Genomic DNA, 144,179 nt, shown 5'->3' with positions numbered 1-144,179 from the left:
TGAAAGACTAGTATCTCACATATGTTATAACAAACAAAGCATTTTCTGGATTTACGACAATGACATGAATATGATCTCATGAATGGAAAGCTACTACTTAGAACGAGAACCAGTGATTCCATATGCTCATAGCAAATTCAAACTCCACATATTGAATACATAACATCAAGATAGAAGTTGAGGGTTGTAACGGGGCTAAGGGTAATGGTTTAACAAAGAAAGGTAAAGTAAAACAAAGGTTCTTAAAGTAATAGGAAGCGAAGTAATGAAATTGACACTTAAACTCACTTTTAATGGCAGAAATCAACTTTTAAACACAAGGGAAGATTCATGCAACAACTAGGGTCAAATTCACTCTTTTGGACCCTTCCTTCAATAACCAATGCTTGTGAGATCATTCTCACTTATTTTTCAACTCTTTTTTCTTTATTTCATTCTTTGGCCGTGCCCTATTATCTTCCCCCACACTTATTTTCTGCAGTATATTGATCAAAAGGAGTTCATTCTAAGTCATGCTTCACTATCCTTTAAGAACAAGGGGTTAACAAAGAAAATAAGCTTGAAAAGGCTCAAAAGGGTTAAAACTTACAACAAATAAGAAATATGAAAAGGGATAGGCTTTTTGGCTTTGGCTTGACTAACAACTTCATCTTATTGTATGTTATGCAAACAATATCATGCTTTGAATGAATTGGGCATGAGTTCTAGTATTTGGAACTATAATGAAATGCATTCCAAGTAGCAACCAAGCAAAGAATGATGAGATCATGCAACGACTTTAGAAAACAAGAAATCACAGAGAATAACTCTCCAAAGAAAGTAATGGCTCGAGTCTCACAGGGTTGTAGCGTTTGTTTTAGTTCCTTCCTTCAACATTTTACAAAAACGAATTTTTCTTTTATGATTGCATGTGAAGTCATACATTATAACCATAACCAAGCATATACCAAGAGTAAATCAAACTTTTCTCTATGTTTATAACTCTTTTTAACAGTCATGCAATTACAAACCAAATCCTTATCATTGTGTTGGAAGGTACCCTAAGACACAAACACACAAAAACGACTCAAAACACTCTTTTTAGGCTTTTCAAAACATGTTTTTCAAATTTTTATGTGATTTTCGGAGTTATAAAAACAAAACATAATAAAACACTCTAAAACAACTTAAAAACACCTTAAAACAGTAAGGAACAACATTTGAAGTAATGGGTGATAAAATCCCACGAATTTGTATTAACAACATTAGTTACCCCCCCACACTTAAATCAAACATTGTCCTCAATGTTTTAAGCATAGATTTACACAAAACATAAGTAAACACACAAAAAGCACTTAAACATATTAATATGGCAGAATGTAATTAACAAAGAGAAGAGTTTAGGGACGCAAATCTGGTTATGGAGTGTAAATTCCCTCTTCTCCTTGGTGATTGCATTGAGGCTTTGATTTTTGTGATTCCACAGGCTCATTCTTGAACTGGTTTCCTCCCATCGTTGATTTTCCTTTGTGCTACTCTTGAACTGGGCAGCAGGATTCTTTTGGTCTCCCCTGGAGGTCTGAGCTTTCCCCTTTTATCTGTTTCTTTGTTCAATCTTTGCAGGAGCGGTCCCTTCTCTGGAAGTGTATCAACCGTTGAAGATGACTACTCGAGAGCAACGCTAGGTAAGCAATCAGGAATAAATTCCAGGCAGTCTGATCCAGATCGGAAGACTGACTCCAAGTGCCGGCTGATTGCTTCTTTCACTTTGTCATGCGAGTAAGAACAAGGACAAAGAAAAAGACAGGGAAAGAGCATGATATGAGATACTTTTGCTTTTGACCTTGATGATATGAGATACCTTTGCTTTTGAAGAAGCGGTGAATGAATCAGCACACTTCAATCCGCCATTTCCTCCTGGGTCATCTGTACTCCAGGCATCTGGTATCATCTTTGGGGAAGAAGAAAGAATTGAGTATTTCGAAAGGCTTTGCTGGAAGTGCACCCTCAGAGGTGAGGGAGAGTTGGGCATTTTCTTCAGGTTTGCCTTGCCATAAAAGATGAAGGTCGACATATATAGAGATAATATCAAGTGGTGGTATTGTTCTTTTACCCTTGTCGACAAACGTTTTGATCCCGCAAATCCGGCTTTTTGAAATAATGGCGCCTCTTCGATTTCTGAACGACGCCCCTTCGATTTCTGAGCGATGCCCCTTCGATTTCTGAGCGACGCCCCTTCGCTTTCTGAACGACACGTAGTTGTGCGGATGCGGCTCCTTTTGACAAAGCTGCACGCGTTTTCTGAAAAGCAGAGAAAGCGTCGCCGGACTTTGCGCTTGTCGGCTAAAGATGTGTAGTTGCGATGATGGCCTCCACGTGTTGTCTGAAAAGAAGAAATCTTTTGACAAAGTTGAACGCGTCTTCTGAAAAGCCGAGAACGCGTCGCCTAACTTATGCCGGAAATTCCGGCTTTTTGAATCGGTGGACGCGTCGCCTTGGCTTTTTATAGAGCTATCGATCACCGCAACAAACACACTCTGAAGATTGCCCATTCTTGAAAATCGACTCCGGCCCTTTGAGAATTAACTCCATCCACCCCATCTCTTTGAACACTTTTGAAAAATGGTAAACCCATCGAACCTTAGCTTAGAATTGAGTCTCAGCAGTGATACGGGCGCGCCGCGTCAAGGTAACGTATGGCGCCCTTCTTTCTTATCTTCTAACAGTCCTCTCACAGGTGAAGACTCCGTGATGCAGGACGCCACAACAGCTACAATAGTAGCTAGGAACCTCCTCACTCCAAAAGATAGTAGGCTGCTGTCAGGACGGTCCGATGAGTTGGCCGTTCAAGAGTCCCTCGCACTTAGTGTTCAGTGTGCGAGTTCTGTGTCCAACATGGGCCAACGCCTGCTTGCCCGCTCCCGTCAGGTGGAATCATTGATGGCAGAGGTGGAAAGTCTTAAGCAGAAGATCAAACAGCTTAAGTACGAGAATAGAAGTTTGCATGTGCTTGCAAACAACTATTCGACGGGCATGAAGAGGAAGCTTGATGAGCTGCAAGAATCCAATGGTCGAATGCAAAATGACCGTCAAAGTGACCGTCAAAGGCTTGCGGCTTATTTCCAGAGGCACATTTTTCCTGGCTCATCAAGCGTTTGGCCAAGTATTGAGGCCTCGAATGCTCTATCTTCGATGCCTCCCGCTCCGATGCCTTCCGCTCCGATGCCTTCCGCTCCGATGCCTCGTAGTGGGGCTTCACGTAAACAACCTTTGTGAAGCTCCACCTTTCTCCATGTTTAGTATCTTTTTTTTTTTTTTTTTTTTTTTTTTTTTTTTTTAAAAAAAAAAAACAAATCAAACGGCATGGAATTGGTCCTTGAATGGAAGGTGATACTTGAAGTGAACCGGCATTGGTTTGAATTCTAGTGTAGGTGCCTGATTCATAAAAAACAGCAAGTTAGTATAAAATGTAATGGAATTTGGAAAAGATGACTTACTTGTTTTGTCCGACAAGAACTCAATGACAAACACCACTCCCTTGAAAGTTTCAGGGATATTGGACTTGGCCAGATTGCATGTGATGGTTATGACTTGTCCAATGTCATCAAATTCAACTTCTTTGGGTTTTGTGGTTTCAAGAACGTCCTCTTTGATGAATTCATGACATTCCCTACTTTTCACCTTTGGAAGGTCTTTTTCACCTTCTTCTTCCTTGGAAGTCATGAATCTGCAAGGAATAGGGATACTTGTTGGAACGGGGTTAAAAATAATGAAATTTGGAACAACCATACCTGAATTAGATGGCATAGGAGCAATAGGTGCCTCCGGTAAAGGTGTTTCCACCCTTGCCGTGGGTTGGGTGTATTCCTCTTCCTTGTAATTTGATTTTGATGGTTGAGGGTCCGTTCCAACCTCCTTGTCACATCTCAACATGATTTCCTTGGCAGTTTCAAATTCTTCCTTCGGATTTGCAATGGTTGAACTAGGGAGTTCGCCTTGGTCGCAAATTTGTTCTACAAACTCCGCTATCTGCCCAATTTGCTTTTCCAAGTAGTCCAACCTTTTGTCTTGATTTTCCCTCTCTTTGTTTTGAAGTTGGAGTCCCTGCGTCAAAGTAGTAAGTAATTGAACAATCTTATCATTATCACTTGAATTACCTACATTGCTTTGGGCAGGTTGTGGTGGCTGCATAGGCGTTGAATAGAATTCATCATATGGCTGCCAATATCCTTCTTCTTGAACATTTTGAGGTTCCCACCACATAGAGTTTGAATGATCACTCCAATCTGAATTGTAAGTATTGGAAAACATGTTATTCCTTGATTGAAGATCAAATGCACAAACGCTTTGCATTTGGGACCTTTCCATGAGCTGTGACAAAAGAGAAGCATTATCAAGTGCCATGTTATGTTTTTCTAGTACTTGAATTCAATAAACAAAACACAAATCACAAACTAAAACTAAAATATATATAACAGAGACGAAAACTAAAACTAATAAGAAAACGAAAATAACAATCCAATGGATTAGCAAAGTTGCTAATCCCCGGCAACGGCGCCAAAATTTGATGCGAGAATTATACGCACACAAATTAAACCCTCTTTTTGTCAATTGTAGTATAAGTATAAGTAGGGATCGTTCTAGACCGGGGATTAGGAGGGATTGTTAACCACTTGGATTTGACTCAAGAACGTAAAATAAAGTTTAAAACACTAAACTAGACTCAAAGAATGTAAAACTAAACACTTAAAACATTAAAACAAACCAAAAGACTCAAACATCACCCAAAACACTCAAAACTGCCTTAAAATCACTTTCTGGGCAGTTTTGAGCACTTTGGTGAATTTGGACGAATTTGTGTAACAAAATGAATTAAAACACTTATAAACTCAAACTAAAACACTTTCTAACTAAATTAGACAATAAAGTAAAGGGGGATTGAGTTTTGGACGAAATTAACTTAAATGGACAGATTGCAAATAAAACAGAATGTAAATATGAAATTGATGAAAATGAATGGATGGGAACCTAGCTAAGGGGTTCTTCTCCATACATGTTACACTTGCATAATAAAATGATTTCCAATTGCATTTCAATAAACCATGATGCTCAACACCCCAAGTTAACCGTGATGCACTAATTAACCTTCAAATCTTCCTAACGTTATTGAATTGGATGATGCATGCGACAATTCAAAACATTCCCCACAAGTCCTCAACATGAATGCATAGAAGAGGTACAAGCAAGAATCATTACGCTCTATGAAAATTATAAGTGTTGACGAGGCATTCGTTACTATGGATTGCATGAAACTTATGCCAAGAATTCGTTTAACGCGATTGTTAATAAGCAACCTCCACTACTTGTGAATATAAGTTCGTAACTATTAGGTGAAACGCACTTATATTCTAGCGTCATATTCATGCATGAAAATTAAGCGTGCACTCTCAATAAACATACATAAATAAGTTATCAATCAAACGGTTAAACAAATTGAATCCACAACTTATGAAACGCAATTAGAAGTAATCAAATCAAAATGCAAGCATAAACATATATTTCGAATTCCCCCCTAGCCAAGGGGGGTTTAGTTCCTCATGGTACAAAACAAAGAGAATCAAAGAAACACCTAAACATAGAAATCAAAGAAACACCTAAACATTCCAACAACTCAAACTTGAATTGTATGAACGTTTAGGCACTCTTCTCTTCCTCTTCGTTGTAGCACAAGGTCTAAGGATAGTTTGATGGTGTGAATGGTTTGGGGAGTGGTGAAAATGGAAGGATGGTGGTGTTTGGATTAGTAGGGATACTCACGGCACAAGGGGATGATTTCTGGTGGTGTTTTGAATGATTTTCTGAATATGGACGAATTCAATGAATTGAGGTGTAATGCATGCTTATTTATAGGTGAAATGGGGGGAACATGACAGCTAGGAGGGAATGTGGCTGCATGTTTGAATGATTAAAGGATGCATGTGGGTTGGAAATGCATGTGTAAGCATGTGTTGGCTGAATTAAAGAATGTGAGGGAATGATGAAAGGGGAAACATGACAGCTAGGTTGGTTGAATGATTATGAGTGCATGTGGCTGATTTATGAAGGGAATGCATGTGATTTAAAGGGTGGGAGTGCATGTGATTTGGTTGGAATGATTGGAATGCAATCTGAAATGGGAGATGGAATGGCTGAATGTGGTGCAATGATAATGTCTTGTGGCTGAATGGATTAAAGAATGGGAGTGCATGTGGGTGGAAATGCATGTGGATTAAAGAGTGAATGCAAGTGCAATGACAGCTAGGTTGAATTAATTAAAGGGATTGCATGTGCAAGGTTTTGGTGTGAATGATTGAATGTGCATGTGGCTGATTTATGAAGAGTGAATGCATGTGGCTGCAAGGTGTGAATGATTATGGGTGCATGTGGCTGCAATGGATTAGGAATCCTTCAATTTCGTCCATTCCTTTTGCTCCAAACATAAGCTATCCATTCCAAGTCCAATATTGCTCCAAAATGCTCCAAAATGCATCTTTTTGCTTCCTTAGCCATATGAACCTAAAAACACTCGAAAATGGCTTAAACTACTAAAACAACTATGAATTAACAATATAACTGCACGAAAACAAGCTAAGTAAGTCACCTAAATATGCTCCTATCACTCTTCACTCCCATTTCCAGCTTTTCCTTTGCATTCCCCCTTTAATCAACACATGCATCCATTCACCAAGAAATCATTCATTCCACATGCACCCAGAAATCACTCAATGCCGTGAGTTCCCATTGCATTTCCAGCTTTGCACATGCATTCACTCACCACAAACAAGTCACATGCATTCATCAACATATCTAGCTGTCATTCACATGCATTTCATTCATCATTTCCACCCCCACATGTCCCTTTAATCCACATGCATTTCCACCTAGCTTTCCATCCCAAACACCACCAGAAATCATCATTGCCGTGGGTTCCTATCCCATTTCAGATTGTCATTCCACTTTATTGCACATGCATCTTCATAAATCAACACATGCATTCATTATTCATTTACTTTGCATCCTTTAATTTAATCACATGCACATTCAAACAAACACAATCATTTCAGCCAACACATGCACTTTAATCATCCACCACATATTCCCTTGCACACTCCACCTAGCCGTGCACATTCATACACTTCCATTTTCCATATTTTCCCCCATCTTGGCAGATTTCACATGCACACACATGCAATTCCAGCTTTCACATGCTTTCCTAGCTGTTTTTCATCATTAACCATCCACATGCATGCTTAAACAAACAGCCATATACACCTCCATTCCTCCTATATAAACCCTTGCATTCTCATTCATAAACACATCTCATTTTTCACACACTTCCATTTCAGAAATTCATCCATTGTACATACCACAAACACTTCCCCCATTGCCGTGAGTTTCTCCCTTATAATCCAAATACCACTCCTCTTCCATTTACACCATCCTTCCATTTCCACCACTCCCCCAAACCATTCACACCATCAAACTATCCCTAGACCTTGTGCTACAACGAAGAGGAAGAGAAGAGTGCCTAAACGTTCATACAATTCAAGTTTGAGTTGTTGGAATGTTTAGGTGTTTCTTTGATTTCAAGGTTTAATTTCAATACTCTTTGTTTTGTACGAATGAGGAATGGAAGATAAGAGGGCCTAAACGTTCATACAATTCAAGTTTGAGTTGTTGGAATGTTTAGGTGTTTCTTTGATTCTCTTTGTTTTGTACCATGAGGAACTAAAACCCCCTTGGTTAGGGGGTGATTCGAATATATGTTTATGCTTGCATTTTGATTTGAATACTTCTAATTGCGTTTCATAAGTTGTGGATTCAATTCGTTTAACTGTTTGATTGATAACTTATTTATGTATGTTTATTGAGAGTGCACACTTAATTTTCATGCATGAATATGACGCTAGAATATAAGTGAGTTTCACCTAATCGTTATGAACTTATATTCACAAGTAGTGGAGGTTGCTTATAAACAATCGCGTTAAACGAATTCTTGGCATAAGTTTCATGCGTATTCCATAGTAACGAATGCCTCGTCAATACTTATAATTTTCATGATGCTTAATGATCTTTGATTGTATCTTTATTGTGCTGTTCACGTAAAGGACTTTTGGAGAATGTTGTGGATTGCGTTGCGCTAACCCATCCAATTCATTAACTTAAGGAGAACTTGACGGTTAATTTAAGCGGACCTAATTAACCCGGGGTGTTGAGTTTCATGGTTTATTGAAATGCAATTGGAAATCATTTTATTATGCAAGTGTAACATATGTGAAGATGAACCCCTTAGCTAGCATTCATTCATTTCAATTCCATTCATTCTATTTCAATTTCATATTTACATTCTGTCTAGTTTATTAACTTGTTTATGTTTTCATGTTTAATTTAACTTGTTGTTCAATTATGTTAGACATGTGAAACTAATTTCTTTTTAGTTAGAGGCGAATTTGAAGCCATGGACATATGTTGGTTATGATTTGATTTACTCCAGTTATGAATTCATGAACTTTAGATGTGGTTTACTTTTCTGTTTTGATTAAGAACTTGTTTATGTATGTGGGTTGAGGGTCGACACTTAATTTGCATGCCTAAACTTGATGCTAGGATATAAGGGAATTTCACCTAATCGTTATGAACCTATATTCATGAGTAGTAAAAATCGCTAGTCACGATTGTGTTTAGTAAACCCTAGGCTGGATTAACATGCGTATTCCATAGTTATGAATGCCTAGTCAATGTTTATGATTTCCGTTGAACTTAATGATCTTTGTTGAATGTCTCTATCATGCGTATTCCATGTTAGGGACTTTGATTAGGAATAATTTGGTTGTAATGCGTATCCCATTCAATCCAATGAATCTAGGGAAATCTGAAGGTTAATTTAAGCGTACCTAATTAACTTGGAGCATTGTCATTCATCGTTTGTTGAAGTCATAACTGGGAGTCAAATTATATGCTTATGTTCATGTGTGGATAAGGAACCCTCTAACTAGTTTTTCATCATTCTATTCCATCAATTTCGTTTGTACAATCTGTTTTGTTTCCAAGTTTCTATTTTAGTTTAATTTCATCCAAAACCAATCCCCCATTTATTTTAAAGTGTTAGATTAGTTAGAAATACACTTAGTTTATGTCTATAAGTGTTTTGATTCATTTTGTTTCCCAAATTCACCAAAGTGCTCAAAACTGCCCAGAAAGTGATTTTAAGGCAGTTTTGACTGTTTTGGGTGATGTTTGAGTCTTTTGGTTTGTTTTAATGTTTTAAAGTTTAGTTTTGCAATATTTGAGTCTAGTATAGTATTTTATTTTGTGTTTTTACGTTTTTGAGTCAAATCCAAGTGATTAACCATCCCTCCTAATCCCCGGTCCAGAACGATCCCTACTTACATACTTACTACAATTGTCAAAAAGAGGGTTAATTTATGTGCGTATAATTCTCGCATCAACTTCAAGAGTCATTCTCTTGAGAAAGAAGATTAGCGGAATTCAACAAAGTCAAGGGGAGTCTTTTCCAACATACTACGAGCGTTTTAAAACCCTTGTTGCATCATGTCCTCAACATCAAATGAAGGAGGAGCTTCTACTTCAATACTTCTATGAAGGTCTTCTTCCCATTGAAAGGCAAATGCTTGATGCTTCGGCAGGAGGAGCGTTGGTGGATAAAACCCCTATGGCAGCCAAGAACCTTATTGCAAACCGGGCTCTCAATGCACAACAATACGAAGGAATTGGGCAAAGGGACTCCCCACGGCAACAAGTGAATGAGGTAAGTTCTCAATCCGACATTCAAACTCAATTAGCTAATCTTACTTCTCTTGTGTCTCAGATGGCCGAAGGAATGAAGATCCAAAGTCCAATTGTATGTGGCGTATGTTCTATTCAAGGTCATCCTTCGGAAAAATGCCCTCAATTAATTGAGAATGGAGGATGGGAGAGTGCAAATGTCATTGGATTTCCAAGCCAAAATCAGCCAAGGAATGATCCATATTCCAATACATACAATCCGGGTTGGAGAGACCATCCAAATTTCAAGTGGAGGGAGCCTCAACAACCTTACCAACAAGGAGGCTTTAGGCAGCAACCCCCGGGGTTTTACACCAAAACCCACGGCCAAGACCAAAACCAACCCCAATCCGCCCAAAACCATCAAGGTACATCTTTAGATAATGCTACAATTCTTAAGTTACTTACTGGTTTGTCTCAGGGGCAAGAAAATCAAAACAAGGCAATGCAAAGCCAAGACAAAAGGGTGGACCACTTAGAAAAGAAAATAGGGCAGATTGCGGAGTTTGTGGGACAATTCCGAGACCAAGGCAAGCTTCCAAGTTCAACCATTGTCAATCCAAAGGGAGGGTTCGAATCTGCCAAAGCAATTACTTTGAGGAGTGGAAAAGAAGTTGGCACTACATCCACACCACCCAAAACAAGTCCTAATGAAGACGAGACGTTGCAACATGAAGAGGAGGCTGCAAACATGCCCACGGCAAGGACACAACATCCATTGCCACAAGCATCTAAGGACACTACTTCATCCAATACATCCCATTCGGCCAGCAAAGGTAAGTTAGGTTCAAATTTGATTAATTCTAACCCCGTTCCACCCAATGTTCCTTTTCCTCACAGATTTTTGCAAACAAAGAAGGAGGAGCATGAGAAGGACATTCTTGAGACATTTAGGAAAGTTCAAGTCAATATCCCACTCCTAGATGCCATAAAGCAAGTGCCCAAATACGCTAAGTTCTTGAAGGAATTGTGCACTACAAGGAAGAGGCCGTCACATAAAGAGGTAGTAAGGGTAAGTGAGAATGTTTCCGCTGTTTTACAAAGAAAATTACCACCAAAGTGCAAAGATCCAGGTAGCTTTACAATCCCTTGTATTATTGGTCAAACTAAGTTCGAACATGCTATGTTAGACTTAGGAGCTTCAATTAACGTCATGCCATACTCTATTTATGCTTCAATGAACCTTGGTGAATTGAAAAATGATGGTGTGATTATTCAATTAGCCGATAGATCTAATGCCTATCCAAAGGGAGTTTTGGAAGATGTTTTGGTGCAAGTGAACAATTTGATCTTCCCGACGGATTTCTATGTCCTTGAAATGGAGGAAACCACCCATGCTCCATCCTTGCCGATTCTTCTTGGGAGGCCATTCATGAAGACGGCACGAACTAAGATAGACGTGTTTAAAGGCACTTTAACCATGGAATTCGATGGGGAAGTGATTGATTTTAATATTTCTGAAACTATGAGATTTCCTAATGATGATCACTCATGTTTCTCTATTGATATTCTTGATTCTTTGGCGCAGGCACACCTTGATCAATTGCATGGCGATGCACTTGAAACGGTCCTTACAAATGGCATAGAATTGAAGGATCACATGGCTGCCACCATAGCAACCCACGGCACACAAGTGAACACCCATGCCGTGGCCTTAGATGAAGATATAATTGAGACCGTGGCATCCCTAGAGTCATTGCCACGGCTCCAAGGTAAGTCCCCTAGTCCAATTTCAATTCCAATTTCGACTAATAAGTTGCTTCCTTCTATAGAACAACCACCTACACTTGAGCTCAAACCATTGCCAAATCACTTGAAGTATGTGTTTTTGGGTGAGCAAGACACATTGCCCGTCATTATAGCTTCATCACTCACGGCACAAGAGGAGGAGAAATTGGTGAGGGTTCTCAAAGAGCACAAGACGGCCATTGGGTGGACTTTGGCCGATATCAAGGGTATAAGTCCTACCACGTGCATGCATCGAATTCTCATGGAAGAAGGCGCCAAACCATCAAGGGAAGCCCAACGTCGACTCAACCCACCAATGATGGAAGTAGTGAAGAAGGAAATCATCAAATTGCTTGATTGTGGCGTCATCTATCCCATCTCGGATAGTTGTTGGGTTTCACCGGTCCAAGTGGTTCCCAAGAAGTCCGGAGTCACGGTGGTGAAGAATGAAGAAGATGAACTTGTGCCTACACGCATTCAAACCGGTTGGAGGGTGTGCATTGACTATAGGAAGCTAAATGCCGCAACAAGGAAAGATCACTTCCCTTTGCCATTCATTGATCAAATGCTTGAAAGGTTAGCCGGTCATTCTTTTTATTGCTTTCTTGATGGTTATTCGGGATATAATCAAATTGTCATAGCGCCGGATGATCAAGAAAAGACCACCTTTACTTGTCCATTTGGTACTTTTGCATATCGTCGTATGCCATTTGGCTTATGCAATGCACCGGCCACTTTCCAACGATGCATGGTAAGTATATTCTCCGATTATGTTGAAAAGATAATTGAAGTATTTATGGACGATTTTAGTGTTTTTGGGGACTCATTTGATGATTGCTTGCATAATCTTACTTTAATCTTAAAAAGATGCATGGAAACTAACCTTGTTTTGAATTGGGAAAAATGTCATTTTATGGTTAAACAAGGCACAGTTTTGGGCCATATCATCTCTGAAAAAGGAATTGAAGTTGATAAGTCTAAAATAGATCTTGTACGCTACTTACCCTCTCCTACTTCGGTTAGAGAGGTTCGTTCTTTTCTTGGCCATGCAGGATTCTATAGGCGATTTATCAAGGATTTCTCCAAGATTGCACAACCCCTATGCCGTCTCCTACAAAAAGAAGTGGCGTTTGAGTTCAACGAGGAGTGTGAGAAGGCATTCAAGCTTCTCAAGGACAAGCTTACCACGGCACCTATCATCCTTCCACCTGATTGGACGTTGCCTTTTGAGCTCATGTGTGATGCATCTGATTATGCAATAGGGGCTGTTTTGGGTCAAAGGAAGAACAAGCATTCCCACGCCATCTACTATGCTTCTAGGACCTTGAACGATGCTCAATTAAACTATTCTACCACTGAAAAAGAACTTCTTGCCGTTGTATTTGCTTTAGATAAGTTTCGTTCATATTTACTTGGCACTAAAGTGATTGTATTTTCTGACCATGCAGCTCTTAGGTACTTATTCACTAAAAAGGAGGCTAAACCACGGCTCATTAGATGGATGCTTCTTCTCCAAGAGTTTGATATTGAAATTCGAGACAAGAAAGGGAGTGAGAACGTAGTTGCTGACCATTTAAGTCGTTTGGTGTGCAATGAGGACTCCTTACCCATCGAAGAGACTTTCCCCGATGAACAATTGCTGTCCATTAAGGTATGTGAACCTTGGTATGCCGATTTGGTCAATTTTTTGGTGTCAAAACATGTTCCAAGTACCCTAGCAAGGCACCAACGTGATAAGTTAAAGAAAGAGGCACGGTTTTATGTATGGGATGACCCATATTTGTGGAAGTTTTGTGCAGATCAGATTGTGCGTCGTTGTGTGCATGATTGTGAGTTTAATTCGATTCTAACATTTTGTCATACTTATGCTTGTGGTGGACACTTTGGCACACAACGCACTGCCCTTAAAGTGTTAGAATGTGGTTTTTATTGGCCAACAATCTTTAAAGATGCTAGAACATTTTGTTTAACTTGTGATCGTTGCCAACGAATGGGAAATATAGGTGCAAGGGACCAAATGCCGCAAACACCTATCTTTAACGTTGAAATTTTTGATGTTTGGGGCATTGATTTCATGGGTCCTTTCCCATCTTCGTTTGGCTTTACTTATATTTTGCTTGCGGTGGATTATGTCTCAAAATGGGTGGAAGCCAAAGCCACCCGTACTAATGATTCTAGAGTTGTTGCAGATTTTATAAAGACTAACATTTTTGCTAGATTTGGGATGCCTCGAGTGCTTATTAGTGATGGAGGCTCTCACTTTTGTAATCGTACCATTGAAGCACTACTCAAGAAGTATCAAGTCACACATAAGGTCTCAACACCTTACCATCCCCAAACCAATGGCCAAGCCGAGGTGTCCAATAGAGAAATCAAGCAAATCTTGGAGAAGACCGTTGGACCAACAAGAAAAGATTGGAGTGTGCGTTTGGAGGATGCATTATGGGCCTATAGGACGGCATACAAGACACCAATAGGCATGTCCCCTTTTCGGCTAGTTTATGGCAAGCCATGTCATCTCCCCGTGGAGTTGGAGCACAAGGCTCATTGGGCGATCAAGACATTCAATATGGACATAGATGCGGCTGGAATGCATAGGAAGTTGCAATTGAATGAACTTGAGGAACTTACGCGTGAAGCATATGAGAATGCTTGCATTTACAAGGAAAAGACCAAAGCTTTTCATGACAAGATGATCCGAAGCAAAACATTCTCCATAGGGCAAAAAGTTTTACTTTTTAATTCCCGCCTTCGTTTATTCCCTGGTAAGTTACGTTCTAAATGGATTGGACCTTTTGTTGTTACTAATGTTTTTTCACATGGCGCAGTTCAAATCCAAAGCTTGAGGAATGGCCACGAATTCAAGGTGAACGGGCATCGTTTGAAGCCCTATTATGCAAATGTTGAAGGGCAAGTTGTGGAGGATATCACACTCCATGCCGTGGGCTCCAAGTGAGAATATGAAGATGGCTCGTCCGGCTGCACGACGTTAAAAACAGCGCTTCTTGGGAGGCAACACATGCATTCAACGAGAGAGGAGGTGGGCAATTCACCAATTCGAGCTACAAAATCAGATTTGCGTTCCTCAATCTCTATCTCTTTATTATTTTTATTTTGTCATGTTCGTTTGTTTATATTGTTTGTGTGGATATGAGTCTTTGTGTGAAACATTGAGGACAATGTTTGATTTAAGTGTGGGGGGGTAAACAAAGTGTTTTTCATGCAAATTCGTGGGATTTTATCACCCATCATTTCTAAAGTTGTTTCACACTGTTTTTAAGTGTTTTTAGAGTGTTTTGAAGTGTTTTTATGTCTTTTGATAAGAAAATCCGAAAATTTACAAAAAAAACATTACAAAATAGTTTTGAAAAACCCAAAAAGAGTTGTTTTTAAGTTGTTTTTGTATGTTTGTTTGTGTCATAGGTCACCTTCCAACACAATGATGAGGATTTGGTTTTTAATTGCATGACTATTAAAGAATGTTGTAAACATGGCTGGAAGTTGATTTATGCTTTGGTTTATGCTTGGTTATGGTTATAATTTATGAATTCACATGTAATTACAAAGATAAAATCAATTTTTGTAACATGCTTGAAGGAAGAAACTCAAACTAACGCTACATCCTTGAGAGACTTGAGCCTATAAACGTTCTTTGGAGAGTATAATCTGTGATTTCTTGTTTTCTAAAGTCGTTGCATGATCTCATCATTCTTTGCTTGGTTGCTATTTAGAATGCATTTCATTATAGTTCCAACTACTAGAACTCATGCCCATTTCATTCAAAGCATGGTATTGATTGCATAACATACAATAAGATGAAGTTGTTAGTCAAGCCAGAGCCAAAAAGCCTATCCCTTTTCATATGTATTGTAGGATTAACCCTCTTGAGCCTTTTCAAAACCTATTTTCTTTGTTAGCCACATTATCCTCACCTAGCCTAGAATAGGACTTTCCATACCTTTGTTCTTAAAAGGATAGTAAAGCACAACTTAGGGTGAACGCCTTTGGTCAATTTATGGCAGAAAACGAGTGTGGGGGAAGATGATAGGGCACGAAAAAGAAAAAAAAAGAAGAAAAGAAGAAAAATTCGTGGAAAAATCAAAAGAAAATAGAAAAGTGTTCAAAAGAAAGAAAAAGAGTTGAAAAATAAGTGAGAATGAACTCACAAGTGTTGGTTGTTGAAGGAAGGGTCCAAAAGAGTGAAATTGACCCTAAATGTTGCATGAATCTTCCCTTGTGTGTACAAATTGATTTCGGCCATTTGAAGAGAGTTTAAGTGTCAAATTCATTACTTTGCTTACTATTGCTTTAAGAACTTTTGTTTATCCTTACCCTTCTTTGTTAGCCAATACCTTAGCCTCGTTACAACCCTCAACTTCTATCTTGATGTAATGTGTTCAATATGTGGAGTTTGAATTTGGTATGAGCATATGGAATCACTGGTTCTCGTTCTAAGTAGTAGCATTCCATTCATGAGATCATATTCATGTCATTGTCGTAAATCCAGAAAATGCTTTCTTTGATATAACATATGTGAGTATTAGTCTTCGTATCTACATCAATCTTCTCACATATACCTAGTGTAGGGTGTGAAGTTAGAAAATCTATGTGAAAATAGAGTGCATTCTAAGTGAGGAATTAAGGGAATTCTCTAAGGCATGTTACTACATTCAAAACATTGTTTTAATTGATTGTATGTGAACTAATAAGTAGTAACTATGATTAAATGTTTGTGAAGTGTAAAGAAAGCTAAAAACCGTGGGAATGATGTTCAATAATGTGTCATGTTCGTTGGAAATCCCTGAGGCAATTGTTGGAAGGCTTAGATTGTGTTTAGTTTGTTTTATTTATTTCGTTTTGCTCGAGGACTAGCAAAAGCTAAGTGTGGGGGAATTTGATAGGAGCATATTTAGGCGACTTACTTAGCTTGTTTTCATGCAATTATGTTAGTAATTCATAGTTGTTTTAGTCTTTTAAAGTATTTTCGTGTGTTTTTAGGTTCTAATGGCAAAGGGAGCAATAAAGTGCATTTTGAGGCTAGTTGGAGCATTTTTGGGCATGGATTGGATAGCTTAATCATGGAGCAAAGAGGATGGACGAAATTGAAGACTAGAAGAGCTAGGAAAGGCTACAAATCTGGTGGAAGAAGTTCTATTCCAATGAAGATAAGGAAGAAGCAAGAAACAAGGAACCTTATCCCACCTTATCCAAACCTTATCTTATCCTATCCTAGAAACCTTATCCTATCCTATCTCTAACATTATCCTTTTCTCTCCTATCCAAATCAGGTTAGACTCATTCCTAGCTAATAATAGGGAATTAACTACACATTTAAGCACATAATTCAGTTTCTAGAAGCCTTATCCACTAAATTGCCGCAAGAACTCCATTCCTTGTAGGTTTAGGAATTGCAATCCTTTTCCTACACAAATATCATGTATCCTTGGCCCTTTAGGTTTAGGAATCTGCCCTAAACCTTCCCTTCTAGAAACCTTATCTCAGCCCTATACATGTGCCGCACCAAAAACCTTCTAGAATCCCTAAATCCTAGCCGAATTCCCTATTCCCAATCCCCTTTGGTTTCTGCCTTAAGATACCCCTTTTTCAATAGGATTAGGCAATCCTTTTCCTACACTAAGTGTGCCAAAATAGCCTATATAAACAGCCTTGCCGTGCCATTTAATGACGACCACCCCTTCACACAACATTCATACATCCCTTCAGAAATCATCCTTTGGCGTGACCTAGCAAGGAGGAGGAGAAGGAAGACCAAGCCTTGGGCGTTTGTACATTCAAGTGGAGTGTTGGACGTGTCTAGGTGTAATCTATCTTTTATTTTCAATGTTTAAATCTATATTGCTTTGTTTTGTCATGAACATGAGAGGCTAAACTCGTTTTAGCCTAGGGATGCTTTGAAACCATGATTACATTTATAATATGAGTTGATTAAGTCCAGTTGTGATTTCATAAATTCTGAATGCAATTTACTTAACCGTTTGATGGATAACTTATTCTTGTATGTTTATTAGGGAGGCCTACTTAATTTGCATGCTTGAATTTGGGGCTAGAATATAAGGGTGTTTCACATAATCGTTACAAACTTATGTTCACAAGTAGTTAAGGTTGTTTTCACAATCATGTTAAGTAAATTCCTAGCATGCGTATCATGATGTCATAGTTACAAGTGCTTTGTCAATACTTATGATTTCCATTGAACGTAATGATCTTTGACCGTATCTCTATTATGATGTCATGTAGGGGACGTTTTGAGGAATGCTTTGGGTTGCCGTATGATGTCATCCAATCCACTAACTTAAGGGAAATCTGAGGGTTAATTAGTGATGTCACGGTTAATCTGGGGTGTTGAGGTTCATGGTTTATCGGAAAAGCAACTGGAAGTCAATTTATGTTAGAAAGTATCATGTGTGGAGAAGTATCCCTTGGCTATCCCATCATCCATTAGTTTTACTCAAATTCGTCCAAAAATCTGTTTTAAGTTTTAAGTTACTTGTTTTCTTTTAAATTCGTCCAAAAACAAATCCCCCTTTCTTATTTCTTCCAAATCTGTCCAAAAGAGTCTTTTTGAGTCTTTAGAGTCAAAACCAAGTGTATTTTCGTCCAAATTAAGTCCTAGAGTCTAAATTGAGTCTTTTTGGTTGTTTTAAGTTGTTTTGAGTCATACAAGTTAGTAAGAGTCTTGTGAGTTTATTTAAAGTGTTTTAAAGCCTATTTTCACTTCTTTGAGTCAATTTTCATTAGGTTAGCAATCCCTCCTAATCCCCGGCCTAGAACGATCCCTACTTATATCTATACTACAATTGTCAAAAAGAGGGTTTAATTTGTGTGCTTATATAATTCGCATCAAAAACCTTGTGCATTAGGATTAGGAAAGCTAATCCTTCTTCATCTTGGAATTCTTCTCCTTCTTGGACTTGGAAAACTTCTTTGGTGCTGCAACTTCAAGTAGGAAACCTTGTTTAAGTAGGAATCATCATCTTCAAGTCTTCAATTTCGTCCATCCTCTTGGCTCCAAGCATATGATATCCATTCCAAGCTCTAATTTGCATCAAAAGGTTCCAAAATGCATCCTTTTGCATACTTTGCCCTTAAATCCTGAAAATACATAAAACTAGCTTAAAAGACTACTTTACTAAGGAAAACGCTATAAATGCACAAGAACAAGCTAAACTAAGGTGCATAGATATGCCCCTATCAAATTCCCCCACACTTAGCTTTTGCTAGTCCTCGAGCAAAACAAAACGAAAACAAACAAACAAAACGATACTAAACAAGTAAAACACAACCTAAACCTTCCAACAATCGTCTCAGGGATTTCCAATGCACATGACATGTTAAAAATCATTATTCCCACAGATTTTAGCCATCTTTACACTCGAACACATGCTTAATCATAGTCACTACTTACTAGTTCACAAATAACCACTTAAAACGATGTGTTGAATGTAGTAACATGCCTTAGAGAATTTCCTCAATTCCTTACAAGATATGCACTCTATTTTCACTCAGATTTTCAAACTACACACCCTACACTTAGTTATATGTGAGAAGATTGATGAAAATATAAAAACGAATGCTCACATATATGTATAACAAAGAACGCAATTTCCGGAGTTAATAACATGTTTAGATATGATCTCATGAATGGAACGCTACTACTTAGATGCGAGAACCAGTGACACCATATGCTCAAACCAAATTCAAACTCCACAAATTGAAACACACAACACTCAAGATTAAAGTCAAGGGTTGTAACGGGGCTTGGGGAGTTGGCTAACAACGAAAGGATAGGGAAAACAAACGTTCTTTAAAGCAATAGTAAGCAACATAATGAAATTGAACTTAGAATTCCCCTTAGAATGCCGAAATCAACTTTTAAACTCAAAGGGAAGGTTCAAGCAATCAATTAGGGCCGAATTCAATGTTTTTGGACCCTTCCTTCAACAAACAACACTTGAGAACACTTTTTCACATCTTTTCAACTCCTTTTTCATTCTTTTCACAACTTTTCTTTTTTTCTTCTTATTTTCCACGAATTTTTTTTTTTTTCTTTTCTTTGCCGTGCCTCATTCAAGACTTTGGCACACCCATATATCAAGAATCCTTCCCCCACACTTGTTTTCTGCAATGCAATGATCAAAAGGAATTCATCTTGAGTTATGCTTTTACTATGCTTCAAGAACAAAGGTATGGGTGGTCCTACTCTAGGCTAGGTGAGGATAATTGTGGGTTAACAAAGAAAGTAGTCTACACAAGGCTCAACGGGGTTAAATCCTACAAAACAAATGAAATAGGGAAATATGGCAATTTGGCTATGGTGGTCACTACACAACTTCATCTTGAATATGTGTTATGCAAATCAATAACATGCTTTGAATGAATTGGGCATGAGTTCTAGTGTTTGGAACTAAATGATGAAACGCCTTCTAAGTAGCAACCAAGCAAAGAATAATGAGATCATGCAACGACTTTTTAGAAAACAACAATGCACAGATTATTAACTCTCCAAATAAACGTTTAGGCTCAAGTCTCACAAGGTTGTAGCGTTAGTTTGAGTTCCTTCCTTCAAGCATGTTACAAAAACTGATTTTTTTTCTTTTATGATTGCATGTGAATTCATAAGTTATAACCACAACCAAGCATGAACCAAAGAGTAAATCAAACTTTCATCCATGTTTACAACTCTCTTTAATAGTCATGCAATTACAAACCGAATCCTCATCATTGTGTTGGAAGGTACCCTAAGACACAAAAACAACTCTTTTTGGGTTTTTTTGAAACAATTTTTCAAATTTTTATGGGATTTTTGAATTTTTTAAGTCAAAACACACTAAAACAGTTTAAAAACACTTAAAAACAGCAAGAAACAACATTAGAAGTTATGGTGGATAAAACCCTACGAATTTGCATCAAAACACTTTAGTTACCCCCCCACACTTAAATCAAACATTGTCCTCAATGTTTCAAGCATGGACTCACACAATTAACAAACAAACAAAACAACAACTAAACAACCTAACATGGCAGAAATGAAATAGCAACAAAGAGAAGAGTTTAGGAACGCAAATCTGGAATTGGAGTGCTTTCTAGGTCTTCCTTTGTTGAATGCATGGGTTGCCTCCCAAGTAGCGCTTGCTTGAACGTCGTACAGCCGGACGAAGAACCCAATCACTCCAGATTGGAGCCCACGGCATCCAAGGGGGTGTCATCCACGGTGTGCTCCACAAAGTTCTCATAATAGGGCTTCAAACGATGCCCGTTCACCTTAAATTCATTGATGCGAAAATAGTTAAGCACACAAATTAACCCTCTTGTTGTCAAATTGTAGTAAGGATGCAAGTAGGGATCGTTCTGGACCGGGGATTAGGAGGCCTTGCTAAAACCTGTAAACTGACTCAAAAACATAAAAACGTTCTAGCATTTATCACATGTTAAGCAAAACGTTCTAGCATCCTTAAAAATACTAGGCCAATAAAATCCACATTGTAACACTTTGAGGGCCGTGCGTTGTGTGCCAAAGTGCCCTCCACAAGCATATGTATGACAAAAACTCAAAATTGAATGACATTCAGAATCATGCACACAACGACGTATAATCTGATTGGGACAAAATTTCCATAAGTATGGATCATCCCACACATAAAACCGTGCATCATGCCTAAGTTTGTCACGTTGGTGCCTATTGAACTCACTTGGAATACGTTTTGACACCAAAAAATTAACTATATCGGCATACCAAGGTGTACTAACCTTTATGGACAGCAATTGTTCATCGGGAAATGTCTCTGCAATGGGTAGGGACTCCTCATTATGCACCATTCGGCTTAGGTGGTCAGCCACCACGTTTTCACTTCCCTTCTTGTCACGAATCTCGATGTCGAACTCTTGAAGTAACAACATCCACCGAATTAGCCGGGGCTTGGCCTCCTTTTTGGTGAGCAAGTACTTTAGAGCTGCATGATCAGTGAAAACAATTACTTTAGTACCAATTAGATATGATCGAAATTTATCTAAAGCAAAGACAACAGCAAGAAGTTCTTTTTCCGTAGTGGAGTAGTTCAACTAGGCGTCGTTCAACGTCCGTGAGGCATAGTAGATGACATACGGCCTCTTGTCCTTTCTTTGTCCCAAAACAGCCCCTAAAGCATAATCGGACGCATCACACATAAGCTCGAACGGGAGGCTCCAATCCGGGGGAACAATAATGGGTGCCGTGGTCAACAACTCCTTGAGTTGGTTGAATGATGCCGTGCACTCCTTAGTGAATTCAAACACCACGTCTTTTTGTAGGAGGCGGCAAAGTGGTTGTGCAACTTTTGAGAAATCTTTGATAAACCTACGATAGAAACCTGCATGGCCAAGAAACGAACGAACCTCTCTAACCGAAGTCGGAGAGGGTAAGTGACGTACAAGATCTATCTTTGACTTATCAACTTCAATGCCGTTTTCAGAGATGATATGACCTAAAACTATGCCTTGTTTAACCATGAAATGACATTTTTCCCAATTAAGAACAAGGTTAGTTTCAACACAACGTTTTAGAATCAAACTTAGATTATGCAAGCAACCATCAAAGGAATCTCCAAAGACACTGAAATCATCCATAAAAACTTCAATTATTTTCTCAACATAATAGGAAAATATGCTCATCATGCATCTTTGAAATGTGGCAGGTGCATTACATAAACCAAAAGGCATGCGACGATATGCAAATGTACCAAAAGGGCATGTGAAAGTGGTTTTTTCTTGGTCCTCGGGTGCAATGACAATTTGATTATAACCGGAATAACCATCAAGAAAACAATAGAAAGCATAACCGGCTAACCTCTCAAGCATCTGGTCAATGAACGGCAATGGGAAGTGATCCTTCCTCGTGGTGGCGTTTAGCTTCCTATAGTCGATGCACACCCTCCAACCAGTTTGAATGCGCGTAGGAACAAGATCATTCTCGGCATTTGCAACCACAGTTATGATGCGAGATTTATACGCACACAAATTAAACCCTCTTTTTATCAATTGTAGTGAAGAATGTAAGTAGGGATCGTTCTGGACCGGGGATTAGGAGGGATTGTTAATCACTTGGATTTGACTCAAAAACGTAAAAACACAATATAAAACACTATACTAGACTCAAAGAATGCAAAACGAAATTTTAAAACACCAAAACAAACCAAAAGACTCAAAACAGCAAGAAAACACTCAAAACTGCCTTAAAAACACAATCTGGGCAGTTTTGAACACTAGACACAACTTTGGACGAAAATTGGTTTTACCTTGACCTAAGACACTCAAAACTACAAACTAAAGTGATTTCTAACTACTATGACTCAACAAAGTAAAGGGGGATTGGTTTTGGACGAATTTAAAAACAAAACAAACTTTTTAAATTAGAACAGATTGTAAAAACAAATTTGATGGAATTGAATAGATGGGAAGCTAGCTAAGGGGTTTCATCTCCACACATGTTATACTTGCATATAAAACGATTTCCAATTGCTTTTCAATAACCCATGAATTCTCAACGCCCCAGATTAACCGTGAATTGCACTAATTAACCCTCAGATTTTCCTAACGTTATTGAATTGGATGATTGCATACGACAACCCAAAGCATTCCCCACAAGTTCCCTACATGAATTGCATAATAGAGATACAAGCAAGAATCATTAAGTTCTTTGAAAACCATAAGCATTGACGAAGCACTCGTTACTATGAATTGCATGAAACTTATGCCAAGAATTTACTTAACGCAATTGAGATCATCAACTTTTACTACTTGTGAATATAATTCCATAACGATTAGGTGAAATTTCCTTATATCCTAGCATCCAATTTATGCATGATAATTAAGCGTGCACTCCCAACCAACACACACAAATCAATGTAATTCACATAGATAAGTAAATTGAATTCACAACTTATGAAACGCAATTAGAAGTAATCAAATCATATAGCAAGCATAAACATGTATTTCGAATCCCCCCCTAGCCAAGGGGGGGGGGGGTTTAGTTCCTCATGCGCACAAAACAAAGAGAATTGAAATTAAACATTGAAATCAAAGGAAAAGAAACACCTAGAAATTCCAACGACGCGAACTTGAATTGCATGAACTTCCGAGCTTCCTTCTCCTCCTCCTTGGTGTGGCAAAGGTCTAGGGACAGGTTTAGGGCCTTAGGTGTATGGATGCATGGTCATGGAGGGATGTAGTAGTGTTTAGGGGGAGAGGATGGTGCGGCAAAGCTTAAAACTAAGGAGAAAGGTGTTTGGTGGCTGCGGCAAGGGTGTGGAGAGGGTTGGACGAATTTCTGGAATGAATGAATGTGTATGAGAGGTGGTGATCTGATCTAGGGGTTAACATGAGTATATATAAGCACTTAAAACCCTAGTGTAATCAGATATGGACTTGAATAACCCAAATCCACAAGGAAATAGGCTTAGAAATCAGAAATAAAAAGGGATAATGCTTCCTAGGTGCGGCAGGTAAGGAGATGAGGTGATAAGGCTTCTAGAATGCCTTGCAAGGCAAGGGAAATCAGCTTTCTAGAAGGGATAGGTGCGGCACTAAAGGATAGGGCAGATTAGGGCTTCTAGAAACCCTCTAATGCAAGGAAAACTCACGGCAAGGATGGATAAGGTTTCTAGAACAAGGATAAGGTATCCTAAATGGATAAAGTGCCCTAAATGGATAAGGACTCCTCATTGCACTTGGAAACTTTGCCTATTAGGATTAGGAAACCTTGTCTTCATCATTCCTTCTTCATCTTGGACTCCTTTTCCTTCTTGGACTTGGAAAACTTCTTTGTTGCTTCACTTGAGACCATTTGGATTTTGACTTTCCTTCATCAAGTAGGAAACCTTATTTGAGTAGGAAACTTTGTTCTTCTAGGATTCCTAATTCAACTAGGAAACCCATTTTAACTAGGAATCCTATTTCAACTAGGAAACCATCTTCCATTAGGGACTTTCCTACTTCAACTAGGAAACCTTGCTCAAGTAGGAATCATCATCTTCAAGTCTTCAATTTCGTCCATCCTCTTGGCTCCAAGCATATTATATCCATTCCAAGCTCTAATTTGCTCCAAAAGGCTCCAAAATATATCCTTTTGCATACTTTGCCCTTAAATCCTGAAAATACATAAAACTAGCTTAAAAGACTACTTTACTAAGGAAAAACACTATAAATGCACAAGAACAAGCTAAACTAAGGTGCATAAATATGCCCCTATCAAGTTACACCGGATTTCTTTGGAACGCATTGCACGGGCGAAACCCACCTACTATCCGAGATTGGATAGATTACTCCACAATCCAAAAGCTTGATTATCTCCTTCTTCACAACTTCCATCATCGGAGGGTTGAGACGGCGTTGAGCCTCTCGAGATGTTTTGGACCCCTCCTCTAGAAGTATGCGATGCATGCACGTAGTAGGGCTAATTCCCTTTATGTCGGCCAATGTCCATCCAATTGCCGTTTTGTACTCTTTAAGCACTCGCACTAATTTGTTTTCTTCTTGTGCCGTGAGTGAGGATGAGATAATGAAGGCCAATGTCTCATCCTCGCCCAAGAAAACATACTTCAAATGACTAGGCAACGGCTTAAGTTCAAGTGTAGGTGGCTGCACAACTGAGGGAAGCATTTTATTAGCCGAAACTGAACTTAAAATAGGGTCCAAAAACTTACCCGATTGTGATAGCAATGACTCGAGGGCAGCCACCATCTCAATAATATCCTCATTAGGGGGCACGACCAAGGATTCCTCATGCATGCCGTGGGGTTCATTGGCGGTTGTTTCCATGTTTTGCATGTCCCTTCCTTGTGCAATGACCAATTCAAGTGCATCGTCCTTCAAATTGTCCAAATGGTTCTGCGCCAAAGAGTCAATTATATCAATAGCAAAACATGAATGATTCTCACTAGGGTACTTCATAGAATCAGAAAGATTGAAATTAATAACTGATGCGAGAATTATACGCGCATAAATTAAACCCTCTTTTTGTCAAATTGTAGTAAGTATGTAAGTAGGGATCGTTCTAGACCGGGGATTAGGAGGGATTGTTAATCACTTGGATTTGACTGAAAAACGTAAAATAACAATATGAAACACTAAACTAAACTCAAGGAATGCGAAGCTAAACGCTTAAAACACTAAAACAAACCAAAACACTAAAACATCACCCAAAACACTCAAAACTGCCTTAAAATCACTTTCTGGGCAGATTTGAGCACTTTGGTGAATTTGGACGAAATTGGGAATTAAAATGAATCAAAACACTTATAGACATAAACTAAATGTATTTCTAACTAATCTAACACTTTAAAATAAATGGGGGATTGGTTTTGGATGAAATTAAACTAAAATAGAAACTTGGAAACAAAACAGATTGTACAAACGAAATTGATGGAATAGAATGATGAAAAACTAGTTAGAGGGTTCCTTATCCACACATGAACATAAGCATATAATTTGACTCCCAGTTATTACTTCAACAAACGATGAATGACAATGTTCCAAGTTAATTAGGTCCGCTTAAACTAACTTTCAGATTTCCCTAGATTCATTGGATTGAATGGGATACGCATTACAACCAAATTATTCTTAATCAAAGTCCCTAACTATGGAATACGCATGATAGAGACAGTCAACAAAGATCATTAAGTTCAACGGAAATCATAAACATCGACTAGGCATTCATAACTATGGAATACGCATGTTAATCCCGCCTAGGGTTTACTAAACACAATCGTGACTAGCGATCTTTACTACTCATGAATATAAGTTCATACCGATTAGGTGAAATTCCCTTATATCCTAGCATCAAGTTTAGGCATGCAAATTAAGTGTCGACCCTCAACCCACATACATAAACAAGTTCTTAATCAAAACAGAAAAGTAACCCACATCTAAAGTTCATGAATTCATAACTGGAGTAAATCAAATCATAACCAACATATGTAAATAGCTTCAAATTCACCTCTAACTAAAAGAAGAAATTAGTTCCACATGTTTAACATAATTGAACAACAAGTTAAATTAAACATGAAAACATAAACAAGTTAATAAACGAGACAGAAAGTAAATATGAAATTGAAATAGAATGAATGGAATTGAAATGGATGAATGCTAGCTAAGGGGTTCATCTCACACATGTTACACTTGCATAATAAACTGATTTCCAATTGCATTTCAATAAACCATGAAACTCAACGCCCCGGGTCAATTAGGTCCGCTTAAATTAACCGTCAAGTTTTCCTTAAGTTAATGAATTGGATGGGTTAGCGCAACACAATTCACAACATTCTCCAAAAGTCCTTTACGTGAAAAGCACAATAAAGATACAATCAAAGATCATTAAGCATCATGAAAACTATAAGTGTTGACGAAGCATTCGTTACTATGGAATACGCATGAAACTTATGCTAAGAATTCGTTTAACGCGATTGTTTATAAGCAACCTCCACTACTTGTGAATATAAGTTCGTAACTATTAGGTGAAACTCACTCATATTCTAGCGTCATATTCATGCATGAAAATTAAGTGTGCACTCTCAATAAACATACATAAATAAGTTATCAATCAAACGGTTAAACAAATTGAATCCACAACTTATGAAACGCAATTAGAAGTAAGCAAATCAAAATGCAAGCATAAACATATATTCGAATCACCCCCTAGCTAAAGGGGATTTTAGTTCCTCATGGTACAAAACAAAGAGAAATCAAAGAAACACCTAAACATTCCAACAACTCAAACTTGAATTGTATGAACGTTTAGGCACTCTTCTCTTCCTTTCCTCATTCGTACAAAACACAGAGTATTGAAATTAAACATTGAAATCAAAGAAACACCTAAACATTCCAACAACTCAAACTTTGAATTGTATGAACGTTTAGGCACTCTTCTCTTCCTCTTCGTTGTAGCACAAGGTCTAAGGATAGTTTGATGGTGTGAATGGTTTGGGGAGTGGTGGAGGAATGGAAGAGGAGTGGTGGAAATTGAAGGATGGTGTTTGGATTGTAAGGGAGACTCACGGCACAAAGGGGGAAGTGTTTGTGGTATGTACAATGGATGAATTTCTGAAATGGAGGAGTGAATGAAATGTGTATGAATGGAATGTGTTAGAATGAATGCAATGGATGCTTATTTATAGGTGAAATGGGGGGAACATGACAGCTAGGAGGGAATGTGGCTGCATGTTTGAATGATTAAAGGATGCATGTGGGTTGGAATTGCATGTGCAATGAATATGTGGCTGCATGTGCAAGGGGACAATCTAAAAATGCATGTGAAAGCATGTGTTGGCTGCAATGATGAAATGGATGGGAGTGCATGTGGCTTAATTAATTAAAGGGAGTGCATGTGCAATGTTTTAAAGGATGGAATGCATGTGAATATGATGGAAATCTGATGGGAATGGGAGATGCATGTGCCACGGCAATGATGGTGTTTTTCTGTGGTGAATGGTAATGTAATTTGAAATGGGAGAGCATGTGGATTAAAGGGGGAATGATGATGAATGCATGTGGATTAAAGAGAGAGAATGTGGTGTAATGATGAAGTGGAATAAGTGCATGTGGATGTGGCTGATTTGATTTATGGAAGATGCATGTGGATTAAAGATGAGTGAATGATTATGGGTGCATGTGGATGAATGTGCATGTGCAAGGTTGTTGTTGTGATAAGTGATAAGTGTATGATATGATAAGTGAATGATATGATAAGTGGTGATAAGATAAGTGGTGAATGATAAGTGGATGATATGATAAGTGGTTATGATAAGTAATGGGAGCATGTGAGGGAATGAATAATGAATGCATGTGTATGGTTTTGGGAGAAAGGTGGAGATGCACGGCATAAGGGAATTTGAAAGGTTTAAATGTCCTAAAACTAAAGGGAACAAGGTTCCAACACTTTGGTCTTCAATTAGGTCTTCAATTTCGTCCAACACTTTGGCTCCAAGCATAAGCTATCCATCCTTAGCCCAAAAGTGCTCCAAAAGTCTCCAAAATGCATCTTTTTGCTCCTTTAGCCCTTTGGACCTACAAACACACGAAAATAGCTTAAAGTACTAACATAACTAAAGAAACATAACGTAAATGCACGAGAACAAGCTATTTAAGTCGCATGTGGCTGATTTAAAGAATGTGAGGGAATGATGAAAGGGGAAACATGACAGCTAGGTTATGATGATGAGTGCATGTGGCTGATTTATGAAGAGTGAATGCATGTGGCTGCAAGGTGTGAATGATTATGGGTGCATGTGGCTGCAATGGATTAGGAATCCTTCAATTTCGTCCATTCCTTTTGCACCAAACATAAGCTATCCATTCCAAGTCCAATTTTGCTCCAAAATGCTCCAAAATGCATCTTTTTGCTTCCTTAGCCATATGAACCTAAAAACACACGAAAATAGCTTAAAGTACTAAAATAACTAAAGAAACATAACGTAAATGCACGAGAACAAGCCATTTAAGTCGCATGAATATGCTCCTATCAAATACCCCCACACAACAAAACAAAACAACAAAAGAACACGAAACTAGACAAAACGAACAAAACACCACCTACACCTTCCAACAATCGTCTTATGGATTTCCAATGCACATGACAAGTTAAAAATCATTATTCCCACAGATTTTAGCCATCTTTACACTTAAATACATTCTTAATCATAGTCACCACATACTAGTTCACAATTAAGCATTTAAAACCATGATTTGAATGTAGTAACATGCCTTAGAGAATTTCCTCAATTCCTTACTAGAATGCACTCTATTTTCACACAGATTTTCTGACTACACACCCTACACTAGTTATATGTGAGAGATTGATGTGAACATGAAAGACTAGTATCTCACATATGTTATAACAAAGAAAGCATTTTCTGGATTTACGATAATGACATGAATATGATCTCATGAATGGAATGCTACTACTTAGAATGAGAACCAGTGATTCCATATGCTCATACCAAATTCAAACTCCACAAATTGAACACATAACATCAAGATAGAAGTTGAGGGTTGTAACGGGGCTAAGGGTAATGGTTTAACAAAGAAACGTAAAGTAAAACAAAGGTTCTTAAAGTAATAGGAAGCGAAGTAATGAAATTGACACTTAAACTCATTTTTAATGGCAGAAATCAACTTTTAAACACAAGGGAAGATTCATGCAACAACTAGGGTCAAATTCACTCTTTTGGACCCTTCCTTCAATAACCAATGCTTGTGAGATCATTCTCACTTATTTTTCAACTCTTTTTTCTTTCTTTTCAACAATTTTTTTCTTTATTTCATTCTTTGGCCGTGCCCTATTATCTTCCCCCACACTTATTTTCTGTAGTATATTGATCAAAAGGAGTTCATTCTAAGTCATGCTTCACTATCCTTTAAGAACAAGGGGTTAACAAAGAAAATAAGCTTGAAAAGGCTCAAAAGGGTTAAAACTTACAACAAATAAGAAATATGAAAAGGGATAGGCTTTTTGGCTTTGGCTTGACTAACAACTTCATCTTATTGTATGTTATGCAAACAATATCATGCTTTGAATGAATTGGGCATGAGTTCTAGTATTTGGAACTATAATGAAATGCATTCCAAGTAGCAACCAAGCAAAGAATGATGAGATCATGCAACGACTTTAGAAAACAAGAAATCACAGAGAATAACTCTCCAAAGAAAGTAATGGCTCGAGTCTCACAGGGTTGTAGCGTTTGTTTGAGTTCCTTCCTTCAAGCATGTTACAAAAACGAATTTTTCTTTTATGATTGCATGTGAAGTCATATATTATAACCATAACCAAGCATATACCAAGAGTAAATCAAACTTTTCTCTATGTTTATAACTCTTTTTAACAGTCATGCAATTACAAACCAAATCCTTATCATTGTGTTGGAAGGTACCCTAAGACACAAACACACAAAAATGACTCAAAACACTCTTTTTAGGCTTTTCAAAACATATTTTTCAAATTTTTATGTGATTTTCGGAGTTATAAAAACAAAACATACTAAAACACTCTAAAACAACTTAAAAACACCTTAAAACAGCAAGGAACAACATTTGAAGTTATGGGTGATAAAATCCCACGAATTTGCATTAACAACATTAGTTACCCCCCCACACTTAAATCAAACATTGTCCTCAATGTTTTAAGCATAGATTCACAGAAAACATAAGTAAACACACAAAAAGCACTTAAACATATTAAACATGGCAGAATGTAACTAACAAAGAGAAGAGTTTAGGGACGCAAATCTGGTTATGGAGTGTACATTCCATCTTCTCCTTGGTGATTGCACGGGTTGATCCTGGTGATTCCACAGGCTTACCCTTGAACTGGGTTTTCTCCCATCATTGATTTTCCACAGGCTACTCTTGAACTGGGTTGGAGGATTCTTTTGGTCTCCTCCACTCGTTGATTTTCCTTTGTGCTACTCTTGAACTGGGCAGCAGGATTCTTTTGGTCTCCCCCGAAGGTCTGAGCTTACTCCTTTGATCTGTTTCTTTGTTCAATCTTTCCAATTCGTATTGAAAAGGGTTGGAGGATAACTCAGCCTATGTTTGTCTCCACATGCTTCAATGTATCATTTTCACTTGCCTTGCTTGCTCCCCTTGCAGAAGTGGTCCCTTATCTGGAAGTGTGTCAACCGTTGAAGATGACTACTCGAGAGCAACTCTAGGTAAGCAATCAGGAATGGATTCCAGGCAGTCGGTTCCAGAACAGAAGACTGACTCCAAGTGCCTCTGATTGCTTTCGTTTACTTTGCCATGCGAGTAATAACAAGGACAAAGAAAAGGACAGGGAAAGAGCATGATATGAGATACTTTTGCTTTAGACCTTGATGATATGAGATACCTTTGCTTTTGAAGAAACGGCGAATGAAGCAGCACATGTATTTGTTGTGGTTGTCTCCACATGCTTCGATCGACCGTTTCCTTCTGCCTCATTTGTACTCCAGGTTTCTGGTATCTTCTTTGGGGGAGAAAAAATTGAGTATTTCAAGAGGCTTTGCTGGGAGTGCGCCCTCAGAGGTGAGGAAGAGTTGGGCATTTTCTTCAGGTCTGCCTTGCCATAAGAGATGAAGGTCGACATATATAGAGATAATATCAAGTGGTGGTACTGTTCTTTTACCCTTGTCGACAAACGTTTTGATCCCGCAAATCCGGCTTTTTGAAATAGTGGCGCCTCTTCGATTTCTGAACGACGCCCCTTCGCTTTTTGAACGACACGTAGTAGTGCGGATGCGGCTCCTTTTGACAAAGCTGCACGCGTTTTCTGAAAAGCAGAGAAAGCATCGCCGAACTTTGCGCTTGTCGGCTAAAGATGTGTAGTTGCGATGATGGCCTCCATGTGTTTTCGCCTTTGTCAGATATCTTTTGACAAAGTTGAACGCGTTTTCTGAAAAGCCGCGAACGCGTCGCCGAACTTCACGCAGGAAAATCCGGATTTTTGAATTGGTGGTCGTGTCGCCTTGGCTTTTTATTGCGGTATTGATCACCACTAACATACACACTCTGAAGATTTCCCATTTTTGAGAATCGTCTCCGGCCCTTTGAAAATTTACTCCATTCCTTCTCTTTGAACACCTTTGAAAAATGACTAACCCATCGAACCTTAGCTTAGATTTGAGTCTCAGCAACGATCCGGTTGCGCCCCGTCAAGGTAATGTATGGCGTCCTTCTTTTTTATCTTCTAACGGTCCTCTTACAGGTGAAGACTCCATGATGACGGATGCAACAACAGCTACAATAGTAGCTAGGAACTTCCTTACTCCTAAGGATAGTAGGCTGCTTTCAGGACGGTCCGATGAGTTGGCCGTTCAAGAGTCCTTAGCTCTCAGCGTTCAGTGTGCGGGCTCTGTGTCCAACATGGGCTAACGCCTACTAGCTCGCTCCCGTCAGGTTGAATCGTTGATGGCGGAGGTGGAAAGTCTCAAGCAAGAGATCAAGCAGCTGAAGTATGAGAATAGAAGTTTGCATGTGCTTGCAAATAACTATTCGTCGGGCATGAAGAGGAAGCTTGATGAGCTGCAAGAGTCTGAAAGTCGGATTCAAAGTGATCGTCAAAGGTTTTCGTCTTATCTCCAGAGGCACCTTTTCCCTGGGTCATCCAGCGTTTGGCCAAGTATTGAGGCTTGGAATGCTCTAGCTCCGATGCCTCCAGCTCCGACGCCTTCTGCTCCGATGCCTTCCGCTCCGATGCCTTCTGCTTCTATGCCTTCCGCTTCTATGCCTTCCGCTTCAAGAGTATTGCCACGTAGTGGGGCTTCAAGCAAACAACCTTTGTGAAGGCTACATCTGCTTTATTTTTTTTTTTTCTTTTTCTTTTTTTTTTTTTTTTTTTTTTTTTTTTCTGAATCAATCGGCATGGAATTTATCTTTGAATGGGCGGTGATACTTGAAATGATCCGATAATGGTTTAAATTCAAGATTGGATGCCTGAATCATTAACAACATGTTAGTATAAAAGAAAATTGAAATTGGAGGAGGTGGCTTACTTATGTGCTCCGACATGAACTCAAGGATAAACACATCTTCTTTGAACATTTCAGGAACTTTGCCCTTGGACAGATTTGATGTGAGGATTGGTCCTTGTCTTGTGTCATAAAATTCAACTTCTTTGGGGTTGTTTGCCTCAAGACCGTCCTCTTTGATGAATTCATGATATTCCCTACTTTGCACCTTTGGAAGTGCTTCCAAGATGTCTTTTTCACTTTCTTCTTCCTTGGAATTCATGAACCTACAAGGAATAGGGATATTAGGTGGAATGGGGTTAGAACTAATTAAATTTGGAACAACCTTACTTGAATTAGATGGCGTAGGAGCAATAGGTGCCTCCGACAAAGGTGTTTCCACCCTTTCCGTGGGTTGGGTGTATTCCTCTTCCTTGTGATTTGATTTTGATGGTCGAGGGTCCGTTCCAACCTCCTTTTCACTTCTCAACATGAAAGCATTGGCGGTTTCAAATTCTCCCTTCGGATTTGCAATGGTTGAACTAGGAAGTTCGCCTTGGTCACAAATTTGTTCTACAAACTCCGCTATCTGCCTAATTTGCTTTTCCAAGTAGTCCAACCTTTTGTCTTGATTTTCCCTCTCTTTGTTTTGAAGTTGGACTCCCTGCGTCAAAGTAGTAAGTAATTGAAAAATCTTATCATTATCACTTGAATTACCTACATCGCTTTGGGCAGGTTGTGGTGGCTGCATAGGCGTTGAATAGAACTCCTCATATGGCCGCCAATATCCTCCTTGTTGAGCCTCATTGTCTTGATTTTGTGAGCCCTGCACCAAACAAATTAATTCATTAAGCTTTTGATTATAATCTATTGACGAACTTGAGTTTGGTTGGGCATATTGAATATGAGGTTGTGGTGGCTACATAGGTTTTGAATAGAACTCCTCATATGGCTGCCAATATCCTTCTTGTTGAACATGTTGAGGTTCCCACCACATAGAGTTTGAATGATCACTCCAATCCGAATTGTAAGTATTGGAAAACCCATCATTCCTTGAAAATGTACCAACGCTTTGCATTTGGGACCTTTCCATGAGCTGTGACAAAAGAGAAGCATTATCTAGTGCCATGTTGTGCTTCTCTAGTACTTAAAATCGACAAACAAAATACAAATCAAAAACTAAAACTGAAATACATAACAGAAACTAAAACTAAAACTAATAAGAAAACGAAAATAACAATCCAAAGGATTAGCAAAGTTGCTAATCCCCGGCAACGGCGCCAAAATTTGATGCGTGATTTATACGCACACAAATTAAACCCTCTTTTTGTCAATTGTAGTATAAGTATAAGTAGGGATCGTTCTTAACCGGGGATTATGAGGGATTGCAAAATCACTTGGAAACTGACTCAAAAACGTAAAATAAAGTTTAAAACACTAAACTAGACTCAAAGAATGCAAAACTAAACACTTAAAACACTAAAACAAACCAAAAGACTCAAACAGCACCCAAAACACTCAAAACTGCCTTAAAATCACTTTCTGGGCAGATTTGAGCACTTTGGTTACTTTGGACGAAATTGGGTAATAAATTGACTCAAGACTCTTAAAAACACAAACTAAATTGATTTCTAACTAATTTGACATTAAAGTAAAGGGGGATTTAGGTTTTGAACGAATTGAAATAAATGCACAGATTCTAAACAAAACAGAATGTAAAAATGAAATTGATGAAATGGAATGAATGGATGCTAGCCAAGGGGTTCATCTCCATACATGTTACACTTGCATAATAAAATGATTTCCAATTGCATTTCAATAAACCATGAATTCTCAACACCCCAAGTTAACCGTGATGCACTAATTAACCTTCAAATCTTCCTAACGTTATTGAATTGGATGGGTTAGCGCATACAACAATTCAAAACATTCCCCACAAGTCCCCTACATGATTGCATAATAGAGATACAAGCAAGAATCATTACGCTCTATGAAAATTATAAGTGTTGACGAGGCATTCGTTACTATGGAATACGCATGAAACTTATGCCAAGAATTCGTTTAACGCGATTGTTTATAAGCAACCTCCACTACTTGTGAATATAAGTTCGTAACTATTAGGTGAAACTCACTTATATTCTAGCGTCATATTCATGCATGAAAATTAAGCGCGCATTCTCAATAAACATACATAAATAAGTTATCAATCAAACGGTTAAACAAATTGAATCCACAACTTATGAAACGCAATTAGAAGTAATCAAATCAAAATGCAAGCATAAACATATATTTCTAATCACCCCCTAGCTAAAGGGGAGTTTAGTTCCTCATGGTACAAAACAAAGAGTATTGAAATTAAACATTGAAATCAAAGAAACACCTAAACATTCCAACAACTCAAACTTGAATTGTATGAACGTTTAGGCCCTCTTATCTTCCTCTTCGTTGTAGCACAAGGTCTAAGGATAATTTGATGGTGTGAATGGTTTGGGGAGTGGTTGGAGTGGCTGCAATGGAGGAGAAAAGTGTTTTGGTGGCTGCTGCAAGGGTGTGGAGAGGTTTTGACGAATTTCTGGAATATGGAAGAGTGAATGAGAATGAATGAATGTTGTGTGAAGTGTGTATGGTTTTTATAGGGAGATGAATGGATGGGAGAGGGAACATGACAGCTAGGTTAAGTGAATGCATGTGCAAAACAGCTAGGATGGCTGAAATTGTAAGGGGAATGCATGTGCAATGGTGGAAATCTGATGGGAGAAAGGTGGATGCATGTGTTGGCTGATTTAAAGAATGTGAGGGAATGATGAAAGGGGAAACATGACAGCTAGGTTATGATGATGAGTGCATGTGGCTGATTTATGAAGAGTGAATGCATGTGGCTGCAAGGTGTGAATGATTATGGGTGCATGTGGCTGCAATGGATTAAGAATCCTTCAATTTCGTCCATTCCTTTTGCACCAAACATAAGCTATCCATTCCAAGTCCAATTTTGCTCCAAAATGCATCTTTTTGCTTCCTTAGCCATATGAACCTAAAAACACACGAAAATAGCTTAAAGTACTAAAATAACTAAAGAAACATAACGTAAATGCACGAGAACAAGCCATTTAAGTCGCATGAATATGCTCCTATCAATGTCCTTGCATGGAGCACACACCACAAGAAGCAACGGTTTGGACTTTTGGACCGTCCATCACCTGAGAAAGCAAAGTAGTGAGGTTAGCCATTTGATTTTGAAGTTCGGTTATGGCACTTACCTCATTGACTTGGTGTTGCCATGGGGTACTCCTCTGTCCAACGCCTTCGTATTGTTGAGCGTTCAATGCTCGATTAGCAATCAAGGTCTTTGCAGCCGTGGGGGTCTTGTCCACCAAGGCTCTTCCCGCTGAGGCATCTAGCATTTGACGTTCGATTGGTAGAAGTCCCTCGTAGAAGTATTGTAAAAGAAGTTCCTCCTTCATCTGATGTTGTGGACATGAGGCAACAAGAGATTTAAAACGTTCATAATAAGTAGGAAAAGATTCACCTTCATCTTGTTGAATTCCACTTATCCTTTTTCGTAGGAGGATGATTCGAGAAGTTGGGAAAAGATTCACCTTCATCTTGTTGAATTTCACTTGATTCACTAGGTTCCGGGTTCTTCCTCTTACGTCTCAACTCACGCTCAAAATCGTCGTCAAAGTCTAAAATATGTTCGTGAACCGGATTAGAACTCCGAGTCATAAACAAGTACCTAAAACAAGAAACAACATAAGAATCTGATCTAATAAGAAAAACGAAAATAACAATCCAAGGGATTAGCAAAGTTGCTAATCCCTGGCAACGGCGCCAAAATTTGATGCGAGAATTATACGCACACAAATTAAACCCTCTTTTTATCAATTGTAGTGAAGAATGTAAGTAGGGATCGTTCTGGACCGGGGATTAGGAGGGATTGTTAATCACTTGGATTTGACTCAAAAACGTAAAAACACAATATAAAACACCAAACTAGACTCAAAGAATGCAAAACTAAACTTTAAAACACCAAAACAAACCAAAAGACTCAAAACAGCACCAAAACACTCAAAACTGCCTTAAAAACACAATCTGGGCAGTTTTGCACACTAGACACAACTTGGACGAAAATTGGTTTTAACTTGACCTAAGACACTTAAAAACACAAACTAAAGTGATTTCTAACTACTATGACTCAACAAAGTAAAGGGGGATTGGTTTTGGACGAAATTAAAAACAAAACAAACTTTTTAAATTAGAACAGATTGTAAAAACGAATTTGATGGAATTGAATGGATGGGAAGCTAGCTAAGGGGTTCATCTCCACACATGTTATACTTGCATATAAAACGATTTCCAATTGCTTTTCAATAACCCATGAATTCTCAACGCCCTAAGTTAATTAGGTTCGCTTAAATTAACCTTCAGATTTTCCTAACGTTATTGAATTGGATGATTGCATACGACAACCAAAAACATTCCCCACAAGTCCCCTACATGATTGCATAATAGAGATACAAGCAAGAATCATTAAGTTCTATGAAAACCATAAGCATTGACGAAGCACTTATTACTATGATTGCATGAAACTTATGCCAAGAATTTACTTAACGCGATTGAGATCATCAACCTTTACTACTTGTGAATATAATTCCATAACGATTAGGTGAAATTTCCTTATATCCTAGCATCCAATTTATGCATGATAATTAAGTGTGCACTCTCAACCAACACACACAAATCAATGTAATTCACATAGATAAGTAAATTGAATTCACAACTTATGAAACGCAATTAGAAGTAATCAAATCATATCGCAAGCATAAACATGTATTTCGAATCCCCCCCTAGCCAAGGGGGGTTTAGTTCCTCATACGCACAACACAAAGAGAATTGAAATTAAACATTGAAATCAAAGGAAAAGAAACACCTAGAAATTCCAGCGACGCGAACTCGAATTGCATGAACCTCCGAGCTTCCTTCTCCTCCTCCTTGGTGCGGCAAAGGTCTAGGGACAGGTTTAGGGCCTTAGGTGTATGGATGCATGGTCATGGAGGGATGTAGTAGTGTTTAGGGGAAGGGGATGGTGCGGCAAAGCTTAAAACTAAGGAGAAAGGTGTTTGGTGGCTGCGACAAAGGTGTGGAGAGGGTTGGACGAATTTCTGGAATGAATGAATGTGTATGAGAGGTGCTGATGATTAAATGGCACGGCAAGGCTGTTTATATAGGCTAGTTTGGCACACTTAGTGTAGGAAAAGGATTGCCTAATCCCATTGGAAAAAGGTTAACTCAAGGCAGAAATCAAGTGGGATTTGGAATAGGGAATTCGGCTAGGATTTAGGGATTCTAGAAGGTTTTGGTGCGGCACATTAATAGGGCTGAGATAAGGTTTCTAGAAGGGAAGGTTTAGGGCAGATTCCTAAACCTAAAGGGCCAAGGATACATGATATTTGTATAGGAAAAGGATTGCAATTCCTAAACCTACAAGGAATGGAGTTCTTGCGCAATTGAGTGGATAAGGCTTCTAGAAATTGAATTATGTGCTTAAATGTGTATTTTAATTCCTTATTATTAGCTAGGAATAAGTCTAACCTGATTTGGATAGGAGAGAAAAGGATAATGTTAGAGATAGGATAGGATAAGGTTTCTTGGATAGGATAAGATAAGGTTTGGATAAGGTTCCTTGTTTCTTGCTTCTTCCTTATCTTCATTGGAATAGAACTTCTTCCACCAGATTTGTAGCCTTTCCTAGCTCTTCTAGTCTTCAATTTCGTCCATCCTCTTTGCTCCATGATTAAGCTATCCAATCCATGCCCAAAAATGCTCCAAATAGCCTCAAAATGCACTTTATTGCTCCATTTGCCATTAGAACCTAAAAACACACGAAAATACTTTAAAAGACTAAAACAACTATGAATTACTAACATAAATGCATGAAAACAAGCTAAGTAAGTCGCCTAAATATGCTCCTATCAAATTCCCCCACACTTAGCTTTTGCTAGTCCTCGAGCAAAACGAAATAAATAAAACAAACTAAACACAATCTAAGCCTTCCAACAATTGCCTCAGGGATTTCCAACGAACATGACACATTATTGAACATCATTCCCACGGTTTTTAGCTTTCTTTACACTTTACAAACACTTAATCATAGTTACTACTTATTAGTTCACATACAATCAATTAAAACAATGTTTTGAATGTAGTAACATGCCTTAGAGAATTCCCTCAATTCCTCACTAGAATGCACTCTATTTTCACACAGATTTTCTAACTTCACACCCTACACTAGGTATATGTGAGAAGATTGATGTAGATATAAAAACGAATGCTCACATATATGTATAACAAAGAACGCAATTTCCGGAGTTAATAACATGTTTAGATATGATCTCATCAATGGAACGCTACTACTTAGAATGAGAACCAGTGATTCCATATGCTCATACCAAATTCAAACTCCACATATTGAACACATAACATCAAGATAGGAGTTGAGGGTTGTAACGAGGCTAAGGTATTGGCTAACAAAGAAAGGTAAGGATAAACAAACGTTCTTAAAGCAATAGTAAGCAAAGTAATGAATTTGACACTTAAACTCTCTTCAAATGGCTGAAATCAACTTGTACACACAAGGGAAGATTCATGCAACATTTAGGGTCAATTTCACTCTTTTGGACCCTTCCTTCAACAACCAACACTTGTGAGTTCATTCTCACTTATTTTTCAACTCTTTTTCTTTCTTTTGAACACTTTTCTATTTTCTTTTGATTTTTCCACGAATTTTTCTTCTTTTCTTCTTTTTTTCCTTTTTTTTTTCTTTTCCGTGCCCTTTCATCTTCTCCCACACTCGTTTTCTGCCATAAATTGACCAAAGGAGTTCACCCTAAGTCATGCTTTACTATCCTTTTAAGAACAAAGGTATGGAAAGTCCTAATCTAGGCTAGGTGAGGATAATGTGGCTAACAAAGAAAATAGGCTTTGAAAAGGCTCAAGAGGGTTAATCCTATAATACATATGAAAAGGGATAGGCTTTTTGGCTCTGGCTTGACTAACAACTTCATCTTATTGTATGTTATGCAATCAATACCATGCTTTGAATGAAATGGGCATGAGTTCTAGTATTTGGAACTATAATGAGATGCATTCCAAGTAGTAACCAAGCATAGAATGATGAGATCATGCAACGACTTTAGAAAACAAGAAATCACAGATTATACTCTCCAAAGAACGTTATAGGCTCAAGTCTCTCAGGGTTGTAACGTTAGTTTGAGTTTCTTCCTTCAAGCATGTTACAAGAATTGAATTTTTTTCCTTTGTGATTACATGTGAATTCATAAGCTATAACCATAACCAAGCATAAACCAAAGCACAAATCAACTTCCAGCCATGTTTACAACATTCTTTAATAGTCATGCAATTAAAACCAAATCCTCATCATTGTGTTGGAAGGTACCCTAAGACACAAACACACACACAAAAACAACTTTAAAACAACTCTTTTTGGGTTTTTTGAAACAATTTTTCAAATTTTTATGGGATTTTCGAATTTTTAAGTCAAAACATACTAAAACAGTTTAAAAACACTTAAAAACAGCAAGAAACAACATTAGAAGTGATGGTGGATAAAACCCTACGAATTTGCATCAAAACACTTTAGTTACCCCCCCACACTTAAATCAAACATTGTCCTCAATGTTTCAAGCATAGACTCACACAATTAACAAACAAACAAACAAAACAGTAACTAAACATCCTAACATGGCAGAAACGAAATAGCAACAAAGAGAAGAGTTTAGGAACGCAAATCTGGAATTGGAGTGCTTTCTAAGTCTTCCTTTGTTGAATGCATGGGTTGCCTCCCAAGTAGCGCTTGCTTTACCATCGTACAGCCGGACGAATAACTCTTTCATTCCAAGTTAGAACCCATGGCATCCAAGGGGGTGTCATCCACGGTGTGCTCCACAAAGGTGTCATAATAGGGCTTCAAACGATGCCCGTTCACCTTGAATTCTTGTCCCGTTTTCAAGCTTTGGATTTGGACTGCACCATGAACAAAAACATTAGTAATAACAAACGGTCCAATCTACTTGGAACGTAACTTACCGGGAAACAAACGTAAACGGGAATTGAACAATAGCACTTTCTGCCCAATGGAGAAGGATTTCCCACGGATCATGTTGTCATGGAAAGCTTTGGTCTTTTGCTTGTAAATGCTTGCATTCTCGTACGCCTCGTGCCGTATTTCATCAAGCTCATTCAATTGGAATTTCCTAAGACTTCCCGCTTCATCTAAGTGCATGTTGAACTTCTTGACGGCCCAAAGAGCTTTATGCTCCAACTCCACGGGAAGATGGCACGCCTTGCCATAGACAAGTCGAAAGGGGGACATCCCAATGGGGGTTTTGTACGCCGTACGATATGCCCAAAGTGCATCATCTAACCGTAAGCGCCAATCCTTCCTTGTTGGCCCAACGGTCTTCTCAAGTATTTGCTTGATCTCTTGGTTGGAAACCTCGGCTTGGCCATTCGTTTGAGGATTGTAAGGTGTAGAAACCTTATGGGTGACATGGTATTTCCTCAATAACGCTTCAATGGTCCGATTGCAAAAGTGTGACCCTCCATCACTAATGATCACTCGTGGCATTCCAAACCTTGCAAAAATGTGAGTTCTAATAAAATCTGCAACCACTTTAGAATCATTAGTCCGGGTGGCCTTTGCTTCCACCCACTTCGACACATAATCAACCGCAAGCAAAATATACATAAAACCATATGATGACGGAAAGGGACCCATAAAGTCAATACCCCAAACATAAAAAATTTCAACATTTAGGATAGAAACCTGCGGCATTTGGTCCTTTGCACTAATACCACCCATTCTTTGGCATTTATCACATGTTAAGCAAAACGTTCTAGCATCCTTAAAAATACTAGGCCAATAAAATCCACATTGTAACACTTTGAGGGCCGTGCGTTGTGTGCCAAAGTGCCCTCCACATGCATATGTATGACAAAAACTCAAAATTGAATAACATTCAGAATCATGCACACAACGACGTATAATCTGATCGGGACAAAATTTCCATAAGTACGGATCATCCCACACATAAAACCGTGCATCATGCCTAAGTTTATCACGTTGGTGCCTAGTGAACTCACTTGGAATACGTTTTGACACCAAAAAATTAACAATATCGGCATACCAAGGTGCACTAACCTTAATGGACAACAATTGTTCATCGGGGAATGTCTCGGCAATGGGTAGGGCCTCTTCATTGTGCACCATTCGGTTTAGGTGGTCAGCCACCACGTTTTCACTTCCCTTCTTGTCCCGAATCTCTATGTTGAACTCTTGAAGTAGCAACATCCATCGAATTAGCCGTGGCTTGGCCTCCTTTTTAGTGAGCAAGTACTTCAGAGCTGCATGATCAGTGAAAACAATTACTTTAGTACCAATTAGATATGATCGAAATTTATCTAAAGCAAAGTCGGATGCATCACACATGAGCTCGAAAGGTAGACTCCAATCCGGTGGAACAATGATGGGTGCCGTAGTCAACAACTCCTTAAGTTGGTTGAATGATGCCGTACACTCCTTGGTGAATTCAAACGTCACGTCTTTTTGTAGCAGACGGCAAAGAGGTTGTGCAACCTTCGAGAAATCCTTGATAAACCTACGATAGAATCCTGCATGGCCAAGAAAAGAACGAACCTCTCTAACCGAAGTTGGAGAGGGTAAGTGACGTACAAGATCTATTTTCGACTTATCAACCTCAATACCGTTTTCAAAGACTATATGACCTAAAACTATGCCTTGTTTAACCATGAAATGGCATTTTTCCCAATTAAGAACAAGGTTAGTTTCAACGCAACGTTTTAAGATTAAACTAAGATTATGCAAGCAACCATCAAAAGAATCACCAAACACGCTAAAATCATCCATAAACACTTCAATGATTTTCTCAACATAATCAGAAAATATGCTCATCATGCATCGTTGGAATGTAGCAGGTGCATTACATAAACCAAAAGGCATGCGACGATATGCAAAAGTACCAAAGGGGCATGTAAAAGTGGTTTTTTCTTGATCTTCGGGTGTTATGACAATTTGATTATAACCAGAATAACCATCAAGAAAACAATAGAAAGCATAACCGGCTAACCTCTCAAGCATTTGGTCGATGAACGGCAATGGGAAGTGATCCTTCCTTGTTGTGGCGTTTAGCTTCCTATAATCGATGCACACCCTCCAACCGGTTTGAATGCGTTGAGGAACAAGTTCATTCTCGGCATTTGCAACCACAGTCACTCCAGATTTCTTCGGAACACATTGCACGGGTGAGACCCACTTACTATCCGAGATTGGATAGATTACTCCACAATCCAAAAGCTTGATTACCTCCTTCTTCACAACTTCCATCATCGGAGGGTTGAGACGACGTTGAGCCTCTCGGGATGTTTTGGACCCCTCCTCTAGAAGTATGCGATGCATGCATGTAGTAGGGCTAATTCCCTTGATGTCGGCCAAGGTCCATCCAAGTGCCGTTTTGTACTCCCTAAGCACTCGCACCAATTTGCTCTCTTCTTGTGCCGTGAGTGAGGATGAAATAATGACGGGCAACGTGTCATCCTCGCCCAAGAAAACGTACTTCAAATGACTAGGCAACGGCTTAAGTTCAAGTGTAGGTGGCTGCACAACTGAGGGAAGCATTTTATTAGCCGAAACTGAATTTAAAATAGGGTCCGAATACTTACCCGATTGTGATGGCAATGACTCGAGGGCAGCCACCATCTCAATGACCTCATCATTAGGGGGCACGGCAAAAGAATGATCATGCATGCCGTGGGTTCCTATGGTTGTGGCTTCAATGTTTTGCTTGTCCATGCCTTGTGCAATGACCAATTCAAGTGCATCGTTGTTCAATTTGTCAAAATAGTCCTGCGACAAAGAGTCAATTACATCAATAGCAAAACATGAATGATTCTCACTAGGGTACTTCATAGAATTAGAAAGATTAAAATTAATAACTTCCCCATCAAATTCCATCGTCAACGTGCCATTATAGACGTCAATCTTCGTCCGAGCAGTTTTCATGAATGGCCTTCCAAGGAGAATGGGTAATGACGGGGCATGGTCCGATTCATCCATCTCAAGTACGTAGAAGTCCGCGGGGAAGATCAAATGATTAACCTGCACTAACACATCTTCCAAAACTCCCTTTGGATAGGCATTAGATCTATCGGCTAATTGTATGATCACACCATCGTTTTTCAACGCTCCTAGGTTCAAAGATGCATAAATTGAATATGGCATGACATTTATAGATGCACCTAGGTCTAACATGGCAGATTCAAACCTAGAATTACCAATAACACACGGAATTGTAAAACTACCCGGATCTTTGCATTTTGGGGGCAGCTTGCGTTGTAAGATGGCTGAGACGTTTTCACCCATTTTTACAACCTCCTTGGTCGAAATCCTCCTCCTATTGGTGCAAAGTTCCTTCAAGAACTTGGCGTACCTCGGGACTTGCTTGATTGCATCCAAAAGGGGGATATTGACTTGAACTTTCCGAAACGTCTCCAAAATGTCTTTTTCCGCTTCTTCTTTCTTTGTTTGCTTAAACCTACTAGGAAAAGGAACATTCGTAGGAAAATCATTAGTAGGAACTGAACTTGACACGTTTTTACCTTTATTGGATGAATTGGACGACTTGGGATCACTTGGAACTTGCGGCATATTTGGTTCCACCTTGGCCGTGAGTGGCCTTTGCTCCTCCTCTTCAATTCTCAACTCGTCCTCCTCCTTGGAACGTGATTTGGATGGTTTGAGGTCAGATCCGACTTGCTTTCCACTTCGCAAATGCATAGCTTTTGCAGATTCGAATCCACCTTTCGGATTGACCACCGTTGAGCTAGGCAACCTTCCTTGCTCACGAAATTGCCCCATGAACTCGGCAATTTGTCCCACTTGTTTCTCCAAGTTGTCCACCCTCTTGTCTTGGATTTGCCTCTCTTTGTTTTGAGTTTGGACTTCCTGCGTCAAAGTCGTAAGTAATTGAAAAATCTTATCATTATCACTTGAATTACCTACATTGCTTTGGGCAGGTTGTGCTTGGGCTTGTGGTGGTGCCAACGGCTTTTGATAGAAACCCGGGGGTTGTTGCCTAAATCCGCTTTGTTGTTGACCTTGTTGGGGGTCTCGCCATTTGAAATTCGGATGATCACGCCAACCGGGATTGTAAGTATTAGAGAACAGATCACCACGTGATTGGTATTGGTTGCCATATCCCACGGCATTGAGTGTCTCCCACCCTCCATTCTCGATTAATTGTGGGCACTTGTCCGTAGGGTGTTCTTGCATGGAGCATACGCCACAAGAAGCTACGGTTTTGACTTTTGGACCTTCCACCACCTGAGAAAGCAACGTAGTAAGGTTAGCCATTTGATTTTGAAGTTCGGTTATGGCACTTACCTCATTGACTTGGTGTTGCCGTGGGGTACTCCTCTGTCCAACGCCTTCGTATTGTTGAGCGTTCAATGCTCGATTAGCAATCAAGGACTTTGCAGCCGTGGGGGTCTTGTCCACCAAGGCTCCTCCCGCTGAGGCATCTAGCATTTGACGTTCAATAGGTAGAAGTCCCTCGTAAAAGTATTGTAGAAGTAGTTCCTCCTTCATTTGATGTTGTGGACATGAAGCAACAAGAGATTTAAAACGTTCATAATAAGTAGGAAAGGATTCACCTTCATCTTGTTGAATTCCACTTATCCTTTTTCGTAGGAGGATGACTCGAGAAGTTGGGAAAAACTTCTCCAAGTAAGCTCGTTTCATGCTCTCCCATGATGTGACAGTTCCGGGAGCCAATTCGTACAATTTCGTCCATCCTCTTTGCTCCATGATTAAGCTATCCAATCCATGCCCAAAAATGCTCCAAATAGCCTCAAAATGCACTTTATTGCTCCCTTTGCCATTAGAACCTAAAAACACACGAAAATACTTTAAAAGACTAAAACAACTATGAGTTACTAACATAAATGCATGAAAACAAGCTAAGTAAGTCGCCTAAATATGCTCCTATCACTTCCCATCCATTCAATTCCATCAAATTCGTTTTTACAATCTGTTCTAATTTAAAAAGTTTGTTTTGTTTTTAAATTCGTCCAAAACCAATCCCCCTTTACTTTGTTGAGTCATAGTAGTTAGAAATCACTTTAGTTTGTGTTTTTAAGTGTCTTAGGTGAAGTTAAAACCAATTTTCGTCCAAAGTTGTGTCTAGTGTTCAAAACTGCCCAGATTGTGTTTTTAAGGTAGTTTTGAGTGTTTTGGGTGCTGTTTTGAGTCTTTTGGTTTGTTTTGGTGTTTTAAAGTTTAGTTTTGCATTCTTTGAGTCTAGTATAATGTTTTAAACTTGTTTTTACGTATTTGAGTCAAATCCAAGTGATTAACAATCCCTCCTAATCCCCGGTCCAGAACGATCCCTACTTACATTCTTCACTACAATTGATAAAAAGAGGGTTTAATTTGGGTGCGTATAATTATCACATCAAATTTTGGCGCCGTTGCCGGGGATTAGCAACTTTTCTAATCCCTTGGATTGTTATTTTCGTTTTCTTATTAGATCAGATTCTTATGTTATTTTGTTTCTTGTTTTAGGTACTTGTTTATGACTCGGAGTTCTAATCCGGTTCACGAACATATTTTAGACTTTGACGACGATTTTGAGCGTGAGTTGAGACGTAAGAGGAAGAACCCGGAACCTAGTGAATCAAGTGCAAGTTCCGAGTCCGTTTCTGAATTTGAAGAAGAAGTGGAAGACATGGCAGCGGACAACCAAACAATCAAGGAGCTTTCCGCTTCGGGATTAGCCAATGCCGCACCCTTGTGCATCCAATACCCAAGGGCGGCTCAAGACAAGACTGCCGAGTTCGAATTGAAGTCAAGCCTGTTACATCACATTCCGAAGTACCATGGGCTATCCATGGAAGATCCGAACAAGCACTTGAAGGAGTTTGAAGTCGTTTGCTCAAGCATGACTCCGGTGAACGTGGATGAGAGCATCTTGAAGATGAAGGCCTTTCCCTTTTCTCTCCAAGAGAAAGTGAAAGATTGGTTGTACAAATTGGCTCGCGGAACTGTCACATCATGGGAGAGCATGAAACGAACTTACTTGGAGAAGTTTTTCCCAACTTCTCAAGTCATCCTCCTACGAAAAAGGATAAGTGGAATTCAACAAGATGAAGGTGAATCCTTTCCTACTTATTATGAACGTTTTAAATCTCTTGTTGCTTCATGTCCACAACATCAAATGAAGGAGGAACTACTTCTACAATACTTTTACGAGGGACTTCTACCTATTGAACGTCAAATGCTAAATGCCTCAGCGGGAGGAGCATTGGTGGACAAGACCCCTACGGCTGCAAAGATGTTGATTGCTAATCGAGCGTTGAACGCTCAACAATACGAAGGTGTTGGACAAAGGAGCATGCCACGGCAACATCAAGTCAATGAGGTAAGTGTCATAACCGAACTTCAAAATCAAATGGCTAACCTTACTACGTTGCTTTCTCAGGTGGTGGAAGGTCCAAAAGTCAAAACCGTAGCTTCTTGTGGCGTATGTTCCGTGCAAGGACACCCTACGGACAAGTGCCCACAATTGATCGACAATGGAGGGTGGGAGACACTCAATGCCGTGGGATATGGCAACCAATACCAAACACGTGGTGATCCGTTTTCTAATACTTACAATCCCAGTTGGCGTGATCATCCGAATTTCAAATGGCGAGACCCCCAACAAGGTCAACAACAAAGCGGATTTAGGCAACAACCCCCGGGTTTCTATCAAAAGCCGTTGGCACCACCACAAGCCCAAGCACAACCTGCCCAAAGCAATGTAGGTAATTCAAGTGATAATGATAAGATTTTTCAATTACTTACTACTTTGACGCAGGAAGTCCAAACTCAAAACAAAGAGAGGCAAATCCAAGACAAGAGGGTGGACAACTTGGAGAAGCAAGTGGGACAAATTGCCGAGTTCATGGGGCAATTTCGTGAGCAAGGAAGGTTGCCTAGCTCAACAGTGGTCAATCCGAAAAGTGGATTCGAATCTGCAAAAGCTATGCATTTGCGAAGTGGAAAGCAAGTCGGATCTGACCTCAAACCATCCAAATCACGTTCCAACGAGGAGGACGAGTTGAGAATTGAAGAGGAGGAGCAAAGGCCACTCACGGCCAAGGTGGAACCAAATGTGCCACAAGTTCCAAGTGATCCCAAGTCGTCCAATTCACCCAATAAAGGTAAAAACGTGTCAAGTTCGGTTCCTACTAATGATTTTCCTGCGAATGTTCCTTTTCCTAGTAGGTTTCAGAAAACAAAGAAAGAAGAAGCGGAAAAGGACATTTTTGAGACGTTTCGGAAATTTCAAGTCAATATCCCCCTTTTGGATGCAATCAAGCAAGTCCCGAGGTACGCCAAGTTCTTGAAGGAACTTTGCACCAATAGGAGGAGGATTTCGACCAAGGAGGTGGTCAAAGTAGGTGAAAACGTCTCAGCCATCTTACAACGCAAGCTGCCCCCAAAATGCAAAGATCCGGGTAATTTTACAATTCCGTGTGTTATTGTTAATTCTAGGTTTGAATCTGCCATGTTAGACCTAGGTGCATCTATAAATGTCATGCCATATTCAATTTATGCATCTATGAACCTAGGAGCGTTGAAAAACGATGGTGTGATCATACAATTAGTCGATAGATGACAACATGATCCGTGGGAAATCATTCTCAATTGGGCAGAAAATGCTATTGTTCAATTCCCGTTTACGTTTGTTTCCCGGTAAGTTACGTTCTAAGTGGATTGGACCATTTGTTATTACTAATGTTTTTGTTCATGGTGCAGTCCAAATCCAAAGCTTGAAAACGGGACACGAATTCAAGGTGAACGGGCATTGTGTGAAGCCCTATTATGACACCTTTGTGGAGCATGTCGTGGATGACATACCCTTGGAAGCCGTGGGCCCTAGTAAGGAGTGAATGAGGTATTCGTCCGGCTGTACGACGTTAAAGCAAGCGCTACTTGGGAGGCAACCCATGCATTCAACAAAGGAAGACCGAGAAAGCACTCCAATTCCAGATTTGCGTTCCTAAACTCTTCTCTTTGTTGTTGATTTTGTTTCTGCCATGTTAGGTTGTTAGATGTTGTTTTGTTTGTTTGTTTGTTATTTGTGTGAGTCTATGCTTGAAACATTGAGGACAATGTTTGATTTAAGTGTGCGGGGGTAACCAAATTGTTTTGATGCAAATTCGTAGGGTTTTATCCACCATAACTTCTAATGTTGTTTCTTGCTGTTTTTAAGTGTTTTTAAACTGTTTTAGTGTGTTTTGACTTAAAAATTCGAAAATCCCATAAAAATTTGAAAAATTGTTTCAAAAAACCCAAAAAGAGTTGTTTTTGTGTCTTAGGGTACCTTCCAATACAATGATGAGGATTAGGTTTGTAATTGCATGACTATTAAAGAGAGTTGTAAACATGGATGAAAGTTTGATTTACTCTTTGGTTCATGCTTGGTTGTGGTTATAACTTATGAATTCACATGCAATCATAAAAGAAAAAAATCAGTTTTTGTAACATGCTTGAAGGAAGGAACTCAAACTAACGCTACAACCTTGTGAGACTTGAGCCTAAACGTTTATTTGGACAGTTAATAATCTGTGCATTGTTGTTTTCTAAAAGTCGTTGCATGATCTCATTATTTTTTGCTTGGTTGCTACTTAGAAGGCGTTTCATCATTTAGTTCCAAACACTAGAACTCATGCCCAATTCATTCAAAGCATGTTATTGATTTGCATAACACATATTCAACATGAAGTTGTGTAGTGACCACCATAGCCAAATTGCCATATTTCCCTATTTCATTTGTTTTGTAGGATTTAACCCCGTTGAGCCTTGTGTAGCCTACTTTCTTTGTTAACCCACAATTATCCTCACCTAGCCCAGAGTAGGACCACCCATACCTTTGTTCTTGAAGCATAGTAAAAGCATAACTCAAGATGAATTCCTTTTGATCATTGCATTGCAGAAAACAAGAGTGGGGGAAGGATTCTTGATATATGGGTGTGCCAAAGTCTTGAATGAGGCACGGCAAAGAAAAGGAAAAAAAAAAAAAAAAAAAGAGAAAAAAATTTCGTGGAAAATAAGAAGAAAAAAAGAAAAGTTGTGAAAAGAATGAAAAAGGAGTTGAAAATATTTGAAAAAGTGTTCTCAAGTGTTGTTTGTTAAAGGAAGGGTCCAAAACATTGGATTAGGCCCTAATTGATTGCTTGAACCTTCCCTTTGAGTTTAAAAGTTGATTTCGGCATTCTAAGGGGAATTCTAAGTTCAATTTCATTATGTTGCTTACTATTGCTTTAAAGAACGTTTGTTTTCCCTACCCTTTCGTTGTTAGCCAACTCCCCAAGCCCCGTTACAACCCTTGACTTTAATCTTGAGTGTTGTGTGTTTCAATTTGTGGAGTTTGAATTTGGTTTGAGCATATGGTGTCACTGGTTCTCGCATCTAAGTAGTAGCGTTCCATTCATGAGATCATATCTAAACATGTTATTAACTCCGGAAATTGCGTTATTTGTTATACATATATGTGAGCATTCGTTTTTATATTTACATCAATCTTCTCACATATAACTAAGTGTAGGGTGTGTAGTTAGAATATCTGAGTGAAAATAGAGTGCATATCTAGTAAGGAATTGAGGAAATTCTCTAAGGCATGTTACTACATTCAAAATCATGTTTTAATTGGTTATGTGTGAACTAATGAGTAGTGACCATGATTAAGTAAATGCTTAAGCGTAAAGATGGCTAAAATCTGTGGGAATGATGATTTTTAACATGTCATGTGCATTGGAAATCCCTGAGACGATTGTTGGAAGGTTTAGGTTGTGTTTTACTTGTTTAGTGTCGTTTTGTTTGTTTGTTTTCGTTTTGTTTTGCTCGAGGACTAGCAAAAGCTAAGTGTGGGGGAATTTGATAGGAGCATATTTACGCACCTTAGTTTAGCTTGTTTTTGTGCATTTATAGTGTTTTTCCTTAGTAAAGTAGTCTTTTAAGCTAGTTCTATGTGTTTTCAGGTTTTAAGGGCAAAGTATGCAAAAGGATGCATTTTGGAGCCTTTTGGAGCAAATTAGAGCTTGGAATGGACATCATATGCTTGGAGCCAAGATGATGGACGAAATTGAAGATTTGAAGATGATGTTTCCTACTTGAACAATGTTTCCTAGTCGAAGTAGGAAAGCGCCTAATTAAAAGATGAAATCCTAGTCAACAAAGGATTCTTAATTGAAGAAGGATTCCTAATCAACGAGGGATTCCTAGTTGAAGATGGATTCCTAGAAGAATGAAGATTCCTACTCAAATAAGGTTTCCTACTTGATGAAGGAAAGTCAAAATCCAAATGGTCTCAAGTGAAGCAACAAAGAAGTTTTCCAAGTCCAAGAAGGAAAAGAAGTCCAAGATGAAGAAGGAATGACAAAGACAAGGTTTCCTAATCCTAATAGGCAAAGTTTCCAAGTGCAATGAGGAGTCCTTATCCATTTAGGGCACTTTATCCATTTAGGATACCTTATCCTTGTTCTAGAAACCTTATCCATCCTTGCCGTGAGTTTTCCTTGCATTAGAGGGTTTCTAGAAGCCCTAATCTGCCCGATCCTTTAGTGCCGCACCTATCCCTTCTAGAAAGCTGCTTTCCCTTGCCTTGCAAGGCATTCTAGAAGCCTTATCACCTCATCTCCTTACCTGCCGCACCTAGGAAGCATTATCCCTTTTTATTTCTGATTTCTAGGCCTATTTCCTTGTGGATTTGGGTTATTCAAGTCCATATCTGATTACCCTAGGGTTTTAAGTGCCTATATATACTCATATTAACCCCTAGATCATATACCACCTCTCATACACATTCATTCATTCCAGAAATCCGTCCAACCCTCTCCACACCCTTGCCGCAGCCACCAAACACCTTTCTCCTTAGTTTTAAGCTTTGCCGCACCATCCCCTTCCCCTAAACACTACTACATCCCTCCATGACCATGCATCCATACACCTAAGGCCCTAAACCTGTCCCTAGACCTTTGCCGCACCAAGGAGGAGGAGAAGGAAGCTCGGAAGTTCATGCAATTCGAGTCGCGTCGCTGGAATTTCTAGGTGTTTCTTTTCCTTTGATTTCAATGTTTAATTTCAATTCTCTTTGTTTTGTGCGTATGAGGAACTAAACCCCCCCTTGGCTAGGGGGGATTCGAAATACATGTTTATGCTTGCGATATGATTTGATTACTTCTAATTGCGTTTCATAAGTTGTGAATTCAATTTACTTATCTATGTGAATTACATTGATTTGTGTGTGTTGGTTGAGAGTGCACGCTTAATTATCATGCATAAATTGGATGCTAGGATATAAGGAAATTTCACCTAATCGTTATGGAATTATATTCACAAGTAGTAAAAGTTGATGATCTCAATTGCGTTAAGTAAATTCTTGGCATAAGTTTCATGCAATTCATAGTAACGAGTGCTTCGTCAATGCTTATGGTTTTCAAAGCACTTAATGATTCTTGCTTGTCTCTCTATTATGCAATTCATGTAGGGAACTTGTGGGGAATGCTTTGGGTTGTCGTATGCAATCATCTAATTCAATAACGTTAGGAAAATCTGAGGGTTAATTAGTGCAATTCACGGTTAATCTGGGGCGTTGAGAATTCATGGGTGATTGAAAAGCAATTGGAAATCGTTTTATTTGCAAGTATAACATGTGTGGAGATGAACCCCTTAGCTAGTTTCCCATCCATTCAATTCCATCAAATTCGTTTTTACAATCTTTTCTAATTTAAAAAGTTTGTTTTGTTTTTAAATTCGTCCAAAACCAATCCCCCTTTACTTTGTTGAGTCATAGTAGTTAGAAATCACTTTAGTTTGTGTTTTTAAGTGTCTTAGGTCAAGTTAAAACCAATTTTCGTCCAAAGTTGTGTCTAGTGTTCAAAACTGCCCAGATTGTGTTTTTAAGGTAGTTTTGAGTGTTTTGGGTGCTGTTTTGAGTCTTTTGGTTTGTTTTGGTGTTTTAAAGTTTAGTTTTGCATTCTTTGAGTCTAGTATAATGTTTTAAACTTGTTTTTACGTATTTGAGTCAAATCCAAGTGATTAACAATCCCTCCTAATCCCCGGTCTAGAACGATCCCTACTTATTTATATACTACAATTGTCAAAAGAGGGTTTTAATTTGTGTGCTTATATAATCCGCATCAGTTACCCCCCCCCCCCAACACTTAAATCAAACATTGTGCTCAATGTTTCAAGCCTAAAATCACACCAAACAAAAGTAAACACACAAACAGCAACTAAACACACTAAGCATGGCAGAATGTAAATAACAAAGAGAAGAGGCTAGGGACGCAAATCTGGTTATGGAGTGTAAATGCCATCCTTTCCTTGGTGATTGCATGGGTTGCCTCCCACGAAGCGCTTGCTTTAACGTCTTGCAGCCGGACGATGGTATGCTCATTCCCCATTGGAACCCACGGCATGCAATGGGATCTCCTCCACAACATGCTCAACAAAGTTCTCATAGTAGGGTTTCAACCTATGGCCATTCACCTTGAATTCTTGTCCAGTTTTCAAACTTTGTATTTGGACTGCACCATGCACAAAAACATTAGTGATAACAAATGGACCAACCCACTTAGAACGTAACTTACCGGGGAATAACCGAAGACGGGAATTGAATAACAACACTTTATACACCTTTGAAACGTGGCAGGAGCATTGCACAAACCGAATGGCATGCATCGATATGCAAACGTTCCAAAGGGACAAGTAAAAGTGGTATTTTCTTGATCATCCGTGGCAATAACAATTTGATTATAACCAGAATATCCATCAAGAATACAATAAAATGAATGACCCGCTAACCTCTCAAGCATTTGATCTAGGAACGGCAATGGGAAGTGGTCCTTCCTTGTGGTGGCGTTTATCTTCCTATAATCAATGCATACACGCCAACCGGTTTGGATTCAGGTGGGCACAAGCTCATTCTTTGCATTCTCCACAACCGTCACTCCAGATTTCTTGGGAACACATTGGATAGGTGAAACCCATCGGCTATCGGAGATGGGGTAGATCACTCCACAATCAAGGAGTTTGATTATCTCCTTCTTCACCACTTCCATCATCGGAGGGTTGAGACGGCGTTGAGCCTCTCTAGTTGGTTTGGCCCCCTCCTCAAGAAATATGTGATGCATACATGTTGTGGGACTAATACCTTTGATATCGGCCAAGGTCCAACCTAGGGCAGATTTGTACTCCTTCAAAACACGCACTAGTTTCTCTTCTTCTTGTGCCGTGAGTGATGAAGAAATAATGGCAGGTAAGGTCTCCTTTTCCCCCAAGAAAATGTACGTCAAATGGCTAGGTAGTGGTTTGAGATCAAGGATAGGTGCCTGAATTATGGATGGAAGCAACTTGTTAGTCGAAATGGGAATTGACTCAAAGTTAGAAAACTTTCCATCGTGCTTAGGCAATGACTCAAGGGCAGCAACCAACTCAATGCATTCCTCACTAGGAGGCACGGCATGCAATGGAGTGTGTGTGCCGTGGGCTAGCAATAGTCCCCCTCCCTTGGTTTTGAGTTCCATGCTTCGTGTAATGACATTTTCGAGTGCATCGGCGTTCAACTCTTCAAGGTATCCCTGCGCCAAAGAGTCAACTATATCAATGGAGAAACATGAATGATCCTCACTAGGATACTTAATAGAATCAGAGAGATTAAAATTAACAACTTCCCCATCAAATTCCATGGACAAAGTTCCATTAAACACATCAATCTTCGTTTGAGCCGTCTTCATGAATGGTCGTCCAAGGAGGATTGCCAACGATGGGGCATGGTCAGATTCATCCATCTCGAGCACATAGAAGTCCGCCGGAAAGATTAAATGATTGACCTGCACTAACACATCTTCCAAAACTCTCTTTGGATAGGCATTAGATCTATTGGCCAATTGTATGATCACACCATCATTTTTCAATACTCCTAGGTTCATAGATGCATAAATTGAATATGGCATGACATTTATAGAAGCACCTTGCTCTAGCATGGCAGATTCAAAACGAGTGTTACCTATGACACAAGGAATGGTAAAACTACCCGGATCTTTGCATTTGGGGGGTAGTTTGCGTTGCAAGATGGCGGAGACATTTTCACCTACCTTTACCACCTCTTTGGTCGACATCCTCTTCCTAGTAGTGCAAAGCTCCTTTAAAAACTTGGCGTACCTTGGGACTTGCTTGATTGCATCCAAAAGGGGTATGTTAACTTGAACTTTCCGAAATGTCTCAAGGATGTCCTTCTCGGCTTCTTCTTTCTTTGTTTGCATGAACCTACTAGGAAAAGGCACATTCGAAGGAAAAACATTAGTAGGAACCGAATTTGACACATTCTTACCCTTTTTGGACAAATTGGACATTTTGGGGTCACTAAAAGCTTGCGGCAAAGGTGTTTCCACCTTTGCCGTGGGTTGGCTTGATTCCTCCTCTTCAATTCTCAGTTTTTCATCCTCGTTGGGACTTGATGGTGATGGTGTAGGACCTGCCCCAACTTCTTTTCCACTTCTCAAGAGTATGGCCTTTGCACTTTCGAAGCCTCCCTTTGGGTTTGGAATGGTAGAACTAGGAAGTTGGCCTTGGTCACGAAATTTCCCTACAAAATCAGCAATCTGCCCAATTTGTTTCTCCAATTGATCCACCCTCTTGTCTTGATTTTGCATGGCTTTGGCTTGATTCTCTTGCCCCTGAGACAAATTAGTTAGTAACTTAAGAAGTGTATCATTTTCTAGGGATGTACCTGAAGCATTTGGGGCAGATTGTTGTGGAGCATGTGGGGGTGTGTATGGCTTAGTGAAGAACCCCGGGGGTGGTTGTCTAAAGCCTCCTTGTTGTGGTGGTTGTTGGGGCTCCCTCCACTTGAAGTTTGGGTGGTCTCTCCAACCTGGATTATATGTGTTAGAATATGGATCGTTCCTTGGTTGGTTTTGGCCTTGAAATCCAATTGCATTTGCGCTTTCCCATCCACCATTTTCGATTAGTTGTGGGCACTTCTCAGAAGCATGTCCTTGGATAGAACACACTCCGCATACAATTGGTCCTTGCATCCTCATTCCTTCGGCCATCTGAGACACAATGGAAGTAAGATTAGCTAATTGTGAATGAATGTCGGGTGTGGAACTTACCTCATGAACTTGCTGCCGTGGGGGTCCTCTTTGGCCTACTCCTTCGTATTGTTGAGCGTTCAACGCTCGATTAGCAATTAAGACCTTGGCAGCCATGGGTGTCTTGTCCACCAATGCTCCCCCGCTGAGGCATCGAGCATTTGACGTTCAATTGGTAGGAGCCCCTCGTAGAAGTATTGTAGAAGTAACTTCTCCATCTGATGTTGTGGACAAGAAGCAACAAGTGATTTAAAACGTTCATAATATGTAGGAAAAGACTCACCTTCTTCTTGCTGAATTCCACTTATCCTTTTACGTAGAAGGATGATTTGAGAAGTTGGGAAAAACTTCTCCAGAAATGCCCTCTTCATACTCTCCCATGATGTGACAGTTCCGGGAGCTAATTCATACAACCAATCTTTGGCTTTGTCCATTAAAGAGAATGGAAAAGCCTTCATCTTCAAAATACTTCCATCGACGTTGACGGGAGTCATGCTTGAACACACCACCTCGAATTCTTTTAGATGCTTGTTCGGATCCTCCATGGACAACCCATGGTATTTCGGAATATGGTGGAGCAAACTTGACTTCAACTCGAACTCTTTGGTCTTCCCTTGGGCAGGTGGGGGATATTGGATACACAAAGGTGCGGCATTATCCAATCTCGAAGCAGAAAGCTCCTTGAGTGTCCGGTTGTCCATGGCCATGCCTTGTGTTTCTTCAAAAATCCTTGTCGTGGCCTCTTCTTCCTCTTCTAGGACTTGTTCTTCAAGGTCAGGTTCCGGGCTTGGTGGATTTGATTCGTGTTGCTTCCTCTTTCGTCTCAAAGTCCTCTCGAAATCGCTGTCAAAATCCAAGATATGATCACGAATCGGTTGAGAACTCCGAGTCATACACTAGTACCTAAACCAAGAAAAACAAAACAAGGTCAGAAACTTTAACAAACTAAAAAAAACAGAAAGTAAACAATCCAAAGGATTAGCAACTTTGCTAATCCCCGGCAACGGCGCCAAAAATTTGATGCGAAATATATAAGCACACAAATTAAAACCCTCTTTTGACAATTGTAGTATATGTATAAGTAGGGATCGTTCTAAACCGGGGATTAGGAGGGATTGCTAAATCACTTGAAAACTGACTAAAAAACGTAAAACAAAGGTTAAAACACTAAACTAGACTCAAAGAATGCAAAACTAAACACTAAAACACTAAAACAAACCAAAAGACTCAAAACAGCACCAAAACACTCAAAACTGCCTTAAAAACACAATCTGGGCAGTTTTGAGCACCTACACTAATTTGGACGAATTTGGGTGATAAATTGAATCAAAACACTTAGAAACACAAACTAAGACACTTTCTAACTAAATTGAATACTAAAGTAAAGGGGGATTTAGTTTTGACGAAATTAAGCCAAAGTGCACAGATTGTAATAAAAACAGATTGTAAATACGAATTTGATGAAAATATGGATGGAATGCTAGCTAGAAGGTTCTTCTCCACACATGTCACACTTGCATACAAGATGATTTTTAGTTGGTCTTTCGATGAATCATGAAACTCAACACCCCGGGTTAATTAGGTTCGCTTAAATTAACCTTCAAGTTCTCCCTAAGTTAATGAATTGGATGGGACAACGCATACAACAATTCAAAACATTCTCCAAAAGTCCTTTATGTGAAAAGCACAATAAAGATACAATCAAAGATCATTAAGCAACATGAAAACTATAAGTGTTGACGAGGCATTCGTTACTATGATGAGCATGAAACTAGTGCCAAGAATTCATTTAACGCGATCGTTTATAAGCGACCTCCACTACTTGTCAATATAAGTTTGTAACTATTAGGTGAAACTCACTTATATTCTAGCATCATATTCATGCATGAAAACTAAGCGTGCACTCTCAATAAACATACACGAATAAGTTATCAATCAAGCAGTTAAACAAATTGAATCCACAACTCATGAAATTCCAACCAAAGGTAATCAATTCATATTGCAAGCATAAACATGGTTTTGAATCACCCCCTAGCTAACTAGGGATTTAGCCTCTCATGTTCACAGAAAGAGAAACAAAATTGAAATTAAACATAGAGAACAAAAGATTGATTACACCTAAAATGCCCAACAATTCCACATTGAATTTCTGCACGTCAAGCTCCTCTTTCTTCTTCTCCTTGCTGCGGCAGAGAGGGTTTAGGGGGTTTTTGGATGTTATTTTGGTTTAGGGATGGATTTAGGGTGGTAAAGGGTTGCGGCAAGGCTTATGGGTGGTGTATGGAAGTGTAGATGGATGATTTGAAGTGGCTGCAATGGTGGGAAGGCTGCGGCAGAGAGTGGGAAGTGGCTGGAATGGATGGGAGTTGCGGCGAAAAGGTTTTAGGGTTGATGGTGGCTGCGGCTAAAAAGGGGAATGATGAATGAATAATTAAAAGAGAATCCCTAGGCTGCGGCTAAACTTAGAATATATAGGGTTTCAAAAATTAAAACCCTAGCTTAATTTTATTAACTAAAATTAAGTCAAAGGCTGCTAGAATTAGGAAATCAAATCAGAAATTAAAAAGGGATTGGCTGCAAGGTGCGGCTAGGGTTTTATTTAGAGAGGGGCATGTGTTTAAGTGCATAAAATGGGACAAAAATGCCCCCCCTTGCACGGCAAGGGAAGGAGAGAAAGGGAAAAGCCACGGCAAGGGTTGTAAGGAGGTCTAGGGCCCTTGTTTTGTGTCCTAAAGTGCATACAAGGCCTTCAAAGTGGTTGGAAAATAAGCACTTTTAAGATTAGGAAAGGTTACCAAAATGGGAAACCTAGGCTTAACTTTCCTACTTGAAGTAGGAATCCTCGTTGAAGTAGGAATCCATCTTTCTTCAAGTCTTCAACTGATTCATTCCTTTTTTGCTCCAAAAGACTCCAATTTGCATCTTCTTGCACGCTTTGGCTTTATAATCTGAAAATACACAAAAGTGACTTTAAACACTAAAATAACTAAGGAAACACAACATAAATGCACGAGAACAAGCTAATTAAGTCGCATGAATATGCTCCTATGAGTTTAGGAAGGGATTTAGGATGGTAAAGGGTGGCGGCAGAGAGGTGGAAGATGGCTGCAATGGTGTGTAAGTGTATGGAGGTGTAGAATGGTGGCTGCGGCAATGTATGGAATGATGAAAGAATCCCCCCTAGGGTGCGGCTTAAGTCCAAGTATATAAAGGATTTTCAGAAATTAAAACCCTAACTTATTTTGGTTAACTAAAATTAAGTCAAAGGCTTCTAGAATTAGGAAATCAAATCAGAAACTAAAAGGAAATTGGCTAAAATATGCGGCTAGGGTTTTATTTGAAAGTGGAATGTGTTTAAGTGCAGAAAATAGGAAATAAGGACCCCCCCCTTGCACGGCAAGGGAAAAGGAAAGGTTAGGAGGTGCGGCTTAATGCTTTAGGAAAGGTGAAGTGTCCTAAAACTGAAGGGAAAAGGGGTCCCTTGCACGGCAAGGGATGGGGAGAAAGGGAAAGGTGCGGCAAAGGTCGCTAAGGGGTCTAGGGCCTTTGTTTTGTGTCCTAAAGTGCATACGAGGCCTTCAAAGTGGCTGGAAAATAAGGACTTTTAAGATTTGGAAAGGTTACCAAAATGGGAAACCTTGGCTTAACTTTCCTACTTCAAGTAGGAATCCTTGTTGGAGTAGGAATCCTTGTTCTTCAAGGAATCCTCATGTGAGTAGGAATCCAACTTCAATTAGGAATTCATATTTCTTCAAGTGTTCAACTCATTCATTCCTCTTTTGCTCCAAAAGACTCCAATTTGCATCTTTAAGTCGCATAATTATGCTCCTATCACTCATGCTAGGAATTTACTTAACATGATTGTGAAAACAACCTTAACTACTTGTGAATATAAGTTTGTAATGATTATGTGAAACTCCCTTATATTCTAGCACCAAATTCAAGCATGCAAATTAAGTGTGCACCCTTAATCAACAAACAAGAATCAGTTATCCATCAAACGGTTAAGTAAATTGCATTCACAATTTATGAAATCACAACTGAAATTAATCAATTCATATTGCAAATATAATCATGGTTTCAAAATCTCCCCTAGCTAAAACAAGTTTAGCTCCTCATGTTTACAACAAAACAAGGCGAATATAAATTAAACATTAAAAACAAAGATTGAATACACCTAGAAACGCTCCAACAATCCAAGTTTGAATGGCCAAAACGTCCAAGGCTTCTCCTCTCTTCTTTCTCCTTCTTTGTTGCGGCACAAGGGTGTTTGGATATGAATTATGGTGATGGATGGATAGGTTGGATGGTGGTAGGGGGTGGATGATGGCTGAATGAATGGGGAGAATGAGGAATAATTCGTATGGATGTGTATGGCTGTCTACAAATCTCCCATAAGTGCGGCAGATTATGTATATATAGAGGGAGAAAGGTTAAGGCAATAAGTAATTAATTTGAGAAGGTTTTTAGCTCCAAATCCTCAAGGAAAAAGGGTAACAAATCAGAATTCTAAAAGGAAAAGGAAAGGAAAGTTGCAGCAATGATGTTTTATAGAATGGGAAAGTGATTTGCTGCAATAAAAAGGGAAATCTAGAAAGGATATGTGCGGCATGGATTAGGAAGTAGGACTAAGTCTTCTAGACATATATTTAAGTGTCCTAAATTAATTAGGAACCCTTTTTGGCAGCTGAAACTTAGGTAGGAAAAGATTAGGAAAGTTAAGTCAAAATAAGGAAGTTTGACTCATGTTTCCTTCTTTGTAGTTGATTCCTTTTCTTCCAAGTCTTGAATTAATTTCTTCCATCTCCTTAGCAGATTCCTAGACTCCTTTGGACTTCAATTTCGTCCATCCACATTGCTCCAAGCATGTGCAATCCATTTAATGCCCAAAACTGCTCCAAAATGCACTTTCTTGCCACTTTAACCATTTGGACGTACAACCATACGAAAATAGCTTAAAATACTTAAATAACTATGAACTAACAACATATATGTGAGGAATTAAACTAACAAAGTCGCATAAATATGCTCCTACCAAATTCCCCCACACTTAGCTTTTGCTTGTCCTCGAGCAAAACAAAACAAAAGAAACCAAAAAGAACACAACCAAAACAAACTCTAAACCTTCCAACAATTACCTTAGGGATTTCCAATGCACATGACATATCAAAGAACATCATTCCCACGGTTTCTAGCTTTCTTTACACTTTAGCAAACACTTACCCATAGTTACCACTTACTAGTTCACATTTAATCAATTAAAACAACATTTTGAATGTAGTAACATGCCTTAGAGAATTCCCTCAATTCCTCACCAGAATGCTCTCTATTTTCACATAAATTTTCTAACTACACCCTACACTAGGTATGTGTGAGAAGATTGATTTAAACATGAAGACTAACACTCACATATGTTATATCAAAGAAAGCATTTTCTGGATTTACGACAATGACATGTATATGATCTCATGAATGGAATGCTACTACTTAGAACGAGAACCAGTGATTCCATATGCTCATACCAAATTCAAACTCCACATATTGAACACATAACATCAAGATAGAAGTTGAGGGTTGTAACGGGGCTAAGGGTATTGGCTAACAAAGAAGGGAAAAGGATAAACAAAGGTTCTTAAAGCCATAGGAAACAAAGTAATGAAATTGACACTTAAACTCACTTTTGATGGCAGAAATTAACTTTTAACACAAGGGAGGATTCATGCAACAATTAGGGTCAAATTCAAACTTTTGGATCCTTTCTTGAACAACCAACACTTGTGAGTTCATTCTCACTTACTTTTCAACTCTTTTTCTTTCTTTTTACCACTTTTCTTTCTTTTTACCACTTTTCTCTTTGTGATTACATGTGAATTCATAAACTATAACCATAACCAAGCATAAACCAAAGCGTAAATCAAACTTCCATCCATGTTTACAACATTCCTTAATAGTCATGCAATTAAAAACCAAATCCTCATCATTGTGTTGGAAGGTACCCTAAGACACAAACAAACACACAAAAACAACTTTAAAACAACTCTTTTTGGGTTTTTCAAAACTCTTTTGCAATTTTTTTGTAAATTTTCGGATTTTCTGATCCAAACACATAAAAGCACTTGAAAACACACTAAAAACACTTAAAAACAGTGAGAAACAACATTATAAGTGATAGGTGATAAAATCCAACGAAAATCATGCAAAAACAACTTGTTTACCCCCCCTCCCCACACTTAAATCAAACATTTTCCTCAATGTTTCAAACAAAGACTCACATTCAAACAAACAACATAAACTAACTAACATGACAAAATAAAAGCAAAAATGAAAGAGAGAGTTAGGAACGCAAATCTGATTTTGTTGAATGAATTGTTGAATTGCCTAAGTCCTCTCTAGTTGAATGCATGGGTTGCCTCCCAAGAAGCGCTTGCTTTAACGTCTTGCAGCCGGACGAACTCTCTTCTTAGGCTCAATTGGAACCCACGGCATGGAATTGATCTTTGAATGGAAGGTGATACTTGAAATGATCCAGTAATGGTTCAAATTCAAGATTGGTTGCCTGAATCATCAACAACATGTTAGTATTGATAGGAGCATATTTATGCACCTTAGTTTAGCTTGTTCTTGTGCATTTATAGTGTTTTTCCTTAGTAAAGTAGTCTTTTAAGCTAGTTTTATGTATTTTCAGGTTTTAAGGGCAAAGTATGCAAAAGGATGCATTTTGGAGCCTTTTGGAGCAAATTAGAGCTTGGAATGGACATCATATGCTTGGAGCCAAGATGATGGACGAAATTGAAGACTTGAAGATGATGATTCCTACTTGAGCAAGGTTTCCTAGTTGAAGTAGGAAAGTCCCTAATGGAAGATGGTTTCCTAGTTGAATTAGCATTCCTAGTTAAAATGGGTTTCCTAGTTGAATTAGGATTCCGAGAAGAACAAAGTTTCCTACTTAAACAAGGTTTCCTACTTGAAGTAGGAAAGTTAAAACCCAATGGCCTCAAGTGAAGCAACAAAGAAGTTTTCCAAGTCCAAGAAGGAAAAGGAGTCCAAGATGAAGAAGGAATGACAAAGACAAGGTTTCCTAATCCTAATAGGCAAAGTTTCCAAGTGCAACGAGGAGTCCTTATCCATTTAGGGCACTTTATCCATTTAGGATACCTTATCCTTGTTCTAGAAACCTTATCCATCCTTGCCGTGAGTTTTCCTTGCATTAGAGGGTTTCTAGAAGCCCTAATCTGCCCTATCCTTTAGTGCCGCACTATCCCTTCTAGAAAGCTGCTTTCCCTTGCCTTGCAAGGCATTCTAAAAGCCTTATCACCTCATCTCCTTACCTGCCGCACTTAGGAAGCATTATCCCTTTTTATTTCTGATTTCTAAGCCTATTTCCTTGTGGATTTGAGTTATTCAAGTCCATATCTGATTACCCTAGGTTTTTAAGTGCCTATATATACTCATATTAACCCCTAGATCAGATCACCACCTCTCATACACATTCATTCATTCCAGAAATTCGTCCAACCCTCTCCATACCCTTGCCGCAGCCACCAAACACCTTTCTCCTTAGTTTTGAGCTTTGCCGCACCATCCCCTTCCCCTAAACACTACTACATCCCTCCATGACCATGCATCCATACACCTAAGGCCCTAAACCTGTCCCTAGACCTTTGCTGCACCAAGGAGGAGGGGAAGGAAGCTCGGAAGTTCATGCAATTCGAGTTCGCGTCGCTGGAATTTCTAGGTGTTTCTTTTCCTTTGATTTCAATGTTTAATTTCAATTCTCTTTGTTTTGTGCGTATGAGGAACTAAACCCCCCCTTGGCTAGGGGGGATTCGAAATACATGTTTATGCTTGCGATATGATTTGATTACTTCTAATTGCGTTTCATAAGTTGTGCATTCAATTTACTTATCTATGTGAATTACATTGATTTGTGTGTGTTGGTTGAGAGTGCACGCTTAATTATCATGCATAAATTGGATGCTAGGATATAAGGAAATTTCACCTAATCGTTATGGAATTATATTCACAAGTAGTAAAAGTTGATGATCTCAATTGCGTTAAGTAAATTCTTGGCATAAGTTTCATGCAATTCATAGTAACGAGTGCTTCGTCAATGCTTATGGTTTTCAAAGAACTTAATGATTCTTGCTTGTATCTCTATTATGCAATTCATGTAGGGAACTTGTGGGGAATGCTTTGGGTTGTCGTATGCAATCAATCAATTCAATAACGTTAGGAAAACCTGAGGGTTAATTAGTGCAATTCACGGTTAATCTGGGGCGTTGAGAATTCATGGGTTATTGAAAAGCAATTGGAAATCGTTTTATATGCAAGTATAACATGTGTGGAGATGAACCCCTTAGCTAGCTTCCCATCCATTCAATTCCATCAAATTCGTTTTTACAATCTGTTCTAATTTAAAAAGTTTGTTTTGTTTTTAAATTCGTCCAAAACCAATCCCCCTTTACTTTGTTGAGTCATAGTAGTTAGAAATCACTTTAGTTTGTGTTTTTAAGTGTCTTAGGTCAAGTTAAAACCAATTTTCGTCCAAAGTTGTGTCTAGCGTTCAAAACTGCCCAGATTGTGTTTTTAAGGCAGTTTTGAGTGTTTTGGGTGCTGTTTTGAGTCTTTTGGTTTGTTTTTGTGTTTTAAAGTTTAGTTTTGCATTCTTTGAGTCTAGTATAGTGTTTTAAACTTGTTTTTACGTATTTGAGTCAGTTTTCAAGTGATTTTGCAATCCCTCCTAATCCCCGGCCAAGAACGATCCCTACTTACATACTTACTACAATTGATAAAAAGAGGGTTAATTTGTGTGCGTATAAATCTCGGATCAAATTTTGGCGCCGTTGCCGGGGATTAGCAACTTTGCTAATCCCTTGGATTGTTATTTTCGTTTTCTTATTAGATCAGATTCTTATGTTATTTTGTTTCTTGTTTTAGGTACTTGTTTATGACTCGGAGTTCTAATCCGGTTCAAGAACATATTTTAGACTTTGACGACGATTTTGAGCGTGAGTTGAGACGTAAGAGGAAGAACCCGGAACCTAGTGAATCAAGTGCAAGTTCCGAGTCTGTTTCTGAATTTGAAGAAGAAGTGGAAGACATGGCAGCGGACAACCGAACAATCAAGGAGCTTTCCGCTTCGGGATTGGCCAATGCCGCACCCTTGTGCATCCAATACCCAAGGGCGGCTCAAGACAAGACTGCCGAGTTCGAATTGAAGTCAAGCCTGTTACATCACATTCCGAAGTACCATGGGCTATCCATGGAAGATCCGAACAAGCACTTGAAGGAGTTTGAAGTCGTTTGCTCAAGCATGACTCCGGTGAACGTGGATGAGAGCATCTTGAAGATGAAGGCCTTTCCCTTTTCTCTCCAAGAGAAAGCGAAAGATTGGTTGTACGAATTGGCTCCCGGAACTGTCACATCATGGGAGAGCATGAAACGAGCTTACTTGGAGAAGTTTTTCCCAACTTCTCGAGTCATACTCCTACGAAAAAGGATAAGTGGAATTCAACAAGATGAAGGTGAATCCTTTCCTACTTATTATGAACGTTTTAAATCTCTTGTTGCTTCATGTCCACAACATCAAATGAAGGAGGAACTACTTCTACAATACTTTTACGAGGGACTTCTACCTATTGAACGTCAAATGCTAGATGCCTCAGCGGGAGGAGCATTGGTGGACAAGACCCCTACGGCTGCAAAGATGTTGATTGCTAATCGAGCGTTGAACGCTCAACAATACGAAGGCGTTGGACAAAGGAGCATGCCACGGCAACATCAAGTCAATGAGGTAAGTACCATAACCGAACTTCAAAATCAAATGGTTAACCTTACTACGTTGCTTTCTCAGGTGGTGGAAGGTCCAAAAGTCAAAACCGTAGCTTCTTGTGGTGTATGCTCCATGCAAGGACACCCTACGGACAAGTGCCCACAATTGATCGAGAATGGAGGGTGGCAGACACTCAATGTCGTGGGATATGGCAACCAATACCAAACACGTGGTGATCCGTTTTCTAATACTTACAATCCCGGTTGGCGTGATCATCCGAATTTCAAATGGCGAGACCCCCAACAAGGTCAACAACAAAGCGGATTTAGGCAACAACCCCCGGGTTTCTATCAAAAGCCGTTGGCACCACCACAAGCCCAAGCACAACCTGCCTAAAGCAATGTAGGTAATTCAAGTGATAATGATAAGATTTTTCAATTACTTACTACGTTGACGCAGGAAGTCCAAACTCAAAACAAAGAGAGGCAAATCCAAGACAAGAGGGTGGACAACTTGGAGAAGCAAGTGGGACAAATTGTCGAGTTCATGGGGCAATTTCGTGAGCAAGGAAGGTTGCCTAGCTCAACGGTGGTCAATCCGAAAGGTGGATTCGAATCTGCAAAAGCTATGCATTTGCGAAGTGGAAAGCAAGTCGGATCTGACCTCAAACCATCCAAATCACGTTCCAACGAGGAGGACGAGTTGAGAATTGAAGAGGAGGAGCAAAGGCCACTCACGGCCAAGGTGGAACCAAATGTGCCGCAAGTTCCAAGTGATCCCAAGTCGTCCAATTCATCCAATAAAGGTAAAAACGTGTCAAGTTCGGTTCCTGCTAATGATTTTCCTGCGAATGTTCCTTTTCCTAGTAGGTTTAAGCAAACAAAGAAAGAAGAAGCGGAAAAGGACATTTTGGAGACGTTTCGGAAAGTTCAAGTCAATATCCCCCTTTTGGATGCAATCAAGCAAGTCCCGAGGTACGCCAAGTTCTTGAAGGAACTTTGCACCAATAGGAGGAGGATTTCGACCAAGGAGGTGGTCAAAGTAGGTGAAAACGTCTCAGCCATCTTACAACGCAAGCTGCCCCCAAAATGCAAAGATCCGGGTAGTTTTACAATTCCGTGTGTTATTGGTAATTTTAGGTTTGAATCTGCCATGTTAGACCTAGGTGCATCTATAAATGTCATGCCATATTCAATTTATGCATCTATGAACCTAGGAGCGTTGAAAAATGATGGTGTTATTATACAATTGGCCGATAGATTTAATGCCTATCCAAAGGGAGTTTTGGAAGATGTTTTAGTGCAGGTCAATCATTTAATCTTTCCGGCGGATTTTTATGTGCTTGAAATGGACGACTCGGTTCATTCTCCACCCTTGCCACTCCTACTTGGAAGACCGTTCATGAAAACAGCCCAAACAAAGATTGATGTGGCCAAAGGAGCACTAACAATGGAGTTTGGTGGTGATATAATTAAATTCAATGTCTATGACTCTATTAAGAATTCTAATGATTGTCATTCTTGTTTTGCCATAGATGTGCATAAGGATATGGGGCCGAAAGGATCCGCACCTATCAAGAAGGATGTATCAAGAACCACAATTGGAGAGGAACTTGGAGTGATTGCCCTACAACCACCCAATATAGCCTAAAGTAGCCATAATGACATTGTTGATAAGGCTGCCGATTTTGAGCCTGCACCACAATATGTTTGTAAGTCTTCAATCCCAATTTCAATTCCCATTTCAACTAATAGGTTGTTACCTTCTTTGGTGCAGGTGCCCAACCGATTTCAAGGTGGTGGGATCATTTACATGGACTTTCGGAACCAAAACACCACCATTAGGGAGGATCACTATCCCCTCCCATTCATTGAGCCATATTACGAAAGTGTTGAAAGGAAGAAGGAGGAAACACCCCTCCATGCCGTGGCCTCCCCTGAAGCTTGATGGAGGTGTTCGTCCGGCTGCACGACGTTAAAGCAAGCGCTACTTGGGAGGCAACCCATGCATTCAACAAAGGAAGACCGAGAAAGCACTCCAATTCCAGATTTGCGTTCCTAAACTCTTCTCTTTGTTGTTGATTTTGTTTCTGCCATGTTAGGTTGTTAGTTGTTGTTTTGTTTGTTTGTTTGTTATTTGTGTGAGTCTATGCTTGAAACATTGAGGACAATGTTTGATTTAAGTGTGGGGGGGTAACCAAAGTGTTTTGATGCAAATTCGTAGGGTTTTATCACCCATAATTTCAAATGTTGTGTTTTTAGGCTGTTTTGGTGTGTTTTAGTATTTGTTGTTCTAAAAATCCGAAAATCCCAGAAAAAATTGAAAAAAATTGTTTTGAAAACCCAAAAAAAAGTTGTTTTTAAGTTGTTTTTGTGTGTTTGTTTGTGTCTTAGGGTACCTTCCAACACAATGATGAGGATTCGGTTTGTAATTGCATGACTATTAAAGAGAATGATTAACATGGATGAAAGTTTGATTTACTCTTTGTTTATGCTTGGTTGTGATTATAACTTATGACTTCACATGTAATCAAAAAGAAAAAAAAAAAAAAAAATTAGTTTTTGTAACATGCTTGAAGGAAGGAACTCAAACAAATGCTACAACCTTGTGAGACTTGAGCCTAAACGTTTATTTGGAGAGTTAAAATCTGTGCATTCTTGTTTTCTAAAGTTGTTGCATGATCTCATTATTCTTTGCTTGGTTGCTACTTAGAAGGCGTTTCATCATTTAGTTCCAAACACTAGAACTCATGCCCAATTCATTCAAAGCATGTTATTGATTTGCATAACACATATTCAAGATGAAGTTGTGTAGTGACCACCATAGCCAAATTGCCATATTTCCCTATTTCATTTGTTTTGTAGGATTTAACCCCGTTGAGCCTTGTGTAGCCTACTTTCTTTGTTAACCCACAATTATCCTCACCTAGCCTAGAGTAGGACCACCCATACATTTGTTCTTGAAGCATAGTAAAAGCATAACTCAAGATGAATTCCTTTTGATCATTGCATTGCAGAAAACAAGTGTGGGGGAAGGATTCTTGATATATGGGTGTGCCAAAGTCTTGAATGAGGCACGGCAAAGAAAAGAAAAGAAAAAGAAAAAAAAAAAAAAAAAAAAAAAAAAAAAGAGAAAAAAATTTCGTGGAAAATAAGAAGAAAAAAAAGAAAAGTTGTGAAAAGAATGAAAAAGGAGTTGAAAAGATGTGAAAGAGTGTTCTCAAGTGTTGTTTGTTGAAGGAAGGGTCCAAAACATTGAATTCGGCCCTAATTGATTGCTTGAACCTTCCCTTTGAGTTTAAAAGTTGATTTCGGCATTCTAAGGGGAATTCTAAGTTCAATTTCATTATGTTGCTTACTATTGCTTTAAAGAACGTTTGTTTTCCCTATCCTTTCGTTGTTAGCCAATTCCTCAAGCCCCGTTACAACCCTTGACTTTAATCTTGAGTGTTGTGTGTTTCAATTTGTGAAGTTTGAATTTGGTTTGAGCATATGGTGTCACTGGTTCTCGCATCTAAGTAGTAGCGTTCCATTCATGAGATCATATCTAAACATGTTTTTAACTCCGAAAAGTGCTTTCTTTGTCATACATATATGTGAGCATTCGTTTTCATATTACATCTATCTTCTCACATATAACTAGTATAGGGTGTGTAGTCAGAAAATCTGTGTGAAAATTGAGTGCATATCTAGTAAGGAATTGAGGAAATTCTCTAAGGCATGTTACTACATTCAAAATCATGTTTTAATTGGTTATTTGTGAACTAATGGGTAGTGACCATGATTAAGTAAATGCTTAAGCGTAAAGATGGCTAAAAATCTGTGGGAATAATGATTTTAACATGTCATGTGATAGGAACATATTTATGCTATTTAGTTATGTTGTTTCCTTGCATTTAGTTACTTAATTACTATCTATTTTAGTCTTTTAAGCTATTTTCGTATGTTTTTAGGTCCTAATGGCAAAAGGAGCAAGAAAGTGCATTTTGAGGCTATTTGGAGCAGTTTTGGGCATGGATTGGATAGCTTAACAATGGAGCAAAGAGGATGGACGAAATTGAAGTCAAGAAGGGCTAGGAAAGGCTACAAATCTGGAGAAAGAAGTCCAAATGCAAAGAAGATAAGGAAATAGCAAGAAATAAGGAACCTTATCCAACCTTATCTTATCCTATCCTATTCTAATCTTTTCCTACCTTAATTCCAATTTCAAAAAGGACTCCTTTTGACATTAAATCACCTAAATATCAAGATCTAGAAACCCTATTTTCGTGCATTAAGTTTATGCCACATGTAACCCTTCTAGAAGTTCTAGAATCTGCCACAAGGACCATTCCTTGTCCTCCTTGGAATCTAATTGAAAGTATCCTTGTTCTTTGGTGATTTGGAGTCCTAATTCCTCTCCTTTTCAGCCCAAATTCATGCCTCCCCTTCACCCTATAAATACTTGATGCCACAACACTCAAAAACCACCACCCTCTACCACAAATTCACACCACACCATCCACCACACCTCGAGAGCCTAAATTCACACAAATCCCCATTGTTGGCAGCAAGGAAGGAAGAAGGAGCCACCTGGAGCGTTTCTAGGTGTATTCAATCTTTGTTTTCAATGTTTAATTTATATTCTCTTTGTTTTGTTGTAAACATGAGGAGCTAAACTTGTTTTAGCTAGGGGAGACTTTGAAACCATGATTATATTTGCAATATGAATTGATTAATTCCAGTTGTGATTTCATAAATTGTGAATGCAATTTACTTAACCGTTTGATGGATAACTTATTGTTGTTTGTTGATTAAGGGTGCACACTTAGTTTGCATGCATGAATTTGGGGCTAGAATATAAGGGAGTTTCACATAATCGTTACAAACTTATATTCACAAGTAGTTAAGGTTGTTTTCACAATCATGTTAAGTAAATTCCTAGCATGAGTATCATGATGTCATAGTTACAAGTGTTTTGTCAATACTTATGATTTTCATAGAACGTAATGATCTTTGATTGTATCTCTATTATGATGTCATGCAGGGAACTTTTGAAGAATGCTTTGGGTTGTCGTATGATGTCATCCAATCCAATAACTTAAGGAAAATCTGAGGGTTAATTAGTGATGTCACGGTTAATCTGGGGTGTTGAGGTTCATGGTTTATCGAAAAGCAACTGGAAATCAATTTGTATGCAAGTGTGTCATGTGTGGAGAAGGACCCTCTAGCTAGCTAATCACCCATCCATATCCCTAAATTCGTCCAAAGTTTATTTAAGTCTTTTAGTTACTTGTTTTTATCTTAAATTCGTCAAAAACCCAATCCCCTTTATTTAGTTGTGTCAAATCTGTCCTAATTAGTGTTTTTGAGTGTTTTGAGTCAAAACCAATTCTATTTTCGTCCAAATTGAGTCCTTGAGTCTAGTTTGAGTCTTTTTGATTGTTTTGTGTTGTTTTGAGTCTTTTAAGTTTGTTTTGAGTCATATAAGTTTAGTTAAGAGTCTTTGAGTTTATTTAAGTGTTTTGAAGCATATTTTTATATCTTTGAGTCAATTTTCATTAGATTAGCAATCCCTCCTAATCCCCGGCCTAGAACGATCCCTACTTACATCTATACTAAAATTTTCAAAAAGAGGGTTTAATTTGTGTGCTATTATATATCACATCAAATTTTTGGCGCCGTTGCCGGGGATTAGCAAGTTTGCTAATCCCCCATTGTTTCCCTTTGTTTTTGTTCATTTATTTTAGTTTTAGTTTCTGATTTGTGTTTTGTTTTGTTGATTTTAGGTACTAGAGAAGCAAGACATGGCACTTGCTAATATTCAAGCTCAAATAGCGAATCTTACTTCTCTTTTGTCACAAATGCTAAGAGTTGGTGCGTTTGATCATAATCAATCAAGGAACGACATGTTTTCCAATACTTACAATTCAGATTGGAGTGATCACTCAAACTCTATGTGGTGGGAACCTCAACATGTTCAACAAGAAGGATATTGGCAGCCATATGAGGAGTTCTATTCAACACCTATGCAGCCACCACAATCTGCCCAAAACCATCAAGGTACGTCTTTAGATAATGCTACAATTCTTAAGTTACTTACCAATTTGTCTCAGGGGCAAGAAAATCAAAGCAAAGCAATGCAAAATCAAGACAAAAGGTTGGACCACTTGGAAAAGCAAATTGGGCAGATAGCGGAGTTCGTAGGACAATTTCGAGACCAAGGCAAACTCCCTATTTCAACCATTGCAAATCCGAAGGGAGGATTTGAAACTGCCAAGGAAATCATCTTGAGAAGTAGCAAGGAGGTTGGAACAGACCCTAAACCATCAAAATCAAATTACAAGGAAGATGAAAGATTGCAATTTGAGGAAGAGGAACACACCCAACCCACAGAAAGGGTGGAAACACCTTTGCCGCAGGCACCTATTACCCCTACGCCATCCAATTCAGGTAAGGTTGTTCCAAATTTCATTATTTCTAACCCCGTTCCACCAAATATCCCTATTCCTTGCAGGTTCATGAATTCCAAGGAAGAAGAAAGTGAAAAAGACATCTTGGAAGCCCTTCCAAAGGTGCAAAGTGTGGAATATCAAGAATTCGTCAAAGAGGATATACTTGAGACAACAATTCGCAAAGAAATTGGATTTTATGACACGGGACAAGTCATAACTCTCAAAACACCAAATCTAGCTGAATTTTCTAGTCCTACAACTTTCGAAGGGGTGTTTATTCTTGAGTTCATGTCGGAGCACACAGGTAAGCCACCTCCCCGAATTTCAATTTTGTTTTATACTAATATGTTGTTAATGATTCAGGCACCCACTCTAGAATTTAAACCATTACCGCATCATTTCAAGTATCACCTCCCATTCAAAGATCACCTCCATGCCGTGGGCACTAGGGGAGTTTAAAAGGAGGTATCATCCGGCTGGAAGACGTTACAGCAAGCGCTTCTTGGGAGGCAACCCATGCATTCAAATAAAGAAGACCTAGGAATCTCCAGCTCTACAACCAGATTTGCGTTCCTAAACCCTACTCTTTATTGCTTTTATTTTGCCATGTTTATCATGTTTGTTAGTTGTGTTATTTGGTTGTTTGTTTGTGAGTCTATGCTTAAAACATTGAGGACAATGTTTGGTTTAAGTGTGGGGGGGTAAACAAAGTGTTTTTCATGCAAATTCGTGGGATTTTATCACCCATCATTTCTAAAGTTGTTTTTCACTGTTTCTAAGTGTTTTTAGTGTATTTTGAAGTGTTTTCATGTGTCTTAAACAAAAAATCCGAAAATTTGAAAAAAATCGAAAAAGAGTGTTTTAAAAACCCAAAAACAGTTGTTTTTATGTTTGTTTGTGTCTTAGGATACCTTCCAACACAATGATGAGGATTTGGTTTTTAATTGCATGACTATTAAAGAAAGTTACAAACATGGATGGAAGTTTGATATGCTCTTTGGTTTATGCTTAGTTGTAGTTGACATTTACAAATTCACATATAATCACAAAGGAAAAAATCAGTTTTTGTAACATGCTTGAAGGAAGAAACTCAAACTAACGCTACAACCCTGAGAGACTTGAGCCTAAACTTTATTTGGATAGTTATTAATCTTGATTTCTTGTTTTCTAAGTCGTTGCATGATCTCATTATTCTTTGCTTGGTTGCTACTTAGAATGCCTTTCATCACTATAGTTCCAAATACTAGAACTCATGCCCATTTCATTCAAAGCATAAAGTTGAGTGCATAACAAAAAACAAGATGAAGTTGTTTAGTTAAAACGAGAGCCAAAAAGCCTTAACCTTTGCATATGTATTGTATGTTAACCCCTTTGAGCCTTAGTTAGCCTAATTTTCTTTGTTAACCATATTATCCTTACCTAGCCTAGAATAGGACTAGATACCCTTGTTCTTAAAGTATAGTAAAGCATGACTTAGAGGGAATTCCTTTTGTTCTAAAAATTGCAGAAAAACAAGTGTGGGGGAAGGATTTTCGTGGGAATCTAGGAGGATGGATGATTTATGTGCCAAAGAAAAGAATAGGGCATGGAAAAAAAAAAAAAAAAAAAAAAAGAAGAAAAAAAACGTGAAAAAGAAGGAAAAGAAAGAAAAAGGAGTTGAAAATAAGTGAGAATGAACTCACAAGTGTTGATTGTTGAAGAAAGGGTCCAAAAGTTTGAATTTGACCCTGAGTTTTGTTTCCCTTGGTGTTCAAAGTTGATTTATGCATTCAAAAGTGAATTCTAAGTGTTTATTTCATTACTTTGCTTACTATTGCTTGATAGGAGCATATTCATGCGACTTAAATGGCTTGTTCTCGTGCATTTACGTTATGTTTCTTTAGTTATTTTAGTACTTTAAGCTATTTTCGTGTGTTTGTAGGTCCAAAGGGCTAAAGGAGCAAAAAGATGCATTTTGGAGACTTTTGGAGCACTTTTGGGCTAAGGATGGATAACTTATGCTTGGAGCCAAAGTGTTGGACGAAATTGAAGACCTAATTGAAGACCAAAGTGTTGGAACCTTGTTCCCTTTAGTTTTAGGACATTTAAACCTTTCCTATATCCTTAGCCGTGCATAACATTCCAACATTCCAATCCTTCATTTCAGCCACACTCCCACATATCATTACTTATCATCACCATTTATCACTTATCATAATCACATATCATTACTTATCATCACCACTTATCACTTATCATAACCACATATCATACACTTATCATTATCACTTATCACTTATCACCTAACATACACCCATCACCTAACACAAAACCTTGCAGCCACATGCATTCCCCTTTTGCACATGCTTTCCCATTTCATTATTCATTCACCTTAATCATTCCCTCACATGTTTTCCATAAACCATCAACACATGCACCCTAGATTCTAATTAGCCACTCCACATGCATTTCCAACCTAATTCACATGCATTCCATCCTTTAAAACATTGCACATGCACTCATAATCATTCACACCTAGCAGCCACATGCACTCCCTTTAATTAGTTTAACCTAGCTGTCATTCCACATGCACATTCACTCCCATTTCAGATTGCATTCCCATTCACACATCAAAATCTGCCCATGCCATGAGTTCCCATCCCATTTCCAGTTTTGCACATGCATTCACTTAACCTAGCTGTCATGTTTCCCCTTTAATCATTCAAACACATGCAACCATCACCCAACACCCCCCTTTGCCGTGCATTACTACCTTCATTCCAGCCATTCCCACATGCATTTCCAACCCACATTCATTCCCCTTTAATCCACATGCACTCCCTTCAAATAAATCAGCCACATGCAACCATTAAACATTCAATCATTTCACTCCACTTAATGCCGTGCATAACCCACCTCCACTCCAGATTTCCAGCATCCCATAATCATTCACACCCCTTTAATCCACATGCAGCCACATATTCAATCACACCATCACACATTCATTCTCCAACCATGCCGTGCATTCCCTTTCATTTCTGTCAAAGCACATGCACTCCCACCCTTTAATCACATGCATAAATCAGCCACATGCATCTCCCATCACCATTCCAGATTTCCACCAAGTTCCTAGCTGTCATGTTCCCTCATTTCACCTATAAATAAGCATTCATTCCATTCACAACACAACACACCTCAATTCACACACTCTTCCATACACATTTCAGTCACAAACACCAACCAAATCCCTTGGGGCCGTGCCCATCAGACCTCAATTCATATTCATTCTTCCATATTCAGAATGTAGACCATCAAACCACCCTTGCCGTGCCTCTCCCTACAAATCCAAACACCATCCTTCCATTGTGCCGCAGCAAGGAGGAGGAAGAGGAGCCAAGCCGCGCATCAAATCCATCTTGGAATTGCTGAAACGTTTAGGTGTAATCTTTCTTATGATTTCAATGTTTAAATTCAATAATCTTTGTCTTGCAAGCATGAGGAACTAATCCCCTTTTGGCTAGGGGGAATTTCGAAACCATGGTTATATTTGCATGATGATTTGATTACTTTCAGTTGTGATTTCATGAATGATGAATTCAATTTACTTATCTGTCTTAATTAAAACTTGTTTATGTATATGAATTGAGAGTGCACACTTAATTTGCATGCATAAATATGATGCTAGGGTATAAGGAAACTTCACCTAATCGTTGATAACTTATATCCATGAGTAGTTAAGATTGTTGGTCACAATTATGTTGAGTAAATTCTTGGCATAAGTATCATGCGCTTTCATAGTTATGAATGCCTCGTCAACACCTATGATTTCCATAGAACCTAATGATCTTTGATTGTGTTTCTATTATGCGCTTTCATATAGAGAACTTTTAAGGAATAATTTGATTGCAATGCGCTAATTCCATTCAATTCAATAACCTAAGGGAAATCTGAGAGTTAATTTAAGCGTACCCAATTAACTTGGGGTGTTGAGGTTCATAATTCATTGAATAAGCAACTCAAGATTGTGTTGTATGCAAGTATGCCATGTGCATAGATAAACCTCCTAGCCATCTCACCATCCACCTAATTCCATCAATTTCGCCCAAATCTGCCTAGTTTACATTATTGTTTTGTTTGTTTGATTTTCGTCCAAAACCAAATCCCCAATTGTCTTAGAGTGTCTAATTGGTTCAAATATGTTTTAGATTGTGTTTTTAAGAGTTTTGAGTCAAGTTAGAACCAATTTTCTTCCAAGTTTGTGTTTAGGCTCAAAACTGCCCAGTTTGTGTTTTTAGGCAGTTTTGAGTGCTTTTAGCCTATTTTGAGTCTTGTGAACTTGTTTGAGTCTTTTTAAGTGAGTTAAGTGTTTTAAAGGTCAGTTTTATTTATTCGAGTCAATTTAGAGTGTTTAGCAATCCCTCCTAATCCCCGGTGTAAGAACGATCCCTACTTATTTATATGCTACAATTGTCAAAAGAGGGTTAATTTGTGTGTTAAGTTAATTTTCGCATCACGTGGCTTCCATAGGAGAGAGACCATCTTGTGCCGCAAGAAATCTACATCCATTGGAGACTTTCAGAGTTCTTTCTTCCCTTGTTTCGTTTCCATGTTTATTTTAATTTGCTTTTCAATTGTTATGAACATGTGTAACTAAGTTTTTCTTAGTTAGGGGTGAATTCGAAACCATGGGCATGTGTTTTATATGAATTGATTTCCTCCAGATTTTGTTTCTTGAATTGTGGATGTGATTTCCTATATTGATTTATTGAGAACTTGTTCTTGTGTGTTGATTAAGGATGCATACTTAGTTTTCATACATGAATTTGATGCTAGGATATAAGGAAATTTCACCTAATCGTTATGACCTTATATTCATAAGTAGTGGAAATCACTAGTCATGATTGTATTAAGTAAATTCTAGGCAAGAGTATCATGCAATTCATAGTTACGAATGCCAGTCATTGCTTAGGGTTTTCAAAAAGCTTAATGATCTTTGATTTTATCTCTACAATGCAGTTCATGTAGGGAATTTGATAAGAATAATTTGATTGTCGATGCGTATTCCATCCAATTCAATGAAACTAGGAAAATCTGAGGGTTAATTTGTGTTTTTCACAATTAATTTGGGGCATTGTCATTCATGGTTTAAAAGGAATGAAATCTGGAAATCAATTTATGTTACATATGTGCATGTGTGGAGAATGACCCCCTAACTAGCCTTTTTCCCATTCAATTCACCTAGTTTAGTGCCTAATCTGTTTAATTTACAATCTGTCCATTTTAATTAATTTCGTCCAAATCAAGTCCCCATTTTATTAAGTGTGTTAGATTAGTTAGAAAAGTTTTTGAATCTGTCCAGATTAGTGTTTTGAGTCTAAGTTAGTTAAATTTCGTCCAAATCACCCTTTAGAGTCTAGTTAGAGTCTATTTGAGTGTTTTGGGCTGTTTTGAGTCTTTTTAAGTTGTTTTGAGTCATATAGGTCTAGGTAAGTGTTTTAAAGTTTAATTTTGTGTTTTTAAGTCAGTGGAGAGTAGATTAGCATCCCTAGTTAATCCCCGGTTAGAACGATCCCTACTTGCATATATACTGCAATTGTCAAATAGGGTTTAATTTGTGTGTCAACATAATTTTCACATCAAATTTTGGCGCCATTGTCGGGGATTTGCAAACTTGCTAATCCCTTGTGTTTGTGTCGTGTCAAAGTGTGTCTTAAGGTCAAGAGTGTAGTGTGTTTATTTGTTCTTTCTTTTAATTTTTGTGTTTACCGTGCTTAATCTGATTGCTTTTGTTTGTGTGTCGTGACCTATTCCTTGTTCTGTGTGTGTTTGCCGTGTTTCTAAGAGAGTTGCTGAATTCTTTTGCTTCATTGTTCTAGGTACAAGTGTATGACTCGTAGTTCTCATCCCGTTCGTGAGAATATCTTGGAGTTTGACGACGATTTTGAACGAACTTTGAGAAGAAAGAGGAAACAACCAGAACCTAATCCACATAGTTCTAGTTCTGAGGCCGAATCTGAAGAAGAAGAAGTAGAGGTAGAAGAACAAGTCATGGCCACGGATAATCGAACAATCAAGGAGCTTTCTGCCTCGGGATTAGATAATGCCATGCCATTATGCATTCAATATCCTAGGGCAGCCCAAGGCAAGACCGATGAGTTCGAACTGAAGTCAAGCTTGCTGCATCATATTCCCAAGTACCATGGGCTGTCCATGGAAGATCCAAACAAGCATTTGAAGGAGTTTGAAGTTGTATGCTCAAGCATGACACCCATTAACGTTGATGGGAATATTTTGAAGATGAAAGCTTTTCCATTATCTCTTGTGGAAAAGGCTAAGGATTGGCTTTATGAATTGGCACCTGGGACCGTTACTTCTTGGGAAAGCATGAGGAGTGCGTTCTTGGAGAAGTTCTTCCCTACTTCAAGAGTCATTCTCTTGAGGAAGAAAATTAGCGGAATCCAACAAAGTCAAGGAGAATCTTTTCCGGCGTACTATGAGAGTTTCAAAGCCCTTGTTGCATCATGTCCTCAACATCAAATGATGGAGGAGCTTCTACTTCAATACTTCTATGAAGGCCTACTTCCCATTGAAAGGCAAATGCTCGATGCTTCGGCGGGAGGTGCATTGGTGGACAAAACTCCTATGGCAGCCAAGACCCTAATTGCAAACCGTGCTCTAAATGCACAACAATATGAAGGACTTGGGCAAAGGGACCCCCCACGGCAACAATTGCATGAGGTAAGTTCTCAATTCGATATTCAATCTCAATTAGCTAATCTTACTTCTATTGTGTCTCAGATGGCTGAAGGAATGAAGATACAAGGACCAATTGTATGTGGTGTATGTTCTATCCAAGGACACCCTTCGGAAAGGTGCCCTCAATTGATTGAGAATGGGGGATGGGAGAGTGCAAATGCCATTGGATTTCCAAGCCACAATCAACCAAGGAATGATCCATATTCTAACACTTGCAATCTGGGTTGGAGAGACCATCCAAACTTCAAGTGGAGGGAGCCTCAACAACCTCAACAACAAGGAGGCTTTAGACAACAACCCCCAGGGTTCTACACCAAGCCATTCGGCTCCAATCCAAACCAAGCACAACCTGCCCAAAACAATCAAGGTACGTCGTTGGACAATGAAACACTTCTTAAGTTACTTACCAATTTGTCTCAGGGGCAAGAGAATCAAAACAAAGCCATGCAAAACCAAGACAAAAGGGTGGATCACTTGGAAAAGCAAATTCAACTCATTTTCTTCTTTTTCTTCTTCTTTTGCACGATTTTTTTTTTTTTCCTTTCGTGCCCTATTCTTTCTTTGGCACACAAATATACTACTTCATGAATTCCTACGAAAATCCCTTCCCCCACACTTGTTTTTCTGCAACTTTTAGATCGAAAGGAATTCCCTCTAAGTCATGCTTTACTATCCTTTAAGAATAAGGGTTTGGATAATCCTAATCTAGGCTAGGTAAGGATTATGTGGTTAACAAAGAAAATAGGCTAAATAAGGCTCAAAGGGGTTTAAACCTACAATACATATGTAAAGGGGTAAGGCTTTTTGGCTCTGGGTTTAAACTAACCAACTTCATCTTATAATTTGTTATGCTAATCAATTTTATGCTTTGAATGAAATGGGCGTGAGTTCTAGTATTTGGAACTATAGTGATGAAACGCATTCTAAGTAGTAACCAAGCAAAGAATGATGAGATCATGCAACGGTTTTAGAAAACAAGGAATCAAGATTAATAACTCTCCAAAGAATGTTTAGGCTCAAATCTCTCAGGGTTGTAGCGTTAGTTTGAGTTTCTTCCTTCAAGCATGTTACAAAAACTGATTTTTTATTTTGTGATTACATGTGAATTCGTACATGTCAACTATAACCAAGAATATAACCAAAGAGCATATCAAACTTCCATCTATGTTCGTAACTTTCTTTAATAGTCATGCAATTTTAAAAACCAAATCCTCATCATTGTGTTGGAAGGTACCCTAAGACACAAAAACAAAACGACTCGAAAAACAACTCTTTTTGGGTTTTTAAAACACTCTTTTTCGATTTTTTTTTCAAATTTTCGGATTTTCTGTTTAAGACACATAAAAACACTTCAAAACACACTAAAAACACTTAAAAACAGTGAAAAACAACTTTAGAAATGATAGGTGATAAAATCCCACGAATTTGCATGAAAAACACTTTGTTTACCCCCCCCCCCCCACACTTAAACCAAACATTGTCCTCAATGTTTTAAGTATCGACTCACAAACAAACAACCAAATAACACAACTAACAAACACAACAAACATGGCAAAATAAAAGCAATAAAGAGTAGGGTTTAGGAACGCAAATCTGGTTATGGAGTGGTGGAGCTTCCTAGTTCTTCTTTATTTGCATGGGTTGCCTCCCAAGAAGCGCTTGCTTTAACGTCTTCCAGCCGGACGATCCTTCCTCTTAAACTTCAATTGGGCCCACGGCATGGAAGCTTTCACCATCCACGACATGCTCTTCAAAGTTCTCATAGTATGGCTTCAAACCGATGTCCGTTGACTTTGAACTCTTGGCCGGTCTTTAAGCTTTGAATTTGGAGTGCACCATAAGGAAATACATTAATAACAACAAACGGGCCAATCCACTTAGAACGTAACTTACCTGGAAACAAGCGAAGGCGGGAATTGAAGAGTAGCACTTTCGGCCCTAGAACAAATGTCTTGCTACGAATCATCTTGTCATGGAATGCCTTTGACTTCTCCTTGTAAATCAACGCGTTCTCGTATACTTCATGCCTTATCTCCTCAAGCTCGTTTAGTTGAAGCTTCCTATGGATTCCAGCGACATCAATGTCCATATTGAATGTTTTGACGGCCCAATGTGCTTTGTGCTCCAACTCAACGGGAAGATGACATGGTTTCCTATAGATGAGCCGAAATGGGGACAGTCCAATTGGTGTTTTGTAGGCCGTACGATATGCCCACAATGCATCATTCAAACGCATGCTCCAATCCTTCCGGTTTGGCCCAACGGTCTTCTCCAAAATTTGCTTGATTTCCCGATTAGAAACCTCGGCTTGCCCACTTGTTTGAGGATGGTAAGGTGTTGCCACCTTATGTGTGACATTATATCTCTTGAGCAAAGCTTCAATGGTTCGATTGCAAAAATGTGATCCTCCATCATGATGCTAAATATATAAGCACACAAATTAAAACCCTCTTTTGACAATTGTAGTATATGAATAAGTAGGGATCGTTCTAGACCGGGGATTAGGAGGGATTGCTAAATCACTTGAAAACTGACTCAAAAACGTAAAACAAAGGTTAAAACACTAAACTAGACTCAAAGAATGCAAAACTAAACACTTAAAACACTAAAACAAACCAAAAGACTCAAAACAGCCCCAAAACACTCAAAACTGCCTTAAAAACACAATATGGGCAGTTTTGAGCACTTACACTAATTTGGACGAATTTGTGTAATAACTTGAATCAAAACACTTAAAAACACAAACTAAGACACTTTCTAACTAAATTGGACACTAAAGTAAAGGGTAATTTAGTTTTTGACGAAATTAAATAAAATGCACAGATTGTAATTAAAACAGATTGTAAAGATGAATTTGATGAAAATATGGATGGAATGCTAGCTAGAAGGTTCTTCTCCACACATGTCACACTTTGATGAAAATACAAGATGATTTTCAGTTGGTCTTTCGATGAATCATGAAACTCAACACTCCGGGTTAATTAGGTTCGCTTAAATTAACCTTCAAGTTCTCCTTAAGTTAATGAATTGGATGGGACAGCGCATACGCAATTCAAAACATTCTCCAAAAGTCCTTTACGTGAAAAGCACAATAAAGATACAATCAAAGATCATTAAGCAACATGAAAACTATAAGTGTTGACGAGGCATTCGTTACTATGATGAGCATGAAACTAGTGCCAAGAATTCATTTAACGCGATCGTTTATAAGCGACCTCCACTACTTGTGAATATAAGTTTGTAACTATTAGGTGAAACTCACTTATATTCTAGCATCATATTCATGCATGAAAACTAAGCGTGCAATCTCAATAAACATACACAAATAAGTTATCAATCAAGCAGTTAAACAAATTGAATCCACAACTCATGAAATTCCAACCAAAGGTAATCAATTCATATTGCAAGCATAAACATGGTTTTGAATCACCCCCTACCTAACTAGGGATTTAGCCTCTCATGTTCACAGAAAGAGAAACAAAATTGAAATTAAACATAAAGAACAAAAGATTGATTACACCTAGAACGCCCAACGAATCCACTTGAATTTCTGCGCGTTTAAGCTCCTCTTTCTCCTTTCTTCTTGCTGCAGCAGAGAAGGTTTTATGGATTTTTGGATGTTTTTCTGGTTTGTAGATGGGTGTACGGGGATATGGTGGTGCGGCAAGGGGTGTACGTGGTGGAGGAAGGTTGGGAATGCTGCGGCAGAGATGGATTTTGGGTGATGGTGGCTGCGGCTAAAGGGCTTAGGGTGAATGAATGGGAGTTGCGGCTGAGATGCTTTTGTGGCTGAAATATGAAGAATGAATGAAAAGAGAAGAGAGAGCTAGGGTACGGCTTAGGGTTTAGTTTATATAAGGTTTCAGAAAATAAAACCCTAGCTTATTAAAATTAAATCCAAGGCTTCTAGAATTAAGAAATAAAATCAGAAATTAAAGAGGGATTGGCTGCAAGGTGCGGCTAGGGTTTTAAATTAGGTGAGGAGCATGTGTTTAATTGCATAACCTAGGACAAAACTACCCCCCCCTTGCACGGCAAGGGAAGGGAATTAGGGGAAAGGCACGACAAAGAGGTTTAAGGGGGCTAGGGCCTTTGTTTTGTGTCCTAAAGTGCCTACAAGGCCTTCAAAGTGGCTAGAAAATACGGATGTTTAAGATTAGGAAAGGTTACCAAAACGGGAAACCTAGGGTTAACTTTCCTACTTCAAGTAGGAATCCTTGTTGAAGTAGGAATCCTCGTTGGAGTAGGAATTCATCGTTGGAGTAGGAATTCATCGTTTCTTCAAGTCTTCAACTCATTCATTCCTCTTTTGCTCCAAAAGACTCCAATTTGCATCTTCTTGCACACTTTGGCTTTATCATCTGAAAATGCACAAAAGTGACTTTAAACACTAAAATAACTAAGGAAACACGACATAAATGCACGAGAACAAGCTAATTAAGTGGCATGAATATGCTCCTATCACATCACTTATAAGAACTCTTGGCATTCCAAATCTAGCAAATATGTTAGTTTTGACAAAATCTGCAACCACTTTGGAATCATAAGTACGGGTGGCTTTTGCTTCCACCCATTTCGACACATAATCAACCGCAAGTAAAATATAAAGGAAACCATGAGATGAAGGAAAAGGACCCATAAAATCAATACCCCAAACATCAAAAAATTCGACACCATGGATAGGTGTCTGCGGCATTTGGTCCTTTGGACCTATATTTCCGGTTCTTTGGCACCGATCACATGTTATGCAAAAAGTTCTTGCATCCTTAAATATAGTAGGCCAATAAAAACCACATTCAAGTACTTTACGTGCCGTCCTTTGAGTGCCAAAGTGACCTCCACATGCATAAGTGTGACAAAACGTTAAAATTGAATTAAACTCTGATTCATGCACACACCTACGAATGATTTGATCCGCGCAATATTTCCACAAATAAGGATCATCCCACACATAAAACCGAGCCTCCCTTTTAAGTTTATCACGTTGGTGTTTATTTAGGTTGCTTGGAATTTGTTTAGACACCAAATAATTCACTAAATCGGCATACCATGGCTCACTTACCTCGACGGACATCAATTGCTCATCTGGGAATGTCTCTGGGATAGGTACAGCTTCGTCTTCATGTACCATGCGGCTCAAGTGGTCAGCCACCACATTTTCACTTTCTTTCTTGTCCCGGATTTCGATATCGAACTCTTGAAGTAGAAGCATCCAACGAATAAGCCTTGGTTTAGCCTCCTTTTTGGTGAGTAAGTACTTCAACGCTGCATGATCAGTGTAAATGATAACTTTAGTACCAAGTAAATAAGAACGAAATTTATCTAAAGCAAAAACAACAGCAAAAAGTTCTTTTTCCGTTGTGGAGTAGTTCAACTGGGCATTATTCAAGGTCCGGGATGCATAATAGATGACATGTGGCAGCTTGTTCTTCCTTTGGCCTAAAACGGCTCCTGATAGGAGCATATTTAGGCGACTTACTTTGCTTGTTCTCGTGCATTTACGTTGTGTTTCTTTAGTTATTTTAGTCCTTTATGCTTCTTTTGTGTGTTTTCAGGATAATAAGACGTGTTTGACGAAAGGATGCATTGTGGAGTGTTTTGGAGCACTATGGGCTAAGGATGGATAGCTTATACTTGGAGCCCAAGTGTTGGATGAAATTGAAGGCCTTGTATGCACTTGAAGACACAAAACAATGGCCCTAACCCAATCACATAACACCTTGCCATGGGCTTAACACAAACACCATTCCTTGCCATGCAAGGATGAGCAATTTGGGTCCATTTCATGTACTTAAACTCTAGCCCAATCCACAATCACTTCAAAGCCATGCAAAACCTTTCAACACCCTTTAATCATCCCCCTTTAAGTTATGATTTTATTTCCTAACCCTACATGCATTATTTATTAGCATCTTCACATGCATTCACACACACTTTACACATTCAAACACTAGCCAAAACTGTGAGCTCCCATTCCCTTATGCCATTTTCAGATTTCCACCCACTAACCTAGTCATCAACACATGCATTCCCTTCACATTCACCCACATGCACTCCCACTCTTTAATCATATGCACTCCCATCATAAATCCATCCCATTTCCAACCATTACACTTCATCATTGCAGCCACATTTCCAACCCACATGCACATTCAATCATTCACACTTGCACCCTTTATTCTTCATCATTTCAGCCATGTATAAGTAGTCTTGCATTTGCAGAAAATCCACTTCCTTTACACATGCATTCATCATCATCACTCTAGTTTTAATTCACATGCAAAACCATCAACACATGCACCCATCACCAAAACACTTATCTTTGCCGTGAGTTCCCTTGAAATTCCAGCTTTCCCATTCATCATTTCACCAACAATTCAGCCACATTCCATATGCATAACCAACCTAGTGTCACTCCCATTCATTCCCTCTAATCATTCAGCCACCATCATACATTTATTCTCTTCCCAAACATATACACAACCTGCCATCATTCCAGAAAACACACTCAATGCCGTGGGCTTTCAATGCAATTCCAGCATCTTCACATGCAATTCCAGCTTTCACATGCTTTCCTAGCTGTTTGTTCATCATTAATTAGCCACTTGCATGCTTAAACAAACAGCCATTTACACCTTCATTCTCCTATAAAAGCCCTTGCATTCACTCCCCATAACATCTCATTTCATACACAACACAAAATCCTCCATTCTTGCCGTGAATATCCCTTCATTTTCTGCATATTTTCTCTTCATTCCAACCACTCCAACCACTCCTCATCCCCCCCAAAACTCACCTTAGACCTTGTGCTACAACAACGAGGAAGAGAAGAGTGCCTAAACGTTCATACAATTCAAGTTTGAGTTGTTGGAATGTTTAAGTGTTTCTTTGATTTCAATGTTTAAATTCAATTCTCTTTGTTTTGTAATGGAAGAGAAGAGTGCCTAAACGTTCATACAATTCAATACAATTCAAGTTTGAGTTGTTGGAATGTTTAGGTGTTTCTTTGATTTCAAAGTTATGAGGAACTAAACCCCCTTTAGCTAGGGGGTGATTCGAAACTATGTTTATGCTTGCAATATGAATTGATTACCTTTGGTTGGAATTTCATAAGTTGTGAATTCAATTTGTTTAACCGTTTGATTGATAACTTATTTATGTATGTTTATTGAGAGTGCACGCTTAATTTTCATGCATGAATATGACGCTAGAATATAAGTGAGTTTCACCTAATAGTTACGAACTTATATTCACAAGTAGTGGAGGTTGCTTATAAACAATCGCGTTAAACGAATTCTTGGCACGAGTTTCATGCTCATCATAGTAACGAATGCCTCGTCAACACTTATAGTTTTCATAATACTTAATGATCTTTGATTGTATCTTTATTGTGCTTTTCACGTAAAGGACTTTTGGAGAATGTTGTGAATTGCGTTGCGCAAACCCATCCAATTCATTAACTTAAGGAAAACTTGACGGTTAATTTAAGCGGACCTAATTAACCCGAAGTGTTGAGTTTCATAATTTATCGAAAGACCAACTGAGAATCAATCTTGTATGCAAGTGTAACATATGTGGAGAAGAACCCCTTGGCTATTCCATCATCCATATTTTCATCACATTCATATTTACGTTTTGCCTTTAATTACAATTTGTGCATTTAATTTAATCTCGTCCAAACACAATTCCCCCCCCATATTTTGTTAAGTTTTAATTACAATCTATCTTAATTTGTGTTTTTAAGTATTTGGAGTCTTGTGTACTTATTTTGAGTTCTTGTTAAGTAAGTTAAGTGTTTTAAAAGTTAGTTTTATTTATTTGAGTCAAGTGTTTAGCACCCCTAGTTAATCCCCGGTTAGAACGATCCCTACTTACATCATTACTACAACTGTCACAAATAGGGTTTAATTTGTGTGCGTATAAATCTCGCATCAGCTCCTAATGCATAATCCGAGGCATCGCACATAAGCTCAAAAGGAAGGCTCCAATCTGGTGGAATAATGATGGGGGCCGAAGTGAGCATTTCCTTGAGATGTTTGAAGGCGTTTTCACACTCCTCATCGAACTTGAATGGCACATCCTTTTGGAGAAGTCGGCAAAGGGGGTTGGAGATTTTTGAAAAGTCCTTGATGAATCGCCTATAGAATCCTGCATGTCCAAGAAAAGAACGAACCTCTCTAACCGAAGTAGGAGAGGGTAAGTAGCGTACAAGATCTATTTTTGATTTGTCAACTTCAATCCCTTTGGCCGAAATTATATGCCCTAAAACTATGCCTTGTTTTACCATGAAATGACATTTTTCCCAATTTAAAACAAGGTTAGTTTCAATGCATCATTCTAAGATTAAAGTGAGATTATGTAAGCAATCGTCAAACGAATCTCCAAATACACTAAAATCATCCATAAAAACTTCAATTATTTTCTCCACAAAATCTGAAAATATACTTACCATGCATCTTTGAAAGGTGGCCGGTGCATTGCATAAACCGAATGGCATGCGACAATAAGCAAAAGTACCAAAAGGGCACATGAAAGTGTGATAGGGGCATATCTATGCACCTTAGTTTAGCTTGTTCTTGTGCATTTATAGTGTTTTTCCTTAGTAAAGTAGTCTTTTAAGCTAGTTTTATGTATTTTCAGGATTTAAGGGCAAAGTATGCAAAAGGATGCATTTTGGAGCCTTTTGGAGCAAATTAGAGCTTGGAATGGATATCATATGCTTGGAGCCAAGAGGATGGACGAAATTGAAGACTTGAAGATGATGATTCCTACTTAAACAAGGTTTCCTACTTGAAGTAGGAAAGTTAAATCCCAATGGCCTCAAGTTGCAGCAACAAAGAAGTTTTCCAAGTCCAAGAAGGAGAAGAATTCCAAGATGAAGAAGGATTAGCTTTCCTAATTCTAATGCACAAGGTTTTCAGCCACAAAGAGGAGTCCTAAACACTTTAGGACATCTTATCCTAATCCTATAGGGATGCCATGCAATTTACCTTATCTTGGAGGGTTTCTAGAAGCCTTAGATGCCCTATCCTATCTTTGCCGTGGGTTTTATCCAACTCCCCTTAGTTTTTAGGCTTTCTAGAAGCCCTAACATTATCCCTAACATTATCCCTAAGTAGGAGCATATTTAGGCGACTTAGTTGGCTTGTTCTTGTGCATTTACGTTGTTATTTCTTAGTTCTTTAAGTCTTTTAAGCCAATTTCGTATGTTTTCAGGTTCTAAGGGCTAAAGGAGCAAAGAAGTGCATTTTGGAGCCTTTTGGAGCACTTTTGGGCTAAGATTGGATAGCTTATGTTTGGAGCCAAGGTGTTGGACGAAATTGAAGTTCAAGTGAGCCTAGAATCGAAGGAAGAAGGTGGAATCAAGAAATGGAAACCAGTTTCCATTATGGGGAGTTTCTATTCTTGAAAGGTTTCCAATTATGCAAGTTTCCAAATAATGTGGTTGCCTAAATCACATGTTCTAGAAGCCCTAGACATGTGCCGCACCTTACCTTCCTCTTCTCTCCCAAAATCTGCAAGATTATGTCACAATCCCTTTCCTAAAAGCCTTAGCCGAACCTATACATTCCTTTTCTCCCAAAATCTGCAAGTTTTGCACTTTCCCTTTCTTTTCCTCCCTTGTGCCGCAAGACTTAGCCTTTTTCCCTTAATTCCTGATTTCAATTACCTATTCTAAAGGGATTTAACTTAATTCCTGATTCTTAGAATTGATTTAGGGAATTAAACACTTACCTATTTCTGAGAAAACCTTGCCGTGCACTTCCTTGGACCATTCCTCTTCCTCGCCGTGCAAGGGGGAGGATTCTTTCCTATTCCTAGAGCTTTTGACTTAATTTCTGATTACCTAAATAACCTAGGGTTTTATTTCCTGAAATCCTATTAATAAACCTCCTTGTTGTAGCCACAAAAGATTCATTCATTCACCATTCACGCCAGAAATTCATCCCTTCCCTCTAACACATCCATACTTCACCATTCTTCATACTTTATGCCCAGAAACAACCCTTGCCGTCCCCTACATCCATCCCTATCCTAAACACATCATTCTACATCATCCATAACCCCTAAAACTCACCAAAACCCTTGTGCCGCAACAACTAGGAGAGGAAGGAAGCTTAAAACGGTTCATGCTTGCAGATTGGAGCGTTTTAGGTGTACTTTGTTCTTGTTTTCAATGTTTATTTTGTTATTAATCTCTGAGTTTGCTGTAATCATGAGTGGCTAAACCCCTAATTAGTTAGGGGAAAGTTTGAAGCCATGAACATGTTTGAAATATGAATTGATTTCTTCCAATTGTGATTTGTTAAGTTGTGATTGCAATTCAATTATCTGTTTATTAAAAACTTGTTTGTGTATGTTGATTAAGGATGCATACTTAGTTTTCATGCATGAACTCGATGCTAGTTTATAAACGAGTTTCACCTAATCGTCACAAGTTTATAAACATGAGTAGTGAAGGTTGCTAGTCACAATCGCGTTAATTGAATTCTTGGCAAGAGTATCATGCATTCATAGTTACAATTGCCTCGTCAATACTTATAGTTTTCATTAAACTTAATGATCTTTGATTGTACCTTTATTGTGTTTTTCACGTAAGGGACTTTTAGAGAATGTTTTGAGTTGTTGTATGCGCATTCCCATCCAATTCAATAACCTAAGGAAAACTTGAAAGTTAGAAAAGTGTTGTCCACGGCTAACTTGGGGTGTTGAGCATCATAGTTAATGAAAAGCAATTGGAAAATCGATTCATATATATAAATGTGTCATGTGTGGAGAATGGATCTCTAACTAATCCATCCATCATCTTGTTTCACAAATTCGTTTTACAATCTGCCTAGTTTTATAATTTGTTTTGTTATTTCAATTTTCGTCAAATCAAAACCCCCCTTCACTTTCTTGTTCTATATTGTTTAGAATCTGTTTAGTTTGTGTTTTAAAGTGTTTTGAGTCAAACCATAATCTTAAATTCGTCCAAAATTGTGTTTAAGGTCAGAAACTGCCTGGTTAGTGTTTTTAGGCAGTTTTGAGTTTTTTGAACCTGTTTTGAGTCCTTTGAGTATTTGTGAACGTTTTTAACTTTGTTTTTATGTTTTTTAGTCAGTTTAGAGGTTTTAGCAAGCCCTCCTAATCCCCGGTCCAGAACGATCCCTACTTGCATCCTTACTACAATTTGACAAAAGAGGGTTAATTTGTGTGCTTAACTATTTTCGCATCAAATTTTGGCGCCGTTGCCGGGGATTAGCAACTTTGCTAATCCCTTGTTAATTCTTTTATTTCTTTTTCATATATTTTCGTTTGGTTACTGACCTTATTTTTATTCTTGTTTCAGGGGTCCTAGTTTATGACTAGGAGTTCAAAATCTGTTAGTAAGCACATCCTTGACTTTGACGACGATTTTGGCGGACCTTGAGGAAGCAAAAGCATCAACAAAACCCTAACCCACCATCTTCTAGCTCTACATCCGAGTTTGACGAAGGAGGTGAGGAAGGAGAAGCCACGGCACAGGTTATGGAGGAAGTACAAACCATGGCCGTAGACAATCGAACCATCAAAGAGCTCTCTGCCTCAGGTATGGGCAATGCCGTTCCTTTATGCATACAATACCCTATGGCAGCTGAAGGTAAGACAGAAGAATTTGAACTTAAGTCTAGTTTATTACATCATATTCCTAAATTCCATGGGTTGTCCATGGAAGATCCTAACAAACATCTTAAGGAATTTGAAGTAGTTTGCTCAAGTATGACACCCATCAACGTTGATGGGAGTATTTTGAAGATGAAGGCCTTTCCATTCTCACTTATGGACAAGGCCAAAGATTGGTTGTTTGAATTGTCTCCTGGAACTGTCAATTCTTGGGAAAGTATGAACCGTGCATTCTTAGAGAAATTCTTTCCCACTGCCAAGATCATTCTCTTAAGGAAACGAATTAGTGGCATCCAACAAAATCAAGGTGAGTCGTTTCCATCTTATTATGAACGTTTTAAATCACTTGTTGCTTCATGTCCACAGCACCAAATGAAGGAGGAGCTGTTCATTCAATATTTCTACGAGGGACTCCTTCCCATGGAACGTCAAATGCTAGATGTTTCGGCGGGTGGTGCATTAGTGGACAAGACTCTGTTGGATGCCAAAGCTCTAATTGCCAACCGAGCACACAACGCTCAACAATATTAGGGTGTTGGACATAGAGAGGGGCCACAGCAACAAAGTGTGAATGAGGTAAGTGCAATTTCTGATATTCAATCACAATTGGCTAATCTTACTTCTCTTGTGTCTCAGGTTGTCAAGGGGTCAAAACCACAAGAAAACCAAGTGCGTGGCGTGTGTTCAATGCAAGGGCATCCATCCGAGACATGCCCTCAGTTGATAGAGAATGGAGGATGGGAATCTGCCAATGCCATTGGTTTCCAAGGCCAAAACCAACCCAAACATGATCCATACTCCAACACCTACAACCCCGGATGGAGAGATCACCCTAATTTCAAGTGGAGAGAGCCCCAACAATCTGCACCACAAAGGGGATTTCAACAAAACCCCCCTGGGTTCCCACGGCCATACCAATCTAACCAACCACCATCGTCCCAAAACAACTCAGGTTCGTCTTTTGATAATTCTCAAGTTATTCAATTACTAACTACATTGGCGCAGGGGCAAGAAAAACAAGCCAAGGACATGCAAAATTACGCCAATGAGGTACAAAATCAAGCTCAAGAAGTGACGGATTTGAAGAGACAAGTGGGACAAATGGCTGAATTCATGGGGCAATTTAGTAGAGAACAAGGTAAGTTACCAAGTTCAACGCAAGTGAATCCGAAAGGTGGATTCGAATCTGCCAAGGCCATAGTGTTGAGAAGAAGAAAAGAAGTTGGGGCAGGTTCTTTATCAAAAACAGGTCACAAAGAGGATGAAACACTGCATTTTGAAGAAGGGGAAACAACCAAACCCACGGCAAAGGAGGATCCCCCTTTGCCGCAAGCTTCTAGTGGTCCTAAATCACCCAATCTGTCCAATAAAGGTAAAAACGTGTTAAGTTCAATTCCTACTAATGTTTTTCCTTCGAATGTTCCTTTTCCTAGCAGGTTCATGCAAACGAAGAAGGAGGAAGCTGAAAAAGACATTCTTGAGACATTTAGGAAAGTCCAAGTTAACATACCCCTTTTGGATGCAATCAAGCAAGTTCCATGATATGAAAATTAACTTGACACACAAATTAAACCCTATGGATGACAATTGTAGTGTATGAGCAAATAGGGATCGTTCTAGACCGGGGATTAACTAGGGATGCTAACCAATGTGAAATTGACTCAAAAACGTAAAAACAATATTTAGAACACTAAACTAGACTTAATGAATGCAAACCTAAAATTTAAAGTACTCAAACAAACTAAAAGACTCAAACATCACCCAAAACACTCAAAACTGCCTTAAAAACACTTTCTGGGCAGTTTTGAACACTTTGGTGAATTTGGACGAATTTGTGTAACAAATTGAATCAAAACACTTATAAACACAAACTAAGACACTTTCTAACTAAGTTGGACACTAAAGTAAAGGGGGATTAAGGTTTTGACGAAATTAAATTAAATGCACAGATTCTAATTAAGGGCAGATTGTAAAAACGAAATTGATGAAATAGAATGATGAGAAACTAGTTAGAGGGTTCCTTATCCACACATGAACATATGCATATAATTTGATTCCCAGTTATGACTTCAACAAACGATGAATGACAAAGCTCCAAGTTAATTAGGTCCGCTTAAATTAACTTTCAGATTTCCCTAGATTCATTGGATTGAATGGGATTGATAGGAGCATATTTACGCACCTTAGTTTAGCTTGTTCTTGTGCATTTATAGTGTTTTTCCTTAGTAAAGTAGTCTTTTAAGCTAGTTTTATGTATTTTCAGGTTTTAAGGGCAAAGTATGCAAAAGGATGCATTTTGGAGCCTTTTTGAGCAAATTAGAGCTTGGAATGGACATCATATGCTTGGAGCCAAGAGGATGGACGAAATTGAAGACTTGAAGATGATGATTCCTACTTGAGCAAGGGTTCCTAGTTGAAGTAGGGAAGTCCCTAATGGAAGATGGTTTCCTAGTTGAATTAGGATTCCTAGAAGAACAAAGTTGCCTACTCAAACAAGGTTTCCTACTTGAAGTAGGAAAGGCAAAGTCCAAATGGTCTCAAGTGAAGCAACAAAGAAGTTTTCCAAGTCCAAGAAGGAAAAGGAGTCCAAGATGAAGAAGGAATGATGAAGACAAGGTTTCCTAATCCTAATAGGCAAAGTTTCCAAGTGCAATGAGGAGTCCTTATCCATTTAGGGCACCTTATCCATTTAGGACACCTTATCCTAATCCTATAGGGATGCCATGCACTTTACCTTATCTTGGAGGGTTTCTAGAAGCCTTAGATGCCTTATCCTATCTTTGCCGTGGGTTTTATCCAAATCCCCTTAGTTTTTAGGCTTTCTAGAAGCCCTAACATTATCCCTACAAAGGTGCCGCACCCTTATCCCTTTTTCCCTACAAATTTGGCCCTTAAAACATGTTTCTAGGAACCTTATCTTATCTCCTACAAAGGTGGCGCCCCAAATCCTTCTAGAAAGCTGATTTCCCTTGCCTTGCAAGGCATTCTAGAAGCCTTATCACCTTATCTCCTTACCTGCCGCACCTAGGAAGCATTATCCCTTTCTATTTCTGATTTCTAAGCCTATTTCCTTGTGGATGTGGGTTATTCAAGTCCATATCTGATTACCCTAGGGTTTTAAGTGCCTATATATACTCATATTAACCCCTAGATCAGATCACCACCTCTCATACACATTCATTAATTCCAGAAATTCGTCCAACCCTCTCCACACCCTTGCCGCAGCCACCAAACACCTTTCTCCTTAGTTTTAAGCTTTGCCGCACCATCCCCTTCCCCTAAACACTACTACATCCCTCCATGACCATGCATCCATACACCTAAGGCCCTAAACCTGTCCCTAGACCCTTGCCGCACCAAGGAGGAGGAGAAGGAAGCTCGGGAGTTCATGCAATTCGAGTTCGCGTCGCTGGAATTTCTAGGTGTTTCTTTTCCTTTGAATTCAATGTTTAATTTCAATTCTCTTTGTTTTGTGCGTATGAGGAACTAAACCCCCCCTTGGCTAGGGGGGGATTCGAAATACATGTTTATGCTTGCGATATGATTTGATTACTTCTAATTGCGTTTCATAAGTTGTGAATTCAATTTACTTATCTATGTGAATTACATTGATTTGTGTGTGTTGGTTGAGAGTGCACGCTTAATTATCATGCATAAATTGGATGCTAGGATATAAGGAAATTTCACCTAATCGTTATGGAATTATATTCACAAGTAGTAAAGGTTGATGATCTCAATCGCGTTAAGTAAATTCTTGGCATAAGTTTCATGCAATCATAGTAACAAGTGCTTCGTCAATGCTTATGGTTTTCATAGAACTTAATGATTCTTGCTTGTATCTCTATTATGCAATCATGTAGGGGACTTGTGGGGAATGTTTTGGGTTGTCGTATGCAATCATCCAATTCAATAACGTTAGGAAAATCTGAAGGTTAATTTAAGCGAACCTAATTAACTTGGGGCGTTGAGAATTCATGAGTTATTGAAAAGCAATTGGAAATCGTTTTATATGCAAGTATAACATGTGTGGAGATGAACCCCTTAGCTAGCTTCCCATCCATTCAATTCCATCAAATTCGGTTTTACAATCTGTTCTAATTTAAAAAGTTTGTTTTGTTTTTAATTTCGTCCAAAACCAATCCCCCTTTACTTTGTTGAGTCATAGTAGTTAGAAATCACTTTAGTTTGTGTTTTTAAGTGTCTTAGGTCAAGTTAAAACCAATTTTCGTCCAAAGTTGTGTCTAGTGTTCAAAACTGCCCAGATTGTGTTTTTAAGGCAGTTTTGAGTGTTTTGGTGCTGTTTTGAGTCTTTTGGTTTGTTTTGGTGTTTTAAAGTTTAGTTTTGCATTCTTTGAGTCTAGTATAGTGTTTTATATTGTGTTTTTACGTTTTTGAGTCAAATCCAAGTGATTAACAATCCCTCCTAATCCCCGGTCCAGAACGATCCCTACTTACATTCTTCACTACAATTGATAAAAAGAGGGTTTAATTTGTGTGCGTATAAATCTCGCATCAGGGATACGCATTACAACCAAATTATTCCTAATCAAAGTCCCTAACTATGGAATACGCATGATAGAGACATTCAACAAAGATCATTAAGTTCAACGGAAATCATAAACATCGACTAGGCATTCATAACTATGGAATACGCATGTTAATCCAGCCTAGGGTTTACTAAACACAATCGTGACTAGCGATTTTTACTACTCATGAATATAAGTTCATAACGATTAGGTGAAATTCCCTTATATCCTAGCATCAAGTTTAGGCATGCAAATTAAGTGTCGACCCTCAACCCACATACATAAACAAGTTCTTAATCAAAACAGAAAAGTAAACCACATCTAAAGTTCATGAATTCATAACTGGAGTAAATCAAATCATAACCAACATATGTCCATGGTTTCAAACTTTCCCCTAACTAATTAGGGGTTTAGCCACTCATGATTACAACAAACTTAGAGAGTAATAACAAAGTAAACATTGAACACAAGAACGAAGAACACCTAAAAATCCCAACAACTCAATCTTGAATTGTATGAACGTTTAGGCCTCTTCTCCTCTAGTTGCTGCAGCACAAGGGGTTTTGGTGAGTTTTGGGGGTTATGGATGATGTAGAATGATGTGTTTAGGGTAGGGATGGATGTAGGGGAAGGCAAGGAGTGTTTTTGGGCAGAAAATATGAAGAATGGTGTAGTATGGCAGTGTTAGAGAGAGGGAATGAATTTCTGGCGTGAATGAATGTGTGTATGAGATGGTTTTCTGAATTGAATCTGAATGAAATATTTGTGGTGAATGGAATGCTTATTTATAGGTGAAGAAGAGGGAACATGACAGCTAGGAACTTGGTGGAAAGCTGGAATGGTGATGGGAGATGCATGTGGCTGATTTATGCATGTGATTAAAGGGTGGGAGTGCATGTGCTTTGACAGAAATGAAAGGGAATGCACGACATGGTTGATTTCTGGTGGTTGTGAGGTGGAAAGCTAGGTGGAAAGCTGGAATTTCAAAGGTTATGCACGGCAAAGGATGATTGTTTTGGTGAATGGCTGAAATATGGATGGAATGCATGTGCAATGAAGTGGAATGACAGTTAGGTTGAATATGCATGTGGAATGGCTTCATTTCTGGAATGTTGAATGATTATGGGTGCATGTGGGTGGAAATGCATGTGGAATTTCTGATTGTTTATGATGATGTGCACGGCAAGGGATGTTGTGGTGCAATGATGGTGTTTTGCACGGCAAAGGGGAATGTTGGGTGATGGGTGCATGTGTTGGCTCAATTATATTGTTGGGAAAGCATGTGGATTAGGTGGAAAGAGGTGGGTTATGCACGGCAATGATGGAGAAAGAATGTGTGGATGCATGGTTGTGTTGGTGATGAATGTGAACTCTTTGTTCTTCATTTTCATTTCTTCATCCCCTTATTTATTCCTAGCCTCCTTTGGTCTTCAATTTCGTCCATCTACTTGGCTTTAAGCATATGCAATCCATTCCAATCTCTAATTTGCTCCAAAAGGCTCCAAAAGGCATCCTTTTGCATCCTTAGCCATATGAACCTAGAAACACACGAAAATGGCATAAAGGACTAAAATAACTAAAGAAACACAACGTAAATGCACGAGAACAAGCCAATTAAGTCGCATAAATATGCTCCTATCAAATTCCCCCACACTTAGCTTTTGCTAGTCCTCGAGCAAAACAAAACGAAAGAAACTAAAAACAAACCAAAACACATTCTAAACCTTCCAACATGTATCTCAGGGATTTCAAACGAACATGACACAATATAGAACATCATTCCCACAACATTTAGCTTACTTTACACTTCAACAAACACTTAATCATAGTTACCACTTATTATTTCAATTAAAACATCATTTTGAATGTAGTAACATGCCTTAGAGAATTCCCTCAATTCCTCACTAGAATGCACTCTATTTTCTCACAGATTTTCTAACTTCACACCCTCCACTAGGTATATGTGAGAAGATTGATGTAAATATGAATTCTAACACTCACATATGTTATATCAAAGAAAGCATTTTCTGGATTTACGACAATGACATGAATATGATCTCATGAATGGAATGCTACTACTTAGAATGAGAACCAGTGATTCCATATGCTCATACCAAATTCAAACTCCACATATTGAATACATAACATCAAGATAGAAGTTGAGGGTTGTAACGGGGCTAAGGGTAATGGCTAACAAGGAAAAGCAAAGGACAAACAAAGGTTCTTAAAGCAATAGGAAGCAAAGTAATGAAATTGACACCTAAACTCACTTTTAATGGCAGAAATCAACTTTTAAACACAAGGGAAGATTCATGCACAATTAGGGTCAAATTCACTCTTTTGGACCCTTCCTTCAGTAACCAATACTTGTGAGATCATTCTCACTTATTTTTCAACTCTTTTTCTTTCTTTCTTTTTTTCATTCTTTGGCCGTGCCCTATTATCTTCCCCCACACTTATTTTCTGCAATATATTGATCAAAAGGAGTTCATTCTAAGTCATGCTTCACTATCCTTTAAGAACAAGGGTATGGAAAGTCCTAATCTAAGCTAGGTGAGGATAATGTGGTTAACAAAGAAAATAAGCTTGAAAAGGCTCAAAAGGGGTAATCCTACAATACATGTGAAAAGGGATAGGCTTTTTGGCTTTGGCTTGACTAACAACTTCATCTTATTGTATGTTATGCAATCAATATCATGCTTTGAATGAATTGGTCATGAGTTCTAGTATTTGGAACTATAATGAAATGCATTCCAAGTAGCAACCAAGCAAAGAATGATGAGATCACGCAACGACTTTAGAAAACAAGAAATCACAGATTTATACTCTCCAAAGAACGTTATAGGCTCAAGTCTCACAAGGATGTAGCTTTAGTTTAAGTTCCTTCATTCAAGCATGTTACAAAAACATATTTTCTCTTTGTAATTACATGTGAATTCATAAGCTATAACCATAACCAAGCATAAACCAAAGCATAAATCAACTTCCAGCCATGTTTACAACATTCTATAATAGTCATGTAATTTAAAACCAAATCCTCATCATTGTGTTGGAAGGTACCCTAAAACACAAAAATGACTCAAAAACGACTCTTTTTGGTATTTTTCAAACTTTTTCGAATTTTTCTATGGTTTTCTGTTATATGACACTAAAACACATCAAAACACACTAGAAACACTTTAAAACGGTGAGAAACAACATGTGAAGTGATAGGTGATAAAATCCCATGAATTTCATGCAAAAACAGCTTGTTTACCCCCCCCCCCCCCCCCCACACTTAAACCAAACATTGTCCTCAATGTTTCAAACTTAGATTAACACAAAAACAATCAACTAACAAAACTAGCAAACATAACACAAATGGCAAGGTAATAGCAATAAAGAGATAGGTTAGGGACGCAAATCTGGGTTTGGAGTGAAAGTTCCTTCTTCTCGTGTTTCAACACATGGGTTGCCTCCCAAGAAGCGCTTGCTTTAACGTCTTCCAGCCGGACGGTACCTCCGTTTAAGCTTGACTAGGTTCCACGGCATGGAGGGGTACCTCTGATAGGGGCATATTTATGCACCTTAGTTTAGCTTGTTCTTGTGCATTTATAGTGTTTTTCCTTAGTAAAGTAGTCTTTAAAGCTAGTTTTATGTATTTTCAGGTTTTAACGGCAAAGTATGCAAAAGGATGCATTTTGGAGCCTTTTGGAGCAAATTAGAGCTTGGAATGGACATCATATGCTTGGAGCCAAGATGATGGACGAAATTGAAGACTTGAAGATGATGATTCCTACTTGAGCAAGGTTTCCTAGTTGAAGTAGGAAAGTCCCTAATGGAAGATGGTTTCCTAGTTGAATTAGGATTCCTAGTTAAAATGGGTTTCCTAGTTGAATTAGGATTCCTAGAAGAACAAAGTTTCCTACTCAAACAAGGTTTCCTACTTGAAGTAGGAAAGTTAAAACCCAATGGCCTCAAGTGAAGCAACAAAGAAGTTTTCCAAGTCCAAGAAGGAAAAGAATTCCAAGATGAAGAAGGATTAGCTTTCCTAATCCTAATAGGCAAAGTTTCCAAGTGCAATGAGGAGTCCTTATCCATTAAGGGCACTTTATCCATTTAGGATACCTTATCCTTGTTCTAGAAACCTTATCCATCCTTGCCGTGAGTTTTCCTTGCATTAGAGGGTTTCTAGAAGCCCTAATCTGCCCTATCCTTTAGTGCCGCACCTATCCCTTCTAGAAAGCTGATTTCCCTTGCCTTGCAAGGCATTCTAGAAGCCTTATCACCTCATCTCCTTACCTGCCGCACCTAGGAAGCATTATCCCTTTTTATTTCTGATTTCTAAGCCTATTTCCTTGTGGATTTGGGTTATTCAAGTCCATATCTGATTACACTAGGGTTTTAAGTGCCTATATATACTCATATTAACCCCTAGATCAGATCACCACCTCTCATACACATTCATTCATTCCAGAAATTCGTCCAACCCTCTCCACACCTTTGCCGCAGCCACCAAACACTTTTCTCCTTAGTTTTAACCTTTGCCGCACCATCCCCTTCCCCTAAACACTACTATATCCCTCCATGACCATGCATCCATACACCTAAGGCCCTAAACCTGTCCCTAGACCTTTGCCGCACCGAGGAGGAGGAGAAGGAAGCTCGGAGGTTCATGCAATTCGAGTTCGTGTCGCTGGAATTTCTAGGTGTTTCTTTTCCTTTGATTTCAATGTTTAATTTCAATTCTCTTTGTGTTGTGCGTATGAGGAACTAAACCCCCCCCTTGGCTAGGGGGGATTCGAAATACATGTTTATGCTTGCGATATGATTTGATTACTTCTAATTGCGTTTCATAAGTTGTGAATTCAATTTACTTATCTATGTGAATTACATTGATTTGTGTGTGTTGGTTGAGAGTGCACACTTAATTATCATGCATAAATTGGATGCTAGGATATAAGGAAATTTCACCTAATCGTTATGGAATTATATTCACAAGTAGTAAAGGTTGATGATCTCAATCGCGTTAAGTAAATTCTTGGCATAAGTTTCATGCAATCATAGTAACAAGTGCTTCGTCAATGCTTATGGTTTTCATAGAACTTAATGATTCTTGCTTGTATCTCTATTATGCAATCATGTAGGGGACTTGTGGGGAATATTTTGGGTTGTCGTATGCAATCATCCAATTCAATAACGTTAGGAAAATCTGAAGGTTAATTTAAGCGAACCTAATTAACTTGGGGCGTTGAGAATTCATGGGTTATTGAAAAGCAATTGGAAATCGTTTTATATGCAAGTATAACATGTGTGGAGATGAACCCCTTAGCTAGCTTCCCATCCATTCAATTCCATCAAATTCGTTTTTACAATCTGTTCTAATTCAAAAAGTTTGTTTTGTTTTTAATTTCTCTATTGATATAATTGATTCTTTGGCGCAGGGATATCTTGATGATTTGAATGACGATGCGCTTGAAAAAGCCATTACAAGAGGCATGGAATGCAACAACGAGGAGGGAACACCTAGGCTAACCCACGGCACACCTAGAGCACACTATGCCGTGCCCCCTAGTGAGGAAGTGAGGGAGATGGTTGCTGCCCTTGAGTTGTTGCCTACGCATGATGGTAAGTGTCCTAATTGTGAGTCAATTCCTATTTCGACTAACAAGTTGCTTCCGTCCATCATTCAGGCACCCGTCCTCGAACTAAAACCATTACCAAGCCACTTGAAGTACATTTTCTTGGGAGAAAATGAGACCCTACCTGCCATCATCTCTTCATCCCTCACGGCCCAAAAAGAGGAGAAACTAGTCCACGTTTTGAAAGAATACAAATCTGCCCTAGGATGGACATTGGCCGATATCAAAGGTATAAGTCCTACAACGTGCATGCTTCACATCTTTCTTGAGGAGGGGGCCAAACCAACTAGAGAGGCTCAACGCCGTCTTAACCCTCCGATGATGGAAGTTGTGAAAAAGGAGATAATCAAACTTCTAGATTGTGGAGTCATCTATCCAATCTCGGATAGTAAGTGGGTTTCACCTATCCAATGTGTGCCTAAGAAATCCGGTGTGACGGTTGTGGAAAATGCCGAGAATGAGCTTGTTCCTATGCGCATTCAAACAGGTTGGAGGGTGTGCATCGACTATAGGAAGCTAAATGCCACCACAAGGAAGGACCACTTCCCATTGCCGTTCATTGACCAAATGCTTGAAAGGTTAGAGGGTCATGCTTTTTATTGTTTTCTTGATGGTTACTCTGGTTATAATCAAATTGTCATAGCACCCGAGGACCAAGAAAAAACCACTTTCACATGCCCTTTTGGTACATTTGCATATCGCCGCATGCCTTTTGGTTTATGTAATGCACCTGCCACATTTCAAAGATGCATGATGAGCATATTTTCTGATTATGTTGAGAAAATCATTGAAGTTTTTATGGATGATTTTAGCGTCTTTGGTAATTCTTTTGATGGTTGCTTGCATAATCTTAGTTTGATTCTAAAACGTTGTGTTGAAACTAACCTTGTTCTTAATTGGGAAAGGTGTCATTTCATGGTTAAACAAGGCATAGTTTTAGGTCATATCATCTCTGAAAATGGCATTGAAGTAGACAAATCCAAAATAGATCTTGTACGTCACTTACCCTCTCCAACTTCGGTTAGAGAGGTTCGTTCTTTTCTTGGCCATGCAGGATTCTATCGTAGGTTTATCAAAGACTTCTCAAAAGTTGCACAACCTCTTTGCCGTCTCCTACAAAAAGAAGTAGCGTTTGAATTCACCAAGGAGTGCACGGCTTCATTCAATCAACTCAAGGAGTTGTTGACCACGGCACCAATCATTGTTCCCCCGGATTGGAATCTCCCTTTTGAGTTGATGTGTGACGTCTCTGATTATGCTCTAGGGGCTGTTTTAGGGCAAAGAAAAGACAAGAGGCCGCATGTCATCTACTATGCCTCACGGACGTTGAATGATGCACAACTAAATTATTCTACCACCGAAAAAGAACTCTTGGCTATTGTATTTGCATTAGATAAGTTTAGATCATATCTTCTTGGTACTAAAGTCATTGTTTTCACTGACCATGCAGCCTTGAGGTATCTTTTCACGAAAAAGGAGGCCAAGCCAAGACTCATTCGATGGATGCTCCTACTTCAAGAGTTCGATCTTGAAATTCGAGACAAGAAAGGGTGTGAAAACGTGGTGGCTGACCACCTAAGTAGAATGGTGCGTGAGGAAGAGCCCATTCCCATTTTAGAGACGTTTCCCGATGAGCAACTTCTGTCCATTCAGGTAAGTACCCCTTGGTATGTCGATTTGGTTAATTATTTGGTCTCTAGACAAGTTCCTAGCACCCTAAACAAATTCCAACGTGATAAACTTAAAAAGGATGCTAGATTTTATGTTTGGGATGACCCATACTTGTGGAAACATTGCCCAGATCAGATTATAAGGAGATGTGTGCATGAATCAGATTTTCATTCAATTTTAAGTTTTTGTCACACATATGCTAGTGGGGGTCATTTTGGCACCCAAAGGACAGCTTTAAAAGTTCTTGAATGTGGTTTTTATTGGCCTACTTTGTTTAAAGATGCAAGAACCTTTTGTTTAGCTTGTGATCGATGCCAAAGGACAGGTAATATAGGCCAAAGAGACCAATTGCCGCCGGTTCCCATTTGTGTTGTTGAAATTTTTGATGTGTGGGGAATTGATTTTATGGGTCCGTTTCCTTCATCTTTTGGTTTCAATTACATATTGCTTGCTGATAGGAGCATATTCATGCGACTTAAATGGCTTGTTCTCGTGCATTTACGTTATGTTTCTTTAGTTATTTTAGTACTTTAAGCTATTTTCGTGTGTTTGTAGGTTCTAAGGGCAAAGTATGCAAAAGGATGCCTTTTGGAGCCTTTTGGAGCAAATTAGAGATTGGAATGGATATCATATGCTTGGAGCCAAGAGGATGGACGAAATTGAAGGATTCCTAATCCATTGCAGCCACATGCACATTCAATCATTCACACCAAAACCTTGCACATGCTTTCCCATTTCATTATTCATTCACTTTGCAGCCACCATTCCCCCTTTAATCCACATGCTTTCCCATTTCAGATTGCATTTTCACTCACCACAAACAAGTCACATGCATTCATCAACATATCTAGCTGTCATTCACATGCATTTCATTCATCATTTCCACCCCCACATGTCCCTTTAATCATTCAAACATGCAGCCACACCTTCACCCACATGCACCATTCAAACATACACCCAAACACCACCAGAAATCATCATTGCCGTGGGTACCTATCCCATTTCAGATTGTCATTCCACTTCATTGCACATGCATCTTCATAATTCAACACATGCATTCATTATTTATTTACTTTGCATCCTTTAATTTAATCACATGCACATTCAAACAAACACAATCATTCCAGCCATACCTTGCATTTTCAGATTGTTCCTCCATCATTGCACCACAATGCAGCCACATGCACTTGTTCCTCTAACATTTCAGCCACTTGCACTCCCATTCTCTCCCAAAACCGTGCACATGCATTCTCCTTGCATTTCCAGCCATTCCACATGCTATTTCAGCCACATGCACTCATAATCATTCAACCAACTTTGCACATGCATTCATCATCATAACCTAGCTGTCATGTTCCCCCCATTTCACCTATAAATAAGCATCCATTGCATTCATTCTCATTTACATCCATTCACCACAGAAATAAGGCCTTTGTGCCAGAAATTCACCCATTCCACAAACACTTCCATTCCATTGTACATACCACCAACACTTCCCCCTTTGTGCCGTGAGTTTCCCTATTAATCCAAACACCACTCCCCAAACCATTCACACCACCAAACCTCACCTTAGACCTTGTGCTACAACAACGAGGAAGAGAAGAGTGCCTAAACGTTCATACAATTCAAGTTTGAGTTGTTGGAATGTTTAGGTGTTTCTTTGATTTCAAAGTTTAAATTCAATTCTCTTTGTTTTGTACGTATGAGGAATGGAAGAGAAGAGTGCCTAAACGTTCATACAATTCAAGTTTGAGTTGTTGGAATGTTTAGGTGTTTCTTTGATTTCAAAGTTATGAGGAAATAAACCCCCCTTTGTTAGGGGGTGATTCGAAATATATGTTTATGCTTGCATTTTGATTTGATTACTTCTAATTGCGTTTCATAAGTTGTGATTTCAATTTGTTTAACCGTTTGATTGATAACTTATTTATGTATGTTTATTGAGAGTGCACGCTTAATTTTCATGCATGAATATGACGCTAGAATATAAGTGAGTTTCACCTAATAGTTACGAACTTATATTCACAAGTAGTGGAGGTTGCTTATAAACAATCGCGTTAAACGAATTCTTGGCATAAGTTTCATGCAATCCATAGTAACGAATGCCTCGTCAACACTTATAATTTTCATAGAGCGTAATGATTCTTGCTTGTACCTCTTCTATGCATTCATGTTGAGGACTTGTGGGGAATGTTTTGAATTGTCGCATGCATCATCCAATTCAATAACGTTAGGAAGATTTGAAGGTTAATTAGTGCATCACGGTTAACTTGGGGTGTTGAGAATTCATGGTTTATTGAAATGCAATTGGAAATCATTTTATTATGCAAGTGTAACATGTATGGAGATGAACCCCTTAGCTAGGTTCCCATCCATTCAATTCCATCAAATTCATCTTTACATTCTGTCTAGTTTATTAACTTGTTTCGTTATTTCAATTTTCGTCAATTTAAAACCCCCCTTTACTTTCTTGTTCTTTAGTGCTTAGAATTTGTCTTAGTTTGTGTTTAAAGTGTTTTGATTCAATTTATTTCCCAAAATTCGTCCAAATTCACCAAAGTGCTCAAAACTGCCCAGAAAGTGATTTTAAGGCAGTTTTGAGTGTTTTGGGTGATGTTTGAGTCTTTTAGTTTGTTTTAGTGTTTTAAAGTTTAGTTTTGCATTCTTTGAGTCTTAGTTTATGTTTCTAAGTGTTTTGAATCAATTTATTTCTTAATTTCGTCCAAATTTGTGTTTGTGCTCAAATCTGCCCAGAAAGTGGTTTTTAGGCAGATTTGAGTGTGTTTGTGATGTTTTGAGTCTTTTGGTTTGTCTTAGTGTTTTAAAGTTTAGTTTTGCATTCTTTGAGTCTAGTATAGTGTTTCATATTGTTATTTTACATTTTTGAGTCAAATCCAAGTGGTTAATAATCCCTCCTAATCCCCGGTTAAGAACGATCCCTACTTATACTTATACTACAATTGACAAAAAGAGGGTTTAATTTATGCGCGTGTAATTCTCGCATCAAATTTTGGCGCCGTTGCCATGGATTAGAAAATTTGCTAATTCCTTGGATTGTTCGTTTTTATTATGTATTTTAGTTTTAGTTTCTGATTTGTGTTTTGTTTCTTGTTCTAGGTACTAGTTTATGACTCGGAGTTCTCATCCGATTCGTGAACATATCCTGGAGTGATTGGGTTCTTCGTCCGGCTGCAAGACGTAAAAGAAAGCGCTACTTGGGAGGCAACCCAATGCACTAAATAAAACAAAGCATGTTCATATAAAAAAAAAAAATAAAAAAAAAAAATATTAAACATGGAGAAAGATGGAGCTTCACAAAGGTTGTTTACGTGAAGCCCCACTACGAGGCGTCGGAGCGGAAGGCAAAGAAGCGGGAGGCATCGGAGCGGAAGCCATCAGAGCGGAAGGCATCGGAGCTAGAGCATTCCAGGCCTCAATACTTGGCCAAGCGCTGGATGACCCAGGAAAAATATGCCTCTGGAAGTAAGCCGCAAGCCTTTGACGGTCACTTTGCATACGACCATTGGATTCTTGCAGCTCATCAAGCTTCCTCTTCATGCCCGTCGAATAGTTGTTTGCAAGCACATGCAAACTTCTATTCTCGTACTTAAGCAGTTTGATCTCTTGCTTAAGACTTTCCACCTCTGCCATCAATGATTCCACCTGACGGGAGCGGGCAAGCAGGCGTTGGCCCATGTTGGACACAGAACTCGCACACTGAACACTAAGTGCGAGGGACTCTTGAACGGCCAACTCATCGGACCGTCCTGACAGCAGCCTACTATCTTTTGGAGTAAGGAGGTTTCTAGCTACTATTGTAGCTGTTGTGGCGTCCTGCATCACGGAGTCTTCACCTGTAAGAAGACCGTTAGAAGATAAAAAAGAAGGACGCCATACATTACCTTGACGGGGCGCAACTGGATCGCTGCTGAGACTCAAATCTAAGCTAAGGTTCGATGGGTTTGCCATTTTTCAAAAGTGTTCAAAGAGATGGGGTGGATGGAGAGAATTCTCAAAGGGCCGGAGTCGATTTTCAAAGAATGGGAATTCTTCAGAGTGTGTTTGTTGCGGTGATCAATACATCTATAAGAAGCCATGGCGACGCGTCCACCGATTCAAAAAGCCGGAATTTCCGGCGTAAGTTAAGCGACGCGTTCTCGGCTTTTCAGAAACGTGTTCAACTTTGTCAAAAGTTCACGTGGAGGTCATCATCGCAGCTACACTTTTGCCGACAAGCGTAAATTTCGGCGACGCTTTCTCTGCTTTTCAGAAAACGCGTGCGACTTTGTCAAAAGAGCTCTGACAGAGCCGCATACGCACTACTACGTGTCATTCAGAAATCGAAGGGGCGTCGTGCAGAAATCGAAGAGGCGTCCGTTCAGAAATCGAAGAGACGTTTGTCGACACGGGTGATGCGAGATTTATACGCGCACAAATTAAACCCTCGTTTGACAATTGTAGTATAGTTATAAGTAGGGATCGTTCTTGGCCGGGGATTAGGAGGGATTGCTAATCTAATGAAAACTGACTCAAAGATGTAAAAATATACTTCAAAACACGTAAACAAAATCAAAAGACTCTTAACTAAACTTGTATGACTCAAAACAAACTTAAAAGACTCAAAACAACTCAAAACAATAAAAAAGACTCAATTTAGACTCTAGGACTTGACTTGGACGAAAATAGAATTGGTTTTGACTCAAAAACACTCAAACTCACAATTAGGACAGATTTGACACAACTAAATAAAGGGGATTAGGTTTTTGACGAATTTAAAAGAAAAACAAGTAACTAAAAGACTTAAGTAAACTTTGGACGAATTTGGGGATATGGATGGGTGATTAGCTAGCTAGAGGGTCCTTCTCCACACATGACACACTTGCATACAAATTGATTTCCAGTTGCTTTTCGATAAACCATGAACCTCAACACCCTAGATTAACCGTGACATCACTAATTAACCCTCAGATTTTCCTTAAGTTATTGGATTGGATGACATCATACGACAACCCAAAGCATTCTTCAAAAGTCCCCTACATGACATCATAATAGAGATACAATCAAAGATCATTACGTTCTATGAAAATCATAAGTATTGACAAAGCACTTGTAACTATGACATCATGATACTCATGCTAGGAATTTACTTAACATGATTGTGAAAACAACCTTAACTACTTGTGAATATAAGTTTGTAACGATTATGTGAAACTCCCTTATATTCTAGCCCCAAATTCATGCATGCAAACTAAGTGTGCACCCTTAATCAACAAACAAGAATAAGTTATCCATCAAACGGTTAAGTAAATTGCATTCACAATTTATGAAATCACAACTGGAATTAATCAATTCATATTGCAAATATAATCATGGTTTCAAAGTCTCCCCTAGCTAAAACAAGTTTAGCTCCTCATGTTTACAACAAAACAAAGAGAATATAAATTAAACATTGAAAACAAAGATTGAATACACCTAGAAACGCTCCAACAATCCAAGCTTGAATAGCCAAAACGTCCAAGGCTTCTCCTCTCTTCTTTCTCCTTCTTTGTTGCGGCACAATAGCATAAGGTCTAGGGATAATTGGTTTGGGGGATGGAAGTGTGGAATGGAAAAATGGTGTTTGGATTATAAGGGGAGAGATGGGAAGCTCACGGCTAGGGAAGGGAGAATGTGTTTGTAATGTGTTGTGTATGAAAATGAGATGTTCATGAATGAATGAATGCAAGGGTATTTATAGGAGTAGTGGAGGGAACATATGGCTATGTCATTTGTAGGTGAAGTAGGTGGATGTTGTAGGTGAAGTGGATGTTGTAGGTGAAGTAGGTGGATGTTGTAGGTGAAGTAGGTGGATGATATGTTAAGTGATAAGTGATAAGTGATATGATATGTGGTTATGATATGATAAGTGGTTAAGTGGTGATGATAAGTGATAAGTGATTAAGTGATATGATATGTGGTGATGATAAGTGATAAGTGCATGTGGGTTAACTAATGAAGGAAATGCATGTGCAATGACAATGTGTTAGAATGGATGTGTGTTATGCATGGCATGATTGGGATTAGGAAAGGTTTAAATGTCCTAAAACTAAAGAGAACAAGGTTCCAACACTTTGGCTCCAATTAGGTCTTCAATTTCGTCCAACACTTTGGCTTCAAGCATAAGCTATCCGTCCTTAGCCCAAAAGTGCTCCAAAAGTCTCCAAAATGCATCTTTTTGCTCCTTTAGCCCTTTGGACCTACAAACACACGAAAATAGCTTAAAGTACTAAAATAACTAAAGAAACATAACGTAAATGTACGAGAACAAGCCATTTAAGTCGCATAAATATGCTCCTATCAAATACCCCCACACTTAGCTTTTGCTAGTCCTCGAGCAAAACAGAAAAACAAAACAAAAAGAACAAAACACAACCTACACCTTCCAACAATCGTATCAGGGACTTCCAATGCACATGACAAGTTAAAAATCATTATTCTCACAGATTTGAGCCATCTTTACACTTAAGTACATTCTTAATCATAGTCACCACATACTAGTTCACAATTAAGCAATTAAAACACATTTCAAATGTAGTAACATGCCTTTAGAGAATTCCCTCAATTTCTTACTAGATGTACTCTCGTTTTTCACACAGATTTTCTGACTACACACCCTACACTAGGTATATGTGAGAAGATTGATGTAAACATGTAGACGAACACTCACATATGTTATAATAAGGAAAGCATTTTCTGGAGTTAATAAGCATGTTTAGATATGATCTCATGAATGGAATGCTACTACTTAGACGCGAGAACCAGTGACACCATAAGCTCATACCAAGTTCAAACTCCACAATTGAAATACATAACACTCAATATAGAAGTCAAAGGGTAGTAACGGGGCTAGGGTATTGGCTAACAATGAAAGGTGAAGGATAAACAAACATTCTTAAAGCAATAGTGAGCAAAGTATTGAATTAGGCACTTAGAATTCCCTTAAGAACGCAGAAGTCAACTTTGAACACCCAAGGGAAAATCACACAAAACTTAGGGCCATATTCAACTTTTTGGACCCTTTCTTCAACCATCAACGCTCGTGAGTTCATTCTTACTTATTTTCACTCCTTTTTTTTTTTTTTTTTTTTTTTTTTTCTTTTGAATCTCAAAACATACATATAAACGTAAGAACAAACTTTTACTCCCCCACACTCATTTTCTTGCATAATGTAACTCAAAAGGAATTCATTTAAGTCATGCTCACTAAACTTTAAGAACAAGGGTATAGGAAAGTCCTACTCTAAGCTAGGTAAGGGGTGATGTGGGTAAACAAGGAATAAAGGCAAAACGAGGCTCAACGGGGTTAAAACTTACAACATATACGAAGTATGGGAAGTAAGGCTATTTGGCTATGGTGGTGGTCACTACACAACTTCTTCTTGAATATGTGTTATGCAAATCAATAACATGCTTTGAATGAAATGGGCATGAGTTCTAGCATTTGGAACTATATGATGAAACGCCTTCTAAGTAGTAACCAAGCAAAGAATAATGAGATCATGCAACGACTTTAGAAAACAAGAAATCACAGATTATACTCTCCAAAGAACGTTATAGGCTCAAGTCTCTCAGGGTTGTAGCGTTTGTTTGAGTTCCTTCCTTCAAGCATGTTACAAAAACGAATTTTTTTCTTTTATGATTGCATGTGAAGTCATACATTATAACCATAACCAAGCATATACCAAGAGTAAATCAAACTTTTCTCTATGTTTATAACTCTTTTTAACAGTCATGCAATTACAAACCAAATCCTCATTATTGTGTTGGAAGGTACCCTAAGACACAAACACCCAAAAACGACTCAAAACACTCTTTTTAGGCTTTTCAAAACAATTTTTTCAAATTTTTATGGTATTTTCGAAGTTATAAAAACAAAACATACTAAAACACTCTAAAACAACTTAAAAACACCTTAAAACAGTAAGGAACAACATTTGAAGTTATGGGCGATAAAATCCCACGAATTTGCATTAACAACATTAGTTACCCCCCCACACTTAAATCAAACATTGTCCTCAATGTTTTAAGCTTAAAATCATACAAAGCATAAGTAAACACACAAAAAGCATTTAAACATACTAAACATGGCAGAATGTAATTAACAAAGAGAAGAGTTTAGAGACGCAAATCTGGTTATAGAGTGTAAATTCCATCTTCTCCTTGGTAATTGCATTGAGGCTTTGATCTTTGTGATTCCACAGGCTTACTCTTGAACTGCGCTGCTCCTATCGTTGATTTTCCTTTGTGCTACTCTTGGACTGGGCAACAGGCTTCTTTTGGTCTCCCCCGGAGGTCTGAGCTTTCCCCTTTTATCTGTTTCTTTGTTCAATCTTTGCAGGAGTGGTCCCTTCTCTGGAAGTGTATCAACCGTTGAAGATGACTACTCGAGAGCAACGCTAGGTAAGCAATCAGGAATAAATTCCAGGCAGTCGGATCCAGATCGGAAGACTGACTCCAAGTGCCGGCTGATTGCTTCTTTCACTTTGCCATGCGAGTAAGAACAAGGACAAAGAAAAGGAAAGGGAAAGAGCATGATATGAGATACTTTTGCTTTTGACCTTGATGATATGAGATACCTTTGCTTTTGAAGAAGCGGTGAACGAATCAGCACACTTCAATCCGCCATTTCCTCCTGGGTCATCTGTACTCCAGGCATCTGGTATCATCTTTGGGGAAGAAGAAAGAATTGAGTATTTCGAAAGGCTTTGCTGGGAGTGCACCCTCAGAGGTGAGGGAGAGTTGGGCATTTTCTTCAGGTTTGCCTTGCCATAAAAGACGAAGGTCGACATATATAGAGATAATATCAAGTGGTGGTATTGTTCTTTTACCCGTGTCGACAAACGTCTCTTCGATTTTTGAACGGACGCCTCTTCGATTTCTGCACGACGCCCCTTCGATTTCTGAACGACACGTAGTAGTGCGTACGCGGCTCTGTCTGAGCTCTTTTGACAAAGTCGCACGCGTTTTCCGAAAAGCAGAGAAAGCGTCGCCGAAATTTACGCTTGTCGGCAAAAGTGTAGCTGCGATGATGACCTCCACGTGAACTTTTGACAAAGTTGCACACGTCTTCTGAAAAGCCGAGAAAGCGTCGCCAAAATTACGCCGGAAATTCCGGCTTTTTGAATCGGTGGACGCGTCGCCTTGGCTTCTTATAGATGTATCGATCACTGCAACAAACACACTCTGAAGATTTCCCATTCTTTGAAAATCGACTCCGGCCCTTTGAGAATTAACTCCATCCACCCCATCTCTTTGAACACTTTTGAAAAATGGCAAACCCATCGAACCTTAGCTTAGATTTGAGTCTCAGCAGCGATCCGGTTGCGCCCCGTCAAGGTAATGTATGGCGTCCTTCTTTTTTATCTCCTAACGGTCTTCTTACAGGTGAAGACTCCGTGATGCAGGACGCCACAACAGCTACAATAGTAGCTAGAAACCTCCTTACTCCAAAAGATAGTAGGCTGCTGTCAGGACGGTCCGATGAGTTGGCCGTTCAAGAGTCCCTCGCACTTAGTGTTCAGTGTGCGAGTTCTGTGTCCAACATGGGCCAACGCCTGCTTGCCCGCTCCCGTCAAGTGGAATCATTGATGGCAGAGGTGGAAAGTCTTAAGCAAGAGATCAAACTGCTTAAGTACGAGAATAGAAGTTTGCATGTGCTTGCAAATAACTATTCATCGGGCATGAAGAGGAAGCTTGATGAGCTGCAAGAATCCAATGGTCGAATGCAAAGTGACCGTCAAAGTGACCGTCAAAGGCTTGCAGCTTTCTTCCAGAGGCACATTTTTCCTGGGTCATCCAGCGCTTGGCCAAGTATTGAGGCCTGGAATGCTCTAGCTCCGATGCCTTCCGCTCCGATGGCTTCCGCTCCGATGCCTCCCGCTTCTATGCCTCCCGCTTCTATGCCTTCCGCTCCGACGCCTCGTAGCGGGGCTTCACGTAAACATCCTCTGTGAAGGCTCCATCTTTCTCCATGTTTAGTATCTTTTTTTTTTTTTTTTTTTTTTTTTTTTTTTACATAAATAAAATCAAACGGCATGGAATTTATTTTTGAATGGGCGGTGATACTTGAAATGATCTGGTAATAGTTTAAATTCCAGATTGGGTGCCTGAATCATTAACCACATGTTAGTATAAAAGAAAATTGAAATTCGGGGATGCGGCTTACCTGTGTGCTCCAAAATGAACTCCAGAATAAACACCCTGTCGAAAGTTATGACTTGTCCCGTGTCATAAAATCCAACTTCCTTGGGAATTGTGGTTTCAAATATGTCCTCTTTGATGCCTTCTACATCTTCTCCAGCCACTACCTTCTCTTGAATCATTCTTCTTGGTGTACAAAGTCCTTTGAAGAATTCAACACCATCTAAAACTTGCTGTGTTGCACCAAGAATTGGAATAGCATTTTGCACCTTTGGGAAGGCTTCCACGATGTCCTTTTTACTCTCTTCTTGGTTGGGAATCAAAAACCTGCTAGGAAAAGGGACATTGGGTGGAATAACATCAGAATAACATGGAATTGGGACGTCCTTACTGGTGGTGGGTGGTTTAGAGGGCTTAGGGGGCTGCGGCAAGGGTTGTTCTACCCTTGCCGTGTGCATGTCTTCTTCCTCCTCCTCAATTAGCAGCTCTTCATCCACTTCTAGGCTATGTTTGGACATTTTTAGGTCAGCTCCAACCTCCATAGCACTTCCCAAAGTGATAGCATTATGGATTTCAAAATCTTCCTTCGAGTTTTCAATAGTTGAGTTGGAAAGTTCACTTTGCTCTTGAATTTGTTTCATGAACTCCATAATCTGCCCAAATTGCTCGTCCAATTTACCCAACTTCTTGTCTTGATTTTGTTCGTCCTGCGTCAAAGAGGTTAGTAATTGAAAATTTTTATCATTATCTATGGACATACTTGAACTTGATTGGAATTGTTGTGGGGGAGGTTGTGGTGGCTGCATAGGTGTTGTATTGAACTCCTCATATGGTTGCCAATATGCTTCTTGCTGAGCCTCCTTGGCTTGATTTTGTGACCCCTGCGCCAAAGAATTTATTTCATTAAGAATTTGAATATAATCTATTGGCGAACTTGAATTTAATTGAGCATATTGCATATGAAGTTGTGGTGGCTGCATAAGTCTTGAATAGAACTCCTCATATGGTTGCCAATATGCTTCACGTTGAACTTGTTGATCTTCCCACCATATAGAGTTTGAATGATCCCTCCAATCTTTTTGTGGACATTGATTGGCTTGAAATCCTTGCCTATATGAAGCACCAAATGTAGGGACACTCTGCATTGTGGTCCTTTCGGCATACGGCAACAATTTAGAAGTAAGATTTGCCAATTGAGCTTGAATGCTAGCAAAATCCATATCTTACTTCTCTAGTACCTAAAATCAAAGAAAGAGAACTAAATCAAATATCAAAAGTAACAACAACCAAAGAAAACAACACTAAGTTAGAAACTAAAACGAAAACAACTAAACAAAAAAAAAGAAAAGAACCAAGGGATTAGCAAAGTTACTAATCCCCGGCAACGGCGCCAAAATTTGATGCGAGATTTATACGCGCACAAATTAAACCCTCGTTTGACAATTGTAGTATAGTTATAAGTAGGGATCGTTCTTGGCCGGGGATTAGGAGGGATTGCTAATCTAATGAAAACTGACTCAAAGATGTAAAAATATACTTCAAAACACGTAAACAAAATCAAAAGACTCTTAACTAAACTTGTATGACTCAAAACAAACTTAAAAGACTCAAAACAACTCAAAACAATAAAAAAGACTCAATTTAGACTCTAGGACTTGACTTGGACGAAAATAGAATTGGTTTTGACTCAAAAACACTCAAACTCACAATTAGGACAGATTTGACACAACTAAATAAAGGGGATTAGGTTTTTGACGAATTTAAAAGAAAAACAAGTAACTAAAAGACTTAAGTAAACTTTGGACGAATTTGGGGATATGGATGGGTGATTAGCTAGCTAGAGGGTCCTTCTCCACACATGACACACTTGCATACAAATTGATTTCCAGTTGCTTTTCGATAAACCATGAACCTCAACACCCTAGATTAACCGTGACATCACTAATTAACCCTCAGATTTTCCTTAAGTTATTGGATTGGATGACATCATACGACAACCCAAAGCATTCTTCAAAAGTCCCCTACATGACATCATAATAGAGATACAATCAAAGATCATTACGTTCTATGAAAATCATAAGTATTGACAAAGCACTTGTAACTATGACATCATGATACTCATGCTAGGAATTTACTTAACATGATTGTGAAAACAACCTTAACTACTTGTGAATATAAGTTTGTAACGATTATGTGAAACTCCCTTATATTCTAGCCCCAAATTCATGCATGCAAACTAAGTGTGCACCCTTAATCAACAAACAAGAATAAGTTATCCATCAAACGGTTAAGTAAATTGCATTCACAATTTATGAAATCACAACTGGAATTAATCAATTCATATTGCAAATATAATCATGGTTTCAAAGTCTCCCCTAGCTAAAACAAGTTTAGCTCCTCATGTTTACAACAAAACAAAGAGAATATAAATTAAACATTGAAAACAAAGATTGAATACACCTAGAAACGCTCCAACAATCCAAGCTTGAATAGCCAAAACGTCCAAGGCTTCTCCTCTCTTCTTTCTCCTTCTTTGTTGCGGCACAATAGCATAAGGTCTAGGGATAATTGGTTTGGGGGATGGAAGTGTGGAATGGAAAAATGGTGTTTGGATTATAAGGGGAGAGATGGGAAGCTCACGGCTAGGGAAGGGAGAATGTGTTTGTAATGTGTTGTGTATGAAAATGAGATGTTCATGAATGAATGAATGCAAGGGTATTTATAGGAGTAGTGGAGGGAACATATGGCTATGTCATTTGTAGGTGAAGTAGGTGGATGTTGTAGGTGAAGTGGATGTTGTAGGTGAAGTAGGTGGATGTTGTAGGTGAAGTAGGTGGATGATATGTTAAGTGATAAGTGATAAGTGATATGATATGTGGTTATGATATGATAAGTGGTTAAGTGGTGATGATAAGTGATAAGTGATTAAGTGATATGATATGTGGTGATGATAAGTGATAAGTGCATGTGGGTTAACTAATGAAGGAAATGCATGTGCAATGACAATGTGTTAGAATGGATGTGTGTTATGCATGGCATGATTGGGATTAGGAAAGGTTTAAATGTCCTAAAACTAAAGAGAACAAGGTTCCAACACTTTGGCTCCAATTAGGTCTTCAATTTCGTCCAACACTTTGGCTTCAAGCATAAGCTATCCGTCCTTAGCCCAAAAGTGCTCCAAAAGTCTCCAAAATGCATCTTTTTGCTCCTTTAGCCCTTTGGACCTACAAACACACGAAAATAGCTTAAAGTACTAAAATAACTAAAGAAACATAACGTAAATGTACGAGAACAAGCCATTTAAGTCGCATAAATATGCTCCTATCAACGGGTAAAAGAACAATACCACCACTTGATATTATCTCTATATATGTCGACCTTCGTCTTTTATGGCAAGGCAAACCTGAAGAAAATGCCCAACTCTTCCTCACCTCTGAGGGCGCACTCCCAGCGAAGCCTTTTGAAATACTCAATTTTTTCTCCCCCAAAGAAGATACCAGAAACCTGGAGTACAAATGAGGCAGAAGGAAACGGTCGATCGAAGCATGTGGAGACAACCACAACAAATACATGTGCTGCTTCATTCGCCGTTTCTTCAAAAGCAAAGGTATCTCATATCATCAAGGTCTAAAGCAAAAGTATCTCATATCATGCTCTTTCCCTGTCCTTTTCTTTGTCCTTGTTATTACTCGCATGGCAAAGTAAACAAAAGCAATCAGAGGCACTTGGAGCCAGTCTTCTGTTCTGGAACCGACTGCCTGGAATCCATTCCTGATTGCTTACCTAGAGTTGCTCTCGAGTAGTCATCTTCAACGGTTGACACACTTCCGGAGAAGGGACCACTTCTGCAAGGGGAGCAAGCAAGGCAAGTGAAAATGATACATTGAAGCATGTGGAGACAAACGTTAGGCTGAGTTATCCTCCAACCCTTTTCAATACGAATTGGAAAGATTGAACAAAGAAACAGACCAAAGGAGTAAGCTCAGACCTTCGGGGGAGACCAAAAGAAGCCTGCTGCCCAGTTCAAGAGTAGCACAAAGGAAAATCAACGATGGGAGCAGTGCAGTTCAAGAGTAAGCCTGTGGAATCACCATGATCAAAGCCTCAATACAATCAACAAGGAGAAGATGGAATTTACATTCCACAACCAGATTTGCGTCTCTAAACTCTTCTCTTTGTTAATTACATTCTGCCATGTTTAGTATGTTTAAATGCTTTTTGTGTGTTTACTTATGTTTTGTGTGAATCTATGCTTAAAACATTGAGGACAATGTTTGATTTAAGTGTGGGGGGGTAACTAATGTTGTTGATACAAATTCGTGAGATTTTATCACCCATAACTTCAAATGTTGTTCCTTACTGTTTTAAGGTGTTTTTAAGTTGTTTTAGAGTGTTTTATTATGTTTTGTTTTTATAACTCCGAAAATCACATAAAAATTTGAAAAATATGTTTTGAAAAGCCTAAAAAGAGTGTTTTGAGTCGTTTTTGTGTGTTTGTGTCTTAGGGTACCTTCCAACACAATGATGAGGATTTAGTTTTAAATTACATGACTATTATAGAATGTTGTAAACATGACTGGAAGATGATTTATGCTTTGGTTTATGCTTGGTTATGGTTATAGCTTATGAATTCGCATGTAATTACAAAGAGAAAATCTGTTTTTGTAACATGCTTGAAGGAAGGAACTCAAACAAAAGCTACATCCTTGTGAGACTTGAGCCTATAACGTTCTTTGGAGAGTATAAATCTGTGATTTCCTGTTTTCTAAAGTCGTTGCATGATCTCATCATTCTTTGCTTGGTTGCTACTTGGAATGCATTTCATTATAGTTCCAAATACTAGAACTCATGCCCAATTCATTCAAAGCATGATATTGTTTGCATAACATACAATAAGATGAAGTTGTTAGTCAAGCCAAAGCCAAAAAAGCCTATCCCTTTTCATATTTCTTATTTGTTGTAAGTTTTAACCCTTTTGAGCCTTTTCAAGCTTATTTTCTTTGTTAACCCCTTGTTCTTAAAGGATAGTGAAGCATGACTTAGAATGAACTCCTTTTGATCAATATACTGCAGAAAATAAGTGTGGGGGAAGATAATAGGGCACGACCAAAGAATGAAATAAAGAAAAAAAATTGTTGAAAAGAAAGAAAAAAAGAGTTGAAAAAAATAAGTGAGAATGATCTCACAAGCATTGGTTATTGAAGGAAGGGTCCAAAAGAGTGAATTTGACCCTAGTTGTTGCATGAATCTTCCCTTGTGTTTAAAAGTTGATTTCTGCCATTAAAAGTGAGTTTAAGTGTCAATTTCATCACTTCGCTTCCTATTACTTTAAGAACCTTTGTTTTACTTTACCTTTCTTTGTTAAACCATTACCCTTAGCCCCGTTACAACCCTCAACTTCTATCTTGATGTTATGTATTCAATATGTAGAGTTTGAATTTGGTATGAGCTTATGGAATCACTGGTTCTCGTTCTAAGTAGTAGCTTTCCATTCATGAGATCATATTCATGTCATTGTCGTAAATCCAGAAAATGCTTTCTTTGATATAACATATGTGAGTGTTAGAATTCATATTTACATCAATCTTCTCACATATACCTAGTGTAGGGTGTGAAGTTAGAGAATCTGTGTGAAAATAGAGTGCATTCTAGTGAGGAATTGAGGAAATTCTCTAAGGCATGTTACTACAATCCAAATGTGTTTTAATTGATTAAATGCGAACTTGTGAATGGTGACTATGATTAAGTGTTTGTTGAAGTGTAAAGAAAGCTAAATGTTGTGGGAATGATGTTCTATATTGTGTCATGTTCATTTGAAATTCCTGAGATTCATGTTGGAAGGTTTAGATTGTGTTTTGTTTTGTTTTTGGTTTCTTTTGTTTTGTTTTGCTCGAGGACTAGCAAAAGATAAGTGTGGGGGTATTTGATAGGAGCATATTCATGCGACTTAAATGGCTTGTTCTCGTGCATTTACGTTATGTTTCTTTAGTTATTTTAGTACTTTAAGCTATTTTCGTGTGTTTGTAGGTTCTAAGGGCAAAGTATGCAAAAGGATGCCTTTTGGAGCCTTTGGGAGCAAATTAGAGATTGGAATGGATATCATATGCTTGGAGCCAAGAGGATGGACGAAATTGAAGGATTCCTAATCCATTGCAGCCACATGCACATTCAATCATTCACACCAAAACCTTGCACATGCTTTCCCATTTCATTATTCATTCACTTTGCAGCCACCATTCCCCCTTTAATCCACATGCTTTCCCATTTCAGATTGCATTTTCACTCACCACAAACAAGTCACATGCATTCATCAACATATCTAGCTGTCATTCACATGCATTTCATTCATCATTTCCACCCCCACATGTCCCTTTAATCATTCAAACATGCAGCCACACCTTCACCCACATGCACCATTCAAACATACACCCAAACACCACCAGAAATCATCATTGCCGTGGGTACCTATCCCATTTCAGATTGTCATTCCACTTCATTGCACATGCATCTTCATAATTCAACACATGCATTCATTATTTATTTACTTTGCATCCTTTAATTTAATCACATGCACATTCAAACAAACACAATCATTCCAGCCATACCTTGCATTTTCAGATTGTTCCTCCATCATTGCACCACAATGCAGCCACATGCACTTGTTCCTCTAACATTTCAGCCACTTGCACTCCCATTCTCTCCCAAAACCGTGCACATGCATTCTCCTTGCATTTCCAGCCATTCCACATGCTATTTCAGCCACATGCACTCATAATCATTCAACCAACTTTGCACATGCATTCATCATCATAACCTAGCTGTCATGTTCCCCCCATTTCACCTATAAATAAGCATCCATTGCATTCATTCTCATTTACATCCATTCACCACAGAAATAAGGCCTTTGTGCCAGAAATTCACCCATTCCACAAACACTTCCATTCCATTGTACATACCACCAACACTTCCCCCTTTGTGCCGTGAGTTTCCCTATTAATCCAAACACCACTCCCCAAACCATTCACACCACCAAACCTCACCTTAGACCTTGTGCTACAACAACGAGGAAGAGAAGAGTGCCTAAACGTTCATACAATTCAAGTTTGAGTTGTTGGAATGTTTAGGTGTTTCTTTGATTTCAAAGTTTAAATTCAATTCTCTTTGTTTTGTACGTATGAGGAATGGAAGAGAAGAGTGCCTAAACGTTCATACAATTCAAGTTTGAGTTGTTGGAATGTTTAGGTGTTTCTTTGATTTCAAAGTTATGAGGAAATAAACCCCCCTTTGTTAGGGGGTGATTCGAAATATATGTTTATGCTTGCATTTTGATTTGATTACTTCTAATTGCGTTTCATAAGTTGTGATTTCAATTTGTTTAACCGTTTGATTGATAACTTATTTATGTATGTTTATTGAGAGTGCACGCTTAATTTTCATGCATGAATATGACGCTAGAATATAAGTGAGTTTCACCTAATAGTTACGAACTTATATTCACAAGTAGTGGAGGTTGCTTATAAACAATCGCGTTAAACGAATTCTTGGCATAAGTTTCATGCAATCCATAGTAACGAATGCCTCGTCAACACTTATAATTTTCATAGAGCGTAATGATTCTTGCTTGTACCTCTTCTATACATTCATGTTGAGGACTTGTGGGGAATGTTTTGAATTGTCGCATGCATCATCCAATTCAATAACGTTAGGAAGATTTGAAGGTTAATTAGTGCATCACGGTTAACTTGGGGTGTTGAGAATTCATGGTTTATTGAAATGCAATTGGAAATCATTTTATTATGCAAGTGTAACATGTATGGAGATGAACCCCTTAGCTAGGTTCCCATCCATTCAATTCCATCAAATTCATCTTTACATTCTGTCTAGTTTATTAACTTGTTTCGTTATTTCAATTTTCGTCAATTTAAAACCCCCCTTTACTTTCTTGTTCTTTAGTGCTTAGAATTTGTCTTAGTTTGTGTTTAAAGTGTTTTGATTCAATTTATTTCCCAAAATTCGTCCAAATTCACCAAAGTGCTCAAAACTGCCCAGAAAGTGATTTTAAGGCAGTTTTGAGTGTTTTGGGTGATGTTTGAGTCTTTTAGTTTGTTTTAGTGTTTTAAAGTTTAGTTTTGCATTCTTTGAGTCTTAGTTTATGTTTCTAAGTGTTTTGAATCAATTTATTTCTTAATTTCGTCCAAATTTGTGTTTGTGCTCAAATCTGCCCAGAAAGTGGTTTTTAGGCAGATTTGAGTGTGTTTGTGATGTTTTGAGTCTTTTGGTTTGTCTTAGTGTTTTAAAGTTTAGTTTTGCATTCTTTGAGTCTAGTATAGTGTTTCATATTGTTATTTTACATTTTTGAGTCAAATCCAAGTGGTTAATAATCCCTCCTAATCCCCGGTTAAGAACGATCCCTACTTATACTTATACTACAATTGACAAAAAGAGGGTTTAATTTATGCGCGTGTAATTCTCGCATCACTTGCCGTTGATTATGTTTCAAAGTGGGTGGAAGCGAAAGCCACTCGAACTAATGATTCTGAAGTTGTGGCAAATTTTGTGAAAACTAATATCTTTTCAAGATTTGGAATGCCTAGGGTGCTAATCAGTGATGGGGGGTCTCATTTTTGTAACCGTACCATTGAAGCCTTATGATAGGAGCATATTCATGCGACTTAAATGGCTTGTTCTCGTGCATTTACGTTATGTTTCTTTAGTTATTTTAGTACTTTAAGCTATTTTCGTGTGTTTGTAGGTCCAAAGGGCTAAAGGAGCAAAAAGATGCATTTTGGAGACTTTTGGAGCACTTTTGGGCTAAGGATGGATAGCTTATGCTTGGCGCCAAAGTGTTGGACGAAATTGAACACCTAATTAAAGACCAAAGTGTTGGAACCTTGTTCCCTTTAGTTTTAGGACATTTAAACCTTTCCTATATCCTTAGCCGTGCATAACATTCCAACATTCCACTCCTTCATTTCAGCCACACTCCCACATATCATTACTTATCATCACCACTTATCACATATCATATCACTTATCATAACCACATATCATACACTTATCATCACCACTTATCACTTATCATAATCACATATCATACACTTATCATCACACCACTTATCACTTATCATTATCACTTATCACTTATCACTTAACATACACCCATCACCTAACACAAAACCTTGCAGCCACATGCATTCCCCTTTTGCACATGCTTTCCCATTTCATTATTCATTCACCTTAATCATTCCCTCACATGTTTTCCATAAACCATCAACACATGCACCCTAGATTCTAATCAGCCACTCCACATGCATTTCCAACCTAATTCACATGCATTCCATCCTTTAAACCATTGCACATGCACTCATAATCATTCACACCTTGCAGCCACATGCATTTCCCTTTTCATTTCCAGATTGTCCCCTTGCACATGCACCCACATATTCATTGCACATGCATTTCCAACCCACATGCATCCTTTAATCATTCAAAACATGCAGCCACATTCCCTCCTAGCTGTCATGTTCCCCCCATTTCACCTATAAATAAGCATCCATTGCAGCCACAATACATCCATTCCATTCACAACACAATACACTCTTCCATACACATTCATTCACGCCAGAAATTCATTCCCTCTCTCTAACACAGCCATACTTCACCATTCTTCATATTTTCTGCCCAAAAACACTCCTTGCCTTCCCTATTAATCCAAACACCACTCCCCAAACCATTCACACCACCAAATCTCACCTTAGACCTTGTGCTACAACAACGAGGAAGAGAAGAGTGCCTAAACGTTCATACAATTCAAGTTTGAGTTGTTGGAATGTGTAGGTGTTTCTTTGATTTCAATGTTTAAATTCAATTCTCTTTGTTTTGTACGTATGAGGAATGGAAGAGAAGAGTGCCTAAACGTTCATACAATTCAAGTTTGAGTTGTTGGAATGTTTAGGTGTTTCTTTGATTTCAAAGTTATGAGGAACTAAACCCCCCTTGGTTAGGGGGTGATTCGAAATATATGTTTATGCTTGCATTTTGATTTGATTACTTCTAATTGCGTTTCATAAGTTGTGGATTCAATTTGTTTAACCGTTTGATTGATAACTTATTTATGTATGTTTATTGAGAGTGCACGCTTAATTTTCATGCATGAATATGACGCTAGAATATAAGTGAGTTTCACCTAATAGTTACGAACTTATATTCACAAGTAGTGGAGGTTGCTTATAAACAATCGCGTTAAACGAATTCTTGGCAAGAGTTTCATGCATTCATAGTAACGAATGCCTCGTCAACACTTATAATTTTCATAGAGCGTAATGATTCTTGCTTGTACCTCTTCTATGCATTCATGTTGAGGACTTGTGAGGAATGTTTTGAATTGTCGCATGCATCATCCAATTCAATAACGTTAGGAAGATTTGAAGGTTAATTAGTGCATCACGGTTAACTTGGGGTGTTGAGAATTCATGGTTTATTGAAATACAATTGGAAATCATTTTATTATGCAAGTGTAACATGTGTGGAGATGAACCCCTTAGCTAGGTTCCCATCCATTCAATTCCATCAATTTCATATTTACATTTTGTTTTAATTTAAATCTGTGCATTTTATTTAATTTCGTCAAAACCTATTTCCCCCTTTACTTTAATGTCCAATTTAGTTAGAAAGTGTTTTAGTTTGTGTTTATAAGTGTTGTGATTCAATTTGTTACATAAATTCGTCCAAATTCACCAAAGTGCTCAAAACTGCCCAGAAAGTGATTTTAAGGCAGTTTTGAGTGTTTTGGGTGATGTTTGAGTCTTTTGGTTTTTTTTAGTGTTTTAAAGTTTAGTTTTACATTCTTTGAGTTAGTTTAGTGTTTTATATTGTGTTTTTACGTTCTTGAGTCAAGTTATTACTTAATTTCGTCCAAATTTGTGTTTGTGCTCAAATCTGCCCAGAAAGTGGTTTTTAGGCAGATTTGAGTGTGTTTGTGTTGTTTTGAGTCTTTTGGTTTGTCTTAGTGTTTTAAAGTTTAGTTTTGCATTCTTTGAGTCTAGTATAGTGTTTTATTTTGTGTTTTTACGTTTTTTTAGTCAAATCCAAGTGGTTAACAATCCCTCCTAATCCCTGGTCTAGAACGATCCCTACTTACATACTTACTACAATTGACAAAAAGAGGGTTTAATTTATGCGCGTATAATTCTCGCATCACCTTACTCAAGAAGTACCATGTGACGCATAAGGTTTCCACACCTTACCATCCTCAAACCAATGGCCAAGCCGAGGTGTCCAATAGAGAGATCAAACAGATTTTGGAGAAGACCGTTGGGCCAAATAGAAAAGATTGGAGTTTACGTTTGGACGATGCTCTTTGGGCATATAGGACAGCGCACAAAACCCCCCTTGGTATGTCTCCTTTTCGTCTTGTTTATGGTAAACCATGTCATCTCCCTGTGGAATTAGAACATAGAGCTCATTGGGCTATCAAAACATTCAATTTGAATGTGGACCAAGCTGGAATTCATAGGAAGCTTCAATTATGTGAACTTGATGAAATACGACATGAAGCTTATGAGAATGCTAGAATTTACAAAGAAAAGACCAAAGCATTCCATGATAAGATGATTCGAGGCAAGACTTTTACAATAGGGCAGAAAGTGTTGTTGTTCAACTCCCGTCTTCGTCTTTTCCCTGGTAAGTTACGTTCCAAGTGGATTGGTCCTTTTGTTATTACTAATCTTTTTGTGCATGGTGCAGTCCAAATTAAGAGTTTGGGAACAGGGCACGAATTCAAGGTAAACGGACATAGATTGAAGCCCTATTATGAGAACTTTGTGGAGCATGTTGTGGAAGAGCTTCCCTTGCATGCCGTGGGTTCCAACTTGGAGTGAACGTGTTCTTCGTCCGGCTGTACGACGTTAAAGCAAGCGCTATGTGGGAGGCAACCCATTGTTGTTGTGTTCCTTCCTAGTGCTAAAATATGTTTAGTATAATGGCACAAATAAGGGTGTCGAATCCACAGGGACTAATTGGACCTATACAACCACTTGTTCTGCAATAACCCTATTAGAGAATAAAACTAATCAATTTAGACAGATTTGTTGTTGTAACTTGAAAGCACAAGAAAATCAAGTAAACACAAGAAAATGACTCAACAAATAATAAAATGGGGTAGCACCAATGGAGATGAAGCTAGGGATTCGATTTCACCATTGCTAAAACAAGTCTATGTGTGTTAAGTCAGTTCATACTCAGCCATCTACCTATTTCTTGAGTTTGTTTCACTTAGATATGATCAACCATATGATGTGTGGATTTGATCAAATGTTCCTAATCTTGAACCTAATTGTGATGTGCAACTTCGGTTCCTAATCAAGAATGTGTCACGCACAAGAAACTTTCATAAAACCAAAGGAAACACTCGGCAGGTTGTTTGCAAAACATTCCCTTCATTCATTCACATATCCACCAAGAATATGCATGATGTATGCTCTAATCTTGGCTAAACAACTTGTGGTTAATTCAAATGGTGATCAAATATTAAAATCAACACACTAAGTCACAATTAAATCAGAGAATGAAACAAGAAATAAATGGGTCAACTGAGCATTCTAACTTAACTACATGGCAATCTTGCAAGGCTACATCGAATCCCTAGAAAGAGATTAGTTACACTTCATGTTTACAGAATGTTTGACATAAAAATATACAACATGAGTGAACATAAAATTAAGGAGAAGGAACCCTTGAAGCAAAACTGATGTCGAAATCCCTTAAGGGTGGCCTTCGGCGTTGGCTCTCCAAGTGTGTTGTAAATGAAGGTGGAGAGGCTAGGGTTGAATGGTTTCTGCAAATGGGAGAGAAAATGGACAGAGGTGGAGCGGCTAGGGTGTGGGAATGATGGAATAAAACCGAGAAGAGAAGTCTACTTTGGTGCCTAATTCGCTTGGTTTAAATAGGGGCTGGAAAGATGCATAAAAGGTAAGTGTTGATGGTGGTATAAAAGGCTAGAATCTGATTTAAAGGTATTTCTGAGAATGGCATTTGTTTTGAACTTTGTTTCCTTATTTTCCACCTCCAAATCAGGTTTTCACTACTTTAAAATATGGCTGAGAGGATGACAAACAAGGTAAGTGTTTAAGGTGAGTTAAATGGCTCAAATCTGATGTAAATGGTATTTCCACATATGGCATATGTTTTGAGCGTTTATTCCTTGTTTTCACAACTTGCAAATCAGGTTTACACCTTCTTGCCTTGTGTGGAACCACCAAATATGGCCGAATTGCACCACTTCCCTTCCACATCTTTTCCTGAAATTCCAGCAGCCAAATTAGTCCTAGATTCCTTATTTGGACTCCAAATTAACTCCCCAGAATCCTCTCCACGTTTGGAATAATGCTCAGCTATCAAAAGAAATGTTTTTACTTCATTTGCCTTCCAATTGATCCTATTACACACTTGGCTGCACACTAACACCAAATAATGTAAAATGCAACCAGTTTAATTCAAAAACATCACAAAGAATCCAAATATGGAAGATATAAATGCATGCAATATGTGAGTTATCAAATACCCCCAAACCTGGTTTTTGCTAGTCCTCGAGCAAACCTAAAACTAAAAACACACAAAACACTAACATCTAGCTAAACCACTTTCGCTGGCCAAACGATTGCACTTAGCATGTGCAACAAGCCTTTGAACCCCTAGGTGTCCCTAGTTGGAGGAGTTGTGTCTCCTGAGGGTTTACAGTGTTGACACCCACAAACATCTACAAAATCTGCAAACAATTTGGTTAATACATGCTTTAAACAAACTAATAAGAACCAATGAAAGCCTTGTCATACATTCAAACTCAAAAGTTTGCCACTTCAAAGAATCGTATCAACTGTAAAGTATAAAGATATTTCTCCATGTCTTACAACTTCAAGGTCACCATACCCAAATGCTTAAGATAGAATTCGCCTCAACTCTACTCCGCACAGATTCCACTCAAGTTTTTCATTCAGATCCTAAGGTTTAGTCTCTCCACAAACATATATGAGTGAAATTATGTAAAGTGAATCAAAATTCTCACATATGAAATTTGAAATAAAAGCACAATTTCTGAGTAGATCTCATGAAATGAATCAAATGCTAAGAATATAGATAACACACACACTTACCATCACCCATGAATACATCCTCAATGATCAGCTAGGTCTTTCTCAAGATTGTAATGTAAGGCTTAGGTTATGGGTTACAAAAGAAGTGATATGAAATACTAGAGCTTGGGGCATACCAAAGTGTCCTTGAGGATCATGCTCTTCACTTGCATTTGTCTTCTTTCTTCTTTGTTTTTGGCGTCTAGGACCTATGCATTATAATGAGGGGATTTGGAACTTGTATCTACTTTGACTCTTTTTTTTTTTTTTTTTTTTTTTTCTTCTTTTCTTTTTTTCTCTTTTTTTTTCTATAACTTTATTTTTAGAAACAACTTCAACATAGGTGACCTCGATACACGCCACAATCTTGTTCTAAAGCTCAATTTACCTTTAGTCTTCATCACTTTGGTATTCCCCAAACTATAAGGTATGGCTTGTACTGGGCTAAAATGGGTAGAGTATGGTGTGGGTGATGAAAGAATTAGGCTAAAGTGTTTGGCTGCAACAAGGGTGAATGGAGCACACAAAGGGATAGGATTTAAGCCTTTTAGTAGTTAAAACATGCATAGCCTAACATCGTCTCATTGAGTTCATTCATGAATGATACTAAACACATGGTATCTGCAAAAGAGAGTAATTCTTAGTATCCAATCAAAATAGAAGTAAAGAGATCATTTAAAGTGAAATTGAAAGAAAAAGATAGGAGTAGAAACACTTTAAACCCTCTCAAACAAGCAATTAGGCTCAAAATAACTCACTAGGGTAGTCTCCACTATTCTTCTTCCAGAATTTGAGTATGGTACCTCTATCATCATAATTTCAAAAGTTACAGCTTTATAAATGACAACAAGATACAAAACTTTTTCATAGCAACCCAATAGTTTGTTTGCAAACATAGCCCTCATATACATTCGTATTAGTAAGCAAAAACACACTTAACCAAAACTAACACAAAAACAAACTAAAACAAAAACAAACCTTCTATCCCCCACCCCCAAACCTAACCTAAGCATTGTCCTCGATGCTTGAAACTGTATGCAATGCAAGTAGGCAAAGAATATGGAATGGTGACAAAATAAACACAATATAAGGAAAGAACACAAACCACACTAGGTTGCGTCCTAGCAAGTGCTTTATTTAATGTCTAGGCAAGACATGGTAGCTTGTTTACGGTGTTGTAAACTCAAGAAAATCTACAACTTGATAGACTTGCTCTTCCTCCACTTTCTCCAAATATGGTTTCAATCGCTGCCCATTAACTTTAAAAGAGGTGCCATTCTTCATGTTCTCTATCTCCACAGCTCCGTGGGGAAATGTTTGCAGCACCTTGAATGGTCTCACCCACCTAGACTTCAATTTACTTGGAAAAAGTCTCAAACGTGAGTCATACAAAAGTACTTTCATACCTTGGTGAAACTCCTTCCGCAGGATGGCCTTCTCATGATAGAGCTTAGTCCGTTCCTTGTAGATTTTGGCATTCTCGTATGCCTCATTTCTGAGTTCTTCCAACTCATTAAATTGGAGCTTCCTTGCTATTCCAGCATCCTTGTAATCAAAGTTGAACTTCTTGATGGCCCAATATGCACGGTGTTCAAGCTCCATTGGCAAGTGACAAGCTTTCCCAAACACAAGGCGATAAGGTCTCATGCCAATGAGAGTCTTGTATGCTGTTCTATATGCCCATAGTGCATCATTCAACCTCAGTGACCAATCCTTCCTTGTAGGGCTCACGATCTTCATCAAAATGTTCTTGATCTCCCTATTGCTAATCTCCACTTGTCCCGAGGTTTGAGGATGGTACGGGGTTGCCACTTTGTGGTTGATGTTGTACTTCTTCATCAAGGATTCAAAGGGTTTGTTGCAGAAATGGCTGCCACCATCACTAATAATAGCTCTTGGGGTTCCAAACCTACAAAAAATCACATCTTTAAGAAAATTCAAAACAACCTTATGATCATTAGTTCTTGTAGCAATGGCTTCAACCCATTTGGATACATAATCTACTGCCACTAATATGTATAAGTATCCAAAAGAGGATGGAAATGGTCCCATGAAATCGATTCCCCAAACATCAAAGAGCTCCACCACCAAAATGTTGTTCAATGGCATCTCATTTCTTTGGCTAATGTTCCCCATTTTCTGGCACCTATCACACTTAGAACAAAAATCAAAAGCATCCTTGAATAAAGTAGGCCAAAAGAAACCAGATTGTAAAACCTTTAGAGATGTCTTTTTGGCACCAAAATGTCCTCCACATGCCAATGTATGGCTGAACGTTAGAATGCTTTGTTGCTCACTCTCTGGGACACATCTCCTAATGATTTGGTCAGGGCAATATTTAAACAAATATGGTTCGTCCCAAACGTAGTGCTTTACCATGGCAATGAACTTCTTTCTTTCCTGAAAAGACAGATCATTTCTAATTACACCACAAGCAAGATAATTAACAAAATCAGCATACCATGGTTCTTTTTCTTGAATAACAAAGAGTTGTTCATCTGGAAATGATTCATTTAGAGGCAAAGCTTGTCCAACTCCATGGTTTTCATTGAGTCGTGACAAATGGTCAGCCACAACATTATCACTTCCCTTCTTATCTCGAATTTCCACGTCAAACTCTTGTAGCAAGAGTATCCATCTAATTAAGCGTGGTTTAGCATCCTTTTTTGTCAACAAGTACCTAAGGGCTGCATGATCAGAAAACACAATAACTTTAGATCCCACAAGATATGACCGAAACTTCTCTAAAGCAAAAACAATAGCAAGCAACTCCTTTTCAGTTGTGGAATAGTTAAGTTGAGCATCATTTAGAGTCCAGCTTGCATAGTAGATCACATGTGGGAGCTTGTTCACCCTTTGCCCTAAAACAGCACCAATAGCATAGTCAGAGGCATCACACATTAATTCAAAAGGTGACGACCAATCTGGTGCCATAATAATAGGGGCCAAGGTTAATTCATGTTTCAAAGTATTGAATGCATCCATACAAGCTTCATCAAAATGAAATACAACATATTTAGCTAATAGATTGCATAATGGACGACTGATCATTGAAAAGTTCTTAATGAAACGACGATAAAAACCCGCATGTCCCAAAAAACTTCTTACTCCCTTCACGGTTGTGGGAGCTGCCAAATTGGTGATGATGTCAATTTTGGCTTTGTCCACCTCAATTCCTTTGCTAGAGATTACATGTCCCAACACAATTCCTTGCTTCACCATGAATTAGCACTTTTCCCAATTGAGAACCAAATTTGTTTCCTGACATCTTTGAAGTACTAAAGAGAGATGGTTAAGACATTCATCAAAAGAGGAACCAAACACTGAAAAGTCATCCATAAATACTTCAATGAACCTCTCTACCATGTCGGAAAAGATTGCCAACATGCATCTTTGGAATGTTGCTGGAGCATTGCAAAGTCCAAAAGGCATTCTCCTATATGCAAATGTGCCAAAGGGGCAAGTAAAGGTAGTTTTCTCTTGATCCTCCGGAGCAATTGCGATTTGATTGTAACCTGAGTAACCATCAAGAAAACAATAGTGTGAGTGACCTGCCAATCTCTCAAGCATTTGATCTATGAAAGGCATAGGAAAGTAATCTTTTCTAGTACTAGAATTCAACTTCCTGTAATCGGTGCAAACACGCCAACTAGCCGTGGGTCTTGTGGGCACAAGCTCTTTGTTTTCATTCTTCATCACCGTGATTCCCACCTTCTTAGGTACTACCTGAATAGCACTCACCCATTTGCTATCAGAAATGGGATATATGATCCCCACATCTAACAACTTCAACACTTCATTCCTCACAACTTCTTTCATGTGTGGATTAAGCCTTCTTTGTGGTTCACGGGTTGGCTTTGCTCCTTCCTCCAAAAGAATCCTATGCATGCACATGGTAGGGCTTATTCCCTTGATATCTGCAATAGACCAACCAATAGCTGATTTGAACTCTTTTAACACCCTAATTAGCTTATCCTCTTCATTTGGGGTGAGGTCAGAAGCTATAATAACTGGAAGAGTTTCAAGTTCAGCTAGATATGCATATTTTAGATGTGGTGGAAGTGGTTTAAGTTCAAGTTTTGGTGCCTTAACAGTGGAAGGGGTTAGATGTGACATTGATGATTCTAAAGGCTCCAAAAGAGGTGAAACATTCAAAGGATACGGTGCCAATGCTTCCAAGGCAGCTACCTCTTCCATGAGTGCATCCTCTTCATCAAACTTGTCTTGAGATTGGCTCAAAACAGTTTGTAATGGTTCGTTAGATTGTGCCTGCAAGAACTTAGAGAAAATAAGCGGATCAAGCACATCAATGGCATAACAATCAAGAGATAAGGAAGGATGAGAAAGAGACTCAAACACTTTGAATTGAACGGTATCTCCTAGCACTGTCATAGTGAGGAGTCCATTTTGCACATCAATGATGGTCTTGGCCGTGGCCATAAAAGGTCTCCCAAGCAAAATAGGCAACTCTCGGTCATGTATAGGAGCTTCTTCTATGTCCAACACTACAAAATCCGCAGGCAAGATTAGTTTATCAATTTGAACTAGAATATCCTCTACTATACCTCTTGGATATTTCACGGATCTGTCCGCAAGTTGTAATGAGATGGTGGTGGCCTTCAAATCCCCCAAACCTAGTTGAAGGTACACGGAATAAGGCATTAAGTTGATGCTAGCACCCAAGACAAGCATCGCTTTCTCTACTTTCTTGTCCCCTATGGTGATGTTGATAGAAAAACTTCCTGGATCCTTGAGCTTTGGTGGAAGTTTTCTTTGCAACACGGCACTTACATTCTCGGACACTACTACCTTCTCATGTGGTCCATACTTCCTTTTGTAGTTGTTTAACTCCTTGAAGAACTTCCCATAAGCCGGCATGTTCCTAATGACATCAAGCAAAGGTAAATTAACATTTACTTTACTTAGAATATCAAAAATTTCCTTAAATGACTTATCCTGCTTGCTCTTGGCAAGTCTTCCAGGGAATGGTATTGGTGGAGTGTAAAGTTTCTCGGCCTTGTGAAGATTTGGTGCTTCAAATGAGGAAGTAGCATGACTTGGTTCCTCATTTGCTTTCTCATTTTCTCCTTGAGTAACCCCTGCATTCACATGATCAGATTCATTAGTAACTTCATTGCCAACTCTATTATTGATAACCTTACCACTTCTAAGTGTAGTAATTGCTTTGGCTTGCTCTTGGTTCCTTTGAAGTATCACGGGTTGGCTTGGAAACTTTCCAACCTCTCTTTGGTTCAAGGCATCTGCAATCTGCCCCAATTGTGTTTCCATTTTGGTTAAAGCCACCGAATGTTGTTGGAGAGTGTTATTTGTGGTTTGTTGGAATTGCAAGGTATTTTGGGCTAGCAACTTAACCGTATCCCCAAGTGTTGTGGCAGGTTTTGGTTGGAAGTTTTGGAATTGATTGTTTTTCTTCCATGAAAGGTTGGGATGATCTCTCCAACTTGAGTTATATGTATTGGAATACACATCATTCCTTGGCCTTTGATTGTAAGAATTCATGAGGTTCACTTGCTCTTGGACAAACTCGGGATAAGCCTCCCTAGATGGACATTGATGAGTAGGGTGGCTTGGAATGTTGCAAATGGCACACACTTCGTTTGCTTTTGGCACCATGTTGAGCACAGATTCAAGCTTCTTTTCTAGGTTAGCTACCTGCAAAGAAAGATCATGATTAGAACTTGTTTCATATACTCCAACTCTCTTACCCCTTAAATCTTTGTGTTGAGCATTAGATCCCAACATCTCATAAATGTTATATGACTCTTGAGCATTCTTTTTCTTCAAAGCTCCACCTACTGCATTATCAACAGTTGATTGACATGTTTGGGTTAGTCCATCATAGAAAATTTGCATTTGTAAGTAAAGAGGTAACCCATGATGTGGACATTGCAGCAAAAGGCCTTTAAAACGCTCCCAACACTCATTGAAAGGTTCTCCATCATCTTGTTTGAAGTTGAAGATTTGTCCCCTTAATGTGGCTGTCTTTTGAGTGGAAAAGAACTTCTCCAAAAACTTCTTAGCCACGGCATCCCATGTGGTGAGGGAACCAGGTGCTAGAGTCATCAACCAACCCTTGGCCCTATCTTTCAAGGTGTAAGGAAACACTCTCATCCTCAGATTTGCTTCACTTACTCCCTGCAAAGGTAAACCACTCACAACATTGTAAAATTCTTTAATATGAGCTAAAGGATCTTCATTAGGTAGGCCATAAAAAGAAGGAAGCATATGGAAATGTGAAGATTTAAGATCATAGTTTCTAGCTTCTGTGGGCAGCAAGATGCATGAAGGTGAACACTTTAAACTGACTCAAATAAATAAAACTAACCTTTAAAACACTTAACTCACTTAAAGAAAACTCAAAACAAGTTCACAAGACTCAAAATGAGCTAAAAACACTCAAAACTGCCTAAAAACACAAACTGGGCAGTTTTGAGCCTAAACACAAACTTGGATGAAAATTGGTTCTAACTTGACTCAAAACTCTTAAAAACACAATCTAAAACATAATTGAACCAATTAGACACTCTAAGACAATTGGGGATTTGGTTTTGGACGAAAATCAAACAAACAAAACAAGAAAGTAAACTAGGCAGATTTGCACGAATTTAAAGGTGTTTGTGACTCCAAAGACTTAAAAACCAAAATATGACAGATTATAATGACTAAGACTTAACAAAATATGGGGGGATTGTGTTTGGACGAAATTAAATTAAATGGACAGATTATAAAGAAAACAGATTGTAAAACAAATTGTGATGAATCAATGGATGATGGAATAGCTAAGGGGTTCTTCTCCACACATGAAATATATGCAACGTAAGTCAATTTCCAGTTATCAATTCAATAAGTTATGAACCTCGACACTCCAAGTTAATTAGGTCCGCTTAAATTAACCTTCAGATTTCCCTAGAATCATTGAATTGGATGAATATGCATCGCAAACAAATTATTCCTAACAAGTTCTCTATATGAACAGCATGATAAAGACACAAGTTATAATCATTACGTTCTTTGGAAATCATAAGCATCGACAAGGCATTTGTAACTATGAAAAGCATGATACTCCTGCCAGGAATCTACTTAACACGATCGTGACTAGCGACCTTCACTACTTGTGGATATAAATTCATAACAATTAGGTGAAACAAACTTATATCCTAGCACCAAATTCAAGCATGCAAATTAAGCATGCACTCTCAATCAACATACAAGAATAAGTTCTAAATCAAACGGTTAAGCAAATTGTATTCACGACTTATGCAACAATAACTGGAAGTAATCAACTTATTTCACATATATAATCATGGTTTCGAATACACCCTTAGCCAAAACGAATTTAGCCAATCATTCTCAAAGCAAAACAAAGATTACATGAATTAGACATTGAAATATAAGATAGAATACACCTAAAATTGTTCAACAACTCAGAATGAAGAGCCAAACAATTGAGTGAATCTGTCTCCTTTCCCTTGCTTGCGGCAGATTGGATGGTGGTGGTTTCTGGGCTGTTTTGATGATGTAGAATGGATTTGGGGGTAGTTAGAGGCACGGCAAGGGGTGTAGGTTAGGTGTGGATGAGTGTTTGATGGTTGGAAGGTGGTGGAGAACTCGGCAAAGAGGGTGGAAGAAGGTGGTGCGGCTGGTTGTGTTTCTGGGCTGTTTGATGATGTTTTGGGATGAATGGATGTGTGTGTGAGTGAATGGACGAATTTCTGTGGTGAAAACCTCTAGGGTTCGGCCAAGGGCTGATTATATGTGTTTTAGGAAGTTAATAACATACCTAATTAAGTTTTGATTCAGATTTCCTAGTCTAAATAGAAAAGGTAAGTGAATAAAGTCCAAATAAAATCAGAAAAAGGGGATGCACGAATTTAAACAAATAAGGAATGTCCTTGCCTTGCAAGGAATCAGAAATTAAACCCCTTGCACAGCAAGGAAAGGGGATTTAAGGTAAGAAACGAAATTGATGCAAAAGAAGGAAGGAAAAGTCAATTCCTTGCAAGAAATCAGAAATTAGGACTTTAGGGAAAGTTTTAGAACTAGGAAAGTGAATTAAACTAGGAAATAAGAGTTTGAAATCAGGAAACATAAGGGGAGGTGCGGCATAAGGTTTAAGGAAAGGTAAGGCATTAAACAAGAGGTGTTAGAATAAGGGAAAGGTCCTAACACATATGAAAAATAGGGAAGTTTGCACAAAGAAAGGGAAACCACCTTCTTTGCACGGCAAGGAAGGGAAAATTTGCAAAGAACCTTTGTTTGTTGTCCAAGGGTGCTCGGGAGCCATCTTAAGTGCTAAAACTTAGAGCGTTCTTGATTTAGGAAAGGTCAACCAAAATAGGAAACTTTGGCTTAACTTTCCTACTTCAAGTAGGAATCCTTGTGTGATTAGGAATCCTCGTCCAACTAGGAATCCTCATGTGAGTGGGAAACCTCCTTCAATTTGGAAACCTTCTCGTAATTGGAATCCTCATCGTAGTAGGAATCCTTGCGACATCAACTCTTCAATTTCGTCCATTCCTTTTGCTCCAAGCATAAGCTATCCAATTTGTGCCCAAAAGTGCTCCAAAAGGCTCCAAAATGCATCCTTTCGCCAAATACGTCTTATGAACCTGAAAACACACAAAAGAAGCTTAAAGAACTAAAATAACTAAGAACTAATAACATAAATGTACGAAAACAAGCAAACTAAGTCGCATAAATATGCTCCTATCAAATTTCCCCACACTTAGCTTTTGTTAGTCCTCGAGCAAAACGGAAAAACAAAACAAAACCTAAACCTTCCAACAATGGTCTCAGGGATTCTTAATGCACATGACATGTTCAAGATCATTACTCACATAGATTTTAGTCATCCTTACGCTTAGGCACATACGTAATCATAATCACTACTTACTAGTTCTTATTTAATCAATTTAAAACAACATTTTAATGTAGTAACATGCCTTAGAGAAATCACTTAATTCCTTACAAGATACTCTCTTATTTTCACACAGAATTTCTGATTACACGCCCTACACTAAGTATATGTGAGAAGATTGATGTAAATATGAAACTAAACACTCACATATGTTTATAACAAGGAAAGCACTTTTCTGGAATGTATATGAATATGATCTCATGAAAGGAATGCTACTAATTAGATGCGAGAACCAGGGACACCATATGCTTACATCAATTCCAAACTCCACCTTATTGAAAACATAATGATCAAGATTGAAGCATAAGGGTTGTAACGGGTTAAGGGTGATTGGCTAACAATGAAAGGTAAGGATAACAAACGTTCTTTAGGCAATAGCAAGCAAAGTAATGAAATTTGACACTTAGAATCACTCATGATTGCAGAAACTCACTTAGACACACAAGGGGAAAATTCACACAACTCTTAGGGCCATATTCAACGTTTTGGACCCTTTCTTCAACTACCACAAACATGTGAGCTTATTTTCACTTATTTCATACTCTTTTTCTTTCTTTTCACAACTTTTTCTTTTCTTTTTCTTTTTCCACGAATTTTTCTTTTTCTTTTTATTTTCACTCATGCCTTATTTCTTTTTGTGGCATATCAACACACACACACAAATTCCCCCACACTTGTTGTTTTGCATAATCGAAAGGATTCCCTCTAAGTCATGCTTACTATGCTTCAAGAACAAGGGCATGGGTGGCCTAATCTAGGCTAGGTAGGGATGATATGGGTAAACAAAGAACAAAGGCTAACAATGGCTCAATGGGGGTTATGACCTACAATATATAGTGCATGGGTTGGCTGTTTGGTTGATGGCTTCACTACACACTTCATCTTGATATATATTATGCAATCATGCTTTGAATGGAATGGATGCAAGTTCTAGCATTTGGAACTAAGTGATGAAACGCCTTCTAATTAGCAACCAAGCAAGAACAATGAGATCATGCAACGAGTTTGAAAACAAGAATCACAGATTAATACTCTCCAAAGAATGTTTAAAGCTCAAGTCTCTCAGGGTTGTAATGTTATTCTAAGTTCCTTCCTTCAAGCATATTACAAAAACTTATTATTTTTTTTCTTTGGGATTAAACATGAATTCATACACAACAACTATAACCAAGTATAAACCAAGAATATATCAAACTTCTATCCATGTTTATAACTCTCTTTCACAGCCATGCACATAAAAATCAAATCCTCATCATTGTGTTGGAAGGTATCCTAAGACACAAACACAAAAACAAACACAAAACTGACTCAAACTGACTCTTTTTAGTTGTTTCAAACTGTTTTTCGGATTTTTTCAAAGTAACACATAAAAAGACTTCAAAACATGTTAAAAACACTTAAAACAGTGGGAAACAAGTTTAGACATGTTAGGTGGTAATACCCTACGAATTTCATGCAAAAATAGTTCAAAACAGAATGTTACCCCCCCACACTTAAACTAAACATTGTCCTCAATGTTTTAGACTAAACTAACAGCAAAGGAACACACAAATAAACACATCACACATATCATAAAGTAAGCACAAAGGAAAAGGTTTAGGGACGCAAATCTGAGTGTGGAGCGATTCCTAAGTTCTTCCTTTGTTGATTGCATGGGTTGCCTCCCAAGTAGCGCTTTCTTTTACGTCTTGCAGCCGGACGATGCCACATTGATCAACCTTCATGGAAACCCACGGCATAGTGGGTGGTCTCCTCCACATCATGTTCTACAAAGCTCTCGTAGTAAGGCTTCAATCGATGCCCATTCACCTTAAACTCTTGACCTGTTTTGAAACTACGAACTTGGACTGCACCATGAGGAAAAACATTAGTAATAACAAAGAGTCCAATCCAACGTGAACGTAACTTACCCGGAAATAGACGAAGACGAGAATTAAACAACAACACTTTCTGTCCAATAGAGAAGGACTTGGTGCGAATCATCTTGTCATGAAAGGCCTTCGTCTTTTCCTTGTAAGTGCGAGCATTCTCGTAAGCTTCATTCCGTATCTCCTCAAGTTCATTCAATTGAAGCTTACGATGAATTCCCGCCTCATCTACATCCATGTTGAACTTCCTCACGGCCCAATAAGCCTTGTGCTCCAACTCCACAGGTAAGTGACATGGTTTGCCATAAATAAGCCGAAAGGGGGACATTCCTACAGGTGTTTTGTAGGCGGTCCTATAAGCCCACAATGCATCCTCTAACCTCAAGCTCCAATCTTTTCTTGTTGGCCCAACCGTCTTCTCAAGAATCTGTTTTATCTCCTGATTCGACACCTCGGCTTGCCCGTTTGTTTGAGGATGATAGGGTGTCGAAACCTTATGTGTAACGTTGTACTTCTTGAGCAGTGCCTCGATTGTGCGATTACAAAAATGTGAACCACCATCACTTATGAGGACGTGAGGCATTCCGAACCTAGCAAAAATGTTAGATTTCACAAAATCTGCAACCACTTTGGAATCGTTAGTACGGGTGGCTTTTGCTTCCACCCATTTAGAAACATAATCCACGTGATAGGAGCATATTCATGCGACTTAAATGGCTTGTTCTCGTGCATTTGCGTTATGTTTCTTTAGTTATTTTAGTCCTTTATGCTTCTTTTGTGTGTTTTCAGGTTCTAAGGGCAAAGTATGCAAAAGGATGCCTTTTGGAGCCTTTTGGAGCAAATTAGAGATTGGAATGGATATCATATGCTTGGAGCCAAGAGGATGGACGAAATTGAAGACTTGAAGTAGGAAAGTTAAATCCTAAAAGACCTCATGTTTGAGCATCATCGAAGACTCATACGCATTTTAGAACACAAAAACAACATTCCTTGCAACCTTAGGACAATGCCGTGTGTTTCCTTGTGTCTCCCTTCCTTGCCATGCAAGGAAGGGCTTTGTTTCTTATTCTAACTACTTAAAACCACATTTCTTTTCACCCTAATCTCAGCCACACCTCACACACCTTTCCAACCTAATCCACATGCTTTCCCATTACTTATCATCACCACTTATCACTTATCATAACCACATATCATACACTTATCATAACCACATATCATACACTTATCACTTATCATAACCATACACTTATCACTTATCATACCCATAATCATCTACACCTTGCAGCCACATTCATCACCAAAGAAACCATCATTTCAGCACATTCCCTTGCATTCCAACCAAAACCGTGCACATGCAATCACCATGCATTCACATGCACTTGTTCCTCCATCATTGCACCACAATGCAGCCACATGCACTTGTTCCTCCATCAAAGCAGCCATTTTCCCATTCTTTAAACACTTCCTTAATCATTCAACCATTCAACCCACATGCATTTCCAACCCACATGTCCCTTTAATTAATACAACCTAGCTGTCATTCCACTTCATTGCACATGCATCTTCAATTAAATCAGCCACATGCACCCTTTAATCCATTAAATCCACATGCTTTCCTATTCAATTAAATCAGCCACATGCAAACACATTCATTTCCAGCACCAAACACCATCATTGTCGTGCATACCCTCACTCTTTAATCATTTCCAACCCACATGCACCCATAATCATTCACACCTATCAGCCACATGCATTCACTCTTCATAAAAAAGCCACATGCACTCATAATCATTGAACCAACTTTGCACATGCATTCATCATCATAACCTAGCTGTCATGTTCCCCCCATTTCACCTATAAATAAGCATCCATTGCAGCCACAATTGATACACTCTTCCATCACAGAAATTGGTCCCTTGGGGCCGTGCCCATCACAACCATAATTCCATCCATTCCATTCCAGAAATTCATTCTTCCATACATTCAGAAATTCACCAAGCAACAAACCCCTTGTTGCCGTGCTTTCCCTATTAATCCAAACACCACTCCCCAAACCATTCACACCATCAAACTATCCTTAGACCTTGTGCTACAACGAAGAGGAAGAGAAGAGGGCCTAAACGTTCATACAATTCAAGTTTGAGTTGTTGGAATGTTTAGGTGTTTCTTTGATTTCAATGTTTAATTTCAATACTCTTTGTTTTGTACGAATGAGGAATGGAAGAGAAGAGGGCCTAAACGTTCATACAATTCAAGTTTGAGTTGTTGGAATGTTTAGGTGTTTCTTTGATTCTCTTTGTTTTGTACGTATAAGGAACTAAACCCCCCTTGGTTAGGGGGTGATTCGAAATATATGTTTATGCTTGCATTTTGATTTGATTACTTCTAATTGCGTTTCATAAGTTGTGGATTCAATTTGTTTAACCGTTTCATTGATAACTTATTTATGTATGTTTATTGAGAGTGCACGCTTAATTTTCATGCATGAATATGACGCTAGAATATAAGTGAGTTTCACCTAATAGTTACGAACTTATATTCACAAGTAGTGGAGGTTGCTTATAAACAATCGCGTTAAACGAATTCTTGGCATAAGTTTCATGCAATCATAGTAACGAATGCCTCGTCAACATTTATAATTTTCATAGAGCGTAATGATTCTTGCTTGTATCTCTATTATGCAATCATGTAGGGGACTTGTGGGGAATGTTTTGGGTTGTCGTATGCAATCATCCAATTCAATAACGTTAGGAAGATTTGAAGGTTAATTAGTGCATCACGGTTAACTTGGGGTGTTGAGAATTCATGGTTTATTGAAATGCAATTGGAAATCGTTTTATTATGCAAGTGTAACATGTGTGGAGATGAACCCCTTAGCTATTCCATCATCCATGAGTTCTTTCTTCTTTTGTTTTTGTTTTCATTAATTTCTTTTTAGTTAGAGGAAAGTTTGAAGCCATGGACATATGTTGGTTATGATTTGATTTACTCCAGTTATGAATTCATGAACTTTAGATGTGGTTTACTTTTCTGTTTTGATTAAGAACTTGTTATGTATGTGGGTTGAGAGTCGACACTTAATTTGCATGCCTAAACTTGATGCTAGGATATAAGGGAATTTCACCTAATCGTTATGAACTTATATTCATAAGTAGTAAAAATCGCTAGTCACGATTGTGTTTAGTAAACCCTAGGCTGGATTAACATGCGTATTCCATAGTTATGAATGCCTAGTCGATGTTTATGATATTCGTTGAACTTAATGATCCTTGTTGAATGTCTCTATCATGCGTATTCCATGGTTAGGGACTTTGATTAGGAATAATTTGGTTGTAATGCGTATTCCATTCAATCCAATGAATCTAGGGAAATCTGAAAGTTAATTTAAGCGGACCTAATTAACTTGGAGCATGGTCATTCATCGTTTGTTGAAGTCATAACTGGGAATCAAATTATATGCATATGTTCATGTGTGGATAAGGAACCCTCTAACTAGCTTTCTCATCATTCTATTTCATCAATTTCGTATTTCCATTCTGTCTAGTTTATTAACTTGTTTCGTTATTTTAAATTCGTCAAAACTCAATCCCCCTTTACTTTATTGTTCAATTTAGTTAGAAATCAATTTAGTTTGTGTTTTTAAGAGTCTTGAGTCAAGTTACAACTTAATTTCGTCCAAATTTGTGTTTGTGCTCAAATCTGCCCAGAAAGTGGTTTTTAGGCAGATTTGAGTGTGTTTGTGTTGTTTTGAGTCTTTGGTTTGTCTTAGTGTTTTAAAGTTTAGTTTTGCATTCTTTGAGTCTAGTATAGTGTTTTATATTGTGTTTTTACGTTTTTGAGTCAGTTTCCAAGTGATTTGCAATCCCTCCTAATCCCCGGTTAAGAACGATCCCTACTTACATACTTACTACAATTGATAAAAAGAGGGTTTAATTTGTGTGCGTATAATTCTCGCATCACCATGTGATGAAGGAAAAGGACCCATAAAATCAATTCCCCACACATCAAATATTTCAACAGAAAGTATAGGGTTTTGTGGCATTTGATCCTTAACACTTATATTACCCATTCGTTGACAACGATCACATGTAAGGCAAAATGTCCTAGCATCCCTAAAAATGGTTGGCCAATAAAACCCACATTCTAAGACTTTAAGGGCAGTGCGTTGGGTGCCAAAATGTCCCCCACATGCATATGAATGACAAAATGTTAAAATAGATTGAAACTCAGATTCATTCACACAACGTCGTACAATTTGATCGGGACAAAATTTCCAGAGGTATGGGTCATCCCAAACATAAAACCTAGCATCCTTTTTAAGCTTATCACGTTGATTCCTAGTAAGTGTGCTAGGGATATGTTTAGACACCAAAAAGTTCACCAAATCTGCATACCAAGGCTCACTTACCTGGATAGACATTAATTGTTCATCGGGGAAGGTTTCAGAAATTGGCAAGGCTTCCTCATGCACCATTCGACTTAGGTGGTTAGCCACCACATTCTCCACGCCCTTCTTATCCCGAATCTCAATGTCAAACTCTTGTAGAAGCAACATCCATCGAATTAGTCTAGGCTTGGCCTCCTTTTTCGTGAGCAAATACTTGAGAGCTGCATGATCAGTAAAAATAATAACTTTAGTACCAAGTAAGTAGGATCGGAACTTATCTAATGCAAATACCACAGCAAGTAATTCTTTTTCAGTGGTTGAGTAATTTAATTGAGCATCATTTAGTGTCCTAGATGCATAATAAATAACATGAGGTTGTTTGTTCTTTCGCTGCCCCAAAACAGCACCAATTGCATAGTCCAAAGCATCGTACATCAACTCAAAGGGAAGGCTCCAATCTGGAGGTGTGATAATGGGAGCCGAAGTGAGAGCCTCCTTTAAGTGCTTGAATGCCATGGAGCATGCATCATCAAACTCGAAGACCACCTCTTTTTGAAGCAATCAGCATAGTGGCTGTGCAATCTTGGAGAAATCCTTTATGAAACGCCTATAAAAACCTGCGTGACCAAGAAACGAACGAATCTCTCTAATCGAAGTTGGAGAGGGTAAGTGACGAACAAGGTCTACCTTAGATTTATCCACTTCAATGCCTTTTTCAGAAATAATATGTCCTAGAACAATACCTTGCTTAACCATGAAGTGACATTTGTCCCAATTAAGCACAAGATTCGTTTCAACACAACGTCTCAAAATTAAGGTCAGATTATTCAAGCAATGATCAAATGAATTACCAAATACGCTAAAGTCATCCATAAATATCTCAATAATTTTCTCCACATAATCAGAAAATATACTCACCATGCATCGTTGAAATGTCGCAGGGGCATTACACAAACCAAAGGGCATGCGCCTATATGCAAAGGTGCCAAAGGGGCACGTGAAGGTTGTCTTCTCTTGGTCCTCCGGAGCTATCACAATTTGGTTATATCCAGAATATCCATCAAGAAAGCAATAAAATTTATAACCGGCTAACCTTTCTAACATTTGGTCAAGGAATGGCAATGGAAAGTGATCCTTCCTTGTCATGGCATTTAACTTCCTGTAATCAATACAAACACGCCAACCGGTCACAACACGAGTGGGTACAAGCTCTTGTTCTTCATTCTTCACCACCGTGACTCCGGACTTCTTTGGAACAACCTGCACGGGTGACACCCAACGACTATCAGAAATAGGATATATAACACCACAATCAAGCAATTTTATAACCTCCTTTTTTACTACTTCCAACATGGGTGGATTAAGGCGACGTTGAGCTTCACGAGATGGCTTGGCTCCCTCCAAAAGGATGCGATGCATGCATGTGGTGGGACTAATGCCTTTGATATCCGCCAAGGTCCATCCAATGGCAGATTTGTGCTCCTTTAACACCCTTATCAACTTGTCTTCTTCTTGGGCCGTGAGTGAGCTCGATATGATGACGGGTAGTGTTTGATCTTCTCCCAAGAAAACATACTTCAAGTGACTAGGTAAAGGCTTTAACTCAAGTGTAGGTGGCTGCACAATTGATGGAAGTAACTTGTTAGTCAAAACCGAATCTAAAATTGAGAGTGGAGACTTACCAGAGTGTGAGGGCAATGACTTGAGGGCAGCGACCATTTCAATCACTTCACCACAAGGGGGCACGGCAATATGGTCAGATTGCATGCCGTGGGTTGCAAGAATTCCCCCACCCTCATTTCTTGCTCCTATGCCGTGCACTAAGGCCACCTCAAGTGCATCTTCGTTCATTCGATCCAAATGCACCTGTGCCAAAGAATCAACAATGTCAATAGCAAAACAAGAATGGTCCTCAATTGGATATTTAATGGTTTCAGAAAGATTAAAATTAATAATCAAAGAATCAACAATGTCAATAGCAAAACAAGAATGGTCCTCAATTGGATATTTAATGGTTTCAGAAAGATTAAAATT

The 144,179-nt window shown here is 38.6% G+C and overlaps 1 protein-coding gene and 1 non-coding gene across 2 annotated transcripts; one reads left to right on the top strand and one right to left on the bottom strand.

Annotated features, from left to right (window-relative positions):
• Window positions 1-42,416: 42,416 nt before the first annotated feature.
• LOC148694380 (uncharacterized) lies at window positions 42,417-130,171 on the bottom strand. The gene is made up of 5 exons (XM_088700693.1): window positions 129,720-130,171; window positions 129,242-129,344; window positions 128,159-129,106; window positions 43,108-45,510; window positions 42,417-42,422 (listed from the first exon to the last, which is right to left on the bottom strand). Exons 1-5 carry the CDS (start codon window positions 130,169-130,171, stop codon window positions 42,417-42,419), a joined length of 3,912 nt encoding a protein of 1,303 aa, XP_088556819.1.
• A 2,668-nt stretch (window positions 130,172-132,839) lies between these two features.
• On the top strand, window positions 132,840-132,950 carry LOC148694379 (small nucleolar RNA R71). The gene has a single exon (XR_015967090.1). It is a non-coding gene; the product is annotated as a small nucleolar RNA R71 (small nucleolar RNA).
• The last annotated feature ends 11,229 nt before the right edge of the window (window positions 132,951-144,179 follow it).

The sequence above is a fragment of the Pyrus communis genome, chromosome 9, assembly GCF_041283825.1.
Source record: "Pyrus communis isolate YQ-2024b chromosome 9, ASM4128382v1, whole genome shotgun sequence".
Lineage (NCBI taxonomy): Eukaryota > Viridiplantae > Streptophyta > Magnoliopsida > Rosales > Rosaceae > Pyrus > Pyrus communis.
Note: the sequence above shows the minus strand (reverse complement) of the source record. Positions and strands in the feature narration are given on the sequence as shown.

Bases quoted from the DNA above. Each gene is read 5' to 3' on its own strand.
- LOC148694380 (XM_088700693.1), bottom strand. From the start codon at position 130,171: ATGGTGAAGCAAGGAATTGTGTTGGGACATGTAATCTCTAGCAAAGGA. The intron at 129,107-129,241 runs CAACAAAGCATT...GATTTTTGTTCT, and splicing joins GATGTGTCCCAGAGAGTGAG to AAGTGTGATAGGTGCCAGAA. The intron at 45,511-128,158 runs GTCTATCAAGTT...GGCGTTGGACAG, and splicing joins AGAAAGTGGAGGAAGAGCAA to AGGAGTACCCCACGGCAACA.